The 101,148-nt window shown below is 47.4% G+C and overlaps 1 protein-coding gene across 3 annotated transcripts; it reads right to left on the bottom strand.

The window, feature by feature from the left end:
* Positions 1–41,194: 41,194 nt before the first annotated feature.
* On the bottom strand, positions 41,195–100,924 carry SETD3 (SET domain containing 3, actin N3(tau)-histidine methyltransferase). 3 transcript variants are annotated; one of them, XM_081111912.1, is made up of 13 exons: positions 100,731–100,885; positions 92,122–92,231; positions 89,853–89,945; positions 87,515–87,663; positions 85,541–85,613; positions 84,990–85,246; positions 54,901–54,959; positions 53,953–54,067; positions 49,003–49,077; positions 47,854–48,020; positions 46,937–47,022; positions 43,787–43,947; positions 41,195–42,544 (listed from the first exon to the last, which is right to left on the bottom strand). In XM_081111912.1, the coding sequence occupies exons 2-13, from the start codon at positions 92,222–92,224 to the stop codon at positions 42,092–42,094; spliced, it is 1,791 nt and encodes a 596-aa protein (XP_080968038.1). In that variant the 5' UTR covers positions 92,225–92,231; positions 100,731–100,885; the 3' UTR covers positions 41,195–42,091. The 3 variants fall into 3 exon arrangements, 2 of the variants coding, with proteins under 2 accessions (XP_080968038.1, XP_080968039.1); XR_013997118.1 differs by having other exon boundaries at positions 41,198–42,544; positions 47,854–47,937; positions 100,731–100,901; XM_081111913.1 differs by lacking the exon at positions 87,515–87,663 and having other exon boundaries at positions 100,731–100,924.
* Between the last annotated feature and the right edge of the window lie 224 nt (positions 100,925–101,148).

A 101,148-nucleotide genomic window follows, 5' to 3' on the forward strand; every position in this document is an offset into this window, starting at 1 on the left:
CTAGAGGGGCCCACCCCACCATTCTGTAGCTGAGGCCCAGGGCTGAGGGTCAGCGGGAGGCCTGCCCAGGGTGGCCCTCTGTCCACACCCAGGGTCCTTGCCTCTGGTGTCCAGACAAGGGTGGCCTGTCCTCCTCTGGACCCGGTCTCTAGTCCACTCCCAGGGCTGAGCTCCCCGAAGTGCCATTCACTCTCTGGACAACATCGACGGAGCCCGCTCTGGGCCAGGCCTCACAGGGACACAGTCTCTGCCCTTGAGGCGCTGGCGGCCGGGGCGGGGGGGGGGGGGGGGTCCTGAGCGTGACCAGAGGCGCCACGCTGGCAGAGCAGAGCGAAGAGAGGGCAGGAGTGTCTCAGGAAGGGGCGCCGGAGGTGCCGTGTGCCGGGAGCCACATGGAGCCACAAGCCGCCTGGCGCAGCAGGTTGCTGGCGCTGGCCCACGGCTCGCCAGGGGGGCTCCTGGCAACAGCATCGCTGCTTCTGGAGCTGCCGCTCCCAGAACCCCGGGAGGAACTTCCCACGGCTCCTCGCTCACAGTTTGCGTTCTGGGCAGCCTTTCCCATCGCCGAGCTCCGCTCGGAGGAGACGAGACGCGAGGGTGTCGCGCTGACACTTCCACTCCTCCAAGCTGCTTGTCACCTCCGTGTCTTACTTCTAAGCAGCAGAGAGGAGGGCGGGTCTGGCCAATCGCGGAGCCCAGGGAACAGGTCTGGCCTTTTCTTGGGGAACCTGTGAAAGGCTCTTGGCAGGACCCTGAATGCATAGGGGAGGGGGCTGCCCGGCCCACAGGGAAACCTCCAGGGGGAAGAGAGAGTTCCAGAAACCAAGGGGGCTTTCTAAGCTTCCAGTCTAAGAAAGCACCTGCTGGCAGGGTCCCCCTCAACCCCCAGCTAGCGGCTGGAGGCAGGCAGGGCTGTAAACCTGCAGAGGGTGGCCTCAGGCACAAGCAGTGTGACCGAGGGGCGAGCGGGGACTTGCCTGCCTGCCCAGCCTCCGCCCCTGTCGCTGTGGGACGCACGTCCGCTTGCCGAGGGCCTCTGAGCGTCCGTCTCATTCTCTACAAACCGGGGTAACAACCCCCGGCCAGCAGGGCCCCCGGCTTTGTGAAGCGCCCACGCCCCGTCAGGTGGGAAACACCGTGTGTGGGCGAGGAGTCCCAGGCAGGACCAGCCCAGGAGGAGCCTGAATCCCCGAGTCACTCCCAGGAGCAGCGGAGGCCGCTCAGCAGGGCGACACGGGAAAGCGGGAGCCCTCCTCTCGTCAGGAGGCCATGGGTTGGGGGGCACCTTGTAGCACAGGGGCATCGCCCACTCTCACACACCTCCCTTTGCTGTTCCCTGCGAAGGCCAGTACTCCACCCCAGAGCAGTGGTTGGCAAACCGCGGCTCGCGAGCCACATGCGGCTCTTTGGCCCCTTGAGTGTGGCTCTTCCACAAAATACCACGTGCGGGCGCGCACGTACGGTGTGAAGTTGACTTAAAACTTTAAGTAAAGTTCATTAAGTTAATTTTAGGGAACGTTGTGGAGTGAAAGAAGATGTAGTGTCGAGGATGGAGAAAGGTGTGTTGAGATGGTTTGGACATAGAGAGAGGATGAACGGAAGGAGATAGACGAAACAAGTATACAAGACGAGTGTGGGTGGGAGAGTTGGAAGGGATTGACCTCAGCGAACATACCTCAATCAGATTGAGGACATTTTTAGCAAAGGCCAGCGTAGGAGCACCCTAATTAAGTTAATAACAATGTACCTACCTATATAGTTTAAGTTTAAAAAAATTGGCTCTCAAAAGAAATTTCAATCGTTGTACAGTTGATATTTGCCTCTGTTGACGAATGAGTTTGCTGACCACTGACCTAGAGCATCACTGCACCTGTGATGTGATTGAAACGTGACAAGTGGGCCGGGCAGCTTGCAACTCATCTGGGAAGGCTGTTTGGGGGGGAATCAAAAGGAGCAGAAACCAGCCTGGAGGGCCCCCTCCACCACCCCGCCAGTGAAGTGTGAGAAAACAGTGAGCACAGATAATTTCTCCCAGAAGTCTCCAGGGGAGGGTCACCCAGGGTCAAGAGAGATTTTTTTTAAAAAACAAAGATCTTGAGCTTGTTTTGACATTGATGGGAAGGACCCAGGTGTGGGGAGGGGAGGAGGTGAAAGTAGAGGACAGGGGTAGTTGATTGATGGTGGAAGGTCCCTGAGAAGGGGAGTGTGGATGAGCGCACAGGTGGAGGGGTCGCTGCAGGTGAGAGAGGGGGCCCATCCCCAGGTGTGGCTATGGATGTTTACCATAAGCCATGCCAGGTTCTTAGCGAGGTGGCCGGCACGTCGTACAAACTGTATAACCTATTGATGCAACTTCTTATACTTAAACCATTAACATGAGACCATTCTTACATTCCTGGGACAAAGTCTACTGGACGCGGATGAATCATTAACAGGCTCCTGAATTTGACCGGCGAGTATTTTATGTATTTAGAATTTCCATATCTGTGCTCAGAAGTGAGACAGGTCAATTGTTTCATTGTGAGGTTAGCTTGGATAGATTTTTGGTGACGGGATTGCTTTAAGCTTCATGAGATTATATGGGTCTCTTGGTCTTTTTCTGTGCTTTGGAAGCGTTATACATCTGTTCCTTAAATATTCTAAATAGCTCACCTATAAAACTGCTGGGCCTGCAACCTTCTTTTGAAAGTATTTTTATAGAAATGCCAATGTATTCTATAATTATTGAAGTTTTTGATAATTTACAGTTTTCCAGAAAATTCCAGATCATTGAGATTTTAAGAGCATTAGCATAATTATATATATATATATATTACTCTTTTTGTAATTATATCCTTTGTCGTGTAGCTTCTATTTTGTATGTTTTTATTTCATTAGAGTCACCAGATTTCTGAAGTGTATTTTTCAAATCAAGTCACACTTACTTGTCAGCTCTGTTTTTCGTAGAGCTGCGTTAAGTTTGGCTTTATCTATTTTATTTTATTGGGGTTGCTTTTTCCTCCTTTCCTAATTTATTGAATTGAATACTTAAATTATATGTGGTGTAGCTCTCTTTTTCTATACACAATGCATTTAATACTATGACTCTGCCTTGGAGAATGGCTTTATTCTTACCAGGTTTTTACTTTCATTACTTACCAAATATTCTGTGAATGTATTTTATTCCTTTATGTTCCAATCGCTAAGAATAATTTATTTTTAATTTAATTTTTTAAATCAGAAAACGTGATCTGAGAAATTCATGTTTTTGGGGCACACTAGGATGTTTATGGCTGAAGTCCATGGATGCTCGAAAATAAGGTGAATTCTTCACTTGTGTGTACAACTCTAGACATTTTATTGATATTATTACTCAGAGAGTCTTTGCCTTTTATTAGATTACTAGAGGCCTGGTGCACGAATTTGTGCTCAAGTGGGGTCCCTCGGCCTGGCCTGCGCCCTCTCACAATCCTGGACCCCTCGGAGGATCTCAGATTGCCAGTTTCGGCCCGATCCCTGCAGGCCAGGCCAAGGGACCCCACCGGTGCACAAACCCGTGCACCAAGCCTCTAGTATGCATATAAGATCTTTGGTTAATCTCTTCCCGCCCCCCTTCCCTCTGAGATTCATCAGTCTGTTTCATGTTTCCATGCCTGTGCACTGAGTGTCTGCCCCCTGGTGGTCAGTGTGTGTCATAGCTACTGGTCGAACGGTCAAACGGTTGAACGGTCGCTTAGGCTTTCATATATATAGATCTCACCCATATACAGTGGGTTCTCTCTGTCCTCTTATTTTACGCTTCCTGCTTCTCAGCTTGCTTATTATCCTTCGCTCCCATTTCCTGCTGTCTGTCTGAAGCACTGCTCTTTGGCCTGTTCTGGTGGAGAGAGGAAGGCACGTTTGGGGTGATGTATTTGTTGACTCCCTCGAGTGTGGCGATGGCTGAACAGGTGTGAATCTATGTCTAACGGATGAAATTGTACGCTGGAATATGTGCAGTTTGTTGTATGTCTATTATGCCTCAGAAATCTGTTTTTAAAAATGCCTGTCACACTGTTCGAAAGAATTTGAGTAGGGCCTCGGCTGCCCTCCCTAGCAGTGGCCCAGCTTTGTGTGAACATCACAGGTGTATGCATCTCCCTCTTTCTTACACAGCTCCTTCATCGAATATATCTTGGCGTGTATTTTTAGTTCTACTAGTGATCTCTGTGCAGAGCCGGCAAGGCCATGGGTGAGGCTGAGAGGGGGCGGTGAAGGATTTAGAAAAGACAGACAGGAGAATAAAGCTGGGCCTAGGTGGGACGCTGCTTCTCTGATGAAGGGACAGCACCATAGCCTACAAGCCGAGTCTTTATTTTATAGCCAGATTCCACGAGGCAAAGTAAGGCAGTGGTCAAGATGTTTACAATGTTCTCACGGGCTCTGAATCTACTCAGTTACATGCACCTGATCAAGGTTTGTTTACTTGCTGCTTCTCCCGCAGCCCATATATCACTTAGCCACGTGGGACCACAGGTTCAAGCTTACAAATATAGCCTTTGGCTGTAATTGTGCTGGGACTTGCACGTGGCTTTGCCACTCGAGGATCGTGGGCTTGAACCTGTCCAAACGCTGTAGCCGCTCTCCACAATCTCCTTTAAGATCATCAACTGCACACTGGGGCCTACATTTCCATACTTGCCAAAATCAAGAACCATATCATAAGGCCTGACCAATCACCACGTGTTTTTAGTAACTTGTCATGCTTTCCTGCCCCCGCCCCTACCCCCACCAGGTCTTTGTTATTTCAATTCAGGATTATAAATCCAGCCTTTTCCAATTTTTTAAATTTTATCAATCTTTTTCTTATGAACTTTGGGGTGTTCTGTTTCCCTGTTTATAGCAGCCTCTATGCCTCCACCTACCTCTCTGTCTGGCTCCCACGCTGCCCGCCAGCCCCTGTACGCTGCGACCTTCCCGCCTCGAGGTCTTCCTTTTGTTCCAGGAGGTAACATGAGCCATAATTTCCCTCGTCTTGCCTATCCAAGGAGACCTCCGTGCAGCCTTCACTCATGAACGACTCATGGCTGGTGGGTAACTCTTGGCCCACAAACGTGCCCCTCAAAATCCTGAAGAGACCCTTTATTTCCTCCTGATTGTCGTCCTCAGAGGAGGCCTCTGGAGCGAGCCCGTTTTCCCCCTCTTTTGGGGCCACCTGTTTTTAATACCCCTTTGCTCAGGGAAGAAAAAGTGGGAAACACAAAGAAAAATAACGGATCGCCTATAATCACCCCGAACACAGGTGAGATGTACCACTTGGGGGTCCACCTTTTTTGACCTGCTTTGTCCCTGCCAGAGACACAACCAGGCGCACAAGCCGAACTGAGGGCGAGACCTACAGATGAGGACGTGCAGGCAGCGTTCGGGGAACCCTTCTCAGCTACTTGGAAGAGCAGTGGCAAGTCCATCTGCTTCCCAATGCACTTGCTATTCGTAGGGCATCACCTGCCCCTTGAGCTCATGAAATTAAGCAAACATCTAAAGCAGCGGTTCTCAACCTGTGGGTCGCGACCCCTTTGGCGGTCGAACGACCCTTTCACAGGGGTCGCCTAAGACCATCCTGCCTATCAGATATTTACATTATGATTCACAACAGTACAAACATTACCGTTATGAAGTAGCAACGAAAATAATTTTATGGTTGGGTCACAACATGAGGAACTGTATGTAAAGGGCCAGAAGCTTGAGAACCACTGGTCTAAAGAATAACCTTGATTACTGACCTGTATGGGACGACCTCACGCCTCCCTGTTGAGGAAAAAGGGAATCTGTCCCTTCATGGGTGGTATCCGCGGCTGAAGTCGGAAACCAGGGTCTCTTGTCACCTCCTCCCCCGTGACCACCCTGGCGTGATGATCGGGGTGAAGTCCTGTCCTTGAGTCTCTCCCTCTCCTCTCCCGCTGCCCCTGCCCTAGATGAGGTCACCCCCTCTCTCACAGGGACCACTGCCTTGTCTCCTCCACTTTGCTCTTCTCCCTCTCACCCTGGGTACATCCCGTGCCCCCCGGCTCCTGGATGCTTCACCTGAGTCCTTAGGTCTTTCCACCTCCTGTGTTCTCCCTTCTTCCAGAACGTTCTTACCTTTCATGACCATCTCCTCCCCATTGCCTCCTCTCTGTAGCCCTAATTATCCCCAGAGCAAATTCCTCCATCCAGTTCAGTGTTATGTCTGCACCTAGGTCAAAGACCACCTCCTCCAGGAAGCCTTCTCTGACTTCCCCTAAACTCCCCAGCACCGTCTCTATCTTTCTCTGTAACACCTGCTACTTTGGAGGATGACTTTAAAAGGTGTTTCCCAGGGGCCAGTATAATTTACAAACCAAAGCTCCGTGTGAGCAACCTGTGTGCAACATATGTTCTTTGGGAGGGAAAATAAAATAGTTAATGAATCTGGAACTTTTCTGGAAATCTAGGATATGTGTTGCTAGATTGCTCTTCCCCCACTAAGAGAATGCATAGCAAAAAGGAGCCAGGCAGCCCTGCTGCCTACTTACTCCCTGGGCAAGCCACCTGCCCTTTGGGCCTCGAGTGTACAATGTGTGAAGTGAGAGAAATAATGTTGCTGTGGGTGGGCGTGTGCGGCTCCTGGTAGGAGAGCAAGGAGCGGGAGTTAACGTGGTTATAATAAATGAAAGTGGGCTTCGGAAATGACAGAATCTGTCACTGCTTGATAAGAAACCCCTTGTGGTTGGCTCGGTGGGTGCCTCCTCCCCGAGTCCCTCCGTCCCCAATGTCCCCGACATGGGAGACTCCCCACGGCCTGAGAATTCCTGTTGTCACCATGTAGCCATCTCTCCTCCCCGGGAGACAGATGGGATTAACAGATTGTAACTATTGTCTCTTGTTCTTCAGCAAGGTACACCAGGATCTGCGTGTCCCCTCGGGCCGCCGCGGGAAGGGAACGTGCGAGGTCCGCAAATACCCGCCGAGTTCTGCTTTGTTTAGAAACCAAGCTTGCTTGGGGTATCAGTGCTCAACCACATGTGCCTGGGAACCCAAAATAACGGTGACTCAGGCGCAAGAGAAATCTATTTCTCCTTCACATTAAAGAAACCCCGGCATAGGAAATACAGGACTGGTGTGGGGGACACAGGGACATCAGGAACCTGGGCCCATCCTAGCTTATTGCTGCCCCATGGGACCCTCACAACCTAAGACGGCTGCTGGAGTTCCAGCCATCACACCCATGCTCCAGGCAGCAGGACACAGGAAGGATTAAAGAAGGGTGTGCAGCCCTGGTTGGTGTTGCTCAGTGGTTAGAGAATCGGCCCTCACACCAAAGGGTTGCCAGTTCGATTCCCGATCAAGGGAATGTAACTGGGTTGCAGGTTCAATCCCGGGTTGGGGCATGTGCAGGAGGCAACCAATCGATGTCCCTCTCTCACATGGATGTCTCTCTCCTCCTCCTCCTCCTCCGCCTCCTCCTCCTCCTCCTCCTCCTCCTTCCCCTCCTCCTCCTCCTCTTTCTCCCCCTCCCTTCTTCCCTTCCAGTCTCTCTAAATATCAATGGAAAACCCACCCTCAGGTGAGGATTAACAAAAGAAGGGTGTGCTTCTAAGTTTTGAAGATGAATTCCTGGAAGTCCCACAGGACACTTCTGCTTAAACTTCTCATCAAGCGTTGGCCATAAAGGATTCACTTAGCTGCAAGGGAAGCGGGCAGGCAGTCTCCGGGTGGGTAGCAATGTCAGAGCTAAAAACCAAGGTGCCAGCTAAGGTCAGCTGGCAGAAGGTCCCAGGGGCTCCGGAAGGGAAGCACCCGGGAACCTGTGCCCTGAACCTGGATCCGTCTCCAGCCCCCATTTCTCCTCTCTGTGCCCTGTTTCCTCACCAGCAAAACGAAATGGAAAACCCAGCCCCGGCGACCTCACGGGATCATTGCAGAACGCCTTGCCAGCTGTCAGACACTGAGCGCCATGCACAGTGGGCATTTTTAAAGTCTAGTTTTAGTTCATCGGATGGAGAATGGAGAGACGGAGACCCCGGTGTCAGGGTCTTGGGGAGCCCCTTCTCTCTGGCCTCCGTTCCTCACTGTTCCCGGGGAGGCTCCTGTGTTGTCTCTCCTATGAACCAGGTCTTGTCCCCCTGGAGCCTCAAGGGCCCCCAGAGGCAGGTGTGGCTGGAGTCCTCGGTGCTGACAGCTGCACGGAGCCTGTGACGCTGACGCGGCCGCCTGTCCCCCTCCAGCCCTGCGTGTCGCGGGAGGCAGGGGAGACTGTGCCGTGTTGTCGTACTCAGGACTGCCCGCGGGGATCACACTTGGGCTTTCTCTGAGGCTAAGTGCCCTGTCAGTGAGTAAACGTTCCCAGGGGAGGCATCTGTCTTGCTTATCGGGGCTGGGGCTCACGGACGCGTCCGTCCTGGGTGCCTGAGCTGTAAACCTCCGTAGGTGGACGGGAGAAGCGAGCCCTTCGCCATCTGTGCCCTTTGTCACCGTCACCCATGGAAGCGGTGGGTTTCTAGCCCCTGAGGACTCCCCTGGGGCTGCAAGGGAAAACAGACTCCGGAGAGCACCGTGGAGCTGTGCCAGGGTTTCCTGACATCTGGAACTGTCCCGCGGAACGTGATGGGACTCCATGTTCCGGGTAACATTCGTGGGTCCCAGAACCCCTGGTGCAGTTCCCGGAAGGCGGGGCCGGGGGCGGGGGGGCAGCCATTCCACAGGTTGGGGGTGAGATCCCATGAGGTCCTGCCTGGAACTGGACAGGGAAGCCAGGAGGACCAGGCCCGGGACCGTGGCAGGCGCAAAGGGTCAGGGCGCGTGCGGAGGGAGCCAATGGATGTGTCTCTCTCACATCGATGTTTCTCTCTCTGTGTCTCTCCCCCTCGCTTCCACTCTCTCTAAAAATCAGTGGGAAAATATCCTCAGGGGAGGATTAACGAAAAAAAAAATTTTTTTTCTCCAGTTGCCTCACAGTGCTCACTGAAAGGGACCCCATTAAAGCCATCAGCTCATCACAGACTGCCCCGCCTCTCCCCAGCCCACCGAGAGCCACACACTTGCCCACGCGATGAGACGTGGACCGCAGTGTGATCTGCGTTCTGGTATCCAAAAGCAACAGTAACGAGAGCCGGCAGGTCAGGGAGAGGGACCTGTGAGTGACCTCTACGGGCCAGAAATGGCCCCAGAGGAAAGGGACGCTGCTCTTCTGTGCCCACCGCTGGGCTCACAGGTGCAGGCGCCCCACAAGCTCATGTGATGGGGGCTGGAGGAATCTGGGGGAGAAGGGCCCCCAGGAGTAAGGCCTTTGGTAGGAGAGGCCAGGTTCCGGTGGGGAGACCCAGACCTCGGGCAGCAGGGTCCCGGATAGCTGCCTCCGTGGTCCTGAGAACCCCCTACCCAAGACCGCCGTGGGGCCTCAGGCTAGGTCAGGCGCCTCTCCTGGGTCCCCACCGCCCCGGGCATCCCCTCCATGACCCCAACTCCAGGGTTCCACGTTCTCGCCCATCTTCTGAGTCCCTTCCCAGGCTGGGGGCTCCGTGGGCACCCCAGGGCCCCACGTGGACGTGCTCAGGATCATGGCTGAGTGAACAAGAGAGGAAGAGAAGGTTTTTTTTCAGATCTTTGGAGGCTGGGGATGAGGACCAGGCCTGGATGGAGGAGGAGGAGACAGAAGGAGGGGGCCTCCTCCTCTGCCCCCCGCAGACTCCATCAGCCCCGAGCGGGTGGGCCCCAGCGAGGAAGCCGGCAGACAGCAGCGTCCGGACTGCCGGGAGCCGTGACTCAGCGGCCATCTGTTATCTAATGAGAAAATGACAAGCCAATTGGCGTGTTCCCCCTTCTCTTTAATATGGCAGATCGAGAAATGTGACTTTCCTGATCTCTGTTTTAATGATTCTGACTTGCTCACTCTTAATTCTCTTAATCCAGCGGCAGCTAACGCTGTGATTTGCCCAGGAATTCCTACGGGGCTTCTTTGGATTTTGCCTGGGGGCTGGGGGGGTCTTTTCTGGGGGGTAGGAGGGTTTTGCCAGATTTCACCATTCCTGACTGCCTCTGGAAGGGGCCAGTCCAATCCCAGGATTCACTGCCGGAATCACAAAGAAGTGCAGCCCCCCAACGCCCCCCAAACCCTGCCCACTTCAGAGAGGACAGGCCCCCGTGGACGGTGACAAGTGGCCTCGCAGTGGGATGAAGCCTAAGGCCGCACCGACCAGGCGGGCGGGTCCCTCTCCCTCTCAGGCCTGGGGTCAGGGCTGCAGAAGGAAGGAGCCTGCTGGTCCCTGAGGGCCCCCCTGTGGGCGCGACCCTGAGACTGGACCCTGCAGTCTTGGCTTCTGGGTTTTCTAGTGGTTTGGACAAGCACCACGCTCCGAGCTTTGAGATCTGACCCTGCCTCCAGCACTCAGCCCTAACCTGACCTCAGGCAAGTCCCCCAGAGTGGAACCCCACCTTCCTCACTGAGCCCTGAGGCAGGGGCACAGTCTGGGGTGGCAGGGAGAGAAAGCCGCACCCAGGAGAGGTCACCGTTACACACTCCTCCCGCCCTGGCTCCCTCAGAAGGTTTTTTTTTTTTTAATTTAAATGCTTTATTGTTTAAATATCACATATGTCTCCTTTCCCCGCACTGACCCCTCCCCTGCAGAAGTTTTGCAGTAGCTTCAAGCTCAGGAGACCCCGGGCACAGTGAGAAGACTGGGTTCTGGGCTGAAACAAACCAGGGTTTGCATCTGTTTACGGCCGTGTGACTCCGGGCGAGAGACCCCTCTGAGACTCAGTTTCCCCACCTGTTCAGGGCTGAGAGGCCCACTCACCACGGCATGTGGAGTTGGTGAGATCCCACGGGCCAAGCAAAGGCGAAAAGCCAGGGGCTACTGTGTCTGGACTGCGTTTTCCTCATTGGCAACAAGTTCAGCCCCAGTGCCCAGGTGCCGTGCCCACGGCTCCCCGCACGGAGCCACCAGCCCCCCACCTGGACGGAGGGCCCGTGGGGGGCAGGGGGGCTGCGGTCTGGCCACGTGCTCGGCCTCCCGTCCAAAAGCCCTGCTCACGTGACCACCACCATCGGCGGTGGATTGATGAAATTAAGCACAGATGGCTACTTTGTTGCTGTTCTTTGAACTGACAGCTGCTGGTATAAAAATAAATTAAATTAAATTTCACATAAGTCAGACTTTTCTGTATTTTTTTTTTTAATGAACTAAGTTTTTTCTGTGTTGTTGTCGTTAAATTGTTTTCTTTCTTTCTAACATACGGAGACAGAGAAAACTCCAGGGCAGCAGAAACAAGAATTGAAAAAAAAAAAAAAAAAAAAACTCGAAGGCGAACCTGCTTTTGGAGAAAGTCCCAGCCCCCCTTCCCGCAGCCCCGCACCCGCGAAGCTTTGAAAGGCCACAGAGCTGCAGGGTGCAAAGAGTCTTGGCTCCTTTGCCTTAAGGGCCAGGGAGTCGAATGTTGCTGGGTTGGGGCCAGGTTCAGCGACCGTGTCCTTGGGCCAGTCATTGTCCTGGGAGTGAGGATGGGAGTAACAGTGCCGGCTCGGAGCGCCCAGGTGGGCAGGGGTCCTCGGCTTGTGAGCTGCCCGAGGCTGAGCTCGCAGAGCATCCTCACCCCCATGGACGGATTATTATGAAGATTAAACCGAGAGTAGCTGGAAGGATGCCTCCAGCCCCACCTGGCTCCCAGCAGGCTCTCAAAACCCAGCCTGCGGCCTCCCCCACCCACTCAGCCCCTCCTGCCGGCCTTCCCACACTCCGCTCTGGGTGCGTTCTGGGCTCAGCCACGTGCACACACAGGAGAAGGAGGGGGCGTTGCTGGGTCTGGAACAGGCAGCCCCGTCCCCTGCCCCAGGGTGTCTGTTCCCGTCCCTGTGGCTACATCCCTAGACAGCCCACCTCCTGGTCACGGCTGACAGGTCCCGGTGAGCGCTGGCCCAGGCAGCCACCCACTGAAGAGTGGTCCCACTCCTCGGAGTACGGGGAGCACTCAGAACCCACTTCCATCCCCTTGGGCAGAGGAGGAGGAGGAACTGGAGCCCCTTTCAGGGTTCCTGGGCCCCAGGCTCGGGTGACTCTGGGGAACGAGGAGGGGAGGCCAAGGAGCAGGCCCTAGACACGCTGTCGATGGAGGCCTGTAAGCCGGCTCATCAGAAAAATGCCGACACACCACCATGCTCTGCAGTTCTCGGAGCCGCTCTGCCTAGTTTCATGCAAAGCGAGAAACAGAAATTGCTCTTGTTGGAGAGATGCTCACGCCTGCCTGCCAGACGCCAGCAAGGTGGCCCCGAGAAGCCCTGAGTGCACCCCCTACAGCCCATCACCACTCCAAATCCCACTCTCTCTGCCCCAAGGGTCTGCACTAGTCAGAGAAACATCTGATAGAACTTTCTGCCAAAGGTCAAAAAATACTCTGTACTTCGCTGTCCCGTACGGCAGTCACTAGCCACATGGCTTATTTATTTACCAGCCACTGGGAAGGCCGCTAATCCAGCTGAGGAAGGGAGCACTTTAAATTGTATTGGATTTTAATGCAAATAGCCACAAAATGGGACCATGAGTCTTTACCTCCCAGGGATCTTGAAGGGTGAGTGAGACCAGTGGATTTAAGGAAATGTCATCAACTAAACACTGGGGAAGAAACGCAAAGGATGCCTTTCAGCAGCCGTTGGTTCGTTTCTTTCACCCCAACTAGCAAGTCCCTACGAGGTCCTGGGCACTCCCAGGGCACAAGGGGGAAGACTCTGGGGGTGCAATCACCCCAAGGAGAAAAGGGCAGTCCAGTCCATGAGCGCAAAGATGTGGGTTTCTATTCCTTGAAGAACAGCAGCTCCTGAGCCGCCCAGGTGGTCCTTGGTAGGCAACTTGAGCGGGGCCTTTTCTCACCCCCTGATATTACCTTACCCCAGAGGTGGGCCACCGGGGCCCAACCCTGGAGGCCTCGGCTGCTGCCCAGCCTTTGGGGAACCGTGATGGAGGCACAGGGTGCACCCGACTCTCATGACAACACATTATCAGCAAGAAATGCATCTGACGGATTCCTGCCACGGGGTCCTGACCCGGCCCCATTTGTTTTCCAATCAGGTGCTTTCTTTTCCCTCCTTGGAGAGAGGAGGCAGCGTGCGAAACAGCTCTGCTAGCTCTCTGCGGGTCCCAACCTGAGCACACGTTTCTCTTCTCTTGGCTTGGTTTCCAATTTCTATGAAGCAGAACTTGAATCAGGTGAGCTTTCTGGTATGTAGCAGCTGTGACTTTCTCCAGTTCTAAAGACAACAACAGTATCACAACGGGAGTAGTGATGATGATGATGATGGTGATGGTGATGGTGATGGTGATGGTGATGGTGATGGTGATGGTGATGGTGATGATGGTGATGGTGATGGTGGTGGTGATGAGTACCGTGGGAGGAGTGTTTACTTGTTGCCAGATCCGAGGCTAATAGCTTCACAGGTATGTTTTAACTCCTATCCATGAGGCAGGGCGATCACTCCCTTTCATAGGTGAGGAAGCCGGGCTCGGAGAGGGGAGCGGATGCCCCAACGCACAGAGCCCACCAGTGCAGCCAGCGGACACTCCAAACCTACCCACAGTGTCATGTCACCAGCCCCGTCTTCTCGCCTCACAGGGATTGGAGGACCTGAGAGATTGTCCCGCATGGAGTCCCATGTCAGACCTGCAGGCAGCATCTGATCCCAGACCCTCAGTCAAAGGTGGGGAGTAGTGAGTGGTACCTCAGACGACTCAGGGGAGAGTAGAGAGAGGTTTCTGTCACTGTAATGTGCTGATCTTGGTTCCTGGCTGATCTGGGCAGGCCTGTGGTATGGAGGGAGCCCCTGGAGCTAGCTGACAGACAGACAGACAGACAGACCGACCTATGGGAAATTCCTGCTGTGCTGTTGCTCTCTAAGCAGCCTTAGCTGAGGCTCCCCAGTTCTCTGAGTCTGTCTTTCCATATGAAAATGGGGTATCCAGGCTCCCTCCCGCTGAGGGGACCATGGCTGCGGGGCTGGCACTGGGACCCAGCAGTCCAGGCCTGGCTCTGGGTGCACCCCGGGTGCTCCGTCCAAGGACTGGTGACCGCCGTCCTCTCAGCGCATGTGCACACATGCTCTTGAGGCTCAGAGTCCTGGTGGGGGAGGGCTGCCTGCTGCTAAGGCAGGCCCTGGGTAAGGGCATGCAGCCCTGGACCCACTCAGGCCCCTCCCCCTGGGCCGTCCTCAGGGCTCAGGCCCAGTCCCAAGGCCAGGAGAGCCTGGCAGCGCCTGCCCCAGTAGCACCAGGAGAGGAGGATTTCAAGTAAATTCAAAACAAGCATGTGTGTTTCCCCTTTGCCCATCTGTGGCAGGTTCTCGAGGCGCCAGCTCTTGGAGGCGGAAGGAACAAGGCGGAAGTAGAATGGCTCTTGGAAAAGCTGGAAAAATTAGCAATTAGGAGGGGAAATTGTAATGAGAAAATGAGCCTTAATAAGGCAAACACAATACTGCCGAGGCTTTTTTTCTTGCGCTCTCGCCGAAAACAAGCGGTGACTTCATGTCTGGGTTTCTCTGCTTTCCTGTGGCAGAGCCAACTGAGAAAGAGCCGGAGAAAAATGTCTCCATTGTCCCTAGACAGGGTCCCTGGCATCCGGGAAAGAAAAGGCCTGCTCCAACGGGGTGATCAGGGGAGCTGAACCCGCTGCTTCTGTGGGCACCCACTCTGCTCTGGGCCCCGCCCACTGCACACAGACCCTGCCAGTCAGTATGGGCTAGGTCACGCTGCGATAACAACCCGGCTCTCAGAGCCTGCACACAACACAACTCCATCAATCTGGGCTTCTTGATGTCCCAGCACTCATTTCACACTCAGCCAACATTGCTGGAGCACGGGCTCTGCGCTGGGCCCTGGGGACACTGGGCACGGGCTCTGCGCTGGGCCCTGGGGACACTGGGCTGAGTAAAGCACACCCAGTCCCCGCCGCTGTGGAGGTCACGTTCTAGACAACAAGCAAGTGCATCAACAAGACAATGACTTATTATGAGCCCCAGAAGGAAAGCAGCAGACCTATGAGGTGAGCTGGCTGAGTGAGCAGATGAATGGACGAGTACCCACATGAGTAAATGAATGTTTTCCACCCTGACCCCTCAAGGCCCACCTCAAGGGCCCTCGGTTCCAATATCCCTGGGCCTTATGCATTAATATCTTTAAGAGCCAGCAGACAGGCACCCTCAATTCAGAGACACTGCCTCTTTTATAAATATTGACTAGAGGCGCAGTGCATGAAATTCGTGCATGGGGGGGGAGTCCCTCCACCCAGCCTGCACCCTCTCCAATCTGGGACATCCCTCTCACAATCAGGACTACTGGCTCCCAACTGCTCGCCTGCCTGCCTGCCAGATTACCCCTAACTGCTTCTGCCTGCCACCCTGATCACCCCCTAACTGCTCCCCTGCCAACCCGATTGCCCCTAACTGCCCTCCCCTGCCGGCCTGGTCACCCCCAACTGCCCTTCCCTGCCAGCCATCTTGTGTCCACATGGGGGGGCCATCTTGTGTGTTGGAGTGATGGTCAATTTGCATATTACTTCCCCCCCCCCCATCAGCTGTATCATTTTTTGTTTGTTTATGTAAATAAAAGCGCATGCTGACACACTCCTCCCCCCACCCCTGGAGGTCTGTATTTTGCTTCTCACTTGGCCTCATGCTCTGAAGACCTTCACAGCAGCACGCAGCTCGCTCTAGCTCAGAGCTGCCTGGCGTCCCAGCAGCCCGGACGCAGTAACCCAGGCCCTCCCACCCTCTGCCCTGCGGGCTCTGCCCCGGGAGCCATGGTACATGTAGGTCGCTGTGCCGGTGGCCGGTGTGACCGAGTTACCGAGCTGGGGCTGCGGGCCAGGTCCCTGTGTCTCCCCACCTGTGGGGACAGGTCCCTCCCGATGCTGCTGCTTCCACACCCACCTCCGGGTGCAGCCCCTGCTCCCAGCCCAGCCCAGTGCCTCCGGCCTGCGGGCGGTGTGCTCATCTGCGGGGGGAGAAATGGAGTGTTAGCTTCAGTTGCCTTCCTGTTGTTGGGAACAATGAAGAGCCACTAAACTGTGTGTTCTTGGAAGAACGATCCGGACCTCTCGTCCAACATCCACCGGAACACCCAGCACCGGCTTTGGGAGGCGCCTGGTGAGACCACATCCGGCACCGCCCTCCCCGCCCCTCCCCTCCGCCTTGTGGCTCCCTCTGGATGAGGAGGAAGCGCACAGCATGGGGAGACCCGCTGAGGGCCGGCTCATCTGCTCCTGTTTGCTGGCTGATGCGGTGGCCCAGGGGGCTTTGCCCATTCCAGTGTGAGCCAGTCAGGCTGAGCCACGGCGATCCTAGGGGCGCCGTCTCAGCACCCAGGCCCCTCCCCACCAGGCCAGCGTCCCTCCCCTCTGCACGGGGTTCAGTGAGCGGCCTGCCAGGCTGTGAAGACCCTGGAGCCTTCGTATGGCCCCAACCTCAGCCCCTGTGCTCACAACCACCTTTGTCGCAGCCACAGGCCCCTGGTCTCCTCAGAGGTAACCTCTCCCAGGGCTCAGGCTGCCTCTGCTGGCAGAAGCCAGTTGCTGAGGGCTGGAAACACACAGACATTTTTAATGGAAGCAAAATGGGGCAATGGAGAAACCAAGATGGCGGCATAGGTAAACACCGGAAATTGCTGCCTCGCACAACCACTTCAAAAATACAACTAAAAGACAAAATGGACAGCATCCAGAACCACAGGAAGGCTGGCTGAGTGGAAATTCTACAACTAGAAGGAAAGAGAAAAGCACACTGAGACTCAGAGGAGGTGCAGAAGTAAAGTGCAGAGGGATGGAGGTGCAGGTGAAAAGGGCTGGCAACTGAGGACACGGTTGTCTTTGTCAATCAGGAGGGAGTCTCAAGCTCCCAACTGCTCTGAACTCCAGTTCTGGGCGAGTCTCTGGGGAGAAACTGGACTGTCTGGCATCGGGCAGAACTCGAGGGTGGCTTTCTCTCAGAGGTGCTTGCAGCGATTACCGGGACACTGAGACACGGGGCCCTTAGGGCAGGGCTGAGAATCAGCCATAGCTGCTTGCGCTGCCCTGTTGATCCCCTGAGAACCCAGCCCACCCAAGCTGTGCGCAGAGGCTTTTGCATATGAAAGGCCTGGCCCTTTGCAACCTGATAATTACCTAACAAACTGCAGCTGGGTCAGAGAGACCCAGAACTTCCAAAAGAAGGCCCAAGGCCCCACAGCAGCTTGCATTGCTTCACAGCTGGGCCTCATCTGGGCACCTCCAAACCCCAAACAAAGAAAAGGAATCTGCAGATCTCTCCGGTAGCCCCTGCTGGGTAGCCTCAGGCAGAGGCTAAATTAGCACCTCCTTAGAGATCCAAGAGCCAGTGTACCCAGTGGTCAGAGTGGGACCATCCAGATTACAACTCCTCAGATCCATAAGGGGCACACTCAGGGAGCAGACTCAGTGAGCACCAAAGCCCCACTGAAGAAAATCTTGCCCCAGAAGGGTGTCTCCAGCACAGAAGTTCTCCCACCGTAGACACAGCTGATTCTCATAGCCAATTGGCCTGGAGGTCAATTCCTCCCAGTGATACCTACAACAATCAAGGCTTAACTACAACAAGAATGTGCACAAAGCCCACAAAGGGGTGCACCAAGATTGTCCACCTCAGGTAATTGGGGAGGCTGAGTCACTGGGCCCTACAGGACACCTAGCACAGAAAGCCACTCTATCAACACAGGGAAGCATAAAAAATGCAGAGACAAAGAAACAGGTCACAAATGACAGAAATGGAGGAAAGCAAACTACAGGATATAGAGTTCAAAATCACACTTATAAGGTTTTTCAAGAATTTTCTAGAAACTGCCGATAAATTTAGTGAGACCCTCAAGAAATCTAGTAAGACTCTCGAGGTTATGAAAAAGGACCAACTAGAAATTAAGCATACACTGACTGAAATAAAGAATACTATACAGACTCCCAACAGCAGACTAGAGGATCACAAGAATCAAGAGCCTCCTGAGCTTAATTACTTAATCAAACCCTGGGAGTACTTAATGATACCACGCTAGTGAGCCTGCGAGCTAGAGGTGGGCCGGGTGCGAGTGAGCTGGAGGTGGGATATTACTCTTTTATTAGATAGGATGCTCATCAATATTGCTGGGCTTTGCCATCTATAACTTAGTCTGTCTGCAGGTGCTGTGATTCATTAGCGGTGACATCACTGAAATCCTGTACATAGAAAACTGCCCCAGTACGGACTTCTGGTTACCCCCATCCCCACCCTCCCCAAGGCCTGGTCCAGGAACCTCTGAGCTCCCACCTGGGGCTTCAGCACCACCTGGGAGTCAGTCCCAGGCACTGGCTGGACACCAGAGCTTTCAGGGAAGGAAGGGAGCAGTGCCCCCCCCCAACTGCCTCCCTGCAGGAGACACACTGATGGGCTAGCTGGGTCTGCCCGGAGCATTTATAGCCCTCCTGCCCCCTCCCCCCGCCAAAACCCCCAGAGAGAGGCTTTGATTGGCTCGTGTTGCTGCACTCTGGGATAGGATGTTTCTATTGGACAGAGCTCAGCCACCGCCAGCCTCTGGCTGTCATTAGCTCCGCCCCAAAGCCCTGGTCCAATCAGCTACACAAGCAGGTAACTGTGTCGCTGTCCTCATGAGGGGCACGTGGAACCCACTCTGAGGCCATGTGACTAGACAAACGCATGCACCTCAAGCTGTGCTGCCCCTAAGCCCAGAGATTATCTTGGATGAGTCACTTCCCCTCGGTTGAGTGGACCCCGCAAACCCTACCAGCCCGGTTCAGACCGCCTTACGCGCCTTATACGCAGGCACCGACCTGTTCCTGCCCATTGCTGCCACATCCGAGAGGGCAGCCCATTGTGCATGCACGGGACCTCGAGGCCGAGTGGAGGGGTGGGAAAGGTGACTCCTGGAAGGTGGCCGAAGCCCCAGCCCCTTATATGCACAGTGGACATAGGCAGCACCTGCGACACGTGGTCCGGCCTCGCCATACGCATTACCATTTGTCTCCTCTCGCTTTTCAAGCACCAGACCAGCTAGCGGGGCACCAGCACCAGCCCTGCTGGGCACGGAAGTCTCCTCTCTGCCAAGGAGTTAGGAGCGCAGCGCGAGTCAATGCATTGAGGCCTGGAGTGGCCAAGCGTCCCGGCCCTCCCACCACCAAGCGCTCTCCCTGCCCAGGAAGGCCCAGCGGAGACACAGCTGGGCTGCCTGTGCCATGTGCCTTAATGGGAGCTGTAATTCCCCCACAACTCCATCTAGAACTGGGAGCGCTGTGCATAATTCATGGGGGTCTGGGTGGCGCAGCCAGGCTGGGTGCCCACTTGCTGGAAGTTGGGCGGATGTGAGAGAATGGAAAAGCACCCGGAAGGGAGGGGGGCTGCCGCCCTGGCCTGGCTCCTCAGCCCCGTTCTCTGGGAACCCGAGCATCCCCGGCTGGAGGAGAGGCCTTGGGCTAAGGTTTCTCTGGGCTCCAGTTTCCTGGGGAAAGGGGTCAGTCAGCTGGTCTGATTATGGTGGTGGCTCTTGTAGCTCCGAGTCACAGCCCAGCTGAGGAGGGAGCAGCCGTGGGGTCCTCTCATATTGATGCCAAGCTGGGTACTTGTTTATCACCCCCACACACACATCCCAGTGGGATGTCAGCTCCATGAGGGCAAGGGTCCTTGTCTCTTTTGCTAACTGCTGGCCAGAACAGGGGCGATGATTCACGTACTCAATACACATTTGTTGGATGGCTGAGTGAGCTCAGGTGTAGAGGTGCGAGGTCTATCAGTTTGATCCTGAATCTGCGGACTTGGCGTGTGACCTCGAGCCATTTAAACCTCTTTTTAAACTCTCCGGACCTCTGTTTCTTTCTCTGTAAAATGGGCGCCACTGGTTATTCTCTTGGGACACTAAGGGGGTTGAGAAGCGAGGCTAGTCAAGCGCCAGCAGGTTGGTGGGTCAGCTCTGAGGCCCGGATCAGTCATCAGCCCGGGCTCAGGAGGGGCTGGTGAGCTCTGCACAGCGTGACCAGCTCAGATGTCCAGACCGGGGAGTGCCAGGTTCCGGAACTACCCAGGGTCTCAGAACCACGTCAGGGTTCCAGAACCACCCCAGGGCTCCAGAACTGCCCACCAGGATGCTAGAGTCAGTGGCTCTGGGATTCCAGACCTGCACACCATGGCGTTCTGGGGCCCTAGAGCCAGGCCTACAAGGCTCAGAGGGCACAGCTTCGGGAAGGATGAGGTCCCTGATTCTGGAAACACGGCTCTAGTGTTCTGCTTCCTGCTTAGGGGCCCTGTTCACACTGACCTGGAGCCGAACCAGGGTTCTCACTGATGTTCAGGCCGGTTTGCAGTTGCGTGGCTGACACAGGTGCCCCAAGTTCCAGGCCTCTCTGCTGAAGGTTGGCTCCCTGCAGGACCCCCCCCACACACACACACAAAGGTCCGCACAGACCTGGCACCCCGAGCCAGCTCTCCCTGGGAGCGGATTCTGTGGGGCTCCCACCAGCGGGGACTCAGCTGAGCCGGCTTGTCCAGGAGTCTGGTTGGAAAGTGCCATGTGCTCAATAATGCATCCCCCCCAAATGAGGACATCCATCAGGTGGCAGAGGCAGCCCGCGCCCCCACCTGGGTCAGGCCGGGATGACACATCTGTCCCTGCACCGGGCGCAGGCAGCTTCCCCAGCCCACAGGGGCCTTTTGTGAGAGAGCAGCTCAGCCAGCCCTGACAGGCTCATTCCTCTGCCCGGCAGCCTGAATATTCCATGGGCTTGAATAATGCAGGCCGCCCACGTCCCAGCAGCCACGGCGCTGCCGGAGGCTGCGGAGACAAACGGTGGTGGGGTCTCTAGCCCCTCGCCGCCCTGACTGTTTTGAACTGGAGTCTCCCGCCAAGCTAGGGACAAGGCCTGATACATGGGGCGGGGTTGGGGGTGGGTGGAGGGCACCTCACCCCTCCCAACCTCTGTGGTTGAAGCACCCGTGAATTGTAAAGAACACGGGGTTGGAGCTCAGCAAATGCAGGCTCAGGTCTTGTGCCACCCAAGTCCCTTGACCTCACGGAGCCTCCGTTTCCAAGCCTATAAATGGAAGCTACTGCCGTGCAGCCTTAAGTGAGGCTGGATGGGGAAGGAGAAAGTGCAAACTGGAGATGTCGACATGGATCGACCCTCCTTCTCCACCAGCAGCAGCACCACCGCCAGCCCCACGGGCCATCCTGGCCTCACCTCGAAGGTCTTCACTCCCAGGCCACGGAGCAAGGGCCACGCGCTTGCTGTCACCACCCACCGTGTTCCGTGGAACTTTGCTGGCTGCTTCACAGAATACATTTGGCCAACAAATTTGGGGGCTGGAAAGGAGACCTTCACCAAAGACAGTAAAAACGTCTAACCGTGGAAGGTCAAAAAATAAAAATAAAAATGAAAGGCCCCCCAAGCCCTGCAGCTCGGTTTTCTTTGTTAAAAAATCTTTTGTTTTTTTCACATGCAAAGAAGGTGATGCTCATTAAAACAATGCAAATGATGAAAGCATATTTAAAACCCTAACAGCCTCTCTCACTCCAGTCCGATCCCATGAGATGGCCGACGTTAACAAAGTGAGGAAATGCACGTTGGTTTCTTTCTGTGGTCACGCTGGGTGTTAGCTTGCTCGGCTGCTGTCATCAGTACCACAAACTGAGTGGCTTACACAGTGGAAAGCGATGGCCTCACTGGGAGTCTGAGATTCAGGCCCGGCTCCCTCCGAGGGCTCTGGGAAGGGTCTGCTCCAGGCCTCCCTTCTAACTTCCGGTGGTTCCTTGGCTTGTGACAGCTTAACTCCAGCTTCACGTGGTGTTCTACCTGTGCGTGCGTGGCTGTGTCCAAACTTCCCCTTCTTATAAGGACACAGTCACCCAGGATGAGGGGCCCACCCTACCCCAGTATGACATCTTAACTAATTACAACTGCAACCGCCTGTTTACAAATAAATCACTCTGACTTACTGGGAGTTAAAATTTAAACGTATAAATTTGGGTGGTTGGGGTGGGGGGTGGGTTTGACCTATCTCAACCCATAACACTCTGAAACTTCCTTTGCTTAAGAATCTATAATAATAAAAGGCCAGGCGTCACGACCAGAATGACCAACCTACCAGTCGCTATGAAGTGCTTTGACCACCTCTCGGTCCCTCCCCGAAGCCCGCAGGCTCCCATCACTGGATGGCCAACGGAAATCACGGGAACTGGGCTGGGTGGCAGCGGAGCAGGACTCGGGACGGGACTCACGGGCAGCGGCAGCATCGCAGAGGGTCGCGGGGCATCGCTGGGCAGCGGACATGGCCCTGATCGCAGGCTAGGTCTAGGGACCCTACACGTGCACGATTTCGTGCACTGGGCCTCTAGTTTATTATAAAAATCTCGCCATATCAATATATTGTTCCAACTTATTCTTTTAAAAAATACACACAAAAACAGCTTTATTGCGATGTAATTTGCATCCCATGCAATTTGACCCATTTAAAGCATAAAATTCAATGGTTTTAGTATATTCACAGATGTGTGTGATGATCATCACAGTCGGTTTTAGAACATGTCAAGCCCTCAGAAAGAGGCCCCATACTGTTTAACGATGGTCCGCCTTTCACCCTTTACCCCTTCCTTCTCCCCACCCTCCCAGCCCTAGGTAACTACTAACCTACTTTTTGTTCTCTATAGACTTTTCCTACCCTGGGCATCATATAATATATGCTCTTTTGTGGCTTCTTTCACTTAGCATGAGATTTTCAAGGGCCATCCATGTTATAGCCGGTATCAGTACTTCGTTCCTTTTTGTGGCCAAATAACGTCCTCTTGTGTGGATAGACCACCTTTTGTTTATCCATTCACCCACTGATGGACATTTGGGTTGTGTCCACCTTTTGGCTGGAATTGTTAATAAAGATGCAATAATAATCATGTAAATAGACATCTGTATACAAGGTTTGTGTGGGCAAATGCTTCTGTTCTTCTTGGGCATACACCTACGAGTGGAATTGCTGGGTCACAGGGTTAACTCTGTGGCTAATCATTTGAGGAACTGCCAGACAGTTTGATGGTTCCAGTTTCTCTGTAGCCTCATCATCACTCGCTATGATGTAAGCTTTTTACCTGGCCATCTAGTGAGTGTGAAGGGGCATCGCACTGTAGTTTGATTTGCATTTCCCTGATGCCTACTGACATTGAGCATCTTTTCAGCTGTTTATTACAGGCCATTTGTATATCTTCTTTGGAGAAATAGCTATTCAAATCCTTGTCCCATTTTTAAACTGGGTTCTTTCTGTTGTTGATGTCTATGAGGTTCTTATACATTCTAGATACAAGTTCCTTATCAGATACATAATTTGCAAACATTATCTTCCATTCTGTGGACTGTTTTTTTTAAAAAAAATACATTTTTATTAGTCCTAGAGAGAGGAGAGTGGGATAGATAGAAATATCGCTGAGAATCATTGATCGGCTACCTCCTACACACCCCCTACTGGGGATCAAGCCTGCAACCCAGGCATGTGCCCTGACCAGGAATCAAACTGTGACCTCCTGGTTCATGGGTCAATGCTCAACCACTGAGCACACCAGCCAGGCTGTGGGCTGTCTTTTTATTTTATTTAGAGTGTGCTTTGAAACACAAAAGTTTTTAATTTTGATGAAGCCCAGTTTATCTATTCTTTCTTTTCTTGCTCATGTTTTTGGATCTATATCTAAGAATTAATTGCCAAAACTGAGATCATAAATATTTACCTTTGTGTCTTCTTCTAAGAGTTTTGTGTCTTTTATTTAGTGTAGTTTAGTTCCTTGATCCATTTTGAGTTAATTTTTTGTATATGGTGTGAGGTAAGCATCCAACTTTATGCTTTTGCATGTGACTATACAGTTGTCCCAGTACCATTTGTTGAAAAGACTACTCTTTCCCCATTGAATAGTTTTGGCACCTTTGTTAAAAACAAGTTTCTTACAGACTCATTGAATTACTTCTAGTCTTTTAGTTGTATTCCATTGATCAAAACATCTAGCCAGTACCATACAATCTTCATTACTTTTGATTTTTAGTAAGTTCTGAAATCAGGAATGTGAGTCCTCCAATTTTACTTCCTGTTTTCAAATTGTTTTGGTCATTCTGGGTCCTGTGAAATTTCATATGAATTTTAGAATCACCTTGGCAATTTCTACAAAGAAGTTAGCTGGAATTCTGATAAGGACTGCATTGACTCTAAAGATAAATTGGGGGAATATGCCATTTTAACAATACCAAATTTTAATCTATGAACATAGGATTCTTTCTGTTTATTTAGTTTTTTCTTTAATTTAAACAATGTTTAATAGTTTTCAGAGTACAAGTTTTGTGCTTTTTTGCTAAATTTATTCCTAAATATTTTATTCTTTTTGATGACATTGTAAATGGAACACTTCAAATATTTTTTCAAGTCTTAAAAAAAATAGCTTTGTTCCCAATGTGAATGAGATGGTTTTTAATTTCCATTTCTGTTTATTGCTAATATCGAGAACAGCTATTTTGTTGTTGCTTATTTATCTAGCATCCAGCCACCTTAGTTTTTGTTGTTGAATTGCTTGAATTTTCTAGATATATAATTATGTAACCTGCGAAACAAGGCCATGTTATCATTTCTTTTCATGTCTTTAAATTGTCTTCGTTAGTTTTCCTTTCCAATTGCATCAGCTAGACCAGTGTTGAGTAGATGGTGAGAACAGACACCTCTCTCAGTCCTGGTTCCAGTGACACCAGCCTTAGAAGTTCTGCCTGTTATTCAGTTTGGGTAAAAGCCTTTTACATGCTTAAGTCGTTTTCTTATATTCCATCTTTCTTCAGGAGGCACAGTAGTTACAAAGTGTGTATGCTGGCCTGGCCTGTGTGGCTCAGTTGGTTGGACATTATCCCCCGAACCCGAAGGTCATCAGTTCGATTCCCGCCCGGGTTTCAGGCTTGGTCCCCAGTAGGGAGTGTGCAGGGGACAGTCGATCAATGTTCCTCTCTCTCTCCCTCGCCCTACCTCTCTCTGAATAAAATATATATATATTTTTAAAGTGGGTATTCTGGAGTCAGACGGGTCAGTCTGAATCATAAGTTACTTACGAGATCTGTGACCTTGAAGAACGTACCTGACGTCTGTTTCCTCAGCTGAAAATGGGGGTGATAATGGCGCTGACCCACAGGGTTGTTGCAATGATTGACTCCAAGCGCAGCAAGCAAGAAGTTGGGCTGTAGTCTAGATTCTCCTGGTAGGTTGACATTTTTCCTCTGTTTGGAATTGTGAAAGCTTTGAAGACGTTTTCCCTGGAACTTGAGATTCACACCAGGCTATTCCAGCCTGAAACGTGTGTGCCCTTTCAATCTAAAAATGTTTGAGATTCTCCCGAAGGGTAAAGAAAAGGCAATGACCTCAAACTCCTGTGCTTGGCCATGACATCATTCATATATGAGTGCCAACAATTTTTAAAACTTTGAAAGTCTAGGCAATGGAAATGTCAATTATTGACGACGATGTGGTACAGTGGGAACTTCATCCTGGCAGGAGTCAACATTGCCAAAGCCTCTGTTGATGCTATGGACTAAAGTTGAAGAAATGAACACCTCATGACCCAGAAATTACATCCCAGGGTGAATGCCTTAGTGACCCAGAAATTGCACCTCAGAGTGCATGCCCTAGTGACCCAGAAATTGCACCCCAGGGTACATGCTTTAGAGCAGGGGTAGGCAAACTTTTTGACTCGAGGGCCACAATGGGTTCTTAAACTGGACCGGAGGGCCGGAACAAAAGCATGGATGGAGTGTTTGTGTGAACTAATATAAATTCAAAGTAAACATCATTACATAAAAGGGTACGGTCTTTTTTTTTTTTTTTTTTTAGTTTTATTCATTTCAAACGGGCCGGATCCGGCCCGCGGGCCGTAGTTTGCACACGGCTGCTTTAGAGGGTTCAGGCCCATGAGCACTAGAAGACTCGCCTTGTATAAGCAGCACTGTTAGGAGAGCAAAAACCAAAGCTAGAAACCACTCAAATTTCATCAGCAGGGAAAAAATCCACAAATAGCCGTCTATTCATGACAGAACACAGTGGAAAACAAGGAACCGCTGTGTGCTCAACGTGGATAATATCGGGAATATCACGTTGAGAAAGAAAAAAGCAAAGGATGGAAGGATACACACAGAATTACTCAATGACGTGAGGTTCGAAAGCATGTAAAACTAAATAATACCCAGCCTGGCCGGGGTGGCTCTGTGGGTTGAGCCTCGACACACGCACTGAAAGGTCATCGGTTTGCTTCCGGGTCAGGGCACCTGCCTGGGTTGCTGGCTCAATCCCCAGTAGAGGGCGGGCAGGAGGAAGCCAATTGATGGTTCTCCCTCACTGATGTTTCTCTCTCTCCCTCTCTCTCTAAAATCAATACACAGATGTATATATTTTTAGAAAATTAAGCAATGTCCTGTTTAGGACCACAAGCATGTGGTAAAATAATAAAGGACAGCAAGAGAAAAATAAACACACAAAAATTCAGGAGCACAAAAACTCTTTTGTTAGCTCGCTAGTAAAATAAGCAAACGTTTGATAAATAATGCAGCTCATGAGGAAGCAGCTTTATGTAGAGGTGACTGGCAAGGGGGCAGTAGCTGAGGGGCACGTGGGCGCAGTGGCCGGCAACCCAGGGTGGCTGCCTGCATTCCACAGAGAGCCGTTCATGACCGCACACTTTCTCAGGGCCATGTCATCATGCTAAGAATTAATATTTCTGCTCCATTTTAATCCCCTCAATAAATCTATAAATTCAACACAATCCCAATCAAAACCTGATCGAGATTTTGATGGGATTTGACATGCCGATTCCAATATGCAGAGGGACGAGTGAATGTTCCGGAGCAGCCAAGACAGCTTGAAAAAGGAAGAAACAAGAGCGAAATTTTGCCCGACAAGATGTCAGAACATATTATAAAGTAATTTTAATAAATATAATGTGATATTAGCACATGAATAGATAAATAGATCCTTGGAACAAAAATAGAAGATAAAAAAAAAACCAGACCCATGTATATACTGGAATTTCGTATATATTGGCATTTCCAATCAGTGGGGGGAAAGTGGATTATTCAAAAAATATTAGGACAATTTATTACCTGAAAACTTTAAAATTAAATTCCCTCTTCATACCACTAACAAAAATTAATGGGGGGTTGGGGGGGGGGAACATATATCTTTAAAAAAAATGCCTGTAAGAGTAATAGGAGAAAACATTAGAAAATATATTTATGACCTTGAAGAATCTTAAGATTTACTGAAAAAGCAAAATTCATAAATTTTACTACAAAGTTTAAAAGTTTGTATGCAGAAAGATAATATAACATTAGAAATGGCAGATGAAAAAATATTTATAAAATATATAACAAATAAATGTACCCAATATATGTAAAGAATTTCTTTGATATGAAAACAGGAAAAAGATACTAATAGACAAGATTCAGAAGAGAAATGATAAAGGGTTAATACACGTATTAAAAGATGTTCAACTTTTCTGTAAAGACAGGAAATGCAAATTAATTTGACATATTTGTTCCCATCAGACTGGCAAAAACTTAAATGTGCCAACATCAAGTTGTTGGAGAGTGGGCAGGGATGTAGGCACACTTAATCTACATTGCCAGTGAGATTATAAATGGGGAAAGTCACTCTGGAGACCAATTGGCAATCTCTACTAAAATTTAATATGCAGCCTGCTTGCCTGCCTTCTTTTCTTCTTGAATATTCAGCCTAAAACCATTATATAAGACTGAGCAGAGTAGGTGCACACACCAGAGGGAGGAAGGGTGGCAGCCCAGCATGAGTGTGGGAGGCCAAATGGGTTCAAGCCAGGTGAGGGTTTTTTGTGTGTTTTAAATATGTTTTTATTGATTTTAGAAAGAGGGGAAGGGAGAGGGATAGAGAGATAGGAACACTGACAAGAGAGAGAGACATCAATTGGCTGCCTCCTGCACACCCTCTACTGATGATGGAGCCTGCAACCCAGGCATGTGCCCTGAGCAGAAATCATACTGGGGAACCTCTTGTTTCACAGCTGGGCCTCACCTGGGCACTTCCAAGCCCAATATAAATATCAGCCATCTGCAGATCTCTCTGTGGCTCCTGTCGGGTGGTCCCAGGCAGTGGCTGACTTTATACCTCCCTGGAGGCCCTAGAGCCAGTGTACCCAGTGGACAGCTTCAGACCATCCCAGCTTACAACTCTACACATCCACAAGCAACACACTCAAGGGGCAGACTCAGTGACCACCAAAGTCCCACTGAAGCAAGTCCTGCTCCATAGGGGTGTTTCCTGCTTAGCAGCTCTCCCACTGTAGTCGCAGCTGGTCCTCACAGCCAATTGACCTGGAGGTCAATTCCTTCCAGTGACGCCAATAGCAATCAAGGGTCAACTATAAGACTGTGTACACAGCCCACACTGGGGCACACTGGGGCACACCTAGAGGGGCCAGGTCAGGTGACTGGGAAGGCTGAACCACTGGGCCCTACAGGACACCTACTACACAAGACCTCTCTACCAATCCCAGGAGAATTAACAGCTCTACATAATACATAGAAACAAACATAGGGAAGCAGCCAAAACGGGGAGGCAAAGAAACATGTCACAAATGAAAGAAATGGAAGCAAGCAAACTACTGGATACAGAGACCAAAAGAATGGTTATAAGGTTACTCAAGGATCTTCATGAGAGCTTCAAAGGACTTAGTGAGACCTTCATGGATCTTAGTGAGAATTTCAAAGACATGTAAAAGGCCCAGTCAGAAATTAAGCATACAGTAACTGAAACAAAGAATAATTTACAGAGATGCAACAGTGGAGTAGAGGATTTTGAGAATCAAATAAATGATTTGAAATATGAAGAAGCAAAAAGCACCCAATCAGAAGAGCAAAAAGAATCCAAAAATAAAAAGATAGTGTAAGGCCCTAACTGGTTTGGCTCAGTGGATAGAGCGTCAGCCTGCGAATTGAAGGGTCCCAGGTTCGATTTTGGTCAAGGGCATGTACCTTGGTTGCGGGCACATCCCCAGTGGGGAGTGTGCAGGAGGCAGCTGAATCGATGCTTCTCTCTCATCGATGTTTCTAACTTTCTATCCCTCTCCTTTCCTCTCAGTAAAAAATCAATAAAATATGTATATTTTAAAGCCATAGATTTCTGGGTATTAATTTAAAAAAAAAATAGTGTAAGGAGCCTCTGGAACAACTTCAAGCATACCAACATTCGCATTATGGGGGTGCCAGACGGAGAGAGAGAACAAGATATTGAAAATCTATTTGAAGAAATAAGGACAGAAAACTTCCCCTACCTGCTACTTATAAGTCCAGGAAGCACAAAGAGTCCTAAACAAGAGGAACCCAAAAGAGGTCCATCATAATTAAAATGTCAAAGGCTAAAGACAAAGAACAAATCTTAAAAGCAGCAAGAGAAAAGCAGTTAGTTACTTACAAAGTTAGCGCCCATACGATGTCAGCTGATTTCTCAACAGAAACTATGCAGGCCAGAAGGGAGTGGCAAGAAATATTCAAAGTGATGAATAGCAAGGACCTACAACCAAGATTACTCTACCCAGCAAAGGTATCATTTAGAATTGAAGGTCAGATAGAGCTTCACAGACAGGAAAAAGCTAAAGGAGTTCATCACCACCAAACCAGTATTACATGAAACGTTGAAGGGTATTCTTTAAGAAGAAGAAGAAGAAAATATTAAAAATATGAACAATAAAATCACAATAAATACATATCTATCAACAATCGAATCTAAAAATCAAAATAAATAAGATCTGTAATGAACAAAATAAACTAGTGAATAAAATAGAATTCGAGGCATAGAAACATGGAACAGAATGACGATTCTCAGAGGGAAGGGGTGAGAGAGAGCAGGAAGAGATTAACCAAAGATCTTATATGCATGTGTGCATTACCTATGGACACAGGGTAGTGAAGGCCTGGGGCGGGGTGGGAACCGGGATAATGGGGGGAGGGGGGCACATCTGTAATACTCTCAACAATAAAGATTTTTAAAAATAAAATAAATAATGTCCTAAAAAAAATTAAAACAGATAATGTCCTTTTTGTAGGAAAAACACACTGATTTTTATGTTGCTGGAACTTGGTATCAGCACCTTTGAATAAAGAGGTCAGGAGTAGGGGTCCTCTGTTCCAGCTGAGCATTTGTGGGTGCGGCTGAGGGAAGGGCAGCCGCCACCGTGCTGTGGTCTCTCCATCACAATGAGGCCCTGGCACAGAGTGGGCACTCTATGGATGGTTGTTAAAAGGGGAATTTTGGAATCAGAAGACCAGCCCGCTTATCAGAGAAGGGCTGCTCCTAGGACTGCGTTCACCCCTGCAGTCCTTGAGGAAGAGGTTGGCTTTGTGATGTGGGGCCAACAGTCCTGTACCTCCCTGGAGGCCCTGGAGGCCCGTTCTTCTTGGGAAAATGGAAGCAGCACTACAGGGGTTGGATGGGCGATCTGTCGCAGCTCCATGGAGAGAAGCCGAAGTCCCCGTCTCCGACGTGGGGTCTGGCTCCCCGACCGGGGCCTTGGACCACACCTCCCTGCTGCTCAGAGCCCCGGTCCAGGTGGCTCCTTATTGCAGGTGTGTTCTTGAGCCAGACGCCTGTGGACAAGGAGAGACCAGACACGTCCCGCCTTCAGTCTGGTGGGGGGAGCAGACACACAAGCAACACGACCCAGCGGGGCCAGGCATCCATGGCAAGGCACTCCTATTGCCTTGTCTCTCCGCAGCCCAGGTAAAGTAACGTAACCCATAGACCAACCCTGTGGAATTGGTGCCGTTACTGCCCCGTTTTGCAGATAAACAGGGAGGCAGGGAGCGGTAAGCATGCTCGCCCAGGCGGCCGGGATGTGCACACAAGGCGGCCAGTTCCTCACGGCGCCGTCCCAGCACGCATGCGCTGGCATGTCCATGCTGTGGTCCCTCCTGTCCTCAGAGCAAGACTGTCCCCGCTGGGCGGCTGGCGGGGGTGGGCATCTGTCCGCCCCGAAGGCTCCCTGCCACAGAGGAGACGCTGATGGACGCCTCGGTTAGCCCATGAGGATTTACATTTTTTATTAAACTTGTCACAGGAAGTCCACTCCAACACTTGAAGCCACTGCCAAGCGTGCAAGGTTGATGTTAATTAAAGCGAAAGATGACAGCCAGCAGGAGGGGGATCGCTTTCTCCTCTCGGAGAAGCGACCTTTCGGCAGAGCTTGCTCTGGCACCAGAGGTTTCTGGGTGTCTTCAGTGAAGCTGGGGTTCCCGGCTCGGCTGCAGCGCCTGGTCGCCTGGTGGGGGGAGGGGCTTGGCTCTGAGGGACCCCAGGCCATCGACTTCCGCTGCCAAGCCACGCTGAGCAGAGTGAACTGCTTGGAGCCCAGCTCTGCACCCGCAGGGGCCCCTGCAGCCACCTCAGGGGCGAGTTCTCACCCTCGCCTGTTGGTGGCCGTGACCTCCTCACTTCCTGTGGTTTCTCTGTCCACCTCCTCTCAGGCCCACGCCCAGGCCACCCTGACCTTCGTCACCCCTGCAAACAGCAGCTCCGGCCTCCTGTCTGACCCTCCAGCATCCCGTCCAGCAGTTCCAGGGCTCAGAGGACCCCGGTCCTGAGACCCCACCTCTATATCAGCCCCTCCACTCCCCGAAAGTGCTCCCCTGCATCCGGCCCAGGGACAGCCCTAGGCCCCACAGGACGCCCCTGGGGCTACCTCAGGACCCTTTTCCTCCAAACCAGCCCCAAACCACAGCGGGGGGTTGCCAAGTGGATTAGGCTGCACTCTCCACACCTGCGCCCAGGGGCTGGCGGGCACTGCTGGCGGTCTCACTTCAAATCTGAGCCCTCACGCTGGCTCACCTGGGGCACCGCCCAGGTCCTGGCTCTCCACCCACAGTGACAACCTTCCCACCTTTCCCAGACCTTCACCCCTGCTCCCCAGGCCCCTGAGGAGTCTGCCTTAGTCATCGACCTGCCTGGCCCCCAACTCAGGGAGCTCTGCGGGGTCCTGGGCTCCCCTCTCCTCAGACACCCCTCAGATCTGCCCCCCCCCTCACCTCCCAGGGCCACTGCTGCACACACTGAGCAGCTGATCCCCAGTGCGCTGGGAGGCCGCACAGGGCTCTCCCCCAAACTCAGGGAGCCCCTCCCTAGAGGAGAGAAGTCACCTTGTTCCGCCTGCCGCTTCCTGGCACACACAAGACCGGCCGTTGACCTCAGGAGGCCTGGTGACCTCAGGTCTGCATCCACTGGGGGACCCCTGGAGTCTCTTCTCCATGGCCCCAAGTGCAGGCAGCCCTCACTGCTCCCAGCGTGACTTCCTGAGGACTCCCCCTAACCTGATTGCTGTGACCCCGGTCACTTTTTTTAATGTATTTTTATTGATTTCAGAGAGGAAGGGAGAGGGATTGAGCCCGCAACCCGGGCAAGTGCCCTGACCAGCCTCCTGCTTCATAGGTCGACCCTCAACATTGAGGCACGCCCGCCAGGCCGGTTGCATTCTTGTGTCCCAACGACCAATCTTTGGGAAAGTGATTTTTGAAAGCTGGTGATCACCCTGCAAGCACCTCCCCACACAGGCACCTGTCCACACTGCTCGCAGGCATAATCGCCAGTGGAACTATTGGAAGTAAAGCATTAGCGTCTTACTAACCAATAGTACCCCAATACATTCACTATAAAAAATCCACTGAAGTTACCATTCTAACTATTTCCCAAAATATGTATTTTTAAAAGACTGTTTTTGTTGTTGTGCACAGAGTTTCAAGCCCTCATGCTGAGCTAAATGGCTTGGGCTTCCTTTTCCCTCTGCCTTTTCTGAGCACCTACTATGTGCAAGGAGCAGTGGGCATCCAGGGCTGTAAATAGCCTTGAAGTCATCTCCAAAGGGGTGAGGGTGGAATTGCAGGGCCTCGGCCACAGTTTGAGCTCCGAGAAGCTGGTCGGGGCCACAGGGCTGCGAGTGAAAGACATGGTGCTGGCCCCTGCACATCGCTGGTGTTTGCTGGATGAGTAGATCCAATGTAAGTATAATTTTGTATATTATTTCCTTAATGTTGAGCACATCTGCACCAAGCCTTTATTTATACAATAGCAACAACAAACCCAAACATAGCCATGCAAACAAAAACTCACCTCTCGCCCTAGCCAGTTGGGCTCAGTGGACAGATCATCAGTCTGCCGACCAAAGGGCCCTGGGTTCGATTCTGGTCCAGGGCACATACCTTGGTTGCAGGCTCCTTCCTGGGCCCTGGTCAGGGCATGTGCAAGAGGCAACCAATTGATGTATTTCTCTCACATCAATGTTTCTGTCTTCCCTCTCTCTTCCACTCTCTCTAAAATATCAATGGAAAAATATCCTTGGGTGAGGATTAACAAAAAAATAAAAATAGACAAAAAAAACCCCACCTCTCAGATCAGGTCTTGCTGGGTCTGGGAAGATACCTGCTCTCCGGGTGAGTGGGTGCAAGAACTCTGCTTGGCTTCCCTGGGCAGCGTCCTGGCTGGCGACCCGTTCCAGACGGCACTGCCACCAGGGGGCGCAAACGGAGGCGGGGACTGGGGATCCCAAATACAAACTCCCACAAAGGCTTGTGGGGAGTTGGGACCCAGGGCTAGAGGGGGTTGGTTGGGAGGGGGGTGGACGGGGAGGTTTGGCTGTTTTGTTTGGGTGGCAGAGGCTTTGTGGGGTTTCTCTGCCATTTGCCGGCCATTAACACATAATAAAACCCTGGCCCCATCTGGGGGTGAACGGGTGGTAGTGTGCATCGCCCCCCCGCCTTGTTGTTTGGTTTGTGGGTCTGTGAGCTCATTCCAGGCAGGCAGCCTGGTGGGGGACACTTGGTGCTGGACTCATGTTGCACTTTGCTGCAAGTCTGCAGAAAGTACCTATTCTGAAATGTGCAGATTGGACAGTTGAAGCCTGAAGGCTGAGTAATGCAATGATAGCATCCTGAGGTGACTGAACAGGCGCGTATCCTCACAGTGTCCTTCTCACTGCACACGTGGTTTGGGCTCAGTTTTTCTACTTCCTCGGCTTGTAACCCACTTTCTTCCCCGTCGGATACACAGCGGGCGAAGGTCCGCCTCGGTGTCGGCTGCGTCCTCATCACCACCGACAGCCAGGCTGCCCGCTGCGCTCACTTAATCACTATCTCCCGCTATCTCCCTATTTTCAACAAGGAGTAAGTTAAGTGCTCCAGGAATTGGAAAAAAACTGAAATCTGACCTTTATTAACTGGGTTAATTGTCAAAATCGATGCTTGTAAAAAAAAATATTAATGACCAAAAAGTGCAATTTTTAGAATTTCAAAGATTAGGTTAATGTTCAAGGAAGTATAAACTCTGACCTTTTGGACACATGTCAAGTAACATCCGTCCTAATAAATTGCTACCCGGGAGCAATTATAAAATTGTCCCTCTATCCAATCATGCAGTTTAATTGCCGCTGGAAAGGCTGGCTTTCTTAGCGACGGCCAGGCGGACCGCCTAATGCCCATGGAGTCGCTTCACATTTGCTGAGGGAGGTGTATCTGTCCCTGGATTTCCAGGCACCGAAATGCTCACGGAGGAGAGCCCAGCCGCCTTAGGCAGTAGACGACCCAGCCTGGCACCTCGGCAGAGGAACGAGGGAGAAGACACTTCGATGCCCAGACGCAGCTGCCCGGAGCCCAGACCCTCTCCTTCCGTCTTACTTGCCATTTACGATGGGTTGCGGTGGGTGCGGCTGTGCTGTTCCTGTCACTGGTGGCCAGTGTGCCCTAAGTGGGGCTGACAGGTGGTTTTTCAATGCCATCACAGGGGTGGGTGTTTGTGGCCAGCCTCTTCTGAGAACAGAAGAAGAGGAATGTACCTGAAGACCTGGTTTGGGGATAACACCCCAGGGAGGGGCAGTCCTCGTCTTCCGTGAGGTTCTTGTTGACTAGCACCCGTGTCACACACTGTGGGTACCCCTGAGCCCAGGAGGGCGCCCAGCACATATCAGAGACGCAAACAGCTGTGGGTGCGCCAGCAGCCGGCACTGAGCGAAGGCATGTTCGGAAGATCTGAGCTGGGTCCCTGGGGCCATGTCTACGTGCTGTCATCGGTGAATCAGGGCTCTTGCCATCCACCTCGGCCACCTGGGTGAGGGAGGAGATGAGGGGAGCGAGCTGGTTAGGTCCCGGTGGGGAGGCGTGGACTGAGCGCCTTCAGTATTCGCGGTGCTGAGAAGACTGGCCTGGGGTGACTGCTGTGTCCCGCCTTCTCTGGCAACCAGGTGACTTGTGCTGCCCGTCCCCATCCCCACCTGTCACGCACGGCCCGCTGAAGTCATCGATGGGCTTGTCCCTGGAGGAGGAGACAGCCTTTCCTCATGGAGAAGCAAGAGCGGAAAACCAAGTCCTAACCTCATCAAGTTATGCAAAACAGCCAGGCCCACAGGTACACTGTGCTCAGCTTGTTACCATCCTTGCACCTGAGTCACTGACTCTCCCAGCGTCTAACACGTGGCATGGACGTGCACAACCCGGCTGCTGCCCCCCTCAGAACCCGCTCAGCGCCGAGTCTCAAAAAATACTGCAGCCCGGCTGGTGTGGCTCAGCGGTTGAGCACTGACCTATGAACCAGCAGGTCACGGTTGGATTCCCGGTCAGGGCACATGCCCAGATTGTGGGCTCGATCCCCAGGGTGAGGCATGCAGGAGGCAGCCGATCCATGATTCTCTCTCATCAGTGATGTTTCTATCTCTCCCTTCCTCTCTGAAATCAGTAAAAATGTATTTAAAACAACACACCATAAAGGCTTTTGTGTAAAACACCCCCTTTGCCAGAGCAGCTGGTAGAGCCCAGTTGCGTCCCTGTTTCTATTGCAGCACCTGCTTCTTAAGGGGGTCGGGGCCTGAGAAGAAAGGTCATTAATGCACCCTTAACTTCATCTCGCCAGGAACCCGGCGCAGAAGAGCGCAGTCTGGGGTAAAACTCCCCTTTCCTTTCTTCCGGACAATTTTCAAAAACACCAGTTCTGGTCCTTTTAAAGTCCAAGGAGCTCCCATGGCATCTCCTGCTTGTAATATTGCCGGTGACCAAAATAAAACACGCCGTTTCTTGTCCTTTCTGTGTGAAAATGCAGGCCGTTTTGCCAAATGTGTTCCTGGGTCCGCCTGACGCCTCGGTGCCAGGTGGAGGGGCGTCTCCCAACCCAGGCAATGATTAAGCTGCATCTCGCTGTTCTAGTGGCTGCCATTTGCATCTACAGGTAGAGGAGGGTGTGTTTTGAGTTGCCTGTAAGATGTACTTGAAACTTAAAGCCAGGAAGTTCAGAGGTGCCTACTGGATGGTTCTTCATACTTTAAAACTAGCTAGTATGCACTGCAGCTCCATCTAAATAACAAATACATATTTTCAGTTTGGAGCTGTCTGCCCAGTCCAGAGGAGGCAGGATGAACAGGACCGTGGCAGATGGAACCAGGTCCACACAGCAGTCCCAGGGTGAAGGGAACTGTCCGTGCAGGACCCACTCCCCAGCCCCGCCCCGCCCCGGGTTAAAAAGACTTTCGTTCTCCGTTAGTTTAGTTTAGTTGGTAGTAACCCTGGGAACCACCTCCTGAGTACCTGCTACATTCCGGGTCCTACACTCACACTGTTGCTGCTACTCCTCCAGCAGCCTCAATGGTGATTCCATTTCGCAGAAGCCAAGGCCGTGCATTTAGACACGTGCTGTGGGTCGGAGCGTGGTGAGAGCGCGATGTGGGTCGGGACCCCGCCAGCTCCGCCTGATTTCAAGCTCAGGTTTCTTTTCGGGGCTGAATCCTGACTGTGGGTTCACAGGCTAAGTCTCCTGAAGGGCCTGGGCTCCCATGAGTCATTTACAGGGAGTCTGCGTGAGGGCCGGGTGGAGATGAGCATGGGAGTTGGGGGTGTGGGGCTCTGTGGGAAGGAAAGGGGCATCGGGCAGGCCACCCCAATGGCAGCCAGCCTGGGGTGCACCCACTGCCCTTGGGGATTTATGCAGATCCTGGGACCCTAAAAGCAGCTCCTCAAGATCCAGGCACTGTTAGGTGGAAAAGGGGGCTCTGAGGCTCAGCTGCTATCAAACCCTTTGCTACTGGAACGTTCCTGAGGAGGCAGGACACACGGCAACGGGAATAGGGAAGCAAGAACAGGCAGAGGAGAGGGAGGTTTTAATCAAGCTGGAGGCGCGACTCATGGTCAGAGGTGGGTGTCTCCTTCTGTGCCTGTCCCATCAGTGAAGAAACTTCTCAGAGCACACGCCTGCACCAGGTACCTTCTCAGAGCACACGTCTGCGCCAGGAACCCACAAGCCAGCGGAGGCACACACCTGCACCAGGTACCTTCTCAGAGCACACGCCTGCGCCAGGTACCTGTCAGAGCACACACTTGCACCAGGTACTCGACGAGCCAGCAGAGGCACACAGCACAACTGCAGGGGTGTCCAGGCACCTGCACTGTAGAGCTTGGCCTAAACCCTGCCCAGTAACCTCCCTGGTATCTCACACGGAAGAACCTGAGTTTTGAGAGCATTACACACACACACACACACACACACACACACACATACACGTCCATGTATACATATGTACCTCTGTGTGTACATGTTTATATGTACAAAACAGATGCATGATACATCCGCGAGTATGCCAGGACCCAGGCCAAGGAAAGTGGCTCACGTGAGTAAGAGGGTACTGGAGGCTGTTAATCAGTCTGAGCTTTTGTGCAACGTGGAGTTAGCAACCTCAAGCCCACAGATCCTGCTACAAGCTCTGTGAGCACAGCCTTCTTTGCCTTTTATCTGTTCCTAAGGGAAGCAGCAATGGTGATGTCTGTGCTTAAAGGAGCTGCAACCATAGCGCTTTTCCAGCTAAAGCTTCTACTTAGTGCAGCGGTTCTCAACCTGTGGGTCGTGATCCCTTTGGTGGTCAAACGACCTTTTCACAGGGGTCGCCTAAGACCATCCTGCCTATCAGATATTTACATGATGATTCATAACAGTAGCAACATTACAGTTATGAAGTAGCAACGAAAATAATTTTATGGTTGGGTCACAACATGAGGAACTGTATTTAAAGGGCCAGAAGGTTGAGAACCACTGACTTAGTGGGTGGACTTCCGGTGCTGTCCTCCCGCACCTGCCGGCACCGTGGCATTCAGATCCAGTGTCCTGCAGGATTTCTCCCAGAGGCCGGCCCTTCCTGACCCTCCCGGACACGCAGGGCCATTCCCTGCCCCCACTCCACTGCTCACAAATGACCCCAAACACCCAGCTGCTACCTCCTCTGGTGCCCCCTCTCCCCGAGTGCCACAGCGCCTGGTGTGGCGTGCTCCACTTGGGTTATGGTTATGTGTCCGAACAGCTGCCTCACCAGCAAGGGCTTCTTAGGAATCTGTGAAATGCCCACAGGTCCCGGCAGCGCACCAAGAACACAATGTTAGAGTCCGGGCCTGAAGTGCCTATGCGGATGGGCAGGTGCGGGCTGCCTGCCTGCAGAGTGGCGACAGAGGGGATTTGGGGGGAGGGGATTTTGTTCCCCACCTCCGGCCTCACTAAGATTTTCTGCCTCCCGGGAGCTGTTCAGCCGGAGAGACCGTCGCAGCTAACATTTACTGGATTCTCAGCGGGCAGGCAGAGCCAGAAGCTCTTACACGCATTACCTCATCTGGTCCTCCTGGTCCCTGGGGACCAGAGGGAGGAAGCGCAGACCCTCAAGGACTGTCCCAGGTCCCACGGCCAGGAGAGAGCAGAGCAGTCTGAACGTGCACTCAGCCAGTGGACTGCCTCCGCACTCTGTAAAATGATGAATAAAACAAAGTGTGCGGCCATTTAGAATATCCTCCTTTTAGAATACTCAGCTGCCCCCTCTTGACGGCCAGCGGCCTATCCATGTCCATGTCCATGTCCAAGCGGTCAGCATGCCCCCCCACAATCTGCTCGTACTCACTGGCTGAGATCGGCCCTCTCACATCCTGAGGAGGCTCCATCCCTCCTTCATGCGACAGTTCTTCAAATACAGGGCGACAGGCCTGGGTCCTGGGCTTCCTCCCTCTGGCCCAGGCACACCAGGACCTGCACTACAGCTTCATCTAAGTAACACATCCATGAGTGCATTTAAATACAATTCGAGTACCTCAAATTCAATTTACACACAGAGTTTTAGGAATATATTAGATGAGGTGCTGCTGATTAAAATAGGGTGACCTTTAATGAGGTTATCGGATTCTATTCCAGACCCACCTGAAACTGACATTTAACTAAAAGGGAGCCAAATCCTTGGGTCAGGTTATTGGCTATACCCTACTAAACACATTCATTTTCAGATCAATAATATGAACATAGTACAATATATGCCATAAAAAGCATCTCACCGTAGCCAGCACCCCCAAACCACCACCACGTAATCCTCGACTTTCTTTACCGTCAATACAGCGCTGTTCTGGTTCTGACCCCAAGTCCCAGGTGCTTTCTGTGGATTGGTTTTTCTTTTTTTAAATCTCTCACTCTAATATGTACCAGTGCATATGAACCACCAAAAAAGCATGTAGTGGTGATTTAGAGAAAAGCAATTCCCTCATTTTTAAGTGACGGTTTAATTTAGCAGAACCACAGGTACTGGGAACCTGAGAATATTGTCAGTGTCTCAACCCATCTCTCAAAAATAAATGATAGATTGGTCCTGTACTGAGCTTGTCCTAGAAGCCATGGGGAAAGCGCCCCTCATCTGCCAGCGGGTGTTCTCGTGAGCGCCCTTCTTACATCACGAACTCGGGGACTGTCCTCCGCGGGAGCCTAACATAGAATCACTCTTTGGCCCCATAACCTTAGTAAACAGACCCTGTGGACAGGGAATGCATGGGCAGTACAGTCTCCAAATTTTGTAAGTGGGGGCTTTTGATCATTTAGTACATGCTTCCATCTCACAAGTAAATGAAGACACGGCAACACCCTGGTGGTGCTGAGGACCTGACGTAACCCGACTCCGCCCGGGGGTCTTTCAGCTCCATCCAAACTCGCATCTTTTCTAGGGGATAGTTTCAAAACTATCCCATCTCGTGGTGCTGTTTTAAGTCTGAACTGTGTATGTTTTTTCAAAGGACACATGTGACATTAGACTTGAAAACTTCCACTCCAATGAGCAAATGATCTACAAATAAATCATGGAGTTCCAGCCACTGGACGTGGCTGCCAGAGCAGGCTCCTGGAGGCCACAGCAGCCCTTGGAAGTTAGTATTTAGTCTCAGACTATTTCTCACTTCAGGAAAGGACCTGGGTGCATGTACACAATGGAATACCACTCAGCCACAAGAAAGGATGAAATCGCATTTTTGCCACAACATGGATGGACCGAGAACATTATGCTAAGTGCAATAAGTCAGAAAAAGGTAATAAGGACCATATGATTTCACTCATATGTGGGAGATAAAACGAAAACTCATGAACACAAACAGCAGTGTGCTGGTTGCCAGGGGGGAGGCGGTGGGGAAGAAGGGAGTCCTAATATAAGGTGACAGGAGATGTGACTGGGTGGTGGGCACACGGCGCAATATACAGATCTTATAACATAGAAACCCACACCTGACACCTATACGGTTGACCATTCAGAGAGGAAAGCTGCCAACCAGGCGCGCAGCAGGGCCCTCACCCGCGGAGCTCCGGAAGCGGGTGCGCAGCAGGGCCCTCACCCGCGGAGCTCCAGAAGCGGGTGCGCAGCAGGGCCCTCACCCGCGGAGCTCCGGAAGCGGGTGCACAGCAGACGAAGCAGTGTCTCTGCAGCGTCTTCTTGGGGGAGAAGGGCTGAGACCACCCTGAGACGACCTGTAAGCAGCGATGTTGACCAAGGCAGCATCTTCAAATCAAGAGATGGCTTAAAGGAGCATCAGAGTTGATGTGAAATTTATAGTTAAGACTGGCATCTGAAAACCGGCAGCTTTCTAGGGATGGATGCGCCCACTCCCCACCCGGACGCCATCCCCAGCCTTTACTTCCCTTACAACTTAGCGTCCTCTTTATGTTCCTGCCTCTCAGGCCCTCTGTCTGAGCACCTGGCAGCTGGGGAGGCTGGGCACAGGCCTCCATCATCTCCGAACCCCCAGCAAGCACTGCATGGCACTGCTCGGCCTAAATCCCTGCCTGGTGGGCTGCAGGGTGGTTTGCATAAAAGCTCGATTCAAAGAGCCTGTCCCACTCCCAAGAAAAGGAATAGACAAGTATATTAATCACATTTTCCTTTTAATAAGGCTTTTTACTCAAAAGTGTAGCTTTGAAAATCTCTAGCTTGTTGTGAAAACCAGAAGCGCCAGGAAGCCACCTCACTCTGAACCTGGTCGCAGAAAACAGCCACTGGGTTTGCAAACTCCGCTCCCAACACTGGAAATCAAATGCATCACTTTAAGCGCAGGGCCAGCATTGGAAACTAGGAATGATGCATGTCCTACGTTGATTCAAGGAGAAAGGACACATTCTTAATACAGTAAACAAAACACAAAAAGTAAACAAATCTTTAGAAATCACTAGGTGTGTGTATAATTATATAATTAGGGTTATCGTCAACATTTAAAACTATTAAAAATAAGGTTGCCACCTTACCTCTCCTTTTGGTAACGGAGTGTTAAATTTTTAGGGGGAAAAAAAGATTCTGCAGACAAGTTTCCAAACCTCAAGCCCGTTCTCGGCTGTACAACTGCACCCCCTTCCCACACGGAGCCCCCAGCCCCCACCACGTCCTGTTTGGCAGGAGGCAGAGCAGGCCTCATTCTGGCTGTCATGATGACAGGCCCACAAAAGCACAGCTGAGAGAGGAGCTAATTCTTCCCCAGGAAGAAAATACTTTGCCCACAATGGCTCTGCACAATCTTCCACGGCACCTCTCTTCCCCCTTCGCTGTCATGGTTTGATAACTTGTTTTGCCTAAAAGCAAGATGGCAATCTTAATCAAAAAGGGAAGCTAGATTTTTTAAATAACTTAAAAAAATTATTTTTATATAAAGCAGCAAAAACACTTTCCTCTCTGCAGAAAAAAAAAAAAACACAACAAAAACGTGAAACCAGGGACCACAGCGATGTCAGGGGGCTGTCCATAAATCGGATCGAGCTCCAGGCAGAGCGCCCTCAGAGCTGCTCACCGACTCCCTCGGTGCTCTCTGAAGGTTCTTTGGCGTCTTCAGTCGCTCTTTTCCTTTCCTCTGGGTCTAAACTTTCCTTTTCTAACCTGGTCCCATTGGGAATAGAGTTTTGGCCACTGATGAGCCCGTTTTCCGCAGCCTTTGCTCGGCTGACAACCTCGGAGAGGGTGAGGGCCTCCTGCACACCAGCCTCCTCCTCCAGGCTGCGCAGGACCAGGGGCAGCCTCGAGTCCGCCCCGCCGCCCTCCAGCAGCCCTGGGTTACTCTCCTCGTACTTGGGCAGCGGCGCCCCCTCCTCCATTTGCTTGCGGTAATGCTCCCGGTTGGCAGCTGCACTCGTCACCGCCTTTTCCAAAATCTCTTTCTCACCCAAGCGCAGCTTGATGGCCATTCTCGCACGAACAGAAAGGTCGTGGTTTTTCAAGAAGGATTTGTCTTCCTAGGAAATGAAAAAGAGCACAATTAATCACAGGAAGTTTAAAGCAGCAAAACTACAGAGATAGAACGCAGATCAGCTGCTGCTGGGGGTGGGGGGCATGAGGGACATTTTGGGGGTGACACAGGTTTTAGAACTTGACTGTGGAGGTGGCTGCATGATGGTATACTCACATCATCATGTACACTTCAGCAGGGTGACTGTGCTGTGTGTGAACTATCTGTATATATAAGAGGCTAATATGCTAAGTGTACAACCATCTGACTGGTTGCTATGATGCGTACTGACCACCAGGGGGCAGATGCTCAATGCAGGAGCTGCTGAGCTGCAGTGACTTGGCAGTGGCGGTTCTCGGGTGACGCACCCCGAAACCAGAAGAGGGAGCCCGATTCTTTGTGGGATCTAGTGATTCCACCTTCAGCCGTGGGTTATGTTGTTGCTGGGGCATTGTCAGCCCAAATCTGGTTTACTGCACACTTGCGTTTTCATTCCATACCCTGTACAACAGCAACTTTGCAGAGTGCCCTCTCGCACTCCAGGACCCTGTGGGGGATGTTGGAGAGCCAGTTTCAGGCCGATCCCCACACGCCAGACTGAGGGACCCCACCTGCCGGAGGGACCCCGCTCATTCCACAGATGCCCTTGGAGCCACAGTGACACCCCAGGTTCAGCTGGCCAGGGAGGGACTGCTGGAGGTTGGCTCCAGGGCATGTCCGGCCAGTCTTGCCCAGTCCCGCCAGCCAGCCAGCCACCTTCTAATTAATTTCCTTTCAACATGCACAAATCCATGCACCAGGTCACTAGTGCCTCAATAAAGCAGTCATAAAACAGAAAAGAGGGGCCTAACTCAATGGTGCTTTAACACATGGGACAGAAAACCTCACTTCCGTTTAAAAGGTTCTCTGTCTGGTCTTGTGCAGGAATGAGCCCAGGGCTTGGCCCTTGGCTGAATGGATGAATAGGTGAATGAGTGAATGAGAAGCACTTTTGAGTTAGTGCCTCAATGGCCAACTCAAAAGCACAGATGAGAGCTTTTAGTTGTTGTATCATGTGAAGTAGAAATCACAGAGAAGTATCAAACCATGTAAACATGGTCTTCTAATCGACAATGCCTCAATATGATCCTTTTAGTAAGTGTAAACGTGTTAAACAGGAAAAAAGAATTATAGCCATTTACATGTAGAAGGAGTCTCTTATTAAGCATCTTTTAAAATATGACAAAGCTCAAATCCTCAGTCAAGTTACCTCACTGGTTGTCTTGTATGTTTTTAAAAGAAGCGAGGCTCGATCTTCAAGAAATGTCCAGAGTTTAACCTCGTTGTCCCAGCTCACAGGATACTCAGAGTTACCCAAGGTGAAGATTTTGTCGATAGCATTATCTCCTAACAAATGGTCCTTCAGTTCTTCTACAAGAAGTACAAACAGCCATCTGTTAGCAGAAGCAGCACTCATTTAAACAAGCAATCCACCTTACAAACAGCTTCTCCAAACATGTTGCTTTCCTGCCACTCGTCAGCCAGGCCTTTCTAGACTCACCAGAGTGAGTGGGAGCTGAGTGTCGGGCAGGAAAACAAGGGGAGGGCTTCCAGCTGGGTCCCCAGGAAGCCTCTATCTTCATGGTGTTTCTGAGGGACACTGAGAGCTTTAGGCAGTCTTATGAGATACTTTTAAAAGACAATCTACAGCGGCATTTGGACAACACCCTTCCTACAAGCCATGAGCTCAGTCACACCAACCGGGCCAAAAAGACATTTAGGTGAACAATGTAAAGAGTGAAAACAAACAACAGCAGAACACGTGGCGAGCCTTCTAAATTATATCTGATCAGGGCTATTCCAATAGTTGACCTGGCCACGCTATTTAGCCCAACTTACAACAAGTAAGCCACAACTGAGAAAAACAAGAAAATGGACTAGAAAAAGCTAGTTAATGAAAAACGTGCGGATGTCCACTTGTCAGGAATTTAACAATTACAAATAAACGCAAGTGAACATCTCAATTTCCTTCAACTATATTTAAGAGGAAAGGACTCAGCAACTGCTCTGAGCAGCTTCTCTCTTGGCACATTATCTTCAAAAGACCAAAACACGCTGTCCTATTCATGCTCAAGAAACCCACCAGCTCCTTATGCAATTATAAGACAGGATCTCTTTCAGAGCAAAATGCCCCACAGCTGTCACTGTTTACAATTCAAATGCAAGGACTTCTGTTGCCAGCAAACCAAACTTTTATCAGTATTAGAGTAATTCCAAGGATACATCAATTGTCTTGACATGACAAACTGTCTATGACTAGAGAGAAATGAAAAAAAATCATATCCAATCTAAAATGATTCAAGTAGTTCCTCTTTTTAAACAAGATAGATGTTAATCTAATGTTCAAAAAAGAAATTCATTAAGTCACCTTTATCAGTAAAAGATTGAGAACACTTGGGTTTTTAGATTTTTGATCCTTCAGTTTATATTCTTTTATAAAGTAATGAAAAGTTTTAAAATGTTCCCTTAGTGGTTGTTTTTGGAAGCCCCCAATACTGAGGTTATTGTTTTCGTGTCTGTCTGTGACCGGCCCGTGCCACACCTCTGTGCGAGCGAGCTGAGGAGCTCGGCCTTCTCTCTCCGCCTCTTCCGTTTGAACAGTGAGACTGCACCCATTCCGCATTACTGGAGGGATGAAACCCACCCGAGGGGAAAAGAGGCAGTCCCCAGGAGAGGGGTCAGGAACACTCAGGAAATGAACCCAAGGCTCGTGCAGTGGGCTGCCTTCCCGGGCTTTCCTCTGTTAACGATGCTGGAGCCAGCCCTGTCCTCAGGGGGTTCCTCAGCTTCACCTGCCACTACAGGAGAGAGCATCTGGTCACCCGAGGTGGCCGCCGCCCTTGCTCCTCCAGGCCCTGGGGGACGAGGACCTCTTCTGTGGATTATGTCATTTGCAAACCAACAGCAGCCATGTGGGATGCCTGGGTGCGGGCTCTGGAATTAGCTGAGTCAGGGTCATCACCTGCTGACAGAGTGGCCAAGTCCCCTGTCCTCTGTGAACTGGCATCTCTACATTAGGCCTGTGGGAACCCCTATCTCTCACCAGGTGACAATGATTAACATAAAGTATGTGGCACACTCAGTGTCGCTCAGGGCATGCAGTGGGTCATCATGACCATCGCCTCTTCATTATAAATGCCTTTAGTATATAAACTGTGACACTGAACTCTGTACCACTGTATTACATGCAAGAAAAGCTCACAGTTAACCCTTACTCCGTTCATTAAACAGAACTGATGAACCCCTACCTAAGCACGAGATTACCCAAAGCTCTCACCTGAGTGAGGGTGAGGCTACAGCACCGTGGCTGCGCGAGAGGGACCACTGCCACCCAGCGCCTTGGTGGGTCCTGCAGTCGGTGTCTAAATGGCCTCTCTGTGTTGGGACTAAGTGGCCTCTCCCTCCATCCTGGGGAAGGCCTGGGCCAGGCAGCACTTCTCCGGGGCCCAGACATGAAGTCAGCGAGCTGGGGATGGGCGAGCCCAGTGGTGTCCCCTCCAAGGCCCAATGCCCTTCCCCAGTGCTCAGGCAGCTGTGGGCAGGACACTCACTGGGTTCACTTAGACGGCCACTAGCTCACTTGCTCCCTCTCTCTCCCTCCCTCCTACCGCTCTGTTGGGCACACACGGGCTCTAAGGGAGGTGACAAGAACAGCAAATGCACACAGTTAAAGAAGAAGCCTCACCACCGGAGCATGTGCAGCAGGTTCAGATAAAAAACGGAAAAAAACCCCCACAGTAAGTCAAGCCTCAGTAAGAAACCCCAAAAGACGGTTTTAGGCAAACACTAAACAGATTCTCAGTACATATACTGAACTCTTTCTGCGACTGAGGATGGGGTTGGAGGCAAGCACATTTTGTGACTGAAGTAGATTGTTTGCGGCGGTATTTACTCTAACCCGACGCCCAGAATTAGAAGGCCTGCTGGTGACTTCAGATCAGAACCCAGAGCTGGTTAGCAAAGAAAGCCCGGTGGCCCACGTAGGCCACTGCTGCCAGTGACTCCAGAGTGGACTAAGCGCTAACTGCCCTGGGGAACAGAGAGCAGTGCACGGCGAGGAAACAGCACTGTCATCCTGGGCAAGAAGCACGTCAACAACTCCCATTTCCAAATGTGAACTTTCCACACAGCTCAACAATCCAAGATGTTTTAAGTTTTCTTCCAACCAGGTAGAAATTCTTTATGACAAATGAATACTGACAACACATCAAGGATTTAATAAAACATTTACAGAGTAAAGTAGAACTTCTTTCTCCATTGCTGCTATCCTACCTCCTGCCAAAAGGTACTTTAGTTTTCAGCAATTTTATCTTTCATGAATTTTTGGACAAGTGAACATTTTCTTCCTGAAAGGACTTACCTTCGGTCATGCAGAATACTCGGAGAAAAGCCAGCAGCTGGGCAGAGATGGGCGGCTCCGTAAAGTGCAAGGCGAACACGCTGGACCTGACGAAACAGGAAGATCAGTCACCTGCTTGCTCCCAGAGAAGCCCCTGAAGCTGCAATCCCCGTGCCGTCCTCAGGAGCGTGGAGCTGGCATGAGTCAGTCCAGCTCCTCGCCTCAACTATGAAAGCCCCTTGCACAGGGGAGGCCGCTGACCGATGAAGACGGCGTGGCCATCTCTGCTGGCAATTCTTACAATCTAACAGCCTAACTGCAGGTTGCATACAACACACCGAGAGAATTAAGCATACCTGAGGTTCCTAAAAAATGTTAACAATAATTTATGTTGAGTTCACATTTTAATCATGAATCAAATATTGACAAGTTCAATGAAAAAAAGCCTGGATAATCCATTTTCATTAAGAACGGTTCCTCCGTTCCCTGGAGAACTAATGAATCATAATTCGTGTCCTCTTTATCATTTTGCACCTCAAATGCACTAAAATCTTAAAGAATTTAAGTAGAAATTCTTGAAATCACTGAGGATCATGACTTCATTACAGAAACTAATGGTGGCAAAGAATTAAATGAAACAAAATGATCCAGGTCATTAACCTTTTCAAGGTGAAAGACATTAATGATACCAAAGCACTTATTTAACTTAATGAGGATTTCAGGCCACAGGCCCTGGAACTGCCTGTGAGCGCTCCCAGTGACACCATTATGTTTATCGGAGACACTGGGAAGCCACCAGGCATCTCCACGGTGAAAACTTGCTGTGTAATAGGGATACAGGAATTAAGGCAAACTGTGGGGAAGTTCTGTTAACACACATTATGCAGCAGTAAACATTTCAAGCAGCACAGGAAAGAGCTGACCAGTTTTCTACGTACGTGGGGATGCCAGCGCGGGCCAACACCTCCGCCTTCATCGCGTAGAGCCTGTCACTTTTACTCACTCCAAGCTTTATTTTCACTCTGTCGTGTGAATTATTGTCAAAGAAAAAACCACTGTGGATCACAAACTCTGCATTTGACCGAGTGCCATAAAAAATGTAAATCTGAGATGCAGTAAAGAAAAAAATAAAGGGACATAAAAGAAACTTAACATCCATTCTTAACACAGAGCAGGGCAAAGGATCGGCGTACACTTAACATGACTGTACACTAAGGCAACGAGGCAGCTCTGACTGACTCGGCTCCTACACTGTGCACCACCTGTGCTAGGGGGAGGCTGCAGCAAGAGGTGCAATTTCCCCAACTTCCCAAACTGTCAGGGAGGCCAGGGCCTTCCTCACAATCCTGTCCCCCTGGGGACAGTAGGACTGTCATTCACCAATGCCCTCTACAATTCACCACGCTCCTCCCCTGCTTTCAATACAAGACTCACTCTAATGGAGTGAGCTTAAAGTGATGTCTGCCAGTAATTCCTATAGCAATTCTGACCTAGCAGGAGGGTCTATTCAGGTTTCTGCAAAGAGCAGATCAGTACTTTGTTGGACAAATAGTCTTCATTTTGTCTCAAATGGAACGTCAGTGGTCTACAACAGTCCTGGGTTTTTTTGTACTACCTGCTTGGTCATATGACCAGTAGATAGAATGAAGTTATTTGCAGGTGCCTATTCTCAAACGTAGTGAAAGGTGTAATCCTGCCCACATTATTAGATAAAAATTCACAGATTCAAGTACAAGTAGATTTTGTACTTCCTGGTTCCTCTATGTTTTTACCACTTAAATAGCCTCCTTTTAAAGGTTCTAGTCAACAGAAAAAGAAATAAAAACAATGAAGTTTATAAACTGAAAAATTTGTTCTACTGTCGTAACACAAAGTTTGTTTTTAGTTGACAACTTTACAAATAGGTCAACTATGCAAATAATTTCATTTAAATCTTGTTGTTGTTGTGGATGTAAAGGTCTGATGCAAAGCACAATGTGTTTACAACAGCTCCCAAACAATCCTCAATAGAAGTCCCCCCTTCTCCTGCCCGACAGAGCATGAGCTCAGTGCCCACTGGCCCGCCCCCACTCCGGCAGCCGGCCTACCTGCTCTCCAGCCCGGAAGTCCTGCAGAGCCACACATTCACAGCGGTCGTCCTCCAGGTTGTACCCAGTGGTGATCTGGGGGGACAACAAGGGTCTCTCACTCAGGAGGGTCTTTTTTGGGCAAGTAGAGAATAAAAGCTCCCCACAGGGCATCAAAAGGGTGCACTGTACATGCTTTATAAAGCTGAGCAAAGAACTCCATGTTAAATGAATACTATTTATACCAGAAATTCATATGAAAGATTCTGTGCCTGAAAGACGTACTCTTAGGAAAATATATTCTATAGATTATCACTTGGTCTCAAAAACAAAACAAAACACGTAAACCATTTATTACAAAGTTCCTGCCTTGGAGCCCCACCCCCAGGAGCAATGCTGTGGATTTAGGAGCTCATGAGAACTCCATTGACCTGCAAGTACTGTCTCTATCTAATGTCTGGCTTTTATGAAACTGAAGTTGGTTTTCCATAGAGAAAGAATAAGGGAAAAAGAAAAGCTCCATTTCTAACTTATGGGCATAATTTACTCTGAAATTAGAGAAATTAAAATGTTCAGATAAGCTCAGGAGAAACAACTCAGTTGTACCCTATTCACTTTCTGCTGAGAGCTACCTTGTGAGAGTTTCTAAGCCCATTACAAATAAATACCAAATCCGCATTTCCCCTTATCCCCTGGGAGGGGGGGTCAGGCAACGCCAAGGCCTAGGCCAAGCATGTCAAACTGCGGCTGGCGGGCCGCATGCCAACAAGGCCGTGCATTTGACATGCTTGGTCTAGGCCAGGGGTGGGCAAACTTTTTGACTCGAGGGCCACAATGGGTTCTTAAACTGGGCCGGAGGGCCAGAACAAAAGCATGGATGGAGTGTTTGTGTGAACTAATATAAATTCAAAGTAAACATCATTACATAAAAGGGTACGGTCTCTTTTTTTTTTTTTTTTTTAGTTTTATTCATTTCAAACGGGCTGGATCCGGCCCGCGGGCCGTAGTTTGCCCACGGCTGGTCTAGGCACTCAAGTCATAAAGAACTCTGCCCACCTCAGGGGGCGGCATTCTGTTTTCTAATTTTCCTTGGAGTATTTCCTCCTCGTGTGTCAGGCCCCTGCGTGACTGAGGGCCTGGCCTGGTTTTGTTTGCAAAACCTTCCAAGTGGCCCCCAATCCCAGGCCTCCCCCCGCAGCCCAAGCAACAGCAGTGACGCCCTCCGGTCTAAAGCTTTCAGTGCTCCACCCGCCTGCGGAGAACATTCACACTCCAGCAAGGCCAGCTTGCGAGGAGCCCGGGCCTCCCTTCAGCCTCCTGCATGCCACTGACCTGCCACACCGGCCAACCTTGTGCTGGGAATTGCCCTCTGCTCCAGTTCCTCCCGAGACCCACCCCAGCCTCCTTCTGCCGGCCCATGGCCCCTGTGCAGATGCCCCGTCACCCACAGCAGGCATTTACCTGCGCGCTGGCCCAGCCAGGCAGAGCTGGAGCGCCCCTTCACCTGTGTCTGGGGGCTCAGCACGCTGTGCCTAATACCTGACACTGCCTTTGAGAATCCTTCCTTGACGCACAAATCCCAGGCGGAAGAACAGGGCCTTCTTAGGAGTCTGTCCCTCCCCTACCCCTGTCTCCTAGACTGTCTGTAAAGGCTCATTAATTACTTTTGAACTCTTCATTTTGCCCTTAGAGAACCAAAATTCAAGGCAAACAAGTGCTACTTCCTAATAAAGGTACCAACAGTTTGAGTCCAAAATATAAACACCTTGAGTCTAGGGAACAGTATTCTGGGATCAAAGGCCATGTGACTCACTGTTAAACTCAACATCCCCGAAGCAATGGGTATTTAACCAGTATCTAGAAACCCTTCACAGTGCTGCAAGACCAACGGGAAACAGGAAAGCCATGAGAAATAAACAAAGCCAGGTATTCTGGCAGAAGAGCTCCAGGAAGTTCCTACCCAAACATGACTTTGATAGTAAGGTATGGGATAGGAACTACCCATCAACTCCAGCCCTGAAGGTCTGGAACTCGACAGTGTGGGCACACATGGATGCCACAGGGTATGAAGAGACAGGAAGGCAGTCAGGGGAAGCAGGAGGGACAGGGGAAGGGGAACACGGAAGTAGGGAAGGCCAACAATACATAAAAATGAACAGGCAGAAATACAGGAGAAGACAACAGGACAGGAAGGGAGGCTTATGGAAGGGGCAGTGAGATGATCTTGTGCAGGGTGCTTGGGACGGCCTCGCTTGAGGAGTGCTGTGAGGAGTCCTGGAGACATCCCAGGACAGTGGTACAGGCAGAGAGAACAGCAGGTGCAAAGGCCCTGAGGTGGGCACGTGCTGGTGTCTGAGAAACCACAGGGGACTGGGCCTGTGTGTTGGGGGCGTGTAGTGGGGACAGGTTGAGTGGGGTGCCTTCTCTGCTACTGGGAAAAGCTGGGCTCATGTGAATCTAAATGTTTTAGATTTTTCAATAGTCAAACAGAAAGACCCTGAAAAAGAGCCTCCCTCAATTCTGCATGAGTTTCAAGGCTCCTGCACCCTCACTGCAGTCACACAATTCAAATGTCAGGGCCAATTGTTCCAACGCAGTACCCACTGGAGCTCACACAGTGGTCGACGCACCACACAGGAGTGTGCTTCTCTGTAAATTCAACAATCTCCAGACAGGAAACCTGCTGCTTTATGAATTCTGAACAAGTCATGCTGAACTTAAAGACATATTATTCCTTACAGCTTAATACAACGTCTCATACACTTGTTGAATTTGTTTCTGCGAGTGGCCAGAGTCCGTTCACGTTCACTAGAGCCTGTGGCTGAGAGATCTGACCAGCCTTCACCTCATTTTGCTTCCCATGCTCCTTACTGGCACAGACTTGATCTTCCACTGCTCCCGTGAGCAGGTTTGGAGACATTGTTGGAAGCACACAGCGTTGCTGGGTTACAAATTTCTGTCTATTCCCTCAATGATAGTCAGAACAGACAGACACCAACTGTCAGGATCGACACACACAAAAGAATATCTACTGTCTGAAAAGCCAGCCTTAACTTCAAGTACCTTTTAAAAAGAGATTAACTGCTAATACATAGCATACACAATTCTGCAGTGTTAAAATAGATTCTTAAATTCTACCAGACGAAATTTCCCACCAGGTGTACAATTACAATGGGAACAGCTCCACAAAGGTGTAGGTTAACCGCAGGAAAGTGCTAACATGGTGGGTAAACCTTCTGAAGGTGAACAGTGTTTTTGCCAGGGCTGTGGCGAGGTAAAGACGGTATTTAGAAAAAAATACAGCATGAAGAGTTGTCATCAATTCGTTATTTTTGTTTTGAGATAATCTAACTTTTTTCTTTACTTTCAGAGGAAAAAGTGAATAGTTAATCCCGTTTACATGAAAGCAACATAAACACCAGTGTGTATGGGAGTGTGTAAGAGTTCACATGGCAGTGAAGGTTGGAGATGTACAGGAAGTCCTCACCAGTGACCTGGGAGGCCCCAGGCAGGGGCCCTGCAGCTGGGTAGGGCCACATTCACAGCACAAGCTTCTGGACTGTTTAACTGGTTTTGTGTGTTTACAATAAAGTGTACTTTTAAAATTTTAGATACAAAAAAAATAAACCATAATGATCAATCAAGTTCGGGAACCAATGATCTAATCAAAAACAAAAACAAAAACAAAAACAAAAGAAAGAAAAGAAAAGAAAAGAAAAGAAAGAAAAATACTATAGTCAAATATTAAAAGCTATTTGAAAATATTAAAACTTCAGTCTTATGATCAGCTTAAAACAGCTCTGAAGGGAAAGTAAATACAGAACAAAGAATGTAAAATATTCATTAATGAAAATAAATGGTAAAACATGCTACTATTCCTTAAAATGGCTAATTATGTTAAGTATATATAAATTAAGGCAAAAATATAAGTATAAAGGTGGGACTACTTCGCTACAATTTCAGCGTGTACTTGTTGCTAGACATTTCCCAGATCAGCAGGAGGGTATGCGATTTTACACATGTGCTCACTATTTTGTAGAATTAAATGTGAAATATTCATTTATAGCATTTTTCCATTCTATTTATAATACTGCTAATAACAAAGAAAGTTGACATTGAAAAAAAATTAACCAAATCAGTATACCAGTATAAGGCTTAAAAATGCAAACTATTCTAAAGTTGATCATATTTCGAGGCACTAATATCAGGATCTCTTTCTCAGACACCCATCTCAGCACAGAGAGCCGTCAACTTCGCTGTTACTTGGAATCCAGAGAATGCTGAGAAGCACAGAGCAGCTTCCTCCTTTTGTGCATCGTAATTAACAATCATAAAATTTCTCTGTTTTCTTCATGTCTCCTACCCAGCACTCCCCAGTCTGATGATGCCAAATGAGTCCTGCAGTCAAGGCCCATGGCCAAGTACATCCCCTCCCACCCCAGCACCAGGAATCCAGTACCGGCTCCCAAACAAAAGCAGGTTAATAATTGGGGCCAAGGATGTGTCAGTGTGTCAGGTGAAAGGAGGGGCAGGAAGGAACCACAGAACCGTACCTAACTGGAGTACAGTCAGCAAAGGAAGAAAACAAGGAACATAAAAGGAAAACAAGGAAGAAAGGTTTTTCAATAAATCAGTATTTTTAAAAGAATAAGAAGACAGAAACTTGGTTTAGTCTGTGGTTCAATAACATAAGAAAATTAATGTTTAGGCTGGAATTATGGCTTCACAAATAAATGCAGTTCACTGCGGCTTTCAAAAGTGATGTAAGATTCAAGTTCCCGGTCGGTTTTCGGGATTAAGTAAACACAAGGAGAGAAAAATACCGGCCTCTGTTTGTGGGCGGCGGGAGGGGTGTTTGCTCCCTCTGGAGGAGACAATCAGGGGAGAAAATGGTTTGGAGGAGGAATGCCCACTTTCAAGTTTAACCACAATGGCTTCCCTGATTAAGCACAACACCGCGGAGGTCATTACCAGGCCATTGGTGTGATTGCACATGTCCCACAGAGGAATGAGAGCCAGGGTCACCCGGGAACCGTCCTCCGTGGGAATCTGGTTTTGTCGTGTCATCACAGAAGAGACTGCCCACCTGTGCCAAGCAGAGAAAAGGTGCATTAGAGTCAGGACACTTGAAAGCCCAGCCCAGTAGTAACTTGACCAGAAGCTGAGATTTGTCTGACTGCTCACATATCTTTAAAGCTTTCCCTAAGCACCAAAGGTGATGGGTGGGCTTCCTCAACAGCATTTAAAATTAGACCTCGGGCTGAGAGCAGGAAGGGAGAGGTGGAAGGAAAAGGAGCCACAGGGAATCCGGGAGTGAGCCACTAAGGGAGAAGGTTCCCGCCAAGTCAGAGGCCTAGAAGAAGACTCTGGAGGAGGGCCCAGAACAGAGTTCTCCCGGCCCTGGGTCTTCTCTGCCCGTCAAGACGAACCTCACCCTCTTTTACACAATGCTGAGTCTGTACCTATTTTAAGCCTCAGTGAAAAGTGAACAATATAACTCCTTTCTGATCAGAAATCCTTTAAAAATGCTACAAAATGTGGAGGGCTAGTTTTTATTATATTGTACAGTGAATTAAATCTTTTGTTCTAAATGACGACCAAAGCTTTACACTAAAACAGTCTTTTTAAAAGAAAAAAATTCTCACGACCACCCCAAGTATCACTTGGCTGCCTCAACTACTTCCCACCATTACAGGTGAATGGCAATTTCTCCTCAGCTATTAAAATGCTGACACTGGTCCCAGCTGTCATTATAACTTCTGAAAGACTGTCTCCGTCTTGAGGTTTTAAATGGCCACACAGGTCACTTCTTGCTGAAGCATTTCTCACTTCCAAGAGCCCAAATTCACTTAGAAACCACCCCCCAACACACACACACACACACACACACACACACACACACACACACCCCATACCAACCTGTAGTCCTCATAAGTGAAAGAATCCTTCAAGGGCAGTTTGTTGGCATGAGGATGGGTCTGGGAATTAGAAGTTTTAGAAAGCAGAGGTGAGAAGAGAAAGAGAGAAAACAGAAATCAGTCAGCAGAATTTCATTATTTAGCTGCCTAACAGATCCTAACAAGAGCCAAATGAAGCAGGAGGCGTCCAGCCGCTGCTGAGGGATCATCATGCTATTATGCTCTCATACATCACTGTCAACTTAATTTGTTGTGCCCAGCAGCCGCCATAAATCTGCTTTTTCCTCTTTCCATACTAGAACCCGTGGACATGGCACAAAAATAAAATTTAAGGTGGACTGACTTCACAAAAGGTAGGCACGCCCACTCGACAGAAACCTGGAGCCCACAAAGTCCAGTGTCCATCCGTGCAGACTTCCTTTGTGTCTTGTGCCATAATGTGCTGCACGGCCCTTATGTCTAGATTTCAAATCTCCCCTTACATCAATAAAAGGGACAATTAAAGGCACTCTAATAAATGGAAAGTTCTTTCATTTATCTCTGACTTAAATCATTTGGATGGGAATCAACGTGTTATGTGCAAATGAATCATCTACATGGTAAATGTGGCTCCAGGACAAAAAAATCAGGAAAAATACAGGTTTGTGAAATTACAAAATAAATTTTACAAACAGATTTTTTGAAAAATAGAGATTGGCATATTTAAATTTTACTACTTATTTTTCTGGACAAAAGAACATTTGGTAAAAATATCCAAAACTTCACACTTACGAGAAAATTTTATACATTTCATATTCTCTCTTCACAACACTCCCCTCCCCCGCACCTTAGACCTCGCAAGCACTTAAAAACTTTCTCTCAATTAAGGAATTAAAAGCTGTAACAGTATCATTTTAATCTTCAGTTTCAATTACAGTCTGATAGACAGATTGCAGTAAGTGATCAAATGAACAAACGGTGATTTCTGAGATACAAATGCAATTCTGCTGTTCTGTGTGCACCACTGTTAATGCATGAAGCTCCATGTAGCACGCAGTTTTTACTCTTGACGCATTAGCATCACAAGTGCACAGTAATTTATCATCGCTCACTGTAATGTACTCGCTGGCACCGTATGCAGGACAGTAGGGGATGAGGTAAAAGTGGCTCAAACCGTAAATCAATTAGAAAACAAAAGCTTGTGCTCAGTGCGCAATTTTAGGCAAATTATATATTACAAAAGGCTGCCAATTGGGTGTTAGCTCCCAGGTGCCCGCTGCTCCCCTCTAATCCCTAGCCCAGTTTTAACCCTTTGGAAGGAAAGTCAACATGTAAAAATAGTCACGTAGTTTTTAAGTGTTGTAATAAAAATGAAATTAAAGAAGAAGTTTTAAGTCAATACATAAAATAACGTGCTGCCCTGGGCATTTTCTAGCTCCTCTAGGAATACCAGGAAAGCCTATCTTTGGGATTAAAAAGATCGATGCCATGGTCAACCAACTAAGGTGGGAGAACCTAAGAGATGGATCGGAGCTTCATTCTTCTTGCAACAAACGACAAGCATGGCTATGTCCTGAGTCTGGAAGGTGCACTCCACTGAATTACAAAACCGAATCACAAGAGCGCTCAGGTTTTTCCTCATACAAGTACAAATTCAGCAAGAGAACTGTCCCTCTTTCCAAAACTGATCTGATGATTAAACGTACCGTAGAAAACCTCAGAAATTCTGTGGCTAACATTTCCCTCCGCGTACAATGAAATAAAGCCTCCCATCCCCGGCACATCCCATCTCTTTTCAAACTCCAGGAGGTGGGAAAGCATTGTTGCTTTTCTTACTTTAAAATATTTTAATTTACTTAAACTGTGGAATGAATTATGGTATTCTGGAAGTTGGTAAATTCCAATGCTAAATCCCTTAAGTATTCAAAAATTTGATTGCCCCTCCCCAAAAGTTCGACTTATTAAATAGGAGAAAAAATGAAAATTCTCAAAACTGGAATGCTTGGCTGTCAAAACGACTTGAAAAAGAATCTTCCGACACTCGACACTGGAACATCTTAAATAGCTTCGGACAATACAGAAACAATTCAAATGACAGCAACCTCCTTAAGGTTGAAAAAGACAAAGCATTCACTCTCCAAAATGTTCCCCTTCCTTTGTATCCATTTCTTACCAAAAATATAAGTTCATGCTCACAGTCCTGATGAAGTTGTAAAGAAAACTCAAGAAAAATGCACAAATGCTTTCTTCAGATTAAGAATATTTTGGCTGTGGGGTTATGTAATATCTTCAGAATCTGTCAGAAATAGCTGTTCTTATCTGCTTAAAAAAATACAGTGTGCCTACTGCACATAATTCTGGTCGAAAAAGCTACCCGTCACAGACGCATGCACCTAACAGTTACACTGAAGCAAAATGTGACAGGACCAAGAAAGGCAAGAAGAGAAAGGCAAATCACTCCCACTTCACCAGGGCTCTCACTACTGTGGCACGATCGCCACCTACTGGTGTCAGGGTGGACAGGTGACAGTCACGCCAGGGCAAGGTTTATCTAGCATGGCGAGGCGTCAGCTTTACTCCAGCAAATCTGTTTCCAAAAACACCCGCTCTACCTCTTAAAATTATTATGTAATAGTTTTACAAGGATCTTTAAACATTCAAAGATTAGAAATTATTTGCATATGAAAAACATTTAGCTAAAAAAAAAAAAACAACAAAAAAAAAACATTTAGCTCCGAAAAGAAATATTTTCACATATCCTGAAAAAATGAACAAGAAAAATGTCTATTCCAAACACTCTTTGTTGAAGCTCTGGACAGTGATATTTTTTAAAACACTGGACAGAATGATACTGTTGTTGTTGTTGCTTAGAAACCAAGCCTGTGGAAGACCAAGTTAAAGTTTAAAAATATATCTTGTAAAAACTGTCATCTTAACCTGAAGTTACCTGAAAGTTCCTAAAATGTTCATAGATGCTAGTATTTAAGCTCATACTTTAAAGGAAGGATAACTGAATATTCCTGACTTTCTAGAGCAAAATCCTGTAAGGATTTAGTTTATTATGACATACCCTCTCCAGTAGAAGATATTATTAACCTGTACTTCAAAAATAAACATATAAATTAAAACAGAAAACTTCCTCTTCATGGCCAGTTAGCTGGACAGCTGGAATATACAGAGGAGGGATGCAAAGGGGGGTGTCTGGCCGGCAGAGGCGCCAGTGGAGAGATCATGGGGTCTGCCACAGCAAATCCCCTCCACTCCTCACGTGCAGGATGAGAAACTAGCCATGGATTGCCTGCAGCTTTTTAAGCGACTGGCATTTTCACTTTCTTGAGCATTATAAATATTTGCACTTGGAGAAATTAACAATTGCCATAGCTCATAATCAGACTTGAAGCCCTATAGAGTTCGCTTTAAAAAGAGGTTCCTCATTTTCTATGCCCAGCCAGGCGCCACTGCAAAGCCCTCCCCACGCCCTTCTCTAGGAGGGATGCAGACGAGGCACAGTAATATTGTACCTAGTACAAAATAATCACTATGTTTGGGAAAGATTAATATCTAAAATCATTTGTTTGGCTTCAATAAAAAGAAGTAATATTGCTAAATATGTAAGTATGACATTTTGAAGAATTTACCATATTGCATGGGTCTGGTAGCTATGCTTAAGGAAATTAAAAAGCACTACAGTCAGCATATTTGATCCTTATTAAAGTTCTGTCTTGAACTATCACTCACATAAAACAAAAATAAACCAAGAAGAAATTTACATAAAACCTATGGATTACAAGAGTTTGAAGATGAAAAAATGAACAATATTCTGGCTTTAAAAAATTGATTTAGCATGCAGCTTCTCTTCATAGTCCCTTGATAAAAATGAAATCTCCCTAACAAACACTTAATAAAACCTGTCAATATCTCTGGAAAGAAAAATGACACAAATGCATTAAGTATTAAATACCCTTGGAAAAAGTCACATATTCCATGAATTTTTGATGTACTATCTTGACATTAATGTAAAACCTTGATATTTATAATTGACAGATATTTAATAAAGTATAGAAGAAGATGGCTGCTCTGCAGCATGCAAATTTTCCAGGTTGATCAGAAATGAGAGATACAGACATGTACTTAAACTAAATAAACAGTTAATATGTGTTATGCAGATCAGCTGCAGTCTTATTTTAAGCTCAGACAACAAACCTCTGTGGAAACCCAAAATAAGCAGAATTCATTATGATGTGAACCCTAATTCAGACACATCTACATGTGAAAGAGCTTTGAAACATTAATGTTCTGACCAAGAACAGAACACATCTGAGTTAAAGTTGTTTTTTGGCATCTAACGAAAAGCATTTTTTGAATAATAAAAATTAACACACACCAATATATAAAGGTATTTTCCAAAATAATTCTCAAAAGAAACACATTTAACCTAAAGAAAGCTTCAAAATTCTCTAAGGGGGAGGGGTAAAAAGGATTAGAATACATAACCAGCCTCTAAGATACACACACTTCTCATCGAATACTCACTCATTTCTACCTAGACTGAGTCTTATAGGGAAACCAAGTTGAATACATTTAATAATCACCCTCAATGAGGCATTTAAAGATACTAAAAGGAAAGTGGCTCAGTTCATAAAAATGACTCCTAAACACTGTATTTAAAAGAATTTATAGTCTGCTATAATATATAATCAATTGTTAATTTCAACACTATATACAGTAGTTCAGTGACTCAGTAATGGCTCTGTAGTATCAGAATGACAAAACTGTACCTAGTTTGTCTAACAAAAAAAACGTAACAGTATGCAATTAAAATGTTCTAACTAAACCATGTCTAAGAATTATTTGGCCTCACTTCTTAAGCATACGTTAAAAGGAACAGCTGGGTTAACTAGCTGTGGACAGGTACACCTAACTCTAGTGATGGCTCCACTTCTTTTTTCTGTAAGGATACAGCCAGTAACAGACCTCAGACTTTTTCTGTGAGGGTGCAGTTATAAGTTTTGGAAATGACCCCATCTCACATAACCAAGACATCTTTGGTGCTTTCAATGCCAGGAGAAATTCCTCCACAGGAGAGCCCAGTGGCACCCTCCCCAAAGCAGTGTAGATCTGGTGTCTCAGCAAATGTTAGGTTCTTTGCAAAGTGGGGAGAGGGCGAGGGGCCCCAGGCAGCTCCACGGAGCCACCGTGAAGGCCTGGATCGCACCACCCACAGAGGAAGGGCTCAGGGATGAGCAGGAGGTGCTTCCCTACAAGAAGCTGACTGAGGAGAAGTGGGAGATGGGAAATGAAAGGAAGAAAGCTGACAGCCGACAGGAGACCCAAAGATGGCAGGCAGGAAAAACAGAGCAAAGGCAGAAATAACGGGGGGCAGAAGGAAAACGTGCCCTGAAACGCTGGGCCCCCAAGGCAGCTGACAGAAGCAGTGTGTAAGGCAGGCAGCACGTTTCTAGGTCAACCAGCCCTTTGCTCATATTTCACTCTCCAAGTGGATGTAACACAGTTTAACATAATGACAAATTGAAAATATCTATTGAATCTAGAATTTAGTTTTGATGACCATAAATCAGAATCAAAGCATGGTTCATGAATTTGGCTCTTGAGAGGAAAAATCAATTTTTAAGACTTTTATATTTAAACACAGATTACATCCAACTCTTCAGGGAATTTTCCATCATAAAGTTCTTTGAATTCACTCAATATAATCAAATAAATACATCGATACACATCACATTTAAATTGTTTGCTTTTCACTTATAGATATAATTTTTCTACAACAAGTGTGTATTACTTAATAATAAAAAGTTTTTAACTAAGAAAATGAGATTAGTGGAGAAATATCAGCATGGTTCAATAAATGTATAAAATTACTTTAAGACGAAAGAATTGTTTTCGTGGGAAGACACTGAAATCTATAGCCTGCATCCAGTCTAAATTAAATGGAAATTTATGTACTTTCAAAACTCGACTGGTTACTGTTGGTACACCCTGAAGATGGACCATCAGCCAAACTGAGGCATAATCAATCAACATTTTGACTGTCAATTCTTTACTCATTCAACAATATTTACTGTCTCAGAAAAAAGTTGAAGATAGGTTAGGACTAGAAATTCATTCATCCAACAACTGTTTTATTTACTGACTCTCTCTGAAGTGGAAAGCACTCTGCTAGGTGCCATGTGACAGGTGGACAGACAGGTGAACATCCTCTAGGGCTATGACATAGGGGCAGCCAGGTAAGTGACTTAAAAAACAGTTGATGCAAGAGGCTACTCAGATCCCCCTCTTCAGGGCCACCTTCTCCAGCCACCCAGGTTACTCTGCTCCATATCTTCCCAGCCCTGGGCCCTTCTTTCCCAGGCTGACCTCAGCTTGTGTATGCGTGCGTGTGTGCGTCCGCACATTCCATTAATGTTTCTTCCCCACAGTAGGTATGCTCAGTGAGGCAAGGCCCACATCTTTTTTGACCACCAGGAAATTCCTAATGCCTCGTTTGCAGAGGCATCCAAGTAAGAAAAGAAGTACACTTCCCCTGACCTGCTCCCTGTGGTGGAGGAGAGCTGCCACCTGGTGGACGGATTTCCTCTCTCTGGATATGGCCAGAACGATAAGAAAGAATAAAGTGACAACTTTCCACACCACCATGACTCCAAAGGCGAAGAGAGGGAGGACCAGGTAATCCAATCACAACCCAGGTAATCTGGTTCCCATATCCCCATCAAGAGCTCTGCCCACTTGGGCACCCCTGGCGGAGAGACTGTCCACAGGCTTCCCCAGAAATAGTTTTTGGTCCTTTTCTTCGTGCTTCCGTCTCTAATGAACAGAATATTTTCCCACTTCCCTAGGGGTCAAAGAATCTTTTCTTTCTCTCTCTCTCTTCCCCTTTATCCCAATATATCTTTCAGTACATTTATTTAAAGTAAGCTCTACTTGCCCTAACCGGTTTGGCACAGTGAATAGATCATCAGCCTGCGGACTGAAGGGTTACGGGTTCGATTCTGGTCAAGGGCATGTACCTTGGTTGCAGGCTCGATCCCCATGTGGGAGGCAACCAATTGATGTGTCTCTCTCACATTGATGTTTCTCTCTCTCTCTGTCTCTCCTCCTCCATTCTCTCTAAATCTAAAAAAAAAAAAAAAAAAAAAAAAAAAGGAAAAATATCCTCAAGTGAGGATTAACAAAAAAAAAAAAAATAGAAAAGAAATCACTCCTCTATTTTAAGAATCCAATGAGGAGCAACATGACCAGTCCTTGGTACCAAGCAGTCACCATTTCCTCACCACACTCCAGCTCACCCAGCAGAGTGCACACCTGTGAAAAGGCGAGCCCGTCACTTTCAGATCACCCAACACTGTGCCTCAGTTTCCTCATCTGAAAAGGGGGCCACACAAGCAACTTCTATCTTCTAAGTCTTAAGTCCTCTGTTTTTTTTGCATTTGACATGCTCCCCCTCAAAATATCTCCATCTGCTGAGAAACTTAAGGATTCTAAATCACAATCAAACCTCTCCTTTGCTCCGTGAAGATGGTGGACAGTTCCCACCACGTGATCAATGCTTATTCACAAGGTACACATTCTTGCAACCCCTCCAACTTATTAAAGAAACTAGAAATAAACAGAATGGCTAAGGCAGTTACTGCTTTAGAAGAACATATTTGTATCAAAAAAGCAAGCAAGAATTTATTATTATTGGCTTCATGGTATTTCTTTTTCGCTCTAACAATTTTAGCTTTCAGTGACTCAGGATGAAGACTTTGTTTGGACTCTGGTTAAATTATTCAAGCTAGTGTGATCAGAGTCACCGGTCATTGAGAGGAGAGCATGCATATAAACCCTTGTCCCAGGAGAGGAACTGCCAGGGCTCGGTGCATGGGAAAGCTCTCTGGATCTCCGGGAGAGAGTAAGAGAGAGAGAGAGGCTGAGAGAGGAAGCAGGGGTGGTGCCATCTGTTAAGCACTCTGTAAGGAACTCAATTTTGAGAACTTTATGTGGACTGTATAACTAAATCACCCTGATCCCTATGAAATGGGCACTGTTACTGGGCCCCTTGTATTGATGAGGAAACCGAAGGGCACAGAAGTTAATGGCATGTCCAAGGTTCCCAGCTAATAAATGATGGGGCTGGGATAAGGGCCTAGGCAATGCATTTTTGAAGTTTGAAGCAAAGGATTATTAGTTATCCTACTTTATAAACAAAGCATAAGTTCTGATATGGTAAATATGTGAAATTCTAGAAAAATGGTTGGTAAATATTGCTCCCATTTAAAATTCAGTGTAAATTTATTTGAAAGGACATTATAAAGCTTAGAGGCAGACAATATTAGCAAAACTAAGGCTAAATCTATTATTTGCCAAACCACCAGAAAGGACACCATATAAAAGTTCCTGCCTACAGTCATACGATCGCAGACCGGGATGTAACCGGAGACAATCTAGCCCAGCTCCCTTCGTCCTGGATGGGAAGGACCCTGTCCCAGAAAACACGTCTACACCAAATGCATGCAGAGCTGTTCCTTTCCTTCACCCAGTTTAACGAAAGGACTCCCATCTGGAATTTACTTTCTGGTCTTTTCTTCACTAGAATTGTGTCACACTGGTGTCCCAACAAGCTCCTATATTCTATTATCTGGAATTCCTATCACTTTCGTGATATTTCTGAACAGCCTCTGAGACACCCCACAGCTTTATCCATCATAAAAGCAAGTTCTGACATCTTTCTGCTACTTTCAACTCTCTCAGTTGTCAATGTTGTTCGGGAAATGAACCTTGGACCCTTAAATGCTCTGTGCGACACAGAACCTGAGAACCCATATATGTCAGACCCAGGCTCGGATAAGCAAGGCCAAGTGCTGATGGAGTGAGCCAACCCTAATTCAGGACTCCCATAGCTGCATGCATCTCCCAGCGCCCACAGTCTTCGGCACTTCGCAGGAATATCCATACATCACAAGGTGCTACTGTTACCAGCTGCTCTGAGGAAATCCCAATGATAACAAAACTAGGGTAAAGGTCCCTGCTGCACCACTTCCGGCTGCGGGTCACAGGAGGTGGGGTGAGACCCATGTCTGAGAACACAGCTCTGAGTTCAGTGTTTCCAGGCCCATGCAGGCATATCTGTTGGCAGAATCTGGGGACACAGCTCTGGGTTCAGTGGGTCTGTGGGCAGAGTCTCGGGACAGCCAGTCCTGAGCATGCTGGTCCCTTCTCCATCTCAGGACTTTTCTCATCCTTCCTGTTCTCTACTGCCCATGCTTACACTGTGCTCAAAAGGTACCAATCAAAGAGAAAATCCCCAACACTATTTCTCTGGTCACCGTGAGTGGAGCGGAATTATGTTCCACCTGAAGGGGAGTAAGGTATAGAGGCCCCAGAGCACGAGGTAGCTCCACTTCTCGGTTATAAGATCAAGTTGCCAATAAAGAGCTACTGCTCAGAAAAGTCTAGATAACCTCTCTGTTTCTCCCAAAGGGAACTTTCAAACATATTATCCTGAGTTGTAATAAATAAAACAAATATTTTAGCCTTACTGATAAAACTAATCCCATTAAAACTGCAATGTACTGAATTATAGGGTTATATTTATTAGAGTCAAACAGAATGTTGTTATAGCAAGTCAAGACAGCCACTTGACCAAGCAAATGCAATTTAAAATGTCCATGCCTTTGGGTAGAGTAGCTGAGAGCTTTCTTTTTCATTAAAAAACAAAAAAATGATTTTATATTCATCTTCAGTTGATAAAAAATTCTCTTTCATTTCACTAAAAATCTAAAATAGGTATCGGAACTCTTTCAAGCACTACTGTACCCCCTAGAAAAGTAAAAAAAATAAGAATAAATAAAAGCAGGCACAAAGATGTCATCAATACTTATTGTCTAGTTTCCCAATAGTATTAAAATTACTAAGGAAAACATAAAAAAATAAAGAAAAGTCTTCTATAAAGCATTGTTAGTTAGTCTACCTTGAAAGTCAATAGGGTGTGAAACCGAGGAGGACAGGGGAGGCCAGAATGCGAGGACTGGCATTGAGCGTCATCGGCTTCCAGCTTGAGAGAACAGCGAGTGATGGCCAAGCAGTACGTCAGAAAATGTGAATCTCACTACTCCTTTCCCATAACGATTACATTTTGCCTTATAGCTTCTTAATTAAATGCCTAACTGATCAATAGTTATGAAATGGATTTCACTCTCATTTTCATCACAGGGAACACTATCTCACAGTCTAAGAATACCACTTTGTTGGCATAGTCAATTTGTGGAAACACACTGTCAATGAGAGAATCGTTTAATCAGTGCACACCTTTTCAGCACCACCTATAAAAGAGACCCTTATTAAACTGTTCACTAGGAACAGAAAGCAAGAAATCCAACTTTTTGACTTAAGTCACAGATGAGAAAAGACTTCAGAACTGGGTTTTGAAAACCAGGTCTAACCCCGAGCCTGAAGTCCTGAAACTTGGGGAACACTTAGAATGAGCTGGGTAAGGCTGAGTGTTAGGAAGGGCCCCTGGAATCAGTGAATGGTGGCCCCCAGACCCACCAGAGAGCTTGCCATTGGCAAGGTAGTGGGGAGGGGCCAGGCTGAGTGTGAAAAGTCCTTGATAAAAGCCATGGTTAAAGACAGAAGGTAGACAAGACATTGTTTCAAAGGCACAGGGATGTTCTGTAAAGCAAGGGGATAAAAGAGGACAGAAGGAAAGTCTGAGAATGAAGGGAAATGAAGAGACAGCACAGAGCAATGTCACAGGCACCTGACACAGCCAGGGCTCACCTGAGCTACCGGGGAGAATTCTTTCCCAGGGAGACAACAAGAAACAGGAGTGCATCTCACACGCTCTTAGTTTTCTCAGGGAACAAGGAACAGAGGAGCCTGGGAGCGGCCGGAGCTACAACACCCAGGGGAAGGAGAGAGGCCAGGGAGACACAGCGATGCGCCTCTCTGGCCAGGCTGACGTCTGGCTCGCCTTGGAGTTAACAGTCACCCGGACACTCTGAGGAAGGGGACCGTGAGAAGGACATGGGCCTGTTAGTAAATGACAACTGTCAACTCTTTCATAGGAAACATGTGGCATTCCGAGTTTAGATTTAGTCTCCAACTCCTCAGGCTGAGGAAGGTGACACAGAAGAGAATTCTTCCTAAGCACTTAATGAAGTTACGCAAAAAGAAAAAAATCTGTTTCCCCATCTGCACTTCCAGGCACATAATAGAAAGTGACATTTTCAACACAGGTTTGTCGAGATCATTAGCTCTGTCAATTAAGGTTTTATGCTCGGCAAAATGACCATTGTTTTTGTTTTTTTTCTATTCATCTATTAATTCCTAAAAAAAAAAAAAAAGTAGCAATATCTATAAGTAATCTTATTTATCCCTGGAAAATCCTGATGTGTAAAATAGTTTCCCCCAATATTCACAACAAACATTTGATATTCCTTTCCAAATTCAAATAATTTATGCCCCCCAACTGATTCACTTCACCAAACCCTAAGACAGTTTTAAGACCCCTCTTCCTGCAAACTTTCATATGCCCTCCAGTGAGCTGTGAATTTCTAATGCACAGTCTGCAAAATACCTCCATGCACTTCATTTTAAACCATGCTCAATTGCTCCTGAGTTGCTCTCTGGCATTCAGTCACTCACTCACTCACTCACTCATTCAACAAACATTGATGGAGTGCCCATTCCTGAGTGAAATGCTGGGCCAGGAAATGGAAAACAAGTCAGCAGCGGGTCTACCCTCTCATGGCTTCCTGTCTGATGGAGGCACCACTGGGATGAGAGGTCGAAAGTGCCTCGCACAGAGCTCCAGAAATGGCAGTGCAGAAGGCGGGCTGCTTCTAGGAAGCTGAGCAGTGAAGGGGGGAGGCAGTGGGTGGAGAGGCCCGAAGCAGGAGGGTCCGGCCCGGGGCTGTGCAGCACATGATGCCTTGCACAGGACAGGGCTCTGGAGCAGCCTCCACCCACCTGGTCCGTCTCTTCAGTTGTAAAATGAAGACAGGTTTGCTGCCTTGAGGGCCACTGATAAGTTAGTGTCCTTCTAGGGAAAAGGATTTCAATTTAGTAGACTGGTCAGTTAACAAAGATGATGAAGAGGGTCTTCTTTAGGGAAAGTACTCAAGCACAGGATCAATCAAAATAAGACGAGGGAGTGGAGAATGGGGAGGGCTGCTGAGGTTTGACAGTGGGTTGGCTGTGACTCGGTTTCATGGTTATCGTCACTCCAGGACCCAGGCGCCCAGCAAACGTTAGAGCCTTTCTGCCTCTCAGAAAAGAGGAAAGGAACATATTGGCAGGAAAAAAGATACACAGGAGGGGGAGCAGGTGAAAAAAACAAGGTACGTGGGCATTGCCCTACCAAGGGCCCAGGGAAAAGGGCTGGTCTGGACAAGGACAGAAAAGTGAAGGAAAAGGGGACAGGTGAAGGTAAGGGCAAACGCCAGGGAGGATGGAGAGAAGCCAAGGAAACTGAAGTAGACAAAACACCTCGATTCTCTTCAAGTTAGAGGCAGCAGACTTTGCTTAGAGTGAGGGGCACTGTTTTATGATTGTCGTTATTTGAGGTGAGATCATTTCTTGGCCCTTTGGCCCCCGATTGAATTATATTCAGTGTTCACTCAGCCACTGGAGAACTGTCTCAAACTGACAGCTTTCTGAGATCCGAGCTCTCTGAATAGACGCTGGGAACAGTTGCTTCTACACTGGTCATCTTAAGCAGCATCAAATCCAACACAGAAACCCATCGGAGTTGCTTCAATTTTCAGTTACTTATGAAAAGAAGGCAATCTGAAGGCCTCCACACAGCCTCCCTTACATGCTTCTGGGTTTATTTTGGTCTTTTTAAGGCCATACACCTGTTTCTGTTCTTTGAAACAGATGAAAATTGTGAAGCATAAGGAAACTGTAAGCTATCCAGACAGACTGTGATGTCATGCACGTTGTTCTTCCAATACCCTACAGTCCAAGAGGCTACCTATTCCCTGAGTCCTGCATCCAGGCCTTCAGTCCAGACCTCCGGGCCTGAGAGTGGAGCCCAGGAAACACCATTTTTAACACATTTCCCAGGTGACTTACGCTCGAGTTGAGTCCAGGAACTGGGTTTACTGCTAGCTGCCACCAAGCAGAACAATGAAGATCTCTGCTGATTAAACCCCTCCCTGCACACACACTTAACGATGGCAAAATGCAATCTGGGAGAAACTAAATTTCACACTAGGGTTTCTGGCCCCACCTTCGTCCAGAGCTTCCCATTGAGTTTCTAAGTCACCTAAACCCAGCCAAATCAAATAAATAAAACTTTCATTTCCTCCTTAAATTACTGTGTATTTTCTAATATTTTGTATTGTATGGATTATAACTTAAAAAATAATTTCACTCAAAAAAAAAAAAAAAAAAAAAAGGTCAAGAGAGTCTCTCCCAGGAGGGCCAAGACTCCAGCCACAGTCCTATTTGCCAGGATCTCTCCCCTCCAGTTTTGGACCTGCCCTGCCAATAAGGACCATTTACTCAGCAAACATTATTCCACGCCAAGGACATCAGGGAGGAGCTGGGGAAACCAAAGTGGAGGAAGTCTGCTCTCAGCCCTGCAGGAGCTCAAGATGGCCGTGAAAGGAATGAGTGAAATGAAGCAGGTGACTCATTAATCAACAGTTACCTCCAGATCTGCTGAGCAGGGAAGGGGCAGGTAAATGCTGTGCATCTTTCTTTCCCACAGCAGATCCTCTGTGACCCATCAGCCCCACTCAAGTCCTAATGCTGATGACCCAAACACCTACTTCAGGAACTCATCACACCTGTTTTCAGAGCGCTGGTCAGTTTGCGCAGAAGAGGATCTGACTCAGCGAGCAGTACCTGAATTTCACTATTATCCAAATCAACTCTAACCGTAGCAATAAAAATAATAATTAACATTTGAATGCCTAGTGCGAGGCACAGAAAATGCCCTCGGTAGATATCAATGAATTCCAACCTCACAGGAACCCTATAAGATGGGTGCTACCATCACCCAGCCAAATCAAATAAATAAAACTTTCATTTTCCTCCTTAAAACTGTGTATTTTCTAATATTTTGTATTGTATGAATTATAACTTAAAAAATAATTTCACTCAAAAAAAAAAAAAAAAAGATCAAAAGAGTCTCTCCCAGTAGCTTTATTTTCCAGATAAAGCACAATGGCCCAGAAGAAACTGCTCCAGGCCCTGCTAGCAGTGGAGGCGTTTCAGAGACCATTCACCTAACCACCCCAAGTGCTGTCTCTGTATAACACCTATCACAGTGGAATGTTTTTAGTTGGGTGTGCCACAAAGCTGGCACCTTACATGTATGTGAAGATCCGTGCTTCACAAAGTGCTCTCACACTTCTCATTTACTTTGCCCAGTACCAACATACGGCAGTGCCTGGCACCTCCATTACCGGGTAGGAAAAGTGAGGCGAAGTGACCTGCCATCGTTTAGGTTATTTAAAGGCAGAGCTGTAACTCAAAACCGTGTCCTGATTCCAAATCTGCACTCTTTCCAGTGCATAACACGAATGCAGAGAAAGGGGGACTTGTGGTGCCCCAAAATAGCGACCTGTATTTTTTTAAATACACACACACACACACACACACACACACACACACACACACTCTGAGTAGCCAGATTATTATGACCACCTGATGTTTGTAGGCAAATTAGCTATAATTTCGCGCTGAAGTTGCTAGAGGGACAGACCATTATAAATAGGGAAGCAGGTTGTTTACCACAACAGTAGAAATGATTTTTTTCTGAAGATTTGGATAAACAATGCGATTTAACAGCCTTTGAACATGGGCTATATTTGAACGTGAGTGGCCAGATTATTATGACCACCCCATCAGTACTTCGTTGGGCTACCTTTTGCCTTCAATACTGCGGTGATTCCTCTTGGCATTTGACTCCATGAGATGTTGAAAAGTGATGCGAGGAATCTGACACCATGCCTGATGAATAGCACTGTCCAATTCTGTGAGATTTGATGGTTGTGGAACCAGCTGCCTGATGGCTCCTTTAACTTTGTCCCACAAATTCTCGATTGGATTGAGATCTGGTGACTGTGGGGGCCACCTAAGCAACGTAAGGTCTCCCTCATGTTCTTTTTTTTTTAAAAAAAAATATATTTTATTGATTTTTTACAGAGAGGAAGAGAGAGAGATAGAGAGTCAGAAACATCGATGAGAGAGAAACATCGACCAGCTGCCTCCTGCACATCCCCCACCGGGGATGTGCCCGCAACCCAGGCACATGCCCTTGACCGAAATCGAACCTGGGACCCTTCAGTCCGCAGGCCGACGCTCTATCCACTGAGCCAAACCGGTTTCGGCTCCCTCATGTTCTTGTAACCACTCCTGCACAATACGAGCACCGTGGCATGGTGCATTGTCTTGTTGGAAGAAGCCATCTCCATTGGGATACGCCATCGGCATGATAGGATGAACTTGATCAGCAACGATACTTAGGTATGTTGTGCTATTCAGATGTTGTTCCACATGAATTAAAGGGCCCAAATCATGCCAGGAAAACATGCCCCAAACCGTAACACTGCCCTCACCAGCTTGAAGGGTTGTACTCATGCATGTGGAGTGCATGCTTTCATGCTGTTTCCACCAAAGTCTCACTCTGCCATCTGCATGATGCAACTGGAAACATGATTCATCGGACCACATGACTTTTTTCCAATGCTCGACTGTCCAATCCTTGTGTTCCTGTGCAAATTGGAGACGTTTTGTCTTGGTAACTGCAGCCAGCAAAGGTGTTCGAGCAGGCCTTTGGCTTCCATATCCCATACAACGCAGTGTACGGCTAATTTGCCTACAAACGTCAGGTGGTCATAATAACCTGGCGTGTGTGTGTGTGTGTGTGTGTGTGTGTGTGTGTGTGTATTTCAGAAACGAAGGGAGAGGGAGATAGATAGAAATATCAATGATGAAAGAGAATTACTGTTTGGCTGCCTCCTGCACGCCCCCTACTAGGGATTGAGTCCACAACCCAGGCATGTGCCCTTGACTGGAATCAAACCCGGAACCTTTCAGTCCACAGGCTGATGCTCTATCCAATGAGCCAAACCAGCCAGGGCGCGACATGTATTTTTAAGGATTTTAAAGCAAGAGCTAAGCATCTAGCCCTCTATCAATTGATCCTCTTGCCAGAGTCAGTTTCAACAGGAGAGCTATTACTGTTCCAAGACCTATATCAGAAGAGGTGATATTTTTTCCCATCTGACCACTCTTAAGTCACAAATTCTTCTATAAAATTAGATTTTATTGTAAAAATAGTAGTAATGTACTTGACGTGACCAATAAACAGAGGGAAAAGGTCTTAGAACTTTCCATCCTTGCCATTTCCTGAAGAATGGCTCCCACAAGGTTTAATGACATACCTCTAAAAGTACTTCTTCCTTCTCCAAGCTATCCTCAAACACCTCAGGGGCTAATTATGTAAGTGGTCAGTTTTATGGAAGACCTGACAGGTGGAAATACAACTGAACTACAATAGAAAAAAATTCCCTTCTGTCTGGCAAATGTCTAATCACCACATTTACATGCCAAGAACCAAGTAACAGTCTGATAAAAACAACACACTTTATAGAGTCAATTTACTTTATGAATTGAATCTTTTGTGAATTTTTCATTATGGTTGTAACCTGAAAGTTAAAAGGCAACAACAACAAGAACTCTAAATTATGGTCTTAATCATCAGGTTAAAGGGACAAACAAATCTTCCATTTCTGCAAATACCTGGCCACTTACTTCATGCTTCAAATACTGCTTTTAAGCCACCAAATACCAAAACTTTAGTTCTATATATTAATACCAGAGGCCCAATACACGAATTCGTGCAAGGGTCAGGTCCCTTGGCCTGGCGGGCGAACAGGGCCGTGGGAGGTTGGCTATGGGAGCACACTGACCACCAGAGAGCAGCTCCTGCATTGAGTGTCTGCTTCCTGGTGGTCAGTGCGCATCATAGCATTTGGTCATTTGGTCACTTAGGCTTTTATATATATAGCCTAGAGGCCCAGCATGCGAAATCGCGCACAGTAGCCCGTTGCTGCTTGCAGCGCTCGCTGCCCCGCCCGCCCACCGCCCGTCCGCCTTGCTGCAATCGGAGCCTGTGGGCCGCGGGGGAGGGACTGAGAGGTGCTCAATGCACCTCATGGTGACCGGTCGTTTGGTTGTCCTGGTGGTCAAGACACTGGCTTTTTATATATATAGATAGATGTTCCATATAAAGCTCCAGATAATTACCGTACGGAGTTCTGTTTTAAACACAAGGCTAGAACCACAGATGTGGAAAAATCAAGATTTCTCTTCGTTTTCTCAACATGTATACGAGAGTTAGAGAGGGACTAGAGACTTCAATGTCAAAGGGAAAGCAATAAGGCTTCCAGAAGCAAACATACAAGAACACCTTAACAATCCTGTACCGAAAGGTTTCCCAGCCTCAGCAGTACTGAGTCGGGCTGGACCCTGCTTGGTTGTGAGGCCGTCCTAGGTGCTCCAGGGTCAGCAGCATCCCTGGCCCAGTCTTGACAGCCAAAGGGCAAATTGCTCTTGGTTGAGAACTTTGAGGTAGACAGAAAGTTCTGGGAAGAGACAGTTACAAAACTGTCTTATAAAGGACACACATCCAGAAGAAAACGCCAAATTATAAATGGGCAATGGAAGGAGGAGGGGGGTGGGGAGTTACTAACATTTACCGTTTCTGTTTGAGGTGATAAAAATGTTCTGGAGATAGACAGTGGTGATGAATGCACAACATTATGATGTAACTATTGCCACTGAATTGTACACTTAAATAAGGTCAAAATTTTTTAATTTTGCATTAAAAACTTAGTAATATAATATACTCTCCCCCAAAAGACACACTGAATTTTGAAGATTTACTATTAAAAAAAGTAAAATATATCATTAATCATTTTATATTGATCATATGCTTAGAAGATAATCTTTGGGTATATTGAGTTAAATTAGATACCTTACATTTTTTTTTAAACAAGTAGAAGATTTGCATGCTTCCTTAAGTAGGATATCCAAGTAGCGAATAAGCAAATGAAGACACACCCAACACTATCAATCATCAGAGAATGGAAGTCAGAACTACAACTAGACCCCACTGTGCACCCAGGAATGCCTAACAAACCCAGCGCTGGCAGGGGTAGGACAGCTGGAAAGTCCAGGTATAGTGGGGTGTAAACTGTTCAGCCACTTTGGAAAGCAGTTTACCAATGTCAGCTGAAGCTACTTATAAAATTGCCCAATACCCCAGCAACTGTTCTCCCCAGAGAGTTCCCAGAAGAAAGGAACGCATAAATTCACAAGACATATACAAGAGGACTAAGAGCTGCTTCATTTATAATAGACAAACGCTGGAAAAAACCAAAATGTCCATCAGGAGGAGGATGGATAAGCAGAGTGTGGAATATGCACAATGGGAAACTACACAGGAGTAAAGACTTACTTACTCCTACACCCAGCAGCACGGATGGATCTCACAGACATGCACTGAGCAGAAGGCAGAGGTGGGCAAGACTCCACATAGGGGGATTCGACCTACAGAAAGCTTGTCAACGGAAGAAAGTAACCCATGGTGACAGAGATGGAACAGTGGTCACCTCTTGAATAGGGGGCTGGCACTGACTGGGAAAGGACATGGGGAATTTCCTACTGTGCTACAAAAGTCCCACAGCTTAATCTTGGTGCGGTTCTTCAGGATAGCAGCTAACCATATTTAATGCATGTGTACTTCACATGTCTAAGCTAAATCTCAATTTAATGAAACTAAAAGTTGCCCGGCCAATCAATGTGGTGCAGTTGGTTGGGGCACGTGTAGGAGGCAACCAATAGATGTTTCTCACATCTATGTTTCTCTCTCTCTTCTCTTCTCTTCTCTTCTCTTCTCTTTTCTTTTCTCTCTCTCTCTCTCTCTCTCTCTCTCTCTCTCTCTCTCTCTCTCTCTCTCTCTCAGCATGTCCTTGGGTGAGGTCTTAAAAAAAACACCAACAATCAAAACTAAAAGTCCACAAGAGTCAACCACCCAAGCTGTTCACCTTTACTACAGGGGGTTACTCAATATCCCTTACCACTGTTCCTATTATATATTTATTCTATTTATACTGGCATTTTAAATAACTGACAATCAAAATGTCATTACTACTATTATACAATTCATCAGTAGACACATACTATTTTTACTTTTTTTCTGTTACTTGCCATATATGATGTCTGGAAAAACTATAAATAAATCTCATTTAAAAGTTTATAATGTTTAATGTTTGAAAATTATTATTGATCTTTATTGTCTTTAAAGTACAGCTATGTTTTGTATGTGGCAAACTCCTAAAGCACTTGAGTCTTTCCTGCCTCTGAATTTCTTAGAAGTTTTTGTCTAGAATTTTGATCTTATACCAACTACTGAAATCTATCGCCATAAACTGTTATTCAAATGTTTTATTGTCATTTAGCTTTTCCCTGTTTCTAAGTCCTAAATATACCCACAGCTCACTAACTCAAGGGGACTCCATTTCACACCTGCATTAGGTTCACGGACACATGCCCTGTCACAGAAGCTGTATCTAGGTCGTCCCTCAGGTTAGCCTACTTGCCTGTTAACAGGAAGCCAATGTCCTTCTGGTTCTAGAACCACAGCCACTAATCCACTTTAGACTAATGAAAAGACCACCCGAAAGCAAGGACTTCAAAACTGATGATAGCGTTTCTGATGTAAACGCTGCCAAATAAAAACCGGCTTATTAATTTTAAATGACTTCACAGCATTTAAGGGAAAACATGAGACTGACACCAAGATTTTAAAACTCATTAGAGTCGGTCTTGAAATCATTGACACATTTAAATTGAAAGCTGCTCGTCTGACAGCTTTCCGTTCAGACATGCTATTGTGTGTCACCACGGTTAAGGTTGGGTGAGCACTTCCATTAAAACCTTCACTTTCACAAGCTTATAATTCCATAATAAAAATTTGCTCCAGGCTTGACTTTTGCATACAAAAGATTTCTGCTTGAAAAATCTATTTCAAAGCATAAAATAAACCTGTCTGGACTGAAAACTCAGATACAAGATTACTTTTGGTGTGCCCTGGGTTAAAATAAGCTAAAAATTTAGGATTGGAAATTTCCTTTCTAAACTATAAACGTCAGAAATAGAGAAAGGTTAGTAAAGCCAGTTTAGGAGCAAGGGGAAAAGATAAAACCAATTTAGTCCAGAAAACTCAAGATCATCCTTTACTATCTCACAAACTCTTCACATCCAGTTTATCACAGACACTGTTGATTCTACCTTCAAATATTCCTCAAATTCCTCAGGCTGTAAAGTCTTATGGCCTCCCTGATGACAGGTGATCTTTAGATAAGCAGGCAAACCCATGCCGATCTGATGGGAAGGTTCCCCATAGCTCCTGGTCATGCAGGTCGGAAATTCCAGGACTTGCTGAAGGTCCTCAGGCCTGACTCCTGCCACATTTTTGGCCCGCTCGTTCCCTCCTCCCCTCCCTCCCACACCCTCAGTACTGCTCCTTTGGTTTCGCCCTCCCTTGTACATCAAGTACAGGAGCTCTCCTAAGGACATTGCAGCATTGCTGAAAGTAAGGAGACCCAGCTCCGGTTAATTATGTTAAGAGCATGCTTTACATTTTAAAAACACATTTATACCCATTGATATCTCTGCTGCATTCCAAGTCTGTGAGTGAGACAGGATAGACTGTAATTTTGGAAACTGAGTTTGAGCCACTTGGGCAGGTAAACAGCTGCTAAAACCCAGCTTCATCCCACACTGGCCTAAGCCACACAACCACAGGCACCCCAGGGAGATGCTTGTGCCAGACTTGGGGAGCTGGTCCCTCAGTTCCAGGGTGCTGCCTCTGTAGAGCTCAGGCTGTCTTCCGTCTCCTCACTGCCCTGCTCACCCCAGCTCCACACCTTCACTGACACTTCCCACAACCAGACAAGCCTGCCTTCCAAGCCCACGCTCAGGTCCCACCTGATGCCCCAGGCCACACGGGGCTCAGACAGCAGACACCACAGCCTCTGAAAGTTTACCAGTTTTCTTTTCCAGCATTTCCTGCCAATTATTTCCCTCCCATCTCTACTATAAACTTCCAGAAGGCAAACATGAGACTGACACCATATTACTTTTCTAGCTCTTAACAGGATCCACTGTTGAACTGGAAGAGAAGCAAGCATTTAAACTTCATTAGTAGCAGAGAATAAAAACAGGAATACTGAACTATATTTTTTCTTATGAGGTGGAATGGAAATAAAAATAAACAAAGTTCCCATACTGTGTTTTCAACTACTAATTTTTAGAACCCACTTTTTCTTTAGAGTTGAAAGGATAAAATTGATTGTGAAAGGACATTATCTGAATCACGACATATGACAAAGCTCAAGGACTCAAGAACACAGGTGGGCCGCAAAGGAATGGCTGTCCAGAAACAGAATTCAGGTCTAAAGAGTCGTCATCATAGGGCACTGTGTCACAGTCGTGTGTGAGGTGGAGACCCAGTCATTTCCAGGACAGTCGGGGAGAGGGTCAAGAGGGACACACACTCAGATGTCCGCACATGCACAGGCAGCGGAGGGCCATTCACTGGGTAACATAAAGAGCTCGGTCAGGAAGCCTGACTGGCAGGGACTCACAGGGGGTCTCGGCAGCAGCAGGGCACACATCGTCTACAAGCGGATCAGGTGAGAAGGTGAAGAACTCACGGAAGTGAGCATCGGGTGAGGAAGAGGTGAAGACAGACGCTGACAGTGTTGTGGAAGTACAATGCACAGCACCCAATCTTCTGTAGAGTATAGAAGGAATTTTTTTTAACAGAAAAAATACAACAGCCCATAAAAATATAAACCAGTTATCTGGAGAGCTGCTAGCTAAAATCCTACAGGCAGAGGATCTGAAATTCTTCCTTTTCCGCAAATTTCACCACTTGGAAGAGAGAGGAAGAAAGGACAGGACACAGACGGCGAGGGCCACAGAATCTTAAGCAGGAGCGATGGCTTGTTCGGTTACACTTGGGACGGCGATCATTCACGCTGCCTTTTTTTTTTTTAAATATATTTTATTGATTTTTCACAGAGAGGAAGGGAGAAGGATAGAGAGTTAGAAACATCCATCAGCTGCCTCCTGCACATCTCCCACTGGGGATGCGCCCGCAACCAAGGTACACGCCCCTGACCGGAATCAAACCTGGGACCTTTCAGTCCGCAGGCCCACCCTCTATCCACTGAGCCAAACCGGTTAGGGCTCACGCTGCCTCTTGAGGTCCCATCAGGTTTAGCATTTGTCTCAGTAGGGACAAAGTGTCTTTGTACAAACTCGAAAAAGCTGCCTGTGAGGATGCAGCTCTGCAGGGTCACAGCTTGGGGAGTGGAGAACAGGCTGGACTCTGGCCACTCACCTCACACAGAGGCCTTTGCCATATGTGCCTGACACGTGGAGACCTAGAAGTCGAATGGTTTCCCCCACTGCACGAGCTCAGTGTAGCCTCCTGTGTGACAGGCAGTGGTGTCACACTGGCCTCAGAAGAGAAAGGTCGCTGCCTGTGAAGATTACACTCCAGAGGAGGAGACAGATAGCAAATACAACAACAATTAGACAGGGACAGATGCTGTCAAAGAAACAGCATGCCCAGCCGTGATGATTAATTTTATGTGTCAACCTAGCCGAGCCACGGTGCCCAGGTTTGTTCACACATTATTCTGGATGAGAATAACATTTAAATTGGTGGACTACTGAGTAAAGCAGATTGCCCTCCCCAATGTGAGTGGGCCTCACCCATCAGGTGAAGGCCTGAGTAGAACAAAAGCTGACCTCCCCCACGCGAGAGGGAACTCTGCAGCAGCTGCCTTCAAACTTGACCTGCAGCATCAGCTCCTCCTTGGGTCTACTCTGCGGGTCTGTCCTGAAGATGTTGGACTTGCCAGCCTCTGTGATCACCTGAGCCCACTTCCTAAAATAAGTCTCCTCCTATTTATATGCACATACACCCTATTAGTTCTGTTTCTCTGACTCATACACTAACACAGAGGTGATAAGGAAGGTCTACTTTATGGTGAGGAAAAGCCTCATTCAGGACGTCGTGACATCTGAGCTGAAACCAGAGTAGACGGCAAAGCCCTGAAGCCAGATGAAGCTGGGCAAGCCCCGGAACTGATCAAGGCCAGACCAGGGCCATGGTCTGGTGAAGACCAGAGGACGGTCCAGGGGGGCTGGGCTAACACTGCTGAGCCTGGGGCAGGGTTGGGCACTTGTACAATAGGCCCTGCACATTATCACTTCTTTACTCCCCAACCTGGCCAGCAGGCACCCACCTCCTTTCCACAGAGAGGGGAACTCAGATACCACCTTAACCTGACGAGATTTACCTAGCAGGCGAGAGGCTCAGACTGAGGCATGACCTTTCTTCTCCAGGACACTGCATCCTTTAATGTAGTATTGATGAAGACATTGATGGAAAAGTCAAAGGTAGCCAGCTGGGTGCAGAATGGGCAGCAGGGCAGGCCGGAAGAACTGCTCTTAACAAGAAACTATTACATTGCAAGAGCACTTTTTTGGATAATCTGCCCAGCAGAGACTGAGTGCTAAAAAGAACTTCAACAATAGTACAAAACATGGTTTACATCTTGAAAATGATGAAAATTAGGCACATGTTTAGGATGAATAATTTCCAAAATCAGAAACCATAAGTAAGGACACAGTAAGAACAGTATCTTACGCTACGTTTAACACAAATTCATAATGGTCACGGTCAGCTATCAGGAACAAACAAGGACACAGGGCAGGGCATTTCAGCAAGACAGACAGAAGCTCCAACAAAGATAAAGGAACTGGAAACTCTCCAGAGAATATGCAAGCCTGGACTGATTTTCCTAAGGTCCGGGTGTTTCCACATTCTTTATATCATTAAAAGTCAAATTGAGCCCCTAGGCAGTTTGGCTCCATGGTTAGAGCGTCAGCCCACAGACTGAAGGATCATGGGTTCGATTCCAGTCAGAGGCATGTACCTTGGTTGCAGACTGGATTTCTGGTGCCAGGCGGGGCTCCTGCGGGAGGCAACTAATCAATGTCTCTCTCTCACATAGATGTTTCTCTCTCTCTGCCTCTCCACTCTCTCTAAAAATCAATGGAGCAAATATCCTCGGGTGAGGATTAACAATAACAAAAATGTCAAATTGATAAGGATAATAAAAAAGAGAGAGGACCATTGGCTTTATCACACCTTGGGGGGAACGAGGGGCCTGCGGCTTCCTCCAGGAGTGAACATCTCCCACCTCTGCACAGCTGAGACGAAGGTGAACAGGAGGGGCTTTCCTTCAGGGAGCTGGAAGAACCTGCCAGCAGGCAAGCCCGGGGCAGGCACACAGGTGGCCCTACAGGTAAAGGCCTTGCAGTCAGCAAGGCAAGGCACAGGCCCGCTTTCTGTAAAGTATCAGCCAGAAAGATTTAAGCAAGACTGCTCTGCACTTAAAACCAGACCAATTCTGTGCCCCAAATTAAGACAAAACAGCCCTAGAGACAGACGGAAGCTCAGCCAGCCAGTGCCTAGGACGGGCTGGGGTCTAGCTGATCTGCTGTGAAGCCAGCCCAGGCCAGGGAGCCTGAGCCTTGGGCAGCCTGCTCCACAGCTGGGATTCCTATCTGCAAAGGAAGGACTAACAACTCTCTCAGCAAGTGACTGTAAGGATTAAAGCAGCAGTAGGGAAGGTCACTCTGACCAGGTGGGTGAATGGCACGGGCATCGGCTGTGGCTCTGGGTTCCCTAGGATATGCTCAGGAATCGCTCCAACCCACCTTGACCCACCTGAGTCGGTCCCACAAAGACTCAGCACAGAACACTAATGTACCACAGAAAAAGGCCCCCAGTCAACTCAGAGAAATAACCTGAAAATAGAAATCATTCTTTCTCTCCTCCACCCTGGAATCTCTACCCAGTTCCTTTTATCACAACCCAAGGAATAAATCTTGAGTCATGACTCTAACACAGCCGTGGGCAAACTACGGCCCGCGGGCTGGATCCGGCCCGTTTGAAATGAATAAAACTATTGAAAAAAAGGACCGTACCCTTTTATGTAATGATGTTTACTTTGAATTTATATTCGTTCACACAAACACTCCATCCATGCTTTTGTTCCAGCCCTCCGGTCCAGTTTAAGAACCCATTGTGGCCCTCGAGTCAAAAAGTTTGCCCACCCCTGGTCTAACACCTCCAGGCAATTCCATGGGCGTTCTCTCCCCCTCCACCTGCCCTCTGCCTCTGCTCCTTTCCCCCACACCTCGGTCAGGAGAAGATGTGACCCTGCCATGAAGCTCCAGAGAACGAACAGAATGTCCCGGACGGAACACATTCACCTCAAGGGGAAAACTGAAGTGGGAAGGAGGTCAGGAGAATGGTGTCTGAGAATCAGTATCCACAGCCAGACTTTCAACTTTGTACTATGTTTGCAACGTTTTTGGGAGTCTAAAAGGTATTTCAAAATAAAAAGTTAAAAAAAAATCTTGCATCTCCAGCAATACTAGTCCCTGTCCCCAGGTGTGGTACCTTGCACTTGAGAGACAAGAAATACTAGTTGAATAAATAATCAAGAGGATACGATGGGTTAAAAACAGAAAGACAGTCAATGCAAGGTCAGGAGGAGGCGGTGGGCTGGTTCATCTGGGAAGGAGACTCTGACATTGGTTTCTAGGCAGAGTCTCTGCTGACTACAAAGACACTCCCCCCGCCGCTCTACCTGGGAAGACAATGTGGAAAACCACCTTACAAAAACTGCCACCAGAGGAGATGCAGTCACAGAAATGCACTGCACGTTGCTCCTCCCAGTGCCGCTCAAGTCCACATCTACACACACATCTACAACAGCTTCAGATGCTGACTCACAGTGCCTGAGTCTCAGGGTGTTGGGATCTTTAAAGTATGCTAATGCCCGGAGGTCTTTATTCCACCTGGATGCTCATTCCTAAGGCCTTGTGTGTGATCAGACTTCTATATGTAGATGTGAGCATCAGGAAAAAGCCATCTCTGGCAAGTTACCTCCTGTGCTGCTCTGTCACAAGGAGAACACAAAAATGGGAGAAGTGACTGCTTGTATTCAGCCACAACCGCTCCACGTCTTCCTCTGCCTCTTGGTGGCCCTGTTTTCAGCAGGTTGTGAGTATGCCTACTCCAATCTTCTGCCATGACAGCCTGGTAGGAGAAGCTGCCTGTTCAAGGAGAACAGCCAACTTGACTGCCTACTCCACTGCCTGAAGCGTGAGGCAGGACACGGGGACACTGCTGCAATGGCTGCAGCCTTGAAGTGACATTCACAGTCAATGGATAAACGAGTCTCTCCATCCGCATGCCTTCCCCTGCACCTCTCAAACTGTTTGACCAACACCAAAGAGGAAACACAAGTAAAGTGGGACAAATCACTTCAATTATGAGGTCCATGGAAAACAGCAACTTTATAGCTATGCCGCTATTCTGTCAAACCCTGGCCACTCGCATTCACTTAGAGAGCACCATGCTCAAGCTCATCAGCACAGAAAATGTGTGGGTCCCTGCGAGCCTTTAATGTTTGGACAAGCTGGCATCCCACGTGGCAGGGCCTGGTCCATTAGATCGGATTATCAATGAAATGAGCAGTTCATTCCCAGGATCTCATTTCCTTTTCACTGATGTGAATGAAAAATATCTGGACTAGCATTCATCTATGGTAAGTCAAGTCAAACCTGATATAACCTGTTTCACTTTCACACAAATACATTACTTCAGAGCTGGGTTTAAGTCAAATCCTACTTTTCCACTAATTTCTACCACAAAACTGACCATTTCCAGGCAAAACACCCAACTTGGAGCTGAACTCTGGAATGACCTAATCTGCTAGGAGTATTTTTATGGGTTTAATACTCCAAAGCAGTTGTAAATGCCATTAAAGTGTCTTCTGCTGTTAACCCTGTCTTCTCCCCTGGTTTCCCTTTCACAAATTGACAGCAATGTTACCACTTAGGGCTGTCGATGCACACTCGCCTTTCCCAGAATCTGGCTGAACCACATTTCTAAATTTAGCTTTGGGTGTCAACATTCCTCAACCGTTAAGCTTTAGTATGAAGTTTCACCAGCAGGTGCTTCATGTACAAGGTACAGTAGTCAGTCCTCAACGTTGTGGATGGGTTCTGTGACTTTAAGCAAAATGACATGTAAGGAAACCAATCTTACCATGGGCCAAGTGATATGAACAAGAGTTAAATTCCTGTGGCATCTCAACAAGACTATGCACACTGAATAAAATAGTTATCAGGACCTGCTTGAGGCTTCTGGATACACACATACTATCATCTGTTTAACACCTAAAGGACTCACTGTATACTATCTCAAGAAGATTACAACATAAATACAATATAAAAATCGTAAGAAAACCATAAGACCCAGGCCCCTGTTACCACCAGGAGACCAGCAGAGGCCCAGAAAGACTGCTTTATATTTTGGGGGTTTTTCCCACTGGGGGAAAAAAAATTATACAAATTCATTAAAAGATAGCAAAGAATACCCAAGAATGAGATAATTCAGTGTAGTTAACAAAAATTTCAATAAGGTTTCTGTGATATACAACAAAGTAATCCTAACATTTAGATGGAACAGCAAATGGCAAATAATTGTTGCAATGATTTTGAAGAACAAGATTGGAAGACTTGCCAGGAAAGATTGTTTAAGAAAATGTGGTAAAGCAAGTTAAAGACAGAAAATAATCTGAACTAGCAAGTGGCCACTAAAAGGCCTTTGACTAAAGAAATATGCTGGGAAGAAAGAACATAGGAAATTCTTTTTCTAGTTTATAGGCAACAGAGAGAAAGAGAAACACTGGATAAAAAATGCCATACAGAGAAATCTCTCTGAAGAAACTGCTAATCAGTGGACATTAGTGCCAGTGCTTCTTCTCGTTTGGAATAAAAATCCTAAAGTCTGAAGCAAGATATAAGGCTGGACTATGAGCTTTCACCACCATAGACACATGAAACTGAGTCTTGCTCGCTGTCACATGGCTGGTACATCATGAGACAGTGGCCAACAGCCGTGGCTGGCAGACCCCCCAGCCAGCATGAGCTCAGAAGAAAATGAATGGATTTCGGCTCAGATACACTGCATGGTGCAGGCCCCAGGAAGATGACTTTAAATGGGAAGTCAAACTAAAAAGAGCAAAATCCAGTTCAAGAATTTGAACCCCAAAATGGTATACAAGTGTTTGTGAGATATGACACGTGCATTTCTCTGAAAAGAGGGTTCCCAGACACTGAAAAAGGTTGAGTCATGATGCAAAAAAAAAAAAAAAAAAAAAAAACCCACTGAAGGCAGGTCACTGTAATGAAACAGTAACTATGGACTGATGTGCCACTACTCACTTTCTCCCTCAGTGATAATGTGCCGATGAAGTGATCCACGGCAAAGAGCAGGGGCCCCACATCTGATCCTGGAAATGTATGAGAGCTATGGCTTGGTGCTGGTGTGAGAAACCTGGTTCTAATAAAACAACGGCAGTACAATGCCAACATCTGTGTTTACTTGGGACGGCTACTAATGACTTGCAGAAGCAATGAGAACATTCTAAAACTAGAAAAACAGCTAGACTCAAAATAGGATGTTTTAAAAACTTTTGCTTAAGTCTGTTTTTCTTTGTAACAGATCCTTATGCAAAATTCTTCTATTCCATAGCCTATACCTTCCTGATGTCACACAGCGCATCCCATTCTGAAACTAAATCACTGGGTAAGAAATTCTCTACAAAGCTAATTATGACGTGCTTCATTTTGTAATGATTCCCTTCTGCTGCCTATTGGTACTAATGTTAAGTGACGGTGACATTGGCTTCTTCTGAGGAAGAACCACACCGGGACAGACACACTGTCGGGGTGATGGCGTTTGCCACATGGGAAGCAGTGCTTCTCCCACTGGAATGTGGGTTCCGGGGCACCCAGTGGCATGTGGGGGTCAGAGGAGAGATGGGGCAGTTTTCCCACAATGCCAATCTGACATTACAGTAAGTCATCACACATGACTTTAGCACACCAACATTTGCATTAATTTTTAAGATTTAAAAACATGAGACTAAAACCCAGCAACAAAACATGAGAGATTTTAACCATTCTGAGCTTGTGATGGGTCATTTATGAATGGGAGTTTCTTAGTAGAAAAGATTAAGAAATACTAACATAAGGTACTGTGGGGACAGGGTGAGAAGCTATTTAAAACAATTGAAAAAATAAGCAAATAAAATAGACAACCTGGCCTGAAGGATCAAAACACAAAATGGTAACACTAATTGAGCATTTCTATTAAGTCCGACTATACTGAGGGCCTCACATAGATCAATGCATTTCATCCGCTCAGCAACTCTGGAGTCAGGCGCTGTATTACCCCATTTTACAGATTAGAGAATGGAAGCACAGAGACTTGCCCAGATGACACAGCTCCAAGTGGTGCTGCAGGAATCTGCACCTGGCCGGCTGGCCCCAGAGCCCTCTCTTCTCAATCACCGCCACACTGGCTGGCGGAGGGTGGCTTCAATCACAGTATCTTTCGAGTGTCTTACAGGAAGCTGTCCTATCAGCCATGGGCCCTGAGACCATGTTCCCAACCTTATGGAGACTTTTATATGACTCCTTTACTTAGGGCTAATTAAAATTAATAAAATATACAGTATACTTTGAAAAAAACAAATCAGCATTAAAGTTTAGTAAATTGTCAATATTTTACAACAAGAACTCACAAATGGACTTTCATTTTCTAGGAAAATTTATACGCCAAGCACTGTGCTATATTTTAGAGGTTTAAATTTTTACTGTAATCTGTTTTCAGAACTCAGTGACTATTAGTCATAATAGTAACAACTGCTGTTTATATGAACACTGGACACTGACGAAGTGAGACAGTCAAACCGTCTTTCACTGACAGTTCTGTGAAAACGGAAACAATGGATTAGAACACCTTACAATGTAACAAAGCAAACTGTGGATGCGTCCTTACTGAGGGACACAGCGGGACATCTGTGGGATCAGTTACTCCCCCACCCTGTCACACAGACAGGTAGAGAGTGGCCAACAGCTCACCTGGATGACCTTGTAGAAGTAGGCGTACTGCCGAGCTGTGTTCTTATATTGGCTGAAGACATCGTGGACAGCCTGTGTGGACTGCAGAGACCGGACTTCGTCTTCCTCAAAGTAGAGAGGGGTGTCGTACTCGCTGGGCAGGGTCTGAATGTAGGGCTGCCAGAAGGAGTTAGGGTCAGCACGCTCACACAGCAGGTGAAAGGCCAGTGTAATATTTCCCATGGCTTGAAGAATTCGGTCTTGAGAATATAAGGGTCCTAGAGTAACCCAGAAGTTAATAGCATAAGTTCCACAACTTCTTTTAAAAGTATTCATTTATATGATTAAAGTTATGGAAACTAAACGATCCTATAACGTTTTAAGTAACTTGCATCTCTCTTTTGACATTCATCTATTATGTCAGATTATAAGCATGGGAAACACCTAACATGAATTACGGGGGAAAGTTCATTAATTGAGAAAACAACCAAATATCCTTAGCTCCACAAAATGAAATTTTATATATTTCTATCATTTTCACTTTGCTTTGAACATTCAGAAATTATTCTCACCCAAAACAGAATTTTTAGCGGATTCAACTGTCATTAGCAATTTCCGTGGAACCCATAAAAATAATTCTTCTGCCTAGAAGGGAAAAAATAAGAAAACAGAATCATGAAAATACAACACACTATAGTCTCTACTCCAATTGTGTCTATGGGCAAAAACCCCATCACACATGGACAACTTCAGGGTACATATCAGCACCACATTTTTAGTTCCCAAAAGTACCTCAAATGTAAGCATTTATGGTGCTTTTACATAAATGGAAGCTGCTTTAAAATCCTGTCTCCAGTAGAAAAACTATATATACAGAGAAGACAACCACAAGAAACTTCGACTCTAATTTGAAGCAAATGTAACAACTTGGGGTAAAGCACAAAGGTGTTTATTTTATTCTTTGTTGTATCTATATTTTTAAGTGCTAAAGACAAAATTTCTACCTCCAGCAAAAACCTGACTCTACCCATGTGAAGCAGAATACCTTACAATGTTTCAAGCTGGAGGAACAGTCCCTATTCTATGTGCCTGCCTTTAAAACATGACAGTTACTAGCAAAAACACAAGCCCACAAGACACATGTTTTGGCAATGAAATGCCTTTTTCAGTATGTTCTGTATGTGTATTTATACAGTACCTTGACTATGGTGATGGTATCATGCAGATGTTTCAACTCAGCAAAATGTACATATTAAACATGTGCAATTTTTTACATATCAGTTTCAATAAAGCTTTTTAAAAAACATGCACTTAGTGACAACCAACCACAGCTAAGGTATTTAGGGCAGCATCCACACTAACAATGCTATTCGTCTGATGCATGAGAAGCATGTGTGATATCTCGTTTACTCTTGCTGTTTACCAACATCTATTTATCTACTATTTGAATTACGTTTATGTGTGCCTTGTCCCTTACTACAGACTATAAGCAGCATGAAGGAAGGAACCTATGTGTTTTGGAAGCCTGGTATAATAAGCAAGGTACGTTGGCATACTAGATTATTTAATACACACCTAATAAACCAGTTTAACAATGTATCACCGAAAGGGTAACTACCAGCTGGCCAAAAATGTTGCTAGAAGTTTGAGGGGACCTAATAACACCCACTTCCTCTCCCAAGTTCTGAACCAAATGAGAGAGACCCAAGACTCCAACAGACGTTCACCCAAAATACCACTTACTGAATCCCAGAATTAGACAGACCTCCCACCTAGCTACAGGCAGAACTGGAACCCCAGAGGCCTCCCCACGTGTGGCCGGCCCCTGGAAAACTTAGAGGGTGGAGAAAGCACAGCACAGCGAACGCATGTGGGCAGCAGCTCTCACTGAGAAAGACCAAACCCAGTTCCTTCTCCCAAAATCATGAGAGTACTCCCGTTGAGAGGCAGGAGAGGCAAGAGTGAGAGGCAGGAGAGGCTGCTCCCTCCATCTTTACCAAGAGTAAAGAAAAGCATTTGTCCTTCAGCAGGTGTATATTTCTCTTCTTTTCCTATCAGTCATGATTTGCCAGTCCAGTAAGTGGTGCCTCCAACCACTGTTACCCATTCCAGAAAACTGGTAAGCATCCCCTACACTGCCAAACCCTCAACCCCGCCTCCACCTACATCCAATCAACCACAGGACCTGGTGTGCTCTGTCAGCAAACCACCTGAACCCACATCCTTCTCTATATTTAAATCTCAGAATCCCTTGGCATGTTCTATGGTCTCCTAACAGAGGCCCAGAAATGTGAGCTGACTTGCCCCCGGTCACTGGTTATGAGCACAGCTCCCAATGAGGATGAGCAGCAAGGGGCTGCCTGGAACAGGGGCGTCAGCTAGAGGACTGCTGCAGCAGGAGGGGCAGTGTTGGCTGCACCCTTTCGCCCTCCCCCACCCACAAGACTCAGAACAAGCCCAAGTATGTCTCCACGTCCTGTGTCCTCTACACGACACAATCCAGACACACTTAGACTCCCCCCCAGACCAACAATTTATAAACTCACCTTGATATCTCTTGTTGCTCTCAAACCAAAGCCCTCTTCTTTGAAATTAACCATTTCAAAACCCTCAACCGAAGCTCCATTTTCAGAGGCCCATTTCATTAGATTAGGAAAGTAATCTTCTCTTTTTCCATCAAAAGTAACAGACAGACCTGTATCAATCCATGTTTTACAAAACAAGAGCTACTTTTAGGACATATATCATTCATGCTACTCTCAGAAAATAAAAATAAAAACAGACCATAACTAACATAGGAAATAGTAAAGCACTCCAATCTTAAAAAAAAAAAAAATCAAAGCTAATCACCAGGTAGTCACAGGACATGGTGACAGGAAAGGTGAATTAAAATCCTAACCTTCCCGTGGGTTACAGAGAAATATTTACAGATCCCAGGTCATATGAACACTGACTGCTAGGTAATATGATGGGAAAGCCCTCACAACTACTACAGATGCACAGAGCAGCTTCCCCTGTAAGTCAGCGTGCCACCAATAATATGCACATTTGCTCTAACAAAATACCCATGAAAACAAAGCTCAGTAGTTCTCACATGCACACAAGAAAACGTGTGTGCCCTGGCCGGGTGGCTCAGTTGATTGGAGCGTTGTCCTGTACATCAAAAGGTTGAAGGTTGGATTTACAGTCATACCGTTTGTGGGGTCGGGGCATGTACAGGAAGCAACGGATCGATGTTTCTCTCTCACATTGCTGTTTCTCTCTCTCTCATTCTAATCTCTCTCTAAAAATCTGTAAACATATCCTCAGTTGAAAATTTAAAATAAATAAGAAAATAAAAATCAAATTAGAAAAAAAAAAAGACGTGTGTAAAGGATGAGCCCTGATCCTAAGAGCACAAAACTGGAGAGCTCCGCAACAGAATTCCGTGGAGTAATTTAAAGATGAAAAGCCATGCATAGGAAAAACCATTATTTTTTTGATGAATACAGGGAGAGGAACAGAAACTTTATTAAACACGAGGAGCAGGGCGTGGAAGTTAGCCCTGTGGTGCCATGGCCGTGTCACCACCATGTAATTGAAGGTCAACTAGAGGTGTGGCGCAGGATCAGGATCCCCTAGCAGGGTGCACTGCCAGGCTAGGTACGCATATCCTTGCTAACTGAAGAAAACTGCTTTTGTTAGGAAAATCTAAGACTTAGAGAACAAATGAGTGCCTGACTTTGGTGTCAGTTGTAGTACAGTCTCTACTCAGAAGACACACAGGATATACAAAACTTTCCAGCCCCGTGTCTGGTGAGTCAGGATTAGCACAGTCTACACTTGGTGCAGATAAACACCTCATGAAGGGGCCTGTCACCGTGTGGGGTTTGAGACCATCTATCCCAGTGGTTCTCAACCTTCTGGCCCTTTAAATACAGTTCCCCATGTTGTGACCCAACCATAAAATTATTTTCGTTGCTACTTCATAACTGTAATGTTGCTACTGTTATGAATCGTAATGTAAATATCTGATATGCAGGATGGTCTTAGGCGACCCCTGTGAAAGGGTCGTTCAACCGCCAAAGGGGTCTCGACCCACAGGTTGAGAACCGCTGAATTCTAACCCGAAGGCTGCATGTTGTAGGTGTGCATGGGGAACCATAAAGCTCCTGCTTCAGAGAGCAAATAAACTCTCTTCTGACTCACTTCTGTGACAATAAACAAACAAACAGGGAGCCCAAGTAGGTTTTTCTCATCCTTTTAAAGGCAGGCTACTTATTATGCCTTCTCCTTCCACCTCCCATGTGGTCCTGAATACCAATCTTAACTTTTTGTGCTTTATAGAACAAACACAATAGTAATATTGAATAGGCTTTTTCATCTGATACTTGGCCCCACTGCCAGCCTGGCTGAGAGTCACTCTGATGTCTCCTGAATATATCCTGTAAAACACAGCTTGGGAAACAGAACTACATCTCTTTTTTAATCAAAACATGATTGAGTTCATCATAAATCTTGATAAACATTAACCAATCTGTATATACTTGTTGGCCATGCACAGCATTACAGACTGACCCCAAACCCTGAAGGAAGCAGGATGGGCAAACAGATTTAAATACATATCTCAGAGAGTAAAGGTAAATGAAAGTTGTGTCATTTTAGCCCCCAGAAACAAACATTTCCCCCCTAAAACTCAATGGTTTTCCCCTCCCAGAGCAGGTGATGGCATCTCAGAAATGAGAGGCTCCGGAGAGTCCCATGTCTCCCAGCCTAGCAGCCCCTCCCTCCACAAGGACCTAGCAGGGAGGATGAATAACCCAGACCGTAACTGCTCTCAACACCTTTCTGACCTATGCCAAGTCTCTGCACAATTGTCTTAAAATATCATTCCAGAAAATGTACCTTTTTGCTTTTTCCGTATTTTCTCCACTAGAGACCGGATCTGCACATATTCTTCCCACTCTTTCCCTGGGCCAGGAGCAGGGCTACTGCATTCTGCAACACAAAAGCCACAGTCTCAAACATTTCCTTCCACTTACCTGTGGTCTTCAGGAGGAGGAGGATTTAGGTTGCTGCTGTTGATTGATTTATTTTTAAAGGACAAAGATACCACAGCTGTGATGACAAACATGAGAAGCATAAATCAGGTATACTTTTCAAAGCACGTAAATCCTCTGACACAATTTAAATGCCACTATTCAACTGTGACTCTAGTACAGCCGTGGGCAAACTACGGCCTGCGGGCCGGATCCAGCCCGTTTGAAATGAATAAAACTAAAAAAAAAAAAAAAAAAAAAAAGACCGTACCCTTTTATGTAATGATGTTTACTTTGAATTTATATTAGTTCACACAAACACTCCATCCATGCTTTTGTTCCGGCCCTCCGGTCCAGTTTAAGAACCCATGTAACCCAGTTTGAACCCTAGAGTCAAAAAGTTTGCCCACCCTGCTCTAGTACCTAAGTGTTTGCACTTGGCTTACATCTATCTCTTTCTTGCTGCTGATACATTTTCCTCAGAACATACTTGTGAACAGGAAAATCTAAAAAGTTATGCTAAAATGCAAAACGCTGCCCTGAAAATTCTTCCAGATGTTAAAAGAAGGTAATACTGAAAGTTAACATTTCTTTCTAGTTAAACCCCGTAACAATGGCTCCCTAAGGGAAATTGGACATAAGGACAATTCATCAACAAACAATTCACATCCATGTGTAAGGCACTATATTAAGCACTCTGGGGGAGTCACAAAAAGAGCCGGCACAGTCACTGCTAAAAAAGAAGCTGAGATTCAACAGGAGAACCAGAACTGAAGGACCAACACCCGAGACCCGGGCAGGCGTTTCGGAAGGCCATGCACAGGGCACCCACCCAACCTGCCAACAGCCCCTTCCTTTTTAAACAAGTGTATCAGTTTAAAGAGAGAGCCCTTCCCATGCCCCTGCTAAACCTCCTGGCCCCTTTGTTCTCCAAGGAAAGGAGTGTATGTGGTAAATAATTAACAACAGCTATATGCTGGATCATAACTATTAAGTCTGACCAGTCTTATACATTTTTCCATCCACAGATACTGGCTGAGGCCCTGGAATACAAGACAGAGCCTGTCCTCAAGCTGCCTCCAGGCTAGCGGGGGAGACAGGCGGTAAGCATTTAGTGCATCACTGCTCTGTGGAAGGCCCACGTTGCTCTTGGGTGGGAGGGGGATTTAGGTGTTCATGGGAGCACTCAGGGAGGGACTCAACCCAGACTTGGCTGCTGCCTGTTTGTCAAGGAGAGAAAACTAAATTTTTATTTGGAGTTTGGGCTGTCACATAATCTATAATAATAAAAGCATAATATGCTAATTAGACCGGGCATCCGAACAACCTTTGGGACATCCTTCCAGATGACCTTCTGGAAGAAGCCAGAGCTTCAAGGGCCAAGCCCCTTGCACGAATTTCGTGCATCGGGTCTCTAGTCTAAACATAAGGGGCAAAGAAAATGATACAGATGTAATTAGTTAATAGAGTGACCACAGCTAAATTTGAAATATACATACTACCAATTTAAATTTACAATTAAAAAACAAGTTACTAGTTTATACTAACTTAGTAAAGCAAGATATTTAATTTCCCTGAACCAACAACGCATGACATCAGCATGTGAAAATAATCACTAATCACTGAAAAAGGTGAGCCATCTTCATAAGGAAGCCATGTCAAAGGCTTGCTCTCTGAGAGGCATGCTGCTCGCCCTGGGCTTAAGAGCCCATCACCCACCCTCACGTGCCCTAGCTCACATGGTCCTCATTACACTCCCAAGGTGGTCTTTATTTACTGAGATGAACGCTGAGTCAGAGGGGTCCAACTGGTCTGAGGCCACACTATAAAAACAGTTGAGACTGTTGCTGTCTGCTGGTGCCCAGGGAAGCCTACGTCCTGGGAGCCTGTGCCATAGAGGTTTCACATTCAGTATGTCAGCCAGGCTTCATTATAGTTACACGGTTCCCACAAGTAGCAGCAGCTCCATTTTACAGGTGGGGTGACTGTGAGGTAGGAGGTACTGTAACTTGCCCAGGTCACATGGCTAACTTCATGCTTCAGGGGACAGCTGATGTTCCCAAGCAGCACTGCAGATGCAGGAGTACAAACCACTCGCCCCACAGAAAGGCGGGAAGGCCAAGAGCACAACTTACTCTGCAGCAGTTCACTAGTCAGGTTCAAGGTTTCCTTTGGTGACACACTTGCTGTAGCACCAGTGCCTGATTTTTGTGTTTTTACTCGACTCTTCTTACCCATTTTCTGACTGCAGAGAAATGAAAAGACAAAGTATTACATTTCCAAAGAACAAAATCAAGAAATAAAACAAACTTTAAAGATGATAAAATGCATACTCAATTATTATTTAAATTCCTAATATGCAAGTGGCATCTGTAATCAACAACCACTTCTGACCAACATGGTTCTTTTACGTATAATCTGTGTAGTGGAAGCGGGTCAGGAAAAGTAAGATAAAGTGCATTTAGGGACCTTGCCTGATGGCTGGGGTGGTGGGGAGGGAGAGTACTGGATGCTTACTTAACCCATTTTTACAAAGTATAGTTCACACATACTGAACAGACAGAGATGGAATTCAGCTGCGTGAGGTTTCTTTTTTCAAAAATTCTAAATGGGAAGGATGTATATTTGTATTTTTCTTCAGTTGCTTTCAACTAAACAAAACTAGAATAAACATTTTTGATTACACTTATTTGGCAATTTATCTGGGAAATCTTAGCACAAACCCAGCATCTGCTTTTTTTCAATGCATCCAACTTTACAGCTGGATTGACTGAAGGAGAGCATGGCCCCCTACCTCAGGCACCCAGCTGTAAAACGTGCTTGAAGGGAGTGTGAGAGCCTGCCTAATCTTTGTGGAGGAAGAAAAGAACCTCACTAAAATACTTTGCAGGCCATTAGGATCAGATTACTGCATTCTGAATTAAAAGCACAAATTATAGGATGACGCTTAGGAAAATGAAAGCACTCCCCGACTGAAAAGTATTTAACTGTGTGATGTTTTCTTCTCTCCTACAGGAACTGATAAAGTATATACAGCCTTCACGTTGCATGGTACCATGCTAACTGAAACTAGTGTGTATCAGAAATGTGTTCTCACTTTGCACGGTGGCAGGGACTAACAGTACAGTCAAGCCACACTCATTTTTACCAGTTTAAGTGGCTAACACCCGTCATTCCAATCTCTATCAAAGGGGGTCCTAAAGGGCCACAACTCAAAAGTACCAAGAAGTCAAGGCAAGCAGGCAGGCAAGAAGGTGCAATTAATTTCAACTCAGGAGGTACTTAAGTACAAAGATGAAGGTAGACCTATACATTACATGTAAGTGCCTTGAAATCTTCATACAGAATAATTTGGGATGTCATACAGATAGAAATAGGTATACATATATCCAAACTTGATGTTTTAAAAAAATACAGATGTTTCTTGCTATTTTCCACTAATTTACACAATTTTAGAGATACTTAAATTTCTGATTGACTTTTTGATACATTAATGATTTTAGTTTTAAACTGCTGTTGTATTAAGTTGTAAATACACTTAAATTAAAATGAGGTTCCTATTTAAAGGAAGTTGCAAAAAAAATACACCTTTCATAAAGCAAAGAATCATGTGGTATCATGAATACTGGTAATCATTTCCTATAATATCTTTCCGATAGGGAAAAAGAAAACTGGGAAGTATAAAGGAATAGCTGTATCTATCAAGAAATTACCTTGAAATCACCCACATTTCTCCCATACAGATTCTAGAATTATGGAATTTCACGTTTGGAAGAGACCGTTGGAGTTACCTGTGCTAAGCCTCAACCCCGCAAATGTTTAAAACGACGACGTCTGATGTGATGTAGCAGCTAGCGCTGTCAAAGTGCTTTGCTAACCACTGTCAAATTCCTGTCTGAAAGCCCTGAGAGAGGCAGGGCAGAGCCTGTCATCCCTAACAGGTGCATCACCTCAGGTTCAAGTGGCAGAAGCAGGCAGAGAGCCAATGTTCTGAGGGGTGTCCTGGCTCCCCACACACCTGCTGCTCCTCACCTCCGAGGTAGTCTCAACCTGGGAGTCCGGTCCTACGCTGTTGGAAAATTCACTGTTCCCTTCACCTGTCCCAATTCTGCCTTAAACGAGAAGCCACTCTTTAAATTTTTGAAGACAGCTTTCTGTGCCCTCCAGAGCCTTCTCGTCTCCAGACTTCACATGCCCTCAAGACATACTTCTCAGAAGTGGACAAAGCCACTTAAAAAAAGTATATTGTTCACTGAAGTATAATATATCTAAGTCAACAAAACCTTTCAGATGTGCTCTGAGAGGGGCACAGTGCAGTGGGACTGCTGCCTTCCTGGAACTCAATTCAAGGAAATTTTACTACTATAACTGCAGCTGTAGGTATACTAGTGCACTAGCTTTTCTACAAGCCAAGTGAACAAGTGAAGGCATTCCGGCATTCAGTGCACATTCCTTGAGTATCTCATCTGAAATGCAAAGGTGAGTGAGAGGTGGTCCCACAGCCTTGGGATAAAAATGGTAGTCAACTAAAATCTTTTGTTACATATACTGACCTTCGGCAAGACAGATGTGCTATATTAACTGAGTTTTTGAGCCGAAACACACGTATTCATGCTAACTTTCATGCTGTTTCTAGGCTATTGGAACTATGTCATCCCTGCCACAGAGTCCTCCTGCAGGTCCCCAGCATGGCTGCCTTGATCAAAACTGTGTCATTTGGGCATTTACTATATTAGGAGCTGAGGTAAGCATTTTATACAATAGATGAAGATAGAGACTATGCCCACTTTACAGATGAGAAAAGTGAAATTTAGAGAAATTAACTTTATGAAAGGTGACAGACTCAGGTGGTGGCACAGTCTCACAGCACACCTTGATGGCAAACTTTACTGATATTTCATGGATTCGGCTCAAAACCAACCCACTTATAAGGGTCTAAAAGTATGCTGTCATTTCTTAAATTCAAAATAACAGTATTCCCTTAGAGCAGTGGTTCTCAACCTTCTGGCCCTTTAAATACCGTTCCTCATGTTGTGACCCAACCATAAAATTATTTTCGTTGCTACTTCATAACTGTAATGTTGCTACTGTTATGAACCGTAATGTAAATATCTGATATGCAGGTGTTGTAATGTACCCCGCGAATCACAGAAGGACGCCTCAAGAAGTCGAATTAAAGAGTCACGTTTATTGCAATCCGGGACTATGAGGAGGCATTCCCAAATCTCACAGCCATAAGATCGTGGCAAAACCAGACTTATATAGGCAAAAGTCACAAAGGTATTGATTACATCCCAGGGTTTGGAATGTGGCACCTGGCTCACAAAAAAGCAAATTACAGAAGCAGAATTAAGCATGTTAATTACATTTTTGGGTCTCGGGGTCACTGAATTGACAGAAATACATTATCTAGAGTCCTTGGGTAACCTGGGTTAAACTTAGGCATGTTATCTAAATTACAGTTTTGGGTCTCGGATCACTGAGTTGATAGAAACACATTATCTAGAGCCCTCGGGTCTCCCGACCACTGAGTTGTCAGGACAATTTAGAGTAATTGTGCCGTCCTGGTCTCGGGACCACTGAGGCAGCTAGAACGCACCACCTGTGGCCACTAAAACAATTTAGGGTAATTGTGCTGTCCTGTTTCCCAGGTACAGAAGAATGTGCTCTCTAAGACCAGTATGGTAACAATCAATGGAATAGTCATTCAATCAATAAGGCATTCAATCGAATGGGATGACTTATACAATTTAGAAAATCAAAGTAACCTTTATATTGTTAAGCCAAACAACAGGGTTAGAGTTAAACTACAGTTTCCACCTGAAATGGTTGCTACCATACTTCACAGGATGGTCTTAGGCGACCCCTGTGAAAGGGTCGTTCGACCGCCAAAGGGGTCACGACCCACAGGTTGAGAACTGCTGTCTTAAAGTGAAGGTTTTTCTCTCTTTAGCCTTTAAAAGTATGGGAACATTTTGCTGGCTTGCTCAAATACACAGGAGTGGCCTCAGCTTAAATGTGGAATGGGAGCAAAACTTCCAAATGAGCTTCCGCCCAATCCCGGAGAGCCCACGTTCACCTTTGCAAGGCCACGGTCTTGTCACGGACGGAAAAACTGCAGAAACCACTTCAGTAACCATGACATGGAACGATACTAAAGCATTACACTCAGCAAACGAGAAACCTTATTAGTCATTAGTAAACACGTTATGGTAAAAGCGACATTAATGAGTCTTTTACAACACTAATCCTAACCTCTTAATTGTGCTTAACAGAAAACTATTGGTACTAAAGTCATGCCCTTTTACTGAGATTGAAACCTTAAAACCACATAGTCATAGAATTTTTTAGACCTTCTCCTGCTCTAACAAATTGTATCCTAAAAGTGGAGAGTGAAACACAGGATGGAGGTAGGTAATAAGCCTAAAATACTGCACACTTATTAAGAGCTCCATGCAGATACCTGATTATTTACGTTCTCTAGACAATTCTCCAGCTCTTCACAAACAGTGAAAGCATTTCTTCCAGCTCAGTCCCTCTGCCATCCCCTCCCTCTGTACCCATCACTGAGCCTGGGCGTGTGAAATTGTTCTTTTGCTTGATAAACAGTATCCCTCAGATCTCTTTCAAATTTTTCACTTTGGTGTGTCGCACTTGTCTTCCACTGTCAGCTCTTAATTAACTTTCTTTCTTGAGAAAGAATTCTAGTCTTAACTTTGATATTGAATTTTATATTATTTTGAATCATTTTTCTTCCATTCAAACCTATTTCAGTTGAAATGATCAATACCTTACCTTACCTCTTGTTTTGCGATCTGTTTATTTCCAACACCTGGAGGAAACTCCCCACCTGGAAATCTGTCTACCCAGCTAATCTCGGTTTGAGTTACTGGGTGAACTTAACAACAAAAAGCAGGACTTCTAATCTTGCCAATTGTGCTAATTAAGCTTTTTTCCTTAAACCTAACAATATATATTTTTTTACAGCTTCAACTCTGGGGAGGGAGGGGAGGCTACATGCTAACCTGACAAGCTCAGGGAAGGCCTGCATGGCAGTTTTGCAAACTTATAAAGACTTAAAGTAACCACAAAGGATGGTCTGAAATTAAAGCTTTAACTAAAAGCAGTTATGGTGGGTTGCCATGTCCTAGGCCGGTATTTTCCTGACAAGGTCAATTTTTACCTTAACTGAGCCTATTATCTTTTTGCATCTAAGATAACATACCTATGAAATGTAACTTCCCTTTTTCCTCGACCTCTGGGCCACAACCAAATGCCCTGGGCGCCAGGACAGGAGACCATAAATTCCTTCATTGTTAAAGTTATCATGTTAATTGTAGACTGCTAACTATCCTGCACCCACCTAAGTATGTGTCTATCATTTTACTTTTTATCCAATCCCAGAGGTTTCCCCGCTTTGCTTTCTCCCGCCTCTCTAATTTATCACCAGTGGATTTCATGTAACCCACCTACATCCCCTCCTTTAATTGCAATGTATAAAAATAGATTTAAAAAACTGCCATTCTCTGAAGCATTATCCCAATCCGTTGAGATACTGCTTCCCAGCAACTGTCGACAGTTTGGCTCAAATAAACTCACAAAAATTCTTTACAGGTTTGAATGTTTTTACATTAACAACTCCTTTGTAATAGAAAAATGTATTACATGTATTAATATTTTGTTAGTGTTTTTACTCTGAGAATAAACATGTGATTTAACTATATTTGCAGATCAAAATATTTAACATCTCCAAGTAGGAAAATGAGATAAAAAAAAAAATTTCAATGTACAGAAATCAGTTTTGCCAAGTAAGATACACCTGTAAATGCAACAAAAGTGAAAACCAGCAAAATTCAAAAGCAAGGAATCCTTAGTCTCTCTGATACTCAACTGCTAAATATGACTCAGGATGAATGCATACCCAAGACAAACACTTCTATGATAGTGGCAAGAGAAAAAAGATGCACAGCAAATCAAAATATTGGCCCAAACAGAATGGTAGCTAATTGAGAAAGCAAATAACTGGCCACAAGCAACTTCTACAATAACCTAAGAATACAGATATATTCACTAGGGTGTTGAAAATGTTTACTGCCATTGTAATAAATGGTTATTCCTCTGTGGGGGAACTAAATCTAGGTTCCATTGCCAGGATTTAGGAACAAGGAGAGGAAACTCGCTGAAACTCTTCCTTCCCACTCCCAACAGAAGCACCATGCACAGCAGCCAAGGACAGACAAACCAGTTTCTAAAGATAAAAATCCTTCCAGTGAAAGATAGTCATCAAACTACACGAAAAAAGGGACAATATTATTAGTCACATTTCTAAATGCTACTTCAGATTAGTGATAAGAAAAAGACTTTGTAATTCAAACATTTTAAAGGACTTGAAATACTTCAAACTAAATTGGTATCTAGTAAAAAAGAAAAGAATGTAACCCTAAACTAGCAGATAAGACTTTTTACTCCTACTTGTACTAAAATCGCACACAGCACGAGCACAGTACCTGGTTTTCACTGACTTCAATCATCATCTAGGAGCAAGCCTCAGTTGTGCTAATGTTGATACTTTCCTAGCTGTCATCTCCTTTGTCATTCTCGTCTAGATTTTAAGGAGGCCATTCTCAAAACAAAAACCTTAAGTTGATCTTCAGAATGGAAAAGTATCTGCATACAACCTTCAGTTTCCTCGCTTCCCAGCGGCCTCTAAAGGGAAGCTTTAATTGTCATTTAAGATGCGGCCTGAACGTTCACCGCAGGAAGAGAAAGCAGCTCCACAATGTTCCTCTCTTCATGACCACCTTAGTGTGAGGCGAGCAGCATGGGCAGAGCGGGACAGAACTCCACTTCCAGAGCACATGCGGCGTCAGTGTCTCAACCCTTCAGTCCACCGGCACTCCTGTCCCAGGAGAAAGGCACTGAGAGCAGTTAGGGTACAGACAGAGGAGAAGCAGTAACCGGTCCACTCCTTCGGGCTGGAGTTTCATTTCAGACAGTAACTTACAGTTACGAAGAGAGAGGAAGCAAGGCACACGGGAAGGGGTAGCAGGAGGCTGAACGCCGAGGAGGTTTGGGTCTCAACAAAGAGATGTAGCTGCTGGAGAGCTCAGCTCTGCACACTACTTTCTTGGGAAAGAGGAAAACTCCTCCTGAACTTGCTGGAACCGGACCAAAATCCCAATCACAGCAGCCCCTGGGACTCACTTGGGAAGGCGGGGCTGCACGCACGGTCGCCACCCGCACAGACAAAATCCATCGCGGCTCGAGACAGTCTGACAAAATATTACCCGCGGAGCGGAAAGCTGCTTTTACTCTCGAGTTCAATGCATTCACGTCAGAGAGCAAGAGAAACCTCCCCGAGATTATAACCGCTTAGCTCGGTTTTGCAGTAACAGTGGGGTCACTTTTGAGAAGAACATGGGGGGGGGGGGTGTTTACCCCTGATCACATCCACACGGGCCAGCGCCCCCTTCCGAGCCCTGACAAACGCACAGCACCAGACCCCCGCCTGGCTGGGGGCAGCCCGCGGCCACCCGGAGAGCTCTCGGGGCTTCTTAAAAGCAAAGCCGGCCTGTCGGCACCCTGCAGGGGTTGGTTTTGCTCAGGAAACAACGCCGCCTTCGTTTGGGGAAAAAAAAAAGCAAAACTATACCCTTCGAGCCCGCAGCGTTTCTCAACCTGTGGGTCGCGACCCCTTTGGCGGAGGAACGACCCTTTCACAGGGGTCGCCTAGGACCATCCTGCCTATCAGCTATTTACATGACGATTCAGAACAGTAGCAACATTACCGTTAGGAAGTAGCAACGAAAATACTTTTACGGTTGGGCCACCACAGGAGGAACTGTATTTAAAGGGCCAGGAGGTTGAGAACCACGGCCTCAAGGGATCCTAAACCTGTCACCTCATGGCGGAGAGGGAAGCCCCCGCGGCAAGCGGCGCCTGACACGCCACGGGCGGCCTCCTTTCCCCGGGTGGAAACGGGAGAGGCAGAGCGGCACCGCCGGGCTGGAGCCGCGGGGAGGGAGAGTTCCGCGCCGGCATGACAAACTCCACGGCACTGAATTCTTCTCCCTAGTAGGGCACGGAGCGCGTGGAAGATGGCCAGGGCGCGTGGGAAGGGAGATGACCTATTTTCAACCACTGTTTTTATTAACTGGCAAGTGAGGGAGAGGCGCGGGGGGTCTGGTCCCCGGGCGCCGGGCCGGGCGGCCCCTGAGGTCGGGGGAGAGAGGAACAGAAAAGCCGCCCAGCCTTCACCCCAGCAGCCGGGGGACGACGGGAAGGAAGGAAGCGAGAGCGAGAGCCGGACGCACGCAGAGCCCAGCCGCCCGGCGCGAGCGAGGGGGGCCTGGGCCCCACCCGGTGGGCGGAGAGGGGCCGGGCGCTCCGGCACCTGCTGCCGCCTCGGGGGGCGGGCGGAGCGGGGACGGCAGCGTGAGGCGCCGGGGAACGACGCGGGGCAGCGGCGAGCGCGCCCAGGCCCCGGCAGGGCCGGAGGGCAAAGGCCAAGCGGCACCCTCCGACCCCGCCGGAACCCCGCGCCCGCCCGCCCGCCCCTCCAGGACCGACGGCGCACACCAACGCCCCGGCACCCCGGGCCCAGAGCTGCGGGCGAGGCGCGGGCTGGACCTCGGCCGAGGGACGCCGGCCGGGGTGGGAGGCAGCCTCGCAGCACTCGGGAGCGGCCGCGGGAGTCTGCCCCGCGGCGGGTCGTGCGCGCGGAGGGGACGCCGCCGGCACTCACCTGCCCGCTGGCCCCTTCACGCAGCGGCACCGGTGCCACACTCCGGCCCAAACCCACCGTCCACCTCGACCAAGCCCCAGGCAGCGGCGGCGACAGAGACGGCGGCAGCGGCAGCCGGACGGGAGGGGCGGGACGGCGGCTTGAGACAGCCCCGCCGCCGCGGTCCAACCCGGCTCCGCCCGCCCCCAGGCCCCGCCCCAGGCCGCCGCCGCCGCCGCTCATTGGCCCAAAGCTGAACGCATGGGCGCGGTTCCGCCCCATCGCTCCCCTACCGTTTTGCTCGGGCTCCTCCCCAGCCATTGGGCCTGCCGGCTCCTGGAGCCTCAACTGTCGGCACAGCCCCCTCCGCTCCGGGGCCACAATTGGTGGAACTGTGCCACGCCCGGACGCTGATTGGAAAACTGGCTCTTGGGGCCCC

The sequence above is a fragment of the Myotis nattereri genome (genome assembly GCF_964212035.1).
Source record: "Myotis nattereri genome assembly, chromosome: 1".
NCBI classification, from domain to species: Eukaryota; Metazoa; Chordata; class Mammalia; order Chiroptera; family Vespertilionidae; genus Myotis; species Myotis nattereri.

Bases quoted from the DNA above. Each gene is read 5' to 3' on its own strand.
- SETD3 (XM_081111912.1), bottom strand. From the start codon at position 92,224: ATGGGTAAGAAGAGTCGAGTAAAAACACAAAAATCAGGCACTGGTGCT. The intron at 89,946-92,121 runs GTAAGTTGTGCT...TTTGTGTTGCAG, and splicing joins GACTAGTGAACTGCTGCAGA to AATGCAGTAGCCCTGCTCCT. The intron at 85,614-87,514 runs GTGAGTTTATAA...TTTCCCTTCTAG, and splicing joins GAGCAACAAGAGATATCAAG to GCAGAAGAATTATTTTTATG.